We start from the raw sequence: 144,179 nt of genomic DNA, 5'->3' as shown, positions 1-144,179 counted from the left end.
CATTCTTAAGGAAATCAGCCCTGAGTGCTCACTGGAAGGACAGATCGTGAAGCTGAGGCTCCAATACTTTGGCCACCTCATGAGAAGAGAAGACTCCCTTGAAAAGACCCTGATGTTGGGAAAGATGGAGGGCACAAGGAGAAGGGGACGACAGAGGATGAGATGGTTTGACGGTGTCCTCGAAGCTACAAACATGAGTCTGACCAAACTGCGGGAGGCAGTGGAAGACAGAAGTGCCTGGCGTGCTCTGGTCCATGGGGTCACGAAGAGTCGGACACGACTAAACGACTAAACAACAACACCACCACCACTGTATAAGATTCCTCTCCCTATAGTGAAAGTTTCTCCTATCTGTAAGGCCATTCTGGGAACTCTTGACTTGCTTTGTCGGGTTCCTGATTTATAAATTTATTTATTAAAAATATGTATATACTATTCATAAAAAAATATCAGAGAGGTTTGCAATAATTCTGCATAAAACCACACAATGTAAACTATATAAAAGGTTTAAATTAGAAATCAGTTAGCTATTATGGAAATGTGTCTTCTTGATTGCCTGCATAAGCCAGATGGAATACAAGAATTTTCAGCAGACATTTAAAAGTTGAATCAGAAGGTGCTTGCTGGATCCAGTTGGTTGAGTGTTATACAATACTGGGCTGACGACACTAAAGGCTTAGTTTCTTCTTGTTGTTAAATGAGCCTTGCTAAATTGAGGAATGACCAATGGTGGTCTTGCAGATGATCTCAGGGACTGGACTCAGATATAAGGCTTCAAACAGTCCCTAAGGTACCCTTGACTTAAGTTGCTGTGTGTTTTATAAATTAATACAAGGGCCTTAAACCTGGCATGGTAGTAGATGGCAGCAAGTGCAGCGTTTTTATTAAAACTATGGTGTCATCCAGATGCCCTCATTGGCAGCCTGACTGCCAAATTCTGCACCAGCTGGAACTTCTGAACCAGGCCCAAGGGCAGCCCCACATATAGCCCATTGCAGTAATCCAACCTCAAGGCTGGACAACATTTAATTCTGCGGTGCTGTTTAAGGAACTCTTCTGTTATTGTGGGGAGGCGGTGCTGAACATTTACTGTGCTATAATTCTTTGAAAGTGCCTTGGAAATGGTCTGTAAACTAATCTTTGAGAGATGATTATGTAGGAGATGTCAAACAAATGGAATTTGCTGTCATTAACTGAAATTTACTGGACTCAAAATAAGGGGGGAAATGTAGCGTATGCAGCTAACCATAGCATTCTTCTTAGCAGATGATGGCATAAAAAGGACTGGGTGTGTGGGTGACTGTCGCAAGTGAAGCCTCACTGTCTTTTCCGGCTCCCAATTAGGACTTACCAAGCAAGTTCATATTTTTAGTTCTTCACTTTCTGGCTTCAGGCTAAAGCATGTATTTTCTGCTGAGATTTGTTGAACATTCTGTCCTGGTTAAGAAACCTCTGAGAAGACATTTTCTTAAAGGTGCCCCTGTGTGTTTTGCTAATTCTTGCACATGAGGGTCAGGCCTGGATATGAGGGCGCCTGTTAATTCCAAATGGCAAGCACAACAGCACAAAGCAATGTGAGAAGTTTTTGTCTATGGGCATAAACAGCTACACCAACAGACAAAGCGTTGACCTTTAAGGCAATGCTACTTGACACCACATGTGAGCATTAGCTTCAGGTTGTTTGCTGCAAACCCTGTAGGGACACTCTGTGCCACAAAAAGGGGGAAGGCATAATAGGCCCCATGATACACTCACCTAGCTGTGTGGGCATTCCTTTTCCATGGTTCTACCTTACCACAGTTGCATGTTTGTGTATAGTTTAACCCTCAACAGACTAACAGACTATTTTATCCACCCTTCACCAGCAAGCCCCAGGGCAGGTTACACCAATTTAAAATTCAAAATGAAATTAAAATGACATTAAAATTGAAAACAGTGAAAACAGATCACAAGGGGTGAACTCTGAAAACAAACACACATCTCAGGCGTCAAAGCCCAGGGTAAAGAGGTGCCCAGAACTACAATGTGCCCAGAATTCTTTGAGGGGAAATGTGCTTCGAATGTGCTTTAAAGATATAGTGTGTACACTTCGGCAATTACATGGGAAAGACTCACATCTATGGATTTATTGTATTTGCTGAGGGCAATAATGCTTTCCCACTCACGTTCCCCAGTTAGTGGTGGAATACTACTTCTGATACTGCCGTTCATATATCGCTTATCCTTCACAAATTTGTCTTATCCATATTTAAATCTATCCAGGTTAGCAGTCATTGCTTCATCTTGTGGTAAAGTGAGGCATGTTTTTATTGAAAAACTATCTTCTTTTTTTCTTTTTTTCTTTTTTTTTTAAAGAGAGATTTAGCTGTTGTGGCTTCCTGAAAAGAATCCTGGCAATAGTTGGCTGACTTTTCAGGAAGGTAAATGAGACCATATTTTGGTGTCCAGCTCACATGTAAGCCTTATATGCAAGCAGGAATGGGCACCCTAAGCTATGCCCCCAGTTGAAGGATGATGTGGATGGTGACATAGCATGGAGAAAAGAAAAGAAAAAGATAAATACAATCCTGATCCCTTGACTATGGACACTCTAGGGACACGGGTGGCACTGTGGTGTAAACCACTGAGCCTTGGGCTTGCCGATTGGAAGGTCAGTGGTTCGAATCCCTGCAATGGGGTGAGCTCCAGTTGTTCTGTCCCAGCTCCTGCCAACCTAGCAGTTTGAAAGCACGTCAAAGTGCAAGTAGATAAATAGGTACCACCCCGGTGCAAAGGTAAACGGCGTTTCCATGCGCTGTTCTGGTTTTGCCAGAAGCAGCTTAGTCATGCTGGCCACATGACCTGGAAAAACTGTCTGTGGACAAACGTTGGCTCCCTCGGCCAGTAAAGCGAGATGAGCGCTGCAACCCCAGAGTCATTCGCGAATGGACTTAACTGTCAAGGGTCCTTTACCTTTTTTTAATGGACACTCTAAAACTCACCAGAAGACCCTCCAAGTGTCCCTATTTTCCAGGGATGTCCCTGATTTAGAGAAGCCATCCCAGTTTTTGATTTGATCCCAGAATGTCCCGATTTTCCTTAGGATGTCCCGATTTTCACTGGAGAAATGTTGGAGGGTATGGAGATATCCAGCCCCCAAGCCATCTGAAGGCAAACCTGTATAGGGAAGGTTTTTTTAATGTTTAATATTTTATTATGTTTTTATATCTGTTGGAAGCTGCCCAGAGTGACTTGGGGCAACCCAAGAAGATGTGTGGGGTATAAATAGTAAAATTATCATTATGGAATGGGACGTCTCTATTTTCTTTTCTTTTTTTAAATAATTTTTATTAAGTTTTCCATTTAACAATCCAATCATATCACATTAATTATTCCAAATTGTACCAACACATATCATAAAGTCCAAATATTTTGCCAAATTATAAATTTTTGTTGGGGGTTCCCATGCTTCGAGTTCAGTAAGGGTCCAGTCATCTCATATTTCTGCTGCTTTTAGTATTCACCAATCCCATCTTTCGATCTTCTTGTTGTTATCTTTTTTCCTCTTAATGGCCTCTGAGTTGTTTCCACAGGGGAGTTAAAGTAAACATTATTATGCTTCTGTATGAACTTTGTAAGGCTCTCCCTTTTTTAAAGCTGGTAAGTCTTTCATTTGCAATAAATCTTGACATGCTGATTCAAAAGTCCTGCACGGGCGGCAGGCGCCATCTTTCTCAGTTCCGATGAAATAAAATCTAAGCATCTGCTCATTAATTTTCCCAGACAAGTTGCACCATAAATCAGTCTTTCCAGGGAAGATTTGCCATCAAACTTAGAATACAAACATGATAACAGAGCAACGGCTCGCCTCCCCCTTTGACTATTAATCTCGCAACATAGTCTGTCTCGTAATGGCGGATCCTGATTAAAAACTGCGTCACAAGAGAGCCTTTTATTTTCTTTCCAAATCTTTCACAAAACAAAGACTTTAGTTGATATTTTTATTTCCACACAGTTTATTTTCCAATCTCACTTGCTGTAAGTCATATGACGGTTCCTTTAGGGAAGGGGTTGTTAGGTAATATCATAGTAAAAAAAAGAAAAAGTCCCCCCCTCCTTTCTGTTCCGTTTCAACATACCGGCATAGATGTATTTTAATACAGTGGTGCCTTGCAAGACGAAATTAATTCGTTCCGCGAGTCTTTTCGTCTTGCGATGTTTTTCGTCTTGCGAAGCACGGTCCGTCGCAACTGCGCCTCTTCAAGCGGCTTTAGGAAAAAAGCAAACAAACTCGCAAGACGTTTTCATCTTGCGAAGCAAGCCCATAGGGAAATTCATCTTGCGAAGCGACGCAAAAACCGAAAACCCTTTCGTCTTGCGCGTTTTTCGTTTTGCGAGGCATTCGTCTTGCGGGGCACCACTGTATTCTTTTGGAAGCCGCCCAGAGTGGCTGGGGAAGCCCAGCCAGATGGGCAGGGTATAAATAATAAATTATTATTATTATTATTATGTTATTCTTTAATGTTATCTTCTGTCCAGTCCATTCCATCACTCTTAACTTCTCAGTGGCAGGCTTAATTAGCAGCTAACATACCCTTTTCTTCACTAGAAGCATGTGCAATAATTCTTTATTTCCAATTTTTCATCTTAAGAAATGCAACTAGAGTCGCGCTCAGAGACAGCGTCAGGGAGATCCGAGCTCGCTCAAGGGCTTTCCGTCACCCCCAGTGCCCTCACCCCCTCCTTCTTTCGAACTCGGGGGTGATTTATGGGCAACCGCAGACGAGGCTGCATCTTCCCTTCCACCGGGAAGAATTTTGGGAGGCTGATTTACTCCCGTATCAGCCCCTTAATTACCTCATGTGAGCTGGAGAGATGGTATTGTCGGCCATCTTCCAAGGCGCCCCTAGCGGGGCCCCCCAGGACGGCTCTATTTTCATTGGAGAAATGTTGGAGAGTATGTGCCAGTCTCTCAGTAGATTCCCTTCTCATTGTTCCTCCAAGCCTCTCTCCTGGCCTTCGAAAAGTCTGTTATCACTGATATCTGTCCTTTATCTCCAGAACCTCCTGGCTCTGCCTGTTTATAAAAACTCCCCTCGTCAGATCCCTCCCTCAGGTTACAGATTTAAGGAAACCTGGTGATTTAAATCTTCCCCACTTAGACCAAGGGATATGCATATCTGTGCATACACAATGGCAGGTGCCTCTGTTTTCAGAGCTATAGTTCAGTTCCTTCAGAGGCATTGAATGATGTACACAATAAAAACAGACTAAAACACAGAAATACAAGCTCTAAAAACAAAAACATTGATTCATCAAACTCTAAAAATCACAAGAGAGTTTCATTAGATATACAGTTCACCTTCCATAAATGCCTGGGTCACACCTGAGAGAAAGCCTTCCTAAACAAGAACGTCTTCAGAATTCACAATAGATAAATGGTGTTATGTCTTAGATCAATACTAATGGTTAGGAAAGGCCCAAGTGAACAATGAAGTTTTTAAGATATGCAGAAAAACAACATGGTGAGCACATGTGTGATTTATTTTTTAAAACAACAACTTTATTTTTCAGAAATATAAATAAATACATAGTTAACAAATACATACATTGATAACTTATATGAAAAGAAAAGAAGAAGAAAAACAAAAAACTTACATCACATGTGTGATTTTTGAGGGGAGATTGGCCCTCTTCCTGAGAGCCAGTTGAATCACTGACCACACTACATGTGCTGTGTTCATGTGGAATAAATGGATTGCATGTGGATGCACTGACACGCCACATGTGCCAGCAACATGACATGAATGAGAAGCCAGTCATGTGAAATGTAGCTGGTAAGTACTTTGAGGTCAATTGCTTCAGGTTTCAATCGGTCCTGAGGTTTGGAGGTGTGGCACTGCATTATATTCTGCCAGAGAGAGCAGCTGTCCTGCAAAGGTTATCATTATCATTAACATCATGATATATCGCAAAAGACTGATAGCAAATATCCCCCTGCACTTTATTTATTCCAAAATAAATGTAGCCAGCTTACAAGTTCAAGGGTTTGTTCCATTTTCTTTCTTCAAAAAGCATCTTTCATTTACGGCACTTTTTATGTAGACGTATTTAAAAAAAAGTTTAGTAGGCACAGCTTGTGATTATAGTCCATATTTGAATGCAGCTGTGATGGTTGTTTTTCTTCTGTGTTCAAAGAAGCGTATTCTGTAGTCACTATTATAAGCAATTCATCCAGGGCCTGTTCCCCCTCCCACTTTAGTAAGGATTGTCTAAGGCACATTTCCAATTTTTAATGGATCTCCATCGCAAAAGGAAACGTGTAAAGCCTGGGGAATCTTAAACGGAAAAATATGTGTATCTTCTCATAAGTGCTTATCGACAGGACATTACAGGTGACTGAGTGACCAGGTGGTTATGTGCACAAATGAGTTTGGTAAGTTACCACTTGCTAGATGGTAATCTCTGATTACTCTGTGTGAACTGTTGCTAACCCAATGCTAAATGAGGCAGCAGCTTAGTAGCCGAGCACATGATCCCTTGCTCATTCATAAGGTTATCTTTAATAGTAGAGCTAAGTGTGCATTAGCAAGGTACACGGTGTGTATGGGTTACTAAATAATTATTATTATTATTATTATTATTATTATTTATTTATTTATTTATTTATTTGGATCCCTTCCAGTCGCGATTCAGGCCTCATCATGGGACGGAAACTGCCTTGGTCGCACTGGTTGATGATCTCCGGCGGGCTAGGGGCAAAGGTGAGAGCTGTTTCCTAGTTCTGCTGGACCTCTCAGCCGCGTTTGATACCATTGACCATAACATCCTTCTGGACCCTCTTGAGGGCCTGGGAGCTGGGGGCACTGTCATGCAGTGGTTCCGCTCCTTCCTCCTGGGCCGTGTTCAGAAAGTTGTGATGGGGGATGAGTGTTCAGACCCCTGGGCTCTCACTTGTGGGGTGCCTCAGGGTTCTGTCCTCTCCACCATGCTTTTCAACATCTACATGAAGCCGCTGGGAGAGATCATCAGGGGATTTGGGCTGGGTGTTCATCAGTATGTGGATGATAGCCAGCTCTACCTCTCTTTCAAATCAGAACCAGCGAAGGCTGTGAAGGTCCTGTGTGAGTGCCTGGAGGCGGTTGGAGGTTGGATGGCGGCTAACAGATTGAGGTTGAATACTGACAAGACAGAAGTACTGTTTTGGGGGGACAGGAGGCAGGCAGGTGTGGAGGATTCCCTGGTCCTGAATGGGGTAACTGTGACCCTGAAGGACCAGGTGCGCAGCCTGGGAGTCATTTTGGACTCACAGCTGTCCATGGGGGCACAGGTCATATCTGTGTCCAGGGCAGCTGTTTACCAGCTCCATCTGGTACGCAGGCTGAGACCCTATCTCCCTGCGGACTGCCTCGCCAGAGTGGTGCATGCTCTGGTTATCTCCCGCTTGGACTACTGCAATGCGCTCTACGTGGGGCTACCTTTGAAGGTGACCTGGAAACTACAACTAATCCAGAATATGGCAGCTAGACTGGTGACTGGGAGCAGCCGCAGAGACCACATAACACCGGTCTTGAAAGACCTACATTGGCTCCCAGTACGTTTCCAAGCACAATTCAAAGTGTTGGTGCTGACCTTTAAAGCCCTAAACGGCCTTGGTCCAGTATATCTGAAGGAGCATCTCCACCCCCATCGTTCTACCCGGACACTGAGGTCCAGCACCAAGGGCCTTCTGGTGGTTCCCTCACTGCGAGAAGCCAAGTTACAGGGAACCAGCCAGAGGCGCCTTCCCTGTGGAACGCCCTCCCACCAGATGTCAAAGAGAACAACAACTACCAGACTTTTAGAAGACATCTGAAGGCAGCCCTGTTTAGGGAAGCTTTTGGGTGGCTTCCAGCCAAATATTAAAAACAATACAGTGTCAGACATTAAAAACTTCCCTAAACAGGGCCGCCTTCAGTTGTCTTTTAAAAGTAAAATAGTTGTTTATTGCCTTGGCATCTGCTGAGAGGGCTTCCACAGGGCAGGTGCCACTTCCGAGGAGGCCCTCTGCCTGGTTCCCTGTAACCTCACTTCTCGCAGTGAGGGAACCGCCAGAAGGTCCTCGGCACTGGACCTCAGTGTCCGGGCTGGATGAGGGGGGTGGAGAGGAGCTCAAAAGCATGGTTTCATATTCTGTAGTTTCAGCATTAGGACAAGTACCGCACATTACCACCAACATGGGTAAGCCTCTGAAAGCAGCAGGCCTGTGCTGAGATTTCCCCTGCAGTGTGTATGCACTGGGGTTGTGGTGCCATCGCAGTGTGTCTTTCCTTATTCCTTCTCCACGCCATTACCCCCACATCATTAAAGCTAGCAGGGAAATGCACAACATGATAATGCCACACTAATGGAAACTGGTGGTGCACATTGCAGGGGAGAGGAGGAGTCCTCAACACAGGGGGCTTCATTGTCAGCAGGACTCCATGTCAACGATAATGTCACTCCCACGGTGTGCTTCTGCCCTAAGGATCACCCCCTGCACCCTCCGCTTTGAAAAGCAATGCAGATACATAATAAGTATAAATGGAGCATCACATAAACAAGAGAACACATCATATCCTGGCTGATACAATAAGGAGGCAGTGCACTGGATTTGACTGAAGCATAGCTCTTGAACTGAATTGGGATAATTTGGGGGAGGGATCCGTTTTCACCCAAGCTGGGTGGAAACAGCCCCAGATCACCCTGGCTCAGGTTGGGCCAGTTGGAGCAACTAAAAACCCAGGTGAAATTTTTATCCGCTCCAGTGTCAGCAAGATTATGATCAAGCTTCCGTTTCATTTATTTTTGTTGCTAGGAGGTCTGGGGAGCAATTATCTTTACATTCAACCCTGAATATGGCAGTTGCTGTAAGGGGGTGCACTTAATTAATTCTCTTAGAAATACCATTACCGCACAGCATGGCTTTGTATTAAATGCTTTGACCTCCAGGGCTTCTGAACTTCTTGACTTAATTTTAGATAATTAATGTAATCACATAGCTGCAGTTTGAGCCCAAACATGTGGAAGGATTACATGCTTTGAAAAGTTCTGTCTGAGACCCAATAATCTGGGGAAAGGGTAAATGGCTTTGAGTGGGGAACCTGGCTTTTAATATCCATTCTATTCCACTTATAAACTTTCATAACAAAATCCAAATATGAAAAGGTGAGGGGGAGCAGAAGTAATATATCACAAAAATGTGCCATGTATATATTTAATTAAACTGGTACAAAAGAGAGAGACTGAAGGCTCCTACAGAGGAAAAGATTGCATATGTTTGATTAATCATCAAATAATACATGAGACATGCTGAAGGTTTATAATAGATAAAAGGCATTGGTTGCTGGACTTGACTAAATGTCCTAGAAACCAAAATTCAACCTACTTCCTATTACATTTCAGTGAGGTCAGTGAACTTAAATACAATTACTCTGAATCACAGCGATAGTCCATTTAGCTAAGTATCCTGTCTTCAGATGTGGTTCCTTCAGGATGTTTTAAAGTACAATATATTATTACATGAACAAAGGGTACACTTACTTAAAAGTACTCTTCCCCTCACCTGCTGGGATCGAGGAAGATGCTGAATATCATTTTTTCAAAAGTGATGCTTTACATAACCCAAGTTAACTGCATACATAGCTGCTTAGGCAGAAAATCACACTTGAAAAATGAAATTCTGTGTCTTCCTGGATCTTGACAAATGGGGAAAGAGTATCAGATCCTGGCTTATTATCCTGGTTTCTTAGCTGACATGAAGCCAGAGTTCAGACATAACAGAGAATTCTGGCTTTTTTTTTTTTAAAGAAAATTGTTTTTATTGAAGATTTCCTTGTGTAACAAAAAAGGACATGTAGTGTCTCCACTTTCAATTCACAGAGGCTTTTTCACAGTTTGTTTACGGGTGGTATGAGACACTTTGTCAAAGACATTATTGGGGCAGTTGGGGAGGGAGAGATTGGAGGAAGAGTGGGGCAAGGTCTCTGCTTCAAATCCATCATCCAGTTAGAAGAGAGGAAGGGCAAGGAAGCAATGCTTGGCCATGACACTCATCTACATTTTCCTAAACAAGGCATAGGCAAACTCTGGCCCTCCAGATGTTTTGAGACTACAATTCCCATCATCCCTGACCACAGGTCCTGTTAGCTAGGGTTGATGGGAATTGTAGTTCCAAAACATCTGGAGGGCCGGAGTTTGCCTATGCCTGTCCTAAACCATCATTTCTGGAGCCATCTCAATACAGCACATATAGACAAGGTGGTACTATTATTCCAACAATACAACATTTGTTGTAAAACTGCTCTTTACTTTGCCAGTGATGGAAATGGGATTACATCCAACGCAGTGTGAGCAGAAGGCAATTTGCACAACTAAACTTTCCTTCTTCCTACTGTCCTCTGTACTTCCCCAAAAAGGATTCCTCAGAAGGTTGGAGGGACTTAGAACACATTGTTGGCCAAGTCGTATGGGACTGCATTTAAATCGCTCAACATCAGTTGGAGAAATCTTGCACATAATGTTCCTGATTTCAGTAAATTCCCTGCTCTCATTGCAGCCCCCATAAGACACAGCTCACAATATTCAATAGGTCTCATAATGTTTATGGGACAGCCATTCCTTAATCTAGACCAGGATTCCATAACCCTGCTCTGAGCTAAGCATAGGTATGCCCAGCCCAGTAGGCAGAGAGAGGTAAGTGGAATTCTGGAAGGAAGAACACTGGTCTGCAGCTTCTAACTATAAGCAAGGAAGTAACTCTAAAATAAATAAATGTACTCCCTGATAAGCAGAAACTGACTCTAGGTTCTTCTTTCCCAGGCTTCTGAATACAGCAGGTCCCCTGATCCTCTGGAAAGGTTTTTTGGAAGAGCAAAAGGGAAATACTGGTTGCATAAGCTACCTTCTACTGATGTAGTATTAGACAATGCCCAGGGCTCCTCCAAGCAGCTGATTTATTCTGTATTCAACCTGATTTCCTTTGCCAAAGCTTACATAGTGTTTAGGCTGTGACTGCAGACAGGTTTATTATGTTGGTTTTACAGGTTATAATGCTAACGCTTCTGTCCTGATTTCTGATGTTCCTTTTACACAGAAACACCTTGTTATGTTGTTTGTCATCAATATACCTTTACCTAGCACTGAATTTGAAATTCCCACGTTAACAGGGTTCCATTTTTTCTGGAAACAAGACAGAAATGAGCACTAAACCTCTCCTGGATTCCACTAGATTTCCAGAAGCGGCTTTTATGTCATGTGAAAGATCACGGAAAATGCAAACACAAACAAGTAAGGAAATGTTGTGAATAAAGTGTGGTCTGAATTCAGCCTATGCCTAGGTTTTACTGAGCATTTGTTCTGATTTGTTCACAAGGGTGGTTATATTTCAATGATTTATATGTCAGAAAGACAGAGGTGTGTATTCCTTTGAACTCTTGAACATCTCTCCTTTATTTCCAAGAATCTCTTGTGGCACCTCAAAGAGTAAAAAATTGTGTGCAGAGGAGGGTGACCAAGATGATCAAGGGTCTGGAAACCAGGCCTTATGAGGAATGGCAGAAGGAGTTGGGTATGTTTATCCTGGAAAAGAGGAGACAGAGATAAATATGATCACCATCTTCATATATCTAGGACTGTCACATGGAGGACAGAGCAAGCATGTTTTCTCCTGCTCTGGAGGGTAGGACCCAAACTAATGGCTTCAAGTTCCAAGAGGGGAGATTCCAACTAAACACCAGGAAGAGCTTTCTGACAGTAAGAGCAGTTTGACAGTGGAACAGATTTGGGGGGCCACCAGGGGCGCATTGGAAGATGGCCGACAATACCATCTCTCCGGCTCACACGGGGTAATTAAGAGGCTGATATGGGAGTATGCAGCCTCCCTTGTTTACCCCAGGGAATGGGGAAACACTGCCTTGCCTGCAGTTGCCATAAATCACCCCCGAGTTCGAAAGAAGGGGGTGAAGGCACTAGGCACACAGCCCCCGTGGGAGCCTGCTCTCCCTGACGCTGTCCCTGGCAGAACCTCCTCAGAAGACTGAGAAAGGGAGTGACAGACCTGTGAAGATTAACGAGTAGACGGCAAGGGTGTGTGTATTTATGGAAGTGATGAAAAGCGGCAGCCGTCTGAATATGACCCTTGGATGAATGGAAAAACCCACACAGGACTACAATTGGTTTCAACTCGCTTGTGGAGACTATCAGAGGTCACAAAGAAAAAGGAAAAATATATGAAAACAACAAGAAGAGATGTGGAAAACAACAAGGAAGGATTGGATAGAATTGTGAACATCATTTGGACAGATTTGTGGACATTAAAGCAGCAGCAACAAGATGATTGGATCCTTTTGGAACTTGAAATATGGGTACCCCCAACAAAAATTTAAAATTTGGCTTTGTAATTTGGAATTAATGTGATTTGATTTGATTGGTCTGTTAATAAAAATTATTTTTTTAAAAAAGACAGTGGAACAGATTCCCTCAGAAGGCTGTGGACTCTCCTTCCTTGGAGAATTTTAAGCAGAGGCTGAATAACCATCTGTCGTGGATGCTTTAGTTGAGATTCCTACATTGCAGGGGGTTGGACTAGATGACCCTCAGGATCCCTTCCAACTCTACAGTTCTATGAGATTCTTTGATTCTAAGTGTAATAGCTTTCTTTCTGGTTGACTGTGTTCATCTTGAAATCTATCATGCAACTGTCAGCATCATTTAAAAGTTAAATAAAACTGGAGTTTTTATTAAAAGATTTAAACCAGTTGCCGTTAAAACATTCTTTTATTACTTTATTTTATACTTTTAATGCAAGAATAATTCCATCAGCACACACATGATAATCCCCTCTTTGCAGAGGAAAGATCTCGAGCTGTCTTTTAAGACTTAATCATTAATCATCCAAGGAGGAAAACAGTTGACTGCAATATGTTGATAAGGGTCACAGCTACATATTTACAATGAAAAGCAAGTGAAGTAATATACGGTGGGTATCTTGATGGATTTTTTCCCCTTATAGAAACTTGTTCAATGAGATAAAAAGAATTTTTCCAAGCTGATGGTTTTTGCCAAGGAGCTAAAAGATGTTGTAATTAAAAGAGGATGGAATTTATTGCAACCTTTACAGAACTATCAAGGCATTTTTCTTCTCCTTTGTTTTCCAGCTTCTCCTTATACCATGGCACTTGCATTTTTCTGTTTTATACTCTGTGACCTTTAGGGGAACTAGCTATGGAGCTGACCTGTTGAATTTAAATTATCAATCCGGTTGAAGATTTGTAGGAAGTGGGAAAGGGAAAGGCGGTTTGGGCCAGATGCTGGTATGCTGTCAACAGCCCCAACCTGGCCTAGCCACAAAACTCCTTTTCATGTGACAGTCACTACAGAAATGGCTGCACTAGCTGGTAGATGGAATCTATTTTCTGGTGTCCAATATGATGTACTTACAGCGTTTGGAAATGCTATGGTCTCACAATAGAGTTGCTGAAGGGGGAACAGTTGGATCCACTGCTACATATGATTAACAGCTGCACATTTATCTAGCCAAAAGGTAGTTGTGTGGAAAGGCAATTGGTTTGATTATCTGTGTCAAATTACCTTTGATTATGTCAATCTTGCTAGTGTTCTATTTGCTCCTAAACCAAGCAACTGCTTGATACCGATTTTCTTTTCACTGACAGGTTTTTGGCCACTGGAGAAATTGGAAAGCAAATTTGAATGTGCACCCCAATCTCCAAGGTCAGGAATACAAGAGGGCTTAGAGAATACCTTGGGTTTCATTTCCTTGGAAGGAAGGTCACTGGAAGCTTGTGATGTCTTTATGATACATGGTTTTATTTGCACATACATCCAGGTGGAGCAGAAGATAGAAGGGATATTAACACTCCAACAGACTTAGGTTTCTAAGGTAAAGGTAAAGGGACCCCTTACCATTAGGTCCAGTTGTGGCCGACTCTGGGGTTGCGGCGCTCATCTTGCTTTATTGGCCAAGGGAGCCGGCGTACAGCTTCTGGGTCATGTAACCAGCATGACTAAGCCACTTCTGGCGAACCAGAGCAGCACATGGAAACACCGTTTACCTTCCCGCCGGAGCAGTACCTATTTATCTACTTGCACTTTGACGTGCTTTTGAACTGCTAGGTTGGCAGGAGCTGGGACCGAGCAACGGAAGCTCACCCCGTTGCGGGGATTCGAACCGGCGATTCTGATCGGCAAGTCCTAGGCTCTGTGGTTTAACCCACAGCGCCACCCGCATCGGTTTCTAAGGGAGCCCCCAAAAGCACAGCTGTAATGGCATATGCTGCTGTGTCTGCCTAAATGTTAACTCTAATAATGCAAAATTGCAAATTGATGGTTGCGGTTCACAAGTCAAAAGAGCCCTTCACCATGAGCAGGAAGGCATCATGAGGAAGTGGCCACAATAGTGTGCATCCACTCACAGCCATATTTGTTTTGTGAACCTTGTGGATTAGCTAGCAGCTATCTGAGAGCATTAGGCATGACTCTTCCAGAATCTCATAAGAACCATAAGAGCCTGTTGAATCAGACCAATGGCACATCTAGTTCAGTATCCTGCCCTTACAGTGGCCAATCAGATGCCTGTAGAAACCCAGAAGGAGGAGCGGGGCACAAGTGCGCTCTTGCCTCCTCAGGTTTCCAGGAACCACAGGCACCAACTCATAGGGGCTGAGCCAGTTTCACACATCCCCATGTATTTTTGAGAGAGCTGTGGCCCCTCAGTTTCCAGAGAGTGTTTCCCTACGCCTCCTGACACCTCAGGATGTCGTGCAGTGTCACATCTGGGCTCCTCAATCCTCTGGAGAAGCTGGCACCTCTGCCAGCAACTGGTACTCCAAAGAAAATCCCATGTTGCAAAACAGAACACTCTAAACAACAATGAGCAACATGTCGGCTAATAATATACTAACAATATTTTTAAACACTATACGTAAGTGTAGTAGTAATAAGTGTAGTAAGCTTACAAGTGATTGCTGATCCATGGCCATTTGTTGTACCTTTGGGGACAATTGATTTGCTGATGAAGACTTATCATTGAAACAGTTCATTATCCTGGAACTGTTTGCTGCTGTGCTTGGAGCACCCTCTTGCTACATTTGGAGCACCCATCATCTCACATTTATAGGATATTGACTTTGGAAAGGCATTCTGCCTCCATTCCAGTGATCTCTAATAGTGACTTATCACTCTTTCCATTCCTGTTCATGGAACACTTATTTGATGTTTATTAGTTTGTGACTCCATACACATATTGTATATCTTCTGTTTATGCATTTTGACACGGTATAGTGTTATAAAAATATTGTTAGTATATTGTTAGCCTACGTGTTGCTGGTTGTTGTTTAGAGCAACTGGTACTCAGCAGCACCGTGCTTTGATGAAGTAATCTCTTTAGCCTCTAAAAGCTTGTGCCACTGTAAATTGGTTAGTCTTCAAAGAGCCACAGGAATCTTTCCTAGAAATTGCTGGCCTGATTACATCTGGGAGATGCCGTTTATTTGCAGTAATTATTTCTAATTATATCCTGAAAAACTTGCGAGGCTTGTTCGCTCGGTTCTCTTTGAAACAAAGCCACTTGCATATTCCCTTGGAGGTATTCAGTAGAGACATCTTTGGTCTTTAAATATCCTGCCTCGCAGATGCTCTGTAAACCAATGAATTAAATGGAAGGGAATAAATGGAGAGAATTTCACGAAAGGCTGTAACGCAGCAAGATAGGTTTATCCAAATGCAAGCAGAACTTTTGCTGTTTCTGAAAGCCATGAAAGTTAGCAGAGCAACTAGTTAACTTCCTGTTAATACCCCAGCCTTTCAATATATTCTATTCCATGGAATCATATTGCTTTGGGATTTGGGGACAGTAATTGCACATAGCCATGGCTGGACTGAAATATTTACTAGCATAGTAGCTCCTTGAGGTGGGATTCCTCATGAAGTCATGCCGTCTGGTACTAATGCTGTGGTTCTAAATCAATGTCCTCTGTTGCATGCTGTAGTGAAGTTTAAACTGAGTACTAATAACAAGTAATTAGCCATGTGGAGCAGGATTAATTAGTGCACAATGAGCCTGCAGTACCTTGTCTTGTGGCAGCAGACATCAAAGGAGAAGCTGATAAGCAACTGAAGTCTGCTAATAAAGAATATTGATATGGCTTCAAACAGCATAATACCATTCATATCCAAGACTGCAAGTTCACTAAGTGCCCTTCAGCAACACTGCAGCCTAATTTACCCCTGAGAAGTATTGTATATAGGAAAAGGGCATATTGAGTGGTTGCAGTGGTCTTTATTTATTGTGCTGCTTTCATGATTTATTTCTCCTTGTTAGCAGCTTGGTGTATCTCAGTGTCCATCGGAGTGTGGCTGTTATTATTCCTTGTTTCATTTGTGAACTGCTTCCCATGAGACAGCCTGAAGTGATTTACAATACGATAAGAACATATACCAAACAATTGCATGTATTCAAATGGCTGAGAGATTTGCATTATATGTGTGTGTATGTGTGTATATACACGTACAGGGATGTGGGTGGCACTGTGTTCTAAACCACTGAGCTTCTTGGGCTTGCTGTCAGAAGGTCGGCAGTTCGAATTAGCATGACGGGGTGAGCTCCCATTTCTCTGTCCCAGCTTCTGCCAACCTAGCAGCTTGAAAGCACACCAGTGCAAGTAAATAATTAGGTACTGCTGAGGTGGGAAGATAAATGGCATTTCTGTGCACTTTGGCTTCCATCACGGTGTTCCGTTGAGCCAGAAGCGGTTTAGTAATGCTGGCCACATGACCCAGAAAGCTGTCTGTGGACAAACGCCGGCTCCCTCAGCCTAAAAGCGAGATGAGCGCTGCACCCCATAGTCACCTTTGACTGGACTTAACCATCGAGAGGTCCTTTACCTTTTACCTTTACCTATATACACACACAGCAGAGAGAACAAGAGTTGATATGAATGATTATTAAGACTGAAATCAAAGTAGGGTAAAGAGGCTTAAGTCAAATTTCTTTTTCATTCACTGCAATTATTTATCCCTTTATTAATTTATTATTTATTTCTAAGTTTGAGGGATATTATTATGTTGCAAAAACACTGGCATTCCCCATGGTAGCATTTCATAAATATGGGCTGAGTGATACGGTCTTTTCATTTCCCCCAGTTGCTTGTAGCCTTGTTAGCGTTTGCCCGTTTCTGTATGTGTGAGTTGGTTGACTTTATCTCCACTAGGGGCTGCTGTTCTATAGAATCATCTGAATACTGGGGATGGTGAAAGGTTAAAGATATTCTATCACCCAGGAGAGATCTGCATCCCCATCAGAGCACCATGTTATTCCCACTCCAGTATAATCTTTGGGTAGGCAGAAATATTTGCTTGAGGTCATCTTCTTGTGAGTTAGATCAATGTGGAAATAAAGCCTTTCTGTGTTTTTATTGTCATACCAGACAAATCGTAGTGATTTGGATTAATTTGTAACTGATTATTGTATATTTGATGCTGTGTCTGTTTAGAATATTTATAGCACATTTATATGTCCCCAAAAAGGATAGTAATTATATATATTAGTACTTTCATATTTTAAAAATAAAAGAAACGGGGGAGAAGAGGAACCTGTATTTCTTCTGGGAAAAATTCTAGCGAAGCAGTTTGAGATGGCACTATAATCTTTTCTACATCATAGTTTAAGATGTAACCCTGTGTCCACTTACCTGGGACTAAGCCTCATTGAACTTGATGGGACTAACAGCTGAGTAGACAGGCATGTGATGGCGATTGTAGAGTTATTGGAGAACATTATGCTGTAATCACGTTGTAAGGCTTTTATGTGCACAGTGTTTCTGGTTGAATGCAGATAGAAGTTGAACAAATCACAACACAAGTCAAGTATTTACTGATACTAATACATTTGGTTTATGGTGATATAAGCTTTCTTCAGGTGTTATTAAATTCCATGTTGCTGTACACAGGAAGAAGGAGTAGGGCTGCCTTGCAGTCACATGTTTCATGCAGACCATCCCTAGGTGTCCACATACAGTACAAATGAGGGCATATAGTTCATACTATGGGCTGCCACCCCTGCTCACTCAATTTGTCAACCCTTCTTACCTGCCAATCCTTTTGCTAGCCTCCTTCCCCTACACCTGTCCAACCTCTTCTGCCTGACCAAAAACTCCTCTCTTCAAACCTCACCCACTCCCCCAGCTATTCCCTCATGGTTCACCCCAAACCCCTTTTAAATAGGGGTGTCTGAGAGTGGTTTTCTGAATCACCTCCCCCTACCAGCAGCCCCACGAACTGCAGCGTGATGACAGCATTACATTTTAATGTATATAGGAAGAGAGGCAAAGGTTTCCACAGAATCTGAAATTCAATCATTCCGAGTTCCAGATTCTGTGGAAGCCTTTGTGTGTACAATTATATATGTGAAAGCCACCTCTCTACAGATGCTGTATGTGTGAAAACTGGATGGAGTGTGCAATGCCGGGGGTGGTTTAACTCAGCAGGGCCCCATTCCTTATTCCAATGTACAGCAGCATGGGAGTGACCGTCACTCACTGATGACAGAATAAAGCAAAAAGATTTAAGGACTTTTAAAAAAAGTTAAGCTACAAACCATCCATATTTTTCAGTCCTCCTTCCTCTACATAAATCAAACAGGTCCAATTTCTTATGTCACATATGACCTTTCGTAAAATCATTTGTTGTATTATTCCTATAAGTGGTCGAATGTCAGCAGATTCTTAAAGGTCTTAGGAAGAAAAATAATATACTTTTATAGACAGAGAATGTTTATCAACCAATGGCAGATCTATGATATACACACAAATCAATATTGGCTACATTTATTACTCCACTCTAACTTTCAAAGACACTATATCATTATCATTGTTGTTGTTTAGTCGTGTCCAACTCTTCGTGACCCCATGGACCAGAGCACGCCAGGCACTCCTGTCTTCCACTGCCTCCTGCAGTTTGGTCAAACTCATGTTCGTAGCTTCGAAAACACTGTCCAACCATCTCGTCCTCTCTCGTCCCCTTCTCTTGTGCCCTCCATCTTTCCCAACATCAGGGTCTTTTCCAGGGAGTCTTCTCTTCTCATGAGGTGGCCAAAGTATTGGAGTCTCAGCTTCCAGATCTGTCCTTCCAGTGAGCACTCAGGGCTGATTTCCTTAAGAATGGATAGGTTTGATCTTCTTGCAGTCCATGGGACTCTCGAGTCTCCTCTAGCACCATAATTCAAAAGCATCAATTCTTCGGCGATCAGCCTTCTTTATGGTCCAGCTCTCACCATACATCACTACTGGGAAAACCATAGCTTTATTATTTATTTTTAAAAGCAGCTGATGAATCCCGAGCTCTGATGAGCCCTTCAGTCTATGTGGTGTCATGTGTCAGGGGCCAAGGAGAGGCAAGAGTGGTTGTTTCCCCCTACAACCGCCTAATGTTGAGCAATTCCTCACCTTCTACTGACTTGGTTGCCTTATGTGATACAGTAAGCCAAACTATGGTTAAGGGAACCTCAAGACTGTAGCTATTTTCAGGTGGGATTCACAATGCAGGGGGAGCATGGCTTAACAACCCCAGTCATATGTTATTTCTATTTATGGCTAGAGGGCTGGTCTGAATCTACATGCATGATGCCTGCAAACTACCCATGTTGCAAGCTTTTCTCACACCTGCATGGCAAACTACACCAAAATGCCATTCTGTACAATGGTTAAAGGTGTAAGCGTCATTTCTTCCTTTGCTCTGGCTACTCTAATTGCTACTCAGCAACAAGCTGGCACATACATCGCTGCTGCATCTTTATGGATGGGCTTGAAGGGGCTGAGAACAGAGACATCCCAACCATAGAGGCAAAACTAGGCAACTGCCTTGGACTCAAAATTGGAGAGCCAACAGTGTCACCTAAGAGGGAGAGAGCGAGAGAGCAAGAGAGAGAGATAGAGAGCACTTGCATTTTTGAAGCAGGTGCACAGGATGAATTTGAACGCTTTCTTCTAATACTATCTACCTGCTGCCAGTGACATAGGGCTTCCCCGTATGATTAGTTTATTGAGCATTTATTGTGATTTGATTGCATAAAACTTACACAGAATTGCCTATGTCTAGCCTTTATTGAACATTGCAAAGTGGTTACAGAACAATGAACGTTCAAGCTGCATGCATCCAGATTTGCTTGCAGGGTGTTTATACATCTTCCCATTAATCATTCATTTATCCCACATTCTTCAAGGCATTTCGTTTCCCAACTGTAAAAGCCTGTTCCTTTCTTTAAAAAAAAAAAAAAGCAGACCCGTTGCACTAGAGTGACAGAGATCTCTAATCCGCTTTGATTGCACAAACCTAAATTTACGTTACGCGCTTGAATCCATCCTGCAAAATATTGACAGTCTGGAGGCATCTGTACAAAGAGTGGCGGAGGAGAGGAAGTAAAGAAGCAGCATAACATTAAAAATAGCATCATAGTCATCTCTTTATCATGCAGCTTGCTCTTATTATGCTGCTCAGCCTAAGATAAGACATGGGTGTCTTATCGTATGGGAGCAGCAACACTTTAGTTCATTCTAGGGCAGGGGAATATCGCGAGATGAACCTGGCCAGCAAGTTCATCTGTATACATTAATATGGCTGATTTCCATGGGGAACCGAACTTATCTCTCCAGAAGACAATTTTCATGCCTCCCAAGGAGACCCCGAGAGGGATATTTCCAAGAAAGCTAAAGCGCTTGCTGAAACCTGGTTACAGAAGCAGGCTTTCCACATCTGCTTTCAATATAAACCCAGCAGCTGCATAAGCAGGACTTGGCTGGTATTTTGGCAGTCACTCAAGCCTCTGGCCTGTTCTTCCGAGCGTGTCGCTCGGGAGGGTAATCTTGTTTTATTTTACTGCTAATTAACCCCTTTCCTCCCCTCAGCAGATTCCCTAATGCATAGCAATTGAGTTCAGTGGTCAGTGGCATCTTTGTCCTTCTCAGACATGGCATTTAGACACAAGAAGGCAGGTATATTTCTCCTGCTCAGGAAAGAGATTGTTAAAGCAATCTTGGATGGTTATTGAATAGGCACATTCATTTCTTCTTGGCAGATAAAGAAATGCCTGCTGATACAGAAAACACAAGGAGGAGGGGAAGCTGGCTGAGAAAATGAAATCTGTAAAACCATCTCCAGGACTCCTAGTCAGAAAAGTAAATCAGTGGAAGTGACAGTCTTTGAATGAATGCATCTGACTTTTGTCAGGCTCCCTTACTTAAAGACCCAAGCTGAGATTGTGGGGCTGGGTGCGTCCCCCAAATGTTGTGGCATAATGGCTTTGCTTTCCTGCATACAGTCCACTGAATTGTCAGCTAGATTCTTTAGAAAGAGGCGTTATCAACCGGGGATGTGAGCGTGGAAGAATTCTCAAGTTTGATTTCCAAATTGCAGCAGCAATGCACGGTGATCAGTGCAGGGAGCAGCAGAACAGGGCTGCATGGGGATGAACTATGGACAAGGACTTCCAAGTCCATAGGCAAAAACTTTCATCTTACAACCACTCCGGGTGAAAGAAACCCTCAGTCATTTTCCTTATCACTCTGGCAATCCAAGCCTTCCTTGTGGTCCGACAGGTGTTTGGGTCAGCTCTGACATGGCAGAAAGACATGCTATGAGGTTCTTGGGTTGCACTGAGTCTTTAATCCTGGCATCTTGGCAGGCATTGCATATAGGCTATGGGTGATGCCCAACTTAAAAAGGTAAAGGGACCCCTGACCATTAGGTCCAGTTGCAGACGACTCTGGGGTTGCGGTGCTCATCTTGCTTTATTGGCCGAGGGAGCCGGTGTACAGCATCTGGGTCATGTGGCCAGCATGACTAAGCCACTTCTGGCGAACCAGAGCAGCGTATGGAAACGCCGTTTACCTTCCCGCCGGAGCGGTACCTATTTATCTACTTGCACTTTGACGTGCTTTCGAACTGCTAGGTTGGCAGGAGCAGGGACCGAGCAATGGGAGCTCACCCCGTCGCGGGGATTTGAACCGCCGACCTTATGATCGGCAAGCCTTAGGTTCAGTGGTTTAACCCACAGTTAACCCACCCACGTCCCTTGATGCCCAACTTACCGAGTGGTTAATGTGACGAACTATTCAGATCTCTGGCAGAAATTTTTAAAAAATCACTAATAAAGATGACCAAGCAAATCTGAATTGGTCTCAGTGGTTATTCTAGTTATACAGCCCAGCCAAACCTTGTTATTTCATTCTGCTGTTGCTTCTTATTCTTCTTGTGCTGCTTCTGTGCTCTGTGGATTGCCTTCCTGCATACTGCTCAGAACGTGATACCTGCTTGCTCCTAGAAATCCCAGTGATGGAATTGATTCCACAGCCCTTGTATTGATTCTTGCCTCAGACGTCTCCAAAATGCAATCCTGCTTGCAGGGCAGCCTTGATTCTGGCTCTCAAGTCTTCATGAATCCCTGATTGGTTATATATTTTTGAACTAATCCAGGAAGTACACATACAAGCAGATTTTTGCAAGTGGATCTGCTGCACTGGGTGCAGAAGAGGCTGGTAGAGCGAGCTGAATTTTTCAACTTTCAAATTCCAAAAATGAGGGGTGCTAAAAAGCTGTAACATGACTTGGGAATTCCAAAGATATTTTGGTTAAATTGATATCATTTAGTTTGGGTAAGTAAAATGTCTGCAAAATTGCATAAAGGGAAATGTAAAGGGACCCCTGACCATTAAGTCCAGTCGTGACCGACTCTTGGGGTTGTGGTGCTCATCTCGCTTTATTGGCCAAGGGAGCCGGCGTACAGCTTCCGGATCATGTGGCCAGCATGACTAAGCCACTTCTGGTGAACCAGAGCAGCACACAGAAACGGCGTTTACCATCCTGCCGGAGCGGTACCTATTTATCTACTTGCACTTTGACGTGCCTTTGAACTGCTAGGTTGGCAGGAGCAGGAACTGAGCAATGGGAGCTCACCCCGTTGTGGGGATTCTATGCAAAATTGCATAGAAATCATTAAAAATTATTGCCAAGTACTTGAAGTTATATTATATATTATAGTTTTTATTTAGCTAGCTGTTATTTAGCATTACCTGACATTTCCAGATGGTAAATTTTTTTTATTTATTTTGGTTTCCCGAAAGCAGTTTATGTGCTTCTTCATCAAACCTAGACTTAGCAAGCTAAACATTGTCCAATCATAAAAATAACAGCAGATTTGAATTCCTCGCACCCTAAAGCATATTTTTAAAGATCCCCTCTCTGAAAAAAAATAGAAAAACTTAAGGTTCACCCTCTACTGGTACATAAGGCTTTTTATATGTGGGATGGAGCATCTAGCAAACTGATACTGCTCTCTTAAAGTGGTGCGTTCACATTTCCATCCTGAAAAGTATCAGCGATCAAGAGAAACCTGGTTGCGGAGAAAAGGGACTGGAAGGGAATTTGCAAGAGAGAGTCAGTGTCATGGGAGGGGTTTAGCACGCATACACGCGTGCACACACGCACAAGCACACACACACAGCTTCCCAATTTCCTTTTGCAAATTACCAGGCATGCATTTGGGAAATTTGTTTGCTGGTATTCTATAGTTGTCTTTTGAATAGCAGCATGCACTTGCACAAGAAAACATTTGTGGGAACGTGTGGACATGTATTCAGCCCAAACAGCATTATGACTCCCCTCCACCATGCTGCCTCTTGATCATCTCCAGATACATGTGGAAAAGAAGGCCCAGGGCTGTGTATTCCTAGAGGAAAGTATACGGATGGCCTTCAGTACTGCGTGATCCTAAAAGAGTAAGACACAAAGGAAAAGCTAGAGTCCTGAAATCCATTAAAGCAAATATAGTGCACAGGTAAATAAATTACCTTTTCTCTTCCATTTAACCATCTGCCAAACTGAACTGGACAGCAGCAGTACAGTCCTTGGAATATCAAAGAAAGAGCTAAAGAGAAATTGAATTGCGAGAACAACCTATTCATTTCTTTAGGAGTCAGGTTCAAATAAAGTGAATAGGTTGACCAGCAAGAAGTGCATCAATATGGGAGCTGCTATCGTTAAAAGGTAACAATTAGATTAGATGGTTGGCATTTCCCAAAACAACAACCCAATCCACATATCTGCCAAACATAGTGTTATGAGTATTTGGGGGGCAGGGTAGGGGCAGGCTGTATGCCAAGACCCTTCTAATTCCTGGATCCAGAAAGTGTTAAAATCTAAGCAAGGATTCAAATTCCTGGAACAGCCGGGCCAGCTTTCTGGTGAGATAATAGCCTAAGAATGGGTCATTAAGGTAACAAAGGAAGTGGATCTGTGCCAGACAGAAAATAGATGTCCCCCCTCAACTTGCTGGTAGTTAGTAAGACAAAGGCCAGAAGCTACAAGATGGAAGCAGCAAGCTGGGCAGCTAGAGAGACAGAGTGATGCTTGATTTCTGTTTAAATCCAAGGATGCTGCTATGCAGGAAGCAAGGTCCTCTTGGAGTGTTAATGCTGTGAACTCCATTGCAGACTCGGGTTGTATGTATATGTAAATAAACCATATACCATAAAAGCTCCACAGTCTCCGCTGTGCCTCATTCCGAAGGGAACACAAACCCTGGGTAAGTGCCTGGAACCCCTGAAATCTCACACCGCTCAGAGGTTAGGGTGGTGGTCAAAACTGCAACAATTCAAAAGAATGGACTGCATCTAGTGGGTCTGTACTAGTGGAAAGCACTACGGATTGCCCTACCCACTGCAATTCCTAAAAGAAAACCCTGTTTCCGAGGTTGCAGGGACCCTCTGTGCAGTATGGGATATGGTGCATTGGACTGTAGTAAGGGAGTGGGGGAAATAAAAAATGAGATGTCCTGCCTTACATAAGGTGCTTACCGCTAGCACAAAGTCATCCTTGCATGTAACCCACCACCTTTAACAGTAACACTTAAAAATTTCAGGATTTTCTCTTAGCTGTTGCCTTTGTGTAGCAAAATTTCCCAGCCGACACAATTCTGAAGAACTCTTTTTTAATTGTCCTATTTTTCAACATTGTTGAAACTTTGAAAACAGTTTTGAAGTACAAAGTCTTCTAATAATTCCACATGGGTGTGATTATTTGATTTCAGCATAACACCTTCCAGTTGGTGGATTGCAGGCCATATGGCATGGAGGGGGGGATTATTAGATTTTAGCACCTTTGCAGATGATCAGAAAGATTGCTTAAATAAATGGCATACCCTTTTCAATTTTAGGAGCTAGTTTGGCTGTAAATTCCCCCCCCCCAAGTATTAAATTTTGCATCAGAAAGGACACTGTGTGTTAACAAGGAAGGCGCATCCTTCATTACCGTGGACAGAGCATGAGTCCTGTGGGCATCAGAACTTCACCTGAGCAATACATTCTGGGCATTACTTCTAGGATATCTGACAGTGCATTCCAACGCATGTATCCTTAGAAGTATGTACGTCTCACTGTGTTCAGTGGGGCTTACTCTTTGGTAAGCGCACATAAGGCTGAAACCAAATACACACCCAAAGACAATATTGCACCATAGAGCCACAGACCTGTCTTCCAAGTCTTCCTAGTTCCACAATACCACATCATTTTCAGATTACGCAAATATTTATCTGATAAAACACACACTTCTTTATTGCCAACCATTAAAACCATTTTTAAAGGCTGCCTTACTAAAGTCGCTTTTAAGAAATCAATTTTCTGTTCCGATACATGAACCAAATGTTAGAGCAGCGTTGCTAAAGCTGAATGAGTGAACAAAAATAAGGTACCAAGGCTGCAAGCATAAGGCCACCATTGCCCATAGTAGTTGCATTAGGCTTAGAAGGACAACAACAGATTAAGTAGCTTTTGGCTTGCACTTATACTTTATGTTTCTTAAAATTAATAAGGTATTTGAGAATAATGGACTGGATGACTTATAAGCAGAGCATCCTTTGGCTTCACAATTTCCATTTAAGTAGCTCATTTAAGCTAAAAATCTGAATGACCTCAGCTGATGATCACAGGGTCCAGATTGATTCATATAGGGTGGGTCGGTCCATGAGGTATTGCAATCCTGAGCTTTTTAGTAGTTCAAAACCAGCACTTTGACTTTGGGCTCAGAAACTAATTGGCTGCCAGTGCAATCAGGCCAGGATTGGAGCTATATTCTCTAACCACCTTCCCCTGGTGAGGGACCTGGCTGCTGAATTCTGGTTTCCAAACCATCTTCAGAGGCAGCACCACGTATAATGCATTGCAGTAATCAAACCTAGAGGTTACCGGAGCACAGATGACAGAATTTAGGCTACCTCTGTCCACATAGGAACACACAGCCACCAGGCAAATCTGATGGAAAGCACTCTGCGCCACTGAGGCCAAAAACCGGGCACTGCTCTCTGGATCTGTGCCAATATTTAGATCAGAAGACAATCTGAACTGCAGCCTCTACCAAGTGGCTGGAGGTGGGGAACATATTCCAGTGTAAGGCAACAGAAAGCTTTTTTTTAAAAAAAAAAAATATCCACATACATTGGCTATCTATCGGCATCAGTTTAAATAGTTTAAATAGTTTAAGAAATGAGGCTTTAACCTGTGGTATCTTTAATTTGTTTTTAAATGCTATTGTATCTCCATGTTTGTTTGCATAGTGCTATTTTCCAAGAGCATTTGGGATAAGACAGACCAAAAAAAAAATCTAACTAAACCTATAAGAAATGCACATCTGATCTAAATAATAGGAAATACTTGTCCTAAATATCCTCTCTGGTTAACTTAGTGATGCTGAGTCACACTGGGGGAGGGTGGCTGCGTTATGCACAGTGTCCAAATAATCCCTTTTAAAACAAAGACCAATACATTAATTGGAAACTGCTTTGGGTACATTGTGCAATGGACCATGTAGGCATTGACATGCTATTTTACCTTAATATACGACTTAGTCTTAGAGCATATTGTAGCTAAGCCCATGCAATTCGTTACTGCGTGGATGTCCTCTGTGCTGACTATGATTATGCCTTGTTAGAGATTTAGAGATTATATTTTTTTATCTCTTCTAGTAGCCCGTTAACCCCTTTTCCCTTTGAAGCTAAAATTTGCGACTATTATCTGACATATACAGCTAGTTAACGGTAAAGGTCTTGTGAATGGAAATAGCCAAGTACTGTAATGTCCTGCGCACACCCAGCCAAGGAAGGCAAACAGTGGATGGTTAATTCTTTATTGACAAAATCAAGCACTTAAAGTATCTCTTATAGGTTCACAGCTGTTTCTAGGCAGGGGTGCCAACTTGAATAAAATATTGGGGAGGCCAAGGTATAAGTGATCCCCCTGCATAAGTGATCATAAGTGCACACTGTTTGAATGGCAATGCCATAAACTTGGGGTGGGGGGCTGGCCTCTACAAATATTTTATTTAGGGGGCCAAAGGGACCTCAGCCCCTAAGAATTGGCTCCTGTGTTTCTGGATTCGTGCCCTGCAGAGCAGTTAAAGCATTTGTGTGACCGTGCCCCGCTGGGGTTATGTACCCTCGTCTGACTGAGTGTGCGCACACAATTTGAGACTTCTGCAAGGAAGTCATCGCTGTGCTTCCCTCTTCACACCACTCCTGGTTCTAGGAGAAAGTGGGGCAGGCGGTGGCAGGGATTTAACTGGCCCGCCCCTGGCCTGAACTACATCTTTCTCTGCTTCTGACCCATCCTGCACCCCCTCCTCCATCTCTGACTGCTCACCTTCCCCTCTACCCCCCGCCCTGGCTTCTGCCTTGTGGGTGGAACCAAACCCCATAAATCGCTGGCCCCTTTCCTGGGTCTGCCTCCGGGGGGCCCTGCCTCCGTCACTCACTCCTCAGAGCCCTGCAAGTCTCTGAAAAGTAAGGTGTACACACTGTATCTTCAAAGCACGTGAGCACATTCTTTCCCTCAAAGAATTCCAGGCAGTGTAGTTCACCCCTCACAGTTACTATTCCCAGCAGTCCTGGACAACCTACAGCAGTGATGGCCAAACTTGGCCCTCCAGCTGTTTTGGGACTACAATTCCCATCATCCCTGACCACTGGTCCTGTTAGCGAGGGATGACTTGTATAAAACTAGGCATTGAGAATAAGTTAATAGGGATGGGAGACTGGGGGCAAATGGCAAATTCCCAATCCAACCATGGTTTACTGGACCAGGTATGTGATGTTTGAGCTGGGCTAGGATGCAGTAGGGGCATGTGTGGCAAGACAGAACTGCCCTCCTAAACACCAGCACTGCTGCTGCTTACCTGGAGACAGCTGGGACCATGGAAAGGGCAGGATAACATAGAAGCACTAGCCAGGAGCATCATTGCAAATCTGGCATTCCCAGTGATGTGCCAGCATGACCCCAACCTCACCACTGCCAGCCTTTAGAAGTTTTAGTTAACAGGCTTAAATTAACCTAGATCTTCAGTGTGGACTTTAAATTTCATAGGAAAATATTCTCTTAAAGGTCACTGAGAAAGAAAGGCAAATATAAAATGTGAGTGGCCTATCTGGAAGTATCCTGATTAAAACAAAAAGAGAGAAAAAGTGTAATTTAGGGAAATAGCTGTGTTGCGTTCTCTCTGGGAGAGATTTTTCATAACTGCCTCCTTCTATCATGTCAAAAATAGTTGCGCAGAGGAAAGGTAAACATCATCATTAAAATAATGACATTGGATCCCACAGAGCAATGCCTGGCAGGATTGTGAAAATCCTCCTGGCTCTCCACACGTTCGCAGCTTTTCATTTCTGATGAAGTCTGAGCGTCTCTGTGGAACTGGGTAGAACATTTATTTCATTTTATTATCTTTTTTTCCTTTTGAGAAATTAGGGGCGGCACAGCACACGGGACTTGCAAGCATCAGCTGGAAAAAGGTAGCGGCTACATACAATTGAATATTTAGCCTACCAGCTCTCCCCTCCCCATAGCTGCTGTCTTCTGTGGGGCAGATATGAACTTCTGCTTCCAGCCTGCTGCCTGCTGCCTCACAGCATGCAGGGGTGGAGCTTTTCACAACAGCTGAGGAATCTACTCAGACAGTAGCTCCCAAGTGCAATTATTTTAAGGCAACCCATATACAATAAATCCGCCACTTCTTCAGTAATTTGTGCTTTTCACAGGAAGAGGCCTCACCTATGAGGACAGAATCCTAGAGGGAGAATTAATGAGCACTGCTATAGCATCGACTGAACGTGAAAGGCAGTATCTTTCTACTACTCTTTATTATGAAAGACAGCAGGAAATGAAACTTTAAAAATGGACCTAATGTAATTTAAGAGCTAGCAGTCTTTGCAAAATCTAACTCTTAAGACAGCTACATCCAGGACTCCAGCCAGTATCAACACAAGTAAAGCCTTTAATTATGATAGGTACATGACCTTGGTGTTCCCAGCTTCAGATATTAGTAGATATGGCCTTTCTAACTGTAATGAGTTTTAAATTATTTCTCCAACCAAAAGCTGATACTAAGTTCTAGGATTTTAACTGTGCAACACGATTTCCTCTTATTTCCACTGAGCAGTGTGATTTGTTTTGTTCCCCTCTCCTCAAAATGTGATCAGAGCAGTGCTCTTTTTCTAGAAAAAATGTGCTGGAGCTCACCACGAACTTCTCCCTTGTTCTCTTAGAATAGCAAGGGTGCTCACCTGAGAGGTGAGTTCCAGCCAGAGGCACCGACTTTGACCCCAGACTGTGGGTTCATGCTATAACAGCATGAAGCATGCCCATGGCCACAGTGGGACCCTGAGGAGGAAACTGAGCTGGGGCCTGCGTGCTCTGCTGAAGCGTGAGAAGGCGACGGTTGGTGGGTGACACATGGCGGTGAGGGGGGTGCAGAGGCCGGGCACCCAAAGCAAAAATTTTGTGTGTGCCTGGGCCTCCTGGAGTTGGCTCCATTGGCTCCAGCTGAAAAAAAGCCCTGGATGTGATCAATTCTGAAAAAGAAAATATATATTTATTACAATAAATATTTCCAATGTTACACCATCACTCATCCAGATAGAGGTGCAAACCTCTATAACTCGTACTGTCAGGCATCTGACAGTCTCTGCAGGCAGGGTAAAGATACAATCTTCAAAGAATGTCTGTAAGCCCCATGCCTTGCAATTCTGGGAGGGCTTCAGGTGAAGTTGGACGATGTGAGATGTATTATGGTGTTATTCTTTTCATGGTGATATCAATAGTCAGTTAGCCAAGAGTCCGCTGCATCAGATTATTTATTTATTGGCTTTCCACCACTTCCGTTCAACAGACTTCCAGGGCACCTTTCAAAGAAGCAAAAACTGCAGTAAAAGCAATTTAAAACAAAACATTAGAAGCAACAAAGGTTTAGAACAGAAGCATAAAAGCAATAAGCAAAGATAAAAACAAATTCAAGAGCCAGTGTGGTGTAGTGGTTAAGAGCAGTAGTCTCGTAATCTGGGGAACCGGGTTCGCATCTCCGCTCCTCCACATGCAGCTGCTGGGTGACCTTGGGCCAGTCACACTTCTTTGAAGTCTCTCAGCCCCACTCATCTTACAGAGTGTTTGTTGTGGGGGAGGAAGGGAAAGGAGAATGTTAGCCGCTTTGAGACTCCTGAAGGGGAGTGAAAGGCGGGATATCAAATCCAAACTCTTCTTCAAATCCAATCCAAAATTCAAAGTGGCATGAAAGAAATTAACAAAACAACAACAACAAAAAAAAAACAGCAAACAACAACAAATCAAGCCAGAGAAAAAAAGAATATTTTCGCCTGGCCCAAAATACTGTATAATAGTAGGTCCCAAAAAATATAATAGTAGGCATAAGGTAAGCCTTCTTGGCAGCGGTCACTAAGAAGGGCCTGTATTGCACATCATGGTTGAATAGACATCCGTCATGCATGCTTTAACTGAGATTCTTGCATTGTAGGGGGTTGAACTAGATCACCATTGTGATCTACAATTCTATGATTCTATGTACAGGAAAGCATATGTGGAAACAGGCAGTTCTTCAAGTTCCCTAATCAGAGGCATTTCTAGGCACTAAAGGGACTTGGGGCACAGATCCAAATTCGCATTTGAGAATTTCTATATAGAATTGCCTCTGGGCAAATTAAGTTGGAAGACAGCTCACAAATAAGCAACAACCAAGTTTTTAAATTAAAGGGAAATGAGCAGGAGATCCAGGGTCCAGCCTAGAGTTTGGCCCTCCTGGGCACCCCCTAAAAATGCTCCTGATATCATTGTGCAGATCAGCTCCACAGCACCACCAATGGGCAGGGATGGAGGAAGGGGTGTGTGGTGAGGGCAGGCCGCCCCGGGTGTCACCGCCCCGGGGACGACAAAATGCTGGTTTGCACTCACCGCAGGGCCTGCAGCACACCCAAGCCACGTGTCTCTCCTGGAAGTGACGCGGTGGCTTGGGCAACTGCAGGCTCTGTGCTGCCCCAAACGGCCCGCCCACCGCCTCCCCCTCAGCTGTAGGGTGGCTGAGTGGGAGGAGCCACGCAGACTCCTTGGAGGCCCCATGGAGCATCCTGCCCCGGCTGGACCCGCCCATGGGCACAGGGCACACATGCCACCCCAGGAGCCCGATTGGTTTGCTCCGCCACTGCCAATGGAGGTGCTATTGGTAAATAATAGGTACACATATCCATCCCCTTTAAATTTTGTCACATAACTATTATTGCCTGGCCTGATTTGAAGCACCTCAGAGCTTAACACTATATGCAGGGCAGAGCAACAGTCAGGGAAAGGGCAGTTAGACGCTTGGAGCATGGGCTTAAGCGACAACTATGACATGACCATTCCTCTTATCTACGGTAGCTTTGTTAAAATGATTGCTGAGAGTTTTAAAGCACTGCACATTCTTTCTTTGTTTGGAATTGTGGTCGTCTCTCCCCCTTTCTTGCTTATTTATTCATTTATTTTCTTTTATTTAAGGCATTTATATACCACTCAATCATTAGCATTTGGACCAAACTGTATTACAGGAAACAGTAGGCCTAAAGTGTCCCTATCTATTGCTGTCCGACCTGATTTAAGTTTTTCCTTTAGCTTGCAATGATTACATTCTAAGTAGCCTTGTAAAAACCTTACGTAACTCAGTAAAGTCAAAATGCCAGACTTAGAAGGTGTACTTTTAAATACATAATAATGAATAATAAATCACAGGTTTTTGAAAGGTGGCAGCATTTCTGATATACATCAAGGCTCTTGCTGTTCTTATTTCCATTTGGAATTATCATTTTTCTATTTCCTTGGGAGTGAATGCTTTTATAATCTTGAAACGATCTGAAAGAGAGAGAAACTTTATTCTAGATATTAGACAATCAATTAATGTTTTTCTTTGCCCAAAGCTCTGTAGTACACTGAAGTTTTTACCTTACTGTTTACAAGCAGGGATGTTGTCAGTAACTTAAATGGTTGTAGTCCATTGTATGTAGTACATACACAACAGATATGAGTAAATCACACCACAAACTATACAGGCTGGTGGGAGTGATCAGTCTACAGTGAATGTGGGTTCTTTGGCTCTCCAAGTGATCTTCAAGCACAAGCCTAACTTAGGTCGAAAGGGCCAGCAGGGTGGAATTTACATTTATCAGGGTCAGGTACTTCCATTCAGCCAGTCATTTGCAATTAGCCTCTCCATGTGGCTAATATAATAATTACTGGATTGTAATTAACAGCAAGGCAGGCCAGACAAATGACACATAATTTTATGTTGTGGTTCTCTTGCTTTATTAAAGCACCACACTAGAATTCACGTGGTCTGCTCAGGTCTGCGTTTATTACCCAGCACACCAAATGCAGCCTACTAGCCATGGATTGTGGCCTTTCAAGCACTTGGTAACCCCTCATCTTCCTGCAGTATTAGGCAGGCAGCAAAATCAACTTTAAATCCAAGATGGGCCTCCACTCAAAACATGACTGGTGCACTGCCTTCCATTTGTTGGGTTAGAAGCGGTGGTTTTTTCTGGGGGGACGCAGGGGTATGGATACCTCTAAACATTTTGTGAATCTAGGTTTGGCCTCATTGAGGGGCAGTATTTCAATATGAGCAGGAAAATGAGAGTACCCCTAAACATTTTTTTTAAGGAAACAAAGCACTGGTTAGAAGTCATGGTTCAGGCTAAAAACAGGATTGTACTGGCAACTGAAGATGTGCATGAAATCACAACTATGATTTCTGAATTTGTTACACAATCTGAAGTACGATCTAGCTGCTAGCTAAACCAGGTTTTCCAACAGCTAATAAAATTACTTTGAAATATCCTATTTTTGGCAATCTGCCACAGTTTACCAGATTTCATATACCTCTCCAAATCTTATTTTTCCTCCTCCTCCAGATTTTTAAGTAAGAATCATAGAATCGGAGAGTTGAAAGGGACCCTGAGGGTAATCTAATTCAACCCCCTGCAATGAAGGAATATGCAGGTGGCCAGTATGGGAATCAAACCCACGACCTTGGCGTTATCGGCACCGTGCTCTAACCAGCTGAGCTAACTGAGTCAAATGACTCTGGTTTCCCACAATCCAGAAGTCTATTGTATTACTATATGCCAGCTGTTTTACAGGGTTACACCAATGTTAAAACTACAGTGAGTGATACACTGGACACATTTTGAGACTGGCCACCAACTTGAATGGAAGGGGAATTAGACAAATTCATGGAAGACTAAGATCATTGGTGGGTACTAGTCATGACGACCATATTACCTCCACTATCAAAGGAACAGCAGCAAGAGAATGCTATTGCCCTGCTTGTGATTATCCGTTGTGGAAAACAGGATGCTGGACTAATAGTGCAATGTTGTTCTTGTGCTCTTCAATTTGCATCCAATATTCAGATTGCTGCTGGGGCATTTCCAGTTAATTCCATTTAAATTTGACTTAGTTCTTTGACATTTTGGCGCTAGAAAAGTACTTGCTCTGATTATAAGGGAAGTCCCTGCTGCTGACTACACCCCATCTTTATCTTATTGTGACATGAAGGATGGGAGGAATGTAGTCCTCTCCAAAATGAGGGAACTGGGCAGTGGGACGGTGAGAGAGAGGCTGTCTATTTCACGCACCCTTCATTCTGGAGGCGGTTGGAGGACGGATGGTGGCTAACAGATTGGGATTGAATCCTGACAAGACAGAAGTACTGTTTTTGGGGGGACAGGGGGCGGGTGGGTATGGAGGACTCCTTGTTCCTGAATGGGGTAACTGTGCTCCTGAAGGACCAGGTGTGCGGCCTGGGAGTCATTTTGGACTAACAGCTGTCCATGGAGGCACAGGTAAATTCTGTGTCCAGGGCAGCTGTCTACCAGCTCCATCTGGTACACAGGCTGAGACCCTACCTGCTTGGAGACTGTCTCACCGGAGTGGTGCATGCTCTGGTTATCTCCCGCATGGATTACTGCAAAGCGCTTTACGTGGGGCTACCTTTGAAGGTGACCTAGAAACTACAACTAATCCAGAATGCGGCAGCCAGACTGGTGACTGGGAGCGGCTGCCGAGACCACATAACACCGGTCTTGAAAGACCTACACTGGCTCCCTGTACATTTCCAGGCACAATTCAAAGTGTTGGTGCCGACCTTTAAAGCCCTAAACGGCCTCAGCCCAGTATATCTAAAGGAGCATCTCCTCACCCATCGTTCAGTCCAGACACTGAGGTCCAGCTCCAAGGGCCTTCTAGCAGTTCCCTCACTGTGAGACGCGAGGTTACTGGGAACCAGGCAGAGGGCCTTCTCGGTAGTGGCGCCCGCCCTGTGGAACACCCTCCTATCAGATGTCAAGGAAATAAACAACTATCTGACTTTTAGAAGACATCTGAAGGCAGCCCTGTTTAGGGAAGTATTTAATGTTTGGTGTTTTATTGCTTTTTCATCATCATCATCATTATTAATAATATTCTGTTGGGAGCTGCCCAAAGTGGCTGGGGAAACCCAGCCAGATGGTTGGGGGAGTGTGATAAATAAATAAATAAATAAATAAATAAAATATTTTTTCGGTCTTGTTCCTGATCTCTGGCATGCTGTAGTTGCATGCTGCATTTGTACTGATCCCATTCTGATCAGGCAGTTGGACTTGATGACCTCCAATGGTATCCCATTTTAGTCTTTATTATCTACACATGATGGAAGGGTAAGAACGGGTGCATGTGCTTGCTGGCCTCGTCCCTCCATTGCTTCCCTGTTTTGTTCCACAGGGTGAAGGCCTCTGACAGGCAGCATACTGTACTTGTCAGGAGTCTAAACCATGCAGGAAGCCTGCATGACTGAAGCAGGCTGCACACTTTTCACCCTTCACAGTGGAGGCCAGCAGAAATGTGACAGAGGGTGAGACTCATGATTCTGTATAGAGCTCCCATCAATCTACTCTCCTTCCTTTTGAACATACCTTTAAACATTCACTCTCTGAACCCGGAAAGAGCACACTTGTCCTGTTCACCCAAATAGTACCACACTGGAGGATCAAGGCTGCAGCCTTGTGTGAGGGCACTGATGCACACGCCAGTTAAAAAAAGCACCCCAAACCCAAGCTTGTCCTGAAGTGTATCTTTGGTAATAGTTGTGCATTATTACACTAAAAGGGGGGAAAGGCATGGTTCCCCCCGCTACACACACTTCAGATCTAACATAAAGGTTTTGGAAGGCACTGCCATCTTGGCTTGGGCATTTAAGATTACTGGTACCTGTGCATGGGTGTTACCCCCTCTTACAAATAGACTCCTGGCTGTCATGGTTCTCTAGCCATATTTTGTCTGCTGCATGTAGAAATACCAAGAATGAAGCTTTCCCCAGCATTAAGCCTTCATCTAGGAAGACACTGGACATACTGGATTAGGTACCCCACCACAGCTGCCAAAGGCCCAAGAGACATGACAGGGGAAAACCAAGACACAATAAATAGGTGGAGAATTTTCTTGAATAGTGCTTTCTTTTATACTCTGTGCGTAGTTCCAAGGAATGCAATCAAGTATAAAAATGGTGTCCTTGGTATATTAAGATTCTTGCTGATACTGGAATCTACTGAAGTGTCTGTCTTCTATTTTATGATGCTGTCAGACCAGATTCCCTTGACTGAATAGCAGTCTTGTTTTACATGGCTGCTTATTTGCTACTGACTCTGATATAAAATTGCACAACAAAGAACATGCTATGCTCTCTGCAGCACTACCATTTGTTTGTGGATATGCCTTTTCTGAAAAGTCACAAGCCCACTGTGAAAAAAGAAAAAGAAACTCCTGTGAACCTGAAAGAATGATGTAATAGCTGAAGTAAATTTGCACAGCAAACATCATTTTCATCATGGGCGTTGCCCTTTATCCAATAAATTTATTACCATTTGTGGGGATATGTGAAACAGCCCAAGTTAAGCATGTTTACAATACAGTTTGGTGACCCACATCTATTTGAAAGTATATGCTACTGAGTTCAGTGGCACTTAATCCTAGGTTAATGAGTATAGGATTGCAGCTTTAGATATGTGCATGCCTAAATTTGGGTGGATCATGCCTAAAAATATATATTATTGTGAAAAGTAGAAAATCCTAAGAATTTTTAAAGTATTACACAGTAATAGAGGGAAGTTTAAATTAAGTGTTTGAATCAGATTGTGTTGTGACATTTTTAGTGTGATCTTTTTATTGTGGTGTCCAGTATGTATTTCAGGTTTTTTTAAATCTGGTGAGTTCAAGACCTGCCCTGAACTCCTGGAATAAAAATCCAAAGCAAGAAACATTCATTGCTTAAGCTTGCTTTGTCAGGTGATCTACCAATGAAGAAACTTTGGTGGACAAAGAGCAAACTACAAAGCGATATAGCCCTTCACAACTTGGTAGTTCTTCTGCCATCTTAAGGGTGCAATGGGGAAAAAATTAGTACAGGCATTAATTTTTCATTTTAACAAAATTTATATAGTGCTTGTCTGTAAGAAAACCTCAAAGCAGTTTACAAAAATATAATCACTTTGAATGTTTTTTAATGCTGCCATTTGCAACTCTAACACTGTTAGGTACTACTTATCACTGCAGCAATTTTTCTATACTAAGTTCTGAATGGTTGCTTTTTGAATGCAATTTCAGTATTTTAATAAGACTATGATAAAAAAAAATCTGCCTCCTCTTCCCTTTATTGCACCATCAAAACCAATTATGTACATATTGAGGTTAACTGTCCTGAAAAAAACACAGTCCAAAATATCAAATACTAACCTCAGTTAGTATTAGTCAGTTTAATGTGTGTGTTTGTAACCCTGAGAGTGAATAACCTGCCTTACCTTGTACTTATGTCCTTATCTGTAAATTACTGCTTCCTTAGCATACAGGAGTGTTAAAAGATAAACACTTTCCCCTTTTATTCTAAAAGCAGCTTTAGAACAGTCCTTTTAGAAGAGAGCAGTGTACACAGAATATAGCACTTTGGATAAGAGTGGATAGCTCTATGGAGCTTCCAAAAATTTATGTATAGGGCTGGTTTGTAAAGACCTGTAAACTACAACTGAATTCCATTAACTTCAGCAGAGTCTAGATTTCACCATGAAAGAGCAAAGATATTCATACAACTAAATATGCAAGAGCAGGCCATGGGCATGGGCTAAACTGTAGCAGGGAAACTACAGAATAGATTGCATATGTTCATCTGCAGTGTTTTCACTGGTCAACTTTTTATCAAAAGGACAGGCTAATTCCCTACATATACATGAGCCACGTTGAAAACAACTGGGATGCGGAAAGTGAAGTGTCATCAGCCTCTGAAAGATCAACTATTTAGCTACCATCATATTGTGTAATAGCCATCTTTTAAACCTTATTGTATAGGAAGCACATTAAACCACTATGTGGTGTGAAATATCAGACAACCTTCCAAAATCAAAACATTAACCTGAAATTTTTGCTTTTTTAAATCTGATCTTTTAACATGAAACAAGGTGCCTGATCCCAAGCAGCAGAGTTTGGCACACTTAAGAATTTGGACTGCAAACCCATGTAAGAACAGTAAGCATCACAGAATTCAATGAGGCATACTGTACTTCTGAGTAAGCGTAGGCACAGGATGCACTGATGCCAGTTGAAGTTCAGCAGGAAACGACCTACTCTGTGGTGGTGCCCTGACTGCAGAATGCTCTGGTCAGATGTTCCTTCTATGTCCAACGCTACCCTCCACTACCCAAAGTGTGAGTGATGAGGCAGTGAGAGGGCTAAGGCAGCTGCCTGCAACTCTGCCTTCTCTGGGAGCCTGTCCAGAAAGTGTGACAAAGATATGGAAATAGGAGCAGCATTGCCATCTCTTACTTGCATGGCTCCCATTCCCACCTAGCAGAGCCCAGGGGAGGTGGTACAGTCTTTTTTATATATATAGGTGGCTTCCCATCGGTCTCTTCCTAGCAACTTCCCAGCCTCAGTTCAAGGTCTTAAGAAGTAATGATGCCACTCTGTTTTGTTTTAGTTAAGGACGGGGGTGGCAGTGGCGGCAGGTTGTGCCGAACGCACATCAAGGGGGAGCTCAGTGCCGCGCATGGTATGTTACACCATGCATGGCGGTGGACGGGGCGCAGAGGCTGCTTGATGGGGATCTTGGGGGGGTCACCTGGGGCAACAGCCCCCCGGTACCCTCCACACTAAGCCACTGGGGCGATGTGGAGGGCTGGCTAGCCCACAAGGCACCTGTTGGAGAGCTCTTGTGAGATCTCGCTGTCACTGCTTCACCTTGCTTCTCCAGTGATGTGGGAGGGGGCACCCACAGTTTTCTGGCACCACTGTGGGTGCCTCCTGCCACCAGAGAAGCGAGAAGAAGCTGCCTTTGACAGGACCGGTGGTCTGGAAACTAAGCCTTATGAGGAGCACTTGAAGGAGCTGGGTATGTTTAGCCTGGAAAAGAGAAGAAGGTATGTAAGCCGTCTTCAAATATCTTAAGGACTGTCACATGGAAGAGAGAAGAAGCTTTTTTTCTCCTGCTCTGGAGGGTAGGACTCGAACCAATGGCTTCGAATTGCAAGAAAGGAGATTCCGACTAAACATTCAGAAAAACTTTCTGACAGTAAGAGCTGTTCAGTAGTGGAACACCCACCAGAGTTGGTGGACTCTCCTTTCTTGGAGGTTTTTAAGCAGAAGTTGGATGGCCACCTGTCATAGATGCTTCAGCTGAGATTCCTGCATTGCAGGGGGTTGGACTAGATGACCCTTGGAGTCCCTTCCAACTCTAAGATACTATGATTCCTGTTTTGCCTCAGGTGGCAGAATGTGTTGGGCTGTCCCTGACCAGAACCAAAAACCAGAAGTATTGTTTTGGGTGTCATTCCTCTGTGCTCCTATTTCCTTCCTCCTCTTCCTGTACCTATTTCTCTTAACCCTTTCCCTTCTTCTATTCCTTGTTATTGTTTTTGCCCCCGCCATCCCCTTGTTCAATCCTTTCCCCTCTCCAAATTTTTTGCTCCCAGAGCTGAACTCCCAAGTGTTCCTTCCTGGGCAGGAAGCCCGCCTACCTACCTACCTGCCGACTACTTCTGCAGGGCGCTTCCCTCACCTGAACTCCAGCCGGCGACGTGGTCACATGGGCCCGGTCGAGAAGGCGGGCGGGTGCGTTGCATTTAGGAGCGGCAAAGCTCCGAGCCGCCCTCTCGCCATTGGCCCCTGCCCGGGCACGTGGCGCTCCCCTCCCGCCTCTGGCTCACAGCTGGGTGGCCTCGCCGCCGCCGCGCTGCTCCTGGCGGCGAAGCAAAGCAGCCGGAGAGCCGCTCCAGTGAAGAGCCTGACGGGGCAGCCGGAGAGTTTGTGTTGCCCGCGCGCCGTCGTTTCCCGCGAGGAGCCTGAGTGCGCGGCAGCGGGGCGCCTCGCCTGTAGCTTCGCCCGGCAGCTCCCAGTCAGCGCGGGAGCCCTTTCGCGTTCCCACCCCGCGCTTAGAAAAAGCCAAGCCGCGGAAGAAGGCGGCTTGAAGGACCGGGCAGCGGCGGGAAGGTAGGTCCCAGTCAGTGCAGGGAGCTGCAACTTCCAGCTGCCGCCTCCTTCTCCTTCTTCTCCTCAGGCGCAGCAGGGGCCGCCCTGCCTTGGCCGCCTGCCGCAGTAGTTCTTCGGAGCGTCCCTCGCGCTTTTCCCGCGCCGAAGTTGTGGGTCGCTTTGGAAGAACGGCGGCGGAGAGGAGCTGGCAGCCGGGGAGAGGCGCCGCGCCCCTTCCCGCCGCTTCTCCCTTCGCCTTTTGGAGCCCAGTTAACCATAAGCCCGAAGTGGAGGAGGAGGAGAAAGAGGAGGTGGACTCTCCATTTGGCGCTGCCGGGAAGGAGCGCCTTGCGTCCGGCTCTGGTGGTGCTGGAGGAGGCTCGCCCCGTCCAGCCTCCTCTCTTTGCGCCATGAGGAGAGAGAGAGAGAGAGGCTTGCTTGGGATGGTTCGGCTTTATACAGCTGGAAGTGTGCTTTGCGGGTGGGGTGCGCGCGCCTAAAATGGTCCCGCTGGCGCGATTTCGTGGGCGAGGTTTGGATCAGGATCGAGACACGCATTCCATAGCTTTTCAGGCTGTAGTAGTAGTTGTTGTTGGGTGTGTGTATCTGCTGTCAGAAAAAGAAAGGAAAAGTTCGGCGGGCTGGCCGAGTTTCCCAGCGACTTCTAGGGATGTTGGAAAGGGTTTCGCTTCCTGGTGCGTAAAACGTGTGTGTGTGTGGGGGGGGAGGGTTGTAGGAAACTCGAACCCGGGGAGATCGGGGCTGGCCTGGCTCCATTTTCCTGGGGCCAAATCGGCGAGGCTTTCGTCTGGAATCCGGCCACTCTGTTCATTCCTGGCCGGAGGGGGTGTGCCGCTGGAGCCAAAGGTGCACAAAGCAGGCTTCTTAACCCTTTCCTAATCCTTGCTCAGTTAAGCAGAAAGTTGCTGGGGTTGGGGAGCTTGCCCGTGGGAGCGTTACTCAACTCTTGGAAGAAGTTGCATTTCGTTTTGGTAGACTTCCCCCGCATGCGTTTTGTCTCTCCACAGTCGAATGCATTAGTCAGATGCTGGACTTGCAGCTTAGAAGACAGTTGGGAATTGGTCCAAGAAATTCTTATGCAGTCTAGAAATGGATGCTCTCCCCCAGTGCTTAGATTATTCGATGTTTTGCTCCTTGCTGTCAAGCCAAATATACTGAGGACGTTTGTAAGCAATTAAGTAGATATGTTGGGGTCTAAATATACAGATAGCCTGGTGCTGGTCATCTTAAATCCCACAGAGTTCATTTAATTTTGTGTTTAGGATTGTAGCTCTGTAGGATATATTGACTGAAGCTGATAATGTTACCACACTTAATATTTTTTCATTGCATGTGCTTTGAATAACACAGCTACAAATCCAGCATGGATATTTTTTAAGAGCTAAAGAGTATGCTTAAAGTGGAGCAAAAGTCTATGCCTTAGCTAAACATACATTTAATTAAAACATACAAACCTTCATTTATCTCTCGCCCTGTTCCATTAAAAACAAAATTTTCTTCATGTGTATCTCTCTGACTTCTTATACCATCCATTTATTTTTGAGACCCAAGCAAGTTGCTGTCATATTTTTTTAGCTCAAATAGCAGCAAAACCAATGTACCTTTGCCATTCAAGCAAATACTTAAGACTCTCATCGGAGTTCTAGTTGGTGACAAGAATGATTCCGGCATGTATTCTGAAATATTGTTCTGCTTCATTGTGAAGTATGGGCCTCTAGTGCACCATCCTGATTTTCTTCAATAAGGCATAGAAGCATTTCTTACAGTAGTCACCTTTTAGGTACTTATAAGTAGGAAGAGTAGCATTAAGAATAGAAGTATAAGAACTATGTTGGACCTTCAGAACACCCAGCAGCTTTCATTTGCATGGTCTCTTCCATTTCCCTATATTGTCTTCTGTTTTGTGCTGCTTTAGAGGTTTAAAACTGTCTTGCAACTCTAACCTCCTTTTATATTCCCTTTTTGTGATATAATTGCCCCCCTGACAGAAACACAGCTATGAAACTATTTTCTAAAAGGAAGGTGACCTTTCCCCTTCTCTTTGGTTCATTGGCTGTTTGGAGTGAAAGGGAAGTGTTTTGAAGAGCTGGGAAGTTGTATCTTGGAGTTCAAAGGAGATCCACTAAAAGCTCAGGAAAAAGCCCCTTTTCAATTAACTGAATTGTTGACATAATTGGAGCTTAGCCTAAACTGAGCAAAACTTTTGGCAGGGAAGCATTATTTATGTTAGCTGGCTGCACCTCTCACAACATGTGGACTTAAATACAAAAAGGAAATTATTGGATTGGGAATTCCTTTTAGTTTCCCTTTGTACTGTGGCAAGGCACATTAATTTCAGTAAGATAAGTTATTAAGGAACAAGATCTCATGATGCAAACTTGATATTTTCTATATAAGGTATTTTTCTGTTAATGCAGAAGATTGGTAGAACGTGATTTTTGGCTTCCCAGATTTTCAGAAACTCTTGGTTTGTGTGATGAGGGCAATACACATTGGTGTGACTGAGGTGCATATTTTTAGTTTGTGCATTTTCTTCTCCACTTAACCATCTCAGTGTTCTTTGATTAACCAATATACTCTGAACATTGGGGTGTGTTGTTTGTTTGAAATATCATTGTGGATAATGGCAATTAAAATGCAAGGAAACTTGCATCATAACCCCCTGTTGGTTTTGTGGCTTCTGTCGCCTTTCACCTCTGCACCTCTCAGCCCAGGGTTCATTGAAGTGCATCTTTTGTTGCTGTTTTAAAAAAATACACACACAGACTCACCCAATTTTTAATGGCTTTATTTGTTAGTTGTCCTAGCTTTCTAAAGCATAGCTAACTAGTCTCCTGTGTGCTTTCAGCCATATTGCCTAGATATTGCTGTATTCACCCTGTTTACTGAACCAAAGGAGTTGGATTATGACACATTGCTAGAAGTGCTTGAGGTTTTTGCTAAATGTAGCTGAGAAGCAGCCTATCTATAGGGCAGGCATAGGCAAACTCGGCCCTCCAGATGTTTGGGACTACAATTCCCATCATCCCTGACCACTGGTCCTGTTAGCTAGGGATCATGGGAGTTGTAGTCCCAAAACATCTGGAGGGCTGAGTTTGCCTATGCCTGCTATAGGGTCATATCTTACTGTAGGTTCTTGTTAAGATGCTAATGGGCCATTAAAATTTTATTTTAACTTACAAATGATGCTTCTGTGTCACTAAGGCATCCAGGTATGCAGAAACCACTTCTTTGTTTCTGGGTGGGCCTGTTTCACTTCCAAACTGCTAGACTTGAGCCCACCCACTATGATACTTGGCATTTGCTTTTGGGTGTTTAAAGTGTTTCACGTATGTCATCTTCGTGCAATCCTTATGGCAACCCTGTAACATAGGCCAGTGTTATCCCCATATTGCAGGTGGAGAGCACTGAATCAGAGAGAGTCCTAAGGCCACTTACTCACTGAGTTTTAGCTTCGCAGCCACTACCCAGAAATCATAACCTTATTTATAAGTCACACATTTCAAGTACCTAGCTTTCTTTGTGCTCTTGATTAGAGAAATGACTGCAGTTCATGTACGCTGTAGCCTTTGGGATCAGTTAGTATCTTAGCACTATTCACAAATGTCACCTACTGCCTCCTGAATAAGAGAAGTAAAAAAGTAGATTAAGTTAGCTCAAATACAGTTGACAGTAAACTGTCATGTTCCAAGTAAATCTCTAGGCCCATGGAAAGTAAACAGAAAAAGGCACAAATGTTTGCACATTAAGCAAACCTACTATACCAGTTACAATATGAAACAGGATCAGGCATATATATCTTCCTGTGATGCCATAGTCTCTAGCATGATTTATACTCCAGTAGGGTGGATGCCCTTGTGATTTCCTGTCCTCTGAAGTTTGCGAGGAATGTTAATTAGCTTTAATTTCTTTGGGAATGTCTCATGCAGTGCAGTCTCTGAATCCTCACCAGTCTAACTATTGATATAACAAAAGCACATTGACAGTAAATGTTCAACTTGAGGGGCTTGCTTCCTTACTATAATGTACTGAGCAAACATCCTTGTTTGAGCAGTGTGATTTTAGTGTGACATTCTCCAGTGTTCACGTATATTTCTGGCCAGCAATAGGCTTGTATTTTTGAATTGTGCAAGAGTTGAAGGTCCAAGAGCATTGATTATCCCTTTCTCTGAGCTGAGACACAGGCAAGGCATTCTCTGTAATCTGTTCTAGCATGACAGCAACAGAAGGAAAGCTTGGCATGCTCCCTTTAACAGTCACCTTGCCTCTCATTCTGAAACACAGACAAAAGGCTGGTAGAAAGTGTCTGATGCCTAAAGTAAGGTCAACGTCCTTGAGAGCAGCAGCTGTGTTAGGAGCTGGATAGATAACTGGTCTCCCTATATTTAAACCAAATGATTGGTTGCTAGAACTTTTTGTTATGTAACTGGATTGTATGGTTCTTACATGATGACACCAAGAGCTAATGATGAAGCCTTTTGGTTTGCAAGAGGGACTTTAAGGTGAACAGTTAAGAAGGTCAAAAGTATAATGAATATGTTTTTAATTAAAATTTTGCATAGATTTTCACCAGGCTTCCACCTGGTATTCCAAATAGCTTTCTCCCCCATTTCCTCATCACTTTGTTTTCCATTGCACCACTTGATTTCTGCAGTCATTCGCACACCCCTGCCGAAACTGCCCCCCTTCTTCCAATCTTGCCATTACTGAAATGTTTTTGGAGCCACTGATAAGGGCCTTCCCTTCATACATTTATAGTCCTACATAATACTAGCTGAAGGCAAATGTTTTCCATTTTTCTTACTGATTCTGTGTATGCTAACTGACCAATTTTCTGTTACATGGGATGTGATGATGACCTTAACTCACCATCCGCAATACCTTTAGCTCCTTCAGGTTAAAATGAAGAGCACAAATCACAGTACACGAAGGTACAATTTCTACAGTGTAACTTACGCAGTCAGTCAACAGTCACATTTGTTTTCAAAAGGAGAAACATCCCCCAAATGAGGAGATTGGTAAAAAGGAAGTTGAAAGGCAAAATCAAGAGGGTCAGATAATTCCAAAATGTCTTGAAAGTTGTTTGAAAACACAAATAGCTGGGATAGCTCAGTTGGTAAGCATGAGGCTCTTAATCTCAGGGTCGTTGGTTCAAGTCCACATTGGACAAAAGATTTCTGCATTGCAGGGGGTTGGACTGTTTGACTCTCATGGTCCCTTCCAACTCTAAATTCTGCAATATTAGTTAAACTGGAGTGTATGTGGCAGATAAGGAGAGGTACCACAAAGGCCAAGAGGGTGAGAGTGTGGTTCACAAGCAGAGTTAAAGAAGCTATTGGAGGCAATAAGGCTTCTTTAAAAAGCAAGGCAGGTGGAATCTTGTCCAAATGAAGAGAACAAAAATAAAGTGCAAGGTATACTAAAAGAATAAGAGAAGCACATTTCTAAAAACATGAAGACCAACAACAACAAGATATTTAAATATAATAGTAGCAAAGGACTCTTTAGGGAGGCTTTTGACTCTTGAATGACAAGGGAGTCATTAGTGTGCTTAAGGAGGTTGCAGAGAAGCTGAATGCAATCTTTGCATCTGTCCTCACAATGGAAGATACAGATCACATCCCTGAACTTTTGAAAGAGGGTAATCTGAGGGACTGAGGCAGATAGTGGTAGCAACAGATAATCTGATCATCTCAGCCAAATAAGACAAAATACAGTATTTCAGATCACCAGGTCTGGATAGCATCCACCTGAGAGTTCTGAAAGAACTCAAATATGAAATTGATTATCTTCTACCAAAAATATGTAACTTGTCCCTCAGGTGATCCTCCATACCTGAGGACTGGAAGATAGTCAATGTATTACCATTTTTAAAAAATGGATCTGGGGTGGAAGACCCTGGAAATCACAGACTAGTTAGCTTATCATCTGCCCTGGGTAAACTGATGGAAAGCATTGTTATGGATAAAATAACCAAGCATATAACAAGCCTTGTTGAAGCAGAGCTAGCATGGCTTTTGTAAGGGCAAGTCCTGTGTCATGAATCTTTGAGAATGTCAAGAAGCTTATAGATAGAGGTGATCCAGTTGACATAGTTGACAACGTATCTCACAAAAGGCTCCTGAGTAAGCTTATCAATCATGGAAAAAGAGGAGATGTGCTCTTGTGGATCAGGACTTGGATAAATAGTAAGCAGTGAGTGGGAATAAATGGACTGTTCTCTGAATGGAGAGGTATAGAAAGTGGATTCCACCAAGGACTCTAGAACTGGTAGACATCCAATGGAGCTAATTGTGGAAATGTTCAGAATAGATAAAGGGAAGTTCTCCTTCATTTAATGCATAGTTAAACCATGGAACTTGTTCCCATAATCACCTCTATCACCCCTATTATATGCCCATAAATATCATTCTAGAGATGTTTTCCTCAACTTTAGATGATACGGGAGTATGGGAAAGGCTGGTTGGCTCAGGCCAGGAAATTTTTCTGTTCGCCTTCCAGATACTTCATAAGGATTATTTTCCCACTGTCTCTGTATTCAGCCATGTTTGGTAGCAGCAGAAAGTAAAAGAAAGGGCACCTGGTACAGAAAATGGAATGTGCCCCCCCCGATGTTCGGTGTAATTTGAGATGAACAGTATGACGTAGGAGCAGTGTTTATAAAGGACACAGAATCTTGCTTTGGGGGGCAGTAAGAACTTATTTTCATAGAAGGACAAAACCCAGCACTAATTTGAAAAAGCTCCAATAAATCCAGGAAATATTTGCTGCCAAAATGCTCTCAGGAAATATTGGATCGGTCTTTCCATTATCCCCTTAGCACATGTAAACAAAAAAGCTTGGCTTTACAACATCATCAAATAAACTAAGTCTCTTTTATTGTTCCACTGCAGTGAGAAAGAAGGAGAGATAAAAATCTGGGGGAGGTTGATGCCTGTTTTCTCAGATGGTGTACTTTAGTTTTGTACTTGTTGCGCCACATAATACGTGAATTTCTTTTTCATATAATTGTTCGCAAAGTTCTGTTTGATTTAAGAGTTAAGCAGTGAATAGACGCTTTAGTCTTCCTTGCCTGGGCTGATTGAATGTTTTGAGCATTTAAAATTGATATTGCTTGTAGCTGGAAGATGTGGAAATTGATTATGGAAACATATGCACACACCTACCTTTGAAGATCAAAATTATTATTGAGATTAAGGCTTTTAAAAATATTTGAATTGGAATACTATAAAGTGAATTTTACATTCATCTTTTGTTGATCCAAAAGTGCATATGGTCAAATCTGTTAGAAGTTGTTGGGATTTAAAACTTTGGACTCCATTACATATTTGTTTGCTACTAGGTTTTGGAGTGTTGTCCTTTTGTCTCACCCTTCAAGCCCCCTTTTCTTTAGTCTGAGGAAGGGTAGGAGAAAAAGCTACAGGAAATATTTTCACATTGTTTTGCCATTGACCTCTTCTTCACAATGCTGTTGGGTCTGCCTAAAAGCACGGCATGATTGTGAAGACCAGCAGTAACCTGTCGAGAGTGGTGGGGCTAGATTGAATGGAGTTTACCACATGTACACTGCACACTTGCCTATTCGTCTCCAGGGTCAAGCTGTGTTAAATTAATTGTTACAAGTAAATTAAAGTAAAGTAAAAACCCATCTGTCTAAAAATTTCCCTCCACGCCCTCCCTCATGCTTCCTGGAGTTAAACTAAAGCTGCAATCTTACTTAACATTGCTAGGCAGCAAGTCCTCTGAACACTGTGAGGTTTATTTCCAATAAAACATGCATAGGATTGTGCTGTCGGTTGTGATGCACTACAGCCACTCAGACATAACCAAACCTTTCCTACAAAACTGATAAAGGCTCTACAGTGGTACCTCAGGTTACATACGCTTCAGGTTACAGACTCCGCTAACCCAGAAATAGTGCGTCAGGTTAAGAACTTTGCTTCAGGATGAGAACAGAAATCGTGCTCCGGTGGCACGGCAGCAGCAGGAGGCCCCATTAGCTAAAGTGGTGCTTCAGGTTAAGAACAGTTTCAGGTTAAGTACGGACCTCCAGAACGAATTAAGTACTTAACCTGAGGTACCACTGTAGTTGGTTTTTAGTGCTGCTTAGGCCCATGTATTTCTCATGATTCTCCCCTCGCCCCCCCAGAAATAAATACAGGGCAGTCACAGATGGCGTAGAGGTGGAGAAGGACCTGCTTAACCCTTTTCCTACTAGCCATTTATTTGTTCACTCAAAATCCCCCTGTGGATTCCCAAGTATTGTGGGAAAATATACAAAGTTTTGGACCCCATATGCTTTCCCCTGCACAGGTGGGAAAACCAGAGACGGGGAATAGTTGAAAGGCTTAAGCATCCCCTCTCCCACTTGTCCTCATCCTTTTACTCATTCATAGCTGCATTCCAGTGGTGTGGCTTTTTAAGAAAGCTTTCCTGTACTAGGAGCATAGGAAACTGCCTTATACAAGTCAGGCATTTGGTACATCTAGCTCAGTGTTGTCCATGGTGACTGGTGGAGACTCTCCAGAGTTTCAGATGTGATTCTCTCCCAGCCCTACCTGAAGATGCCAGGGGTTGACTCTGGGACCTTGTGTGCATGCAAAGTGGATTTTCCTGATGCCCTAGAGAGCAATGGAGTTTAGCACAGCACAGCTTGTGTAGTTGGCATCAATTTTTTGTTGCTAATGAACTTACAAAATGGAAAGTTTTCTGTGGGATTTTAAAAAAAAAACTATGAAAAATTTTCTGTTTGGGCAAATTTTCTGACCCTATTACTGCTTCACTCTATTATTAAAAAATGAAAATAAAAAAATCCTGATACACCTGCAGCAAGTTCTTGAGAGAGGGAGGAAGAAGAGGGAAGTTGAATGACACTGCCTTGGCTGTCTGGGGAGTTCTTTTTCTGCAGAAGTTATTTTCCTTTTCCCCCCCTAACATTTTTATGTACATGAATATCGTGTAGCCAGAGCTGTTCCTAGCACTTACGTATTTGCATTTGAAATGCGACAGGTGGGATAAAGGATATAAGCTGCCTACATCCTTGGCTTATATGTTGATTCTGGAATAAATAAACGTTGTGGTGTAGTGGTATGTGTCTGTTTTTGTACGGACTTGTTTTTGAATAATAACTGATTGGATTAAGCTCAGATTTCCCTTTGCTGATTATTTAAGACACAGTTCTTTGCTAAAAACCTCTGGGTCATTCCATGCCAAATCACCTGATTTTAATACTTGGCCGTGCTCTCACGACTCAGATTTTCTTCCAGTTTTTTTAAATGTGTAGATACCTATGAGATAACCTCAAATTAATTTTTTAAAGATTTTTTTGGGTTCAAAATTGGGCGCAGGGTCCAAAAAAGCTGACAAAAAAGTAATAATTTTTTGTCAAAAAATTACTTCAAAATCAAATTATTTTATAACCACAAAAAACACTCTTCTTATTTTTAAAACATAACAAGTACATGGTTAGCCCATTCTACAACAAAAGTATGATACACATGTTAATCGTGGTTTGTGTGCTATGGCTTATGGAACCTACTGGGGGGGGGGAGAGAAATGACAAAATTCACTTTGAATGGTCGGTGACCCTTTTCTCTGGCACTTCATACCATTTTTATACCTTATTTTGAAAGAGACCACAATTAACTTTATTTTGATACCAAAATAACCCTAATCGGTTGAAAAATAAGCGAAACGAGGGTTTTTCCCCCCCTAAACTGACGCAGAAGTTGCATTAGCCTAAATCGCGTGAAAATCGAAATTTTCAAAAAATTCTCCTGGGCCCAATTTTGGACCAAAAAATCTTTAAAAATTAATTTGAGGTTATCTCATATCTCATATCTCACTTGCTTGAAGCCTCAATCCTATTGCAGATACTAATAATTAATAAATAAACAGAGGGTCAGGTTGTTCAAATCCACCTTTTGTGACATGACTTATCTGTGTATGCATTGTAGTTCTGTTAGAAAAGAAAGAAACACTGATGAGAGAGAAGCACTAGTGACCTGGTTATCCACTCTTCCTTAAGTATTTGTTCAGGAAAGAAATCACCCATGCCAGTGGTTTTCAACCAGTGTGCCATGGCACCCTGGGGTGTCTTGAATGATGTTCAGGGGTGCTGTGGGTAACACTGGCCTCTGTCCCTCTTTTCTTCCCTCCTTCTTTGGATGCCCTCTTGCATCTCTGCCTCCCAAAGCCCTAGCTACAAGCTCCCCAGGCAAATGGTGCCTCTAGGTCTGGTCAGGGGTTGCTTCCCAGGCCCCTGTAGGGCAGTGTGAGGAGGTACCTCTCTGGGGCAAGGGAGGCAGCTCAGAGACCAGGGGCGGCAGCTGCAGCTGCCCAGAGGACTCCCAAGGAGAGGAGAGAGGAGAGGAGGCTGAGTGAATCCTCCACAAGGGAGGGTGTTTGATAAAGGGTGAGAGGCTGCCAGCTCTGCAGGCAAGGGGTGACATAACTGGGCCTCTGAGCCTCACAGGGCTGCTGCAGAAAGAATATAGTCGGTCAAGGGAGCCGTGGACTCAAAAAGGTTGAAAATCTCTGACCTACGCTCATTCCTGTCTTTGTATGGTTTTGGTACTAACAGAAATTTAGAAACTTGGGAGCTTTTCTTTCCGTCTTGCGGACAGTCTATCTCAAGGACAATTCAGAAGACTGTTACAATGATTAATTAGCTGCTTTGAGCATAGTGAGAAGGTAGGATAAAATGATTTTAAAATTTTGTGCTAAGGATGGAAAATATTTCAGTTTTATAAGTACTAGCACCATATTCTCTTACAGCCTGCACTCATTTTTTAGGATCGCCAAGAACTTGGTCTTTGAGATGCTTTACCTTGGAACTGGTTCATGCATGCGAAGGAGCTAAAAAATAAGCAGTAGGAGCCATTAGCGGTTTAAGCTCCAGAAATCTTAACAATAATCTCATTGATTTCCCAACAGGGGAGAGATGCAAATCCTGCATAATGCAGGAAGTTGCTTGTGCTACTTTTACCATGCAGAAACAGCTTTCCAAGTATGTTTGGGTGTGCAAGCATGCACTGTCTCACACATCATGCCAAACCTTGGATTCTGATAGCTGTGGTGTAAGTACCCCCTCCGTAGTTTGAGCTTATAGACATATAGCAGGCAAATCTGGTTTAGAGATACTTTTGTCTGCTTTTCTTTTCCGTCCCTTTAGAATGAAGCTTGCAACAGCCTCTTGAGGCAGAACAGTAGCTCTAACTCTGATTTGTCATTTGCTGTAAATACAGCCATAACCTCAGGTCACATGTGGCACAAACTGTGTTTTGCCGAGCAGCTTCAAACAGTGCCTCACAAAACAGTGCAAGTTCGGATATAATGCCGAACTATAACTTTGCTTGATGTCTCTGAACAAGAGTCAGAGGAAGTAAGGTAGGAAGAGGTGGTGAGAGACTTGAGGAAGCTTTTTTTGTGCGTTTGGTGGGAGAAATTGGTATGGTGGGTGATGGGAGAAATAGAAAATGAGTCAGCAGGAAGGACAAATGCCCCCAAGTTCTATTTCTTGTGAATGTACCATAGAACTATAGACTTTGTGGAATTGTTTACTGCCTTCACTTTTTAAGTAATTGAGCTACAAAGTGGAAAGGTAATAAAAGCTCACTTGGATCCAGTGGGTGTTAATGTCGATTCTCGCCTCAGGGATACTTTAATTTCATCTTTTTGTCTTGACGGCAGCTATTTCGTACAGAGTTCCACACAAAAAACCGGCAGAACTAGAAACTAGTTGGGAGCCTTCCCATGTTTGGCATGGCTTTTAATGCATGCGAAGGTTTGTGAAAAGGATCCATCGTCCTAAAAGGTTTACCTATTTTTAGATAGTCACAAACTGGGGCTTATTGGAAAAAGGAATTATTCTCAACTGAGATTCATGAATCTTTTTCTTATAAACGCTGTGTATGAGAAAGTGACTGAGACAGAAGCTGGACAAAAAAATTAAACCATTACTGAACCATGTTAATTTATTACTGCAGCTTTTCTGAGTGTTTTGAGCAACAGCTTCGAAGGAGAAAATTATGTTGCTTGGTACAATTTATACTTGTGTTACAGATCAATTGCTAATGGCAACATTAAAAAGTTATTGCCATCTTAGCTTAATGTTAATCAGCTTTTGTGCATCATCATGAATGGTTTTTTTTATACCCGTTGCCATTGCTAAGTGTTACTTTTCACTGTTTTCAGAAGATGAAAAGGTATTTGAATGGACTACTCAGCTCTTTTTATTTTTAAAAAATGTTGCAAGCTTTCAGCATCAAGTAGTGCATAACTGCCACTTTGTAGTTTTACTTTGTTGAAATGCTGTGATCAACTATATTGATGTTGTCATATTTTGTTTTTAGCTTTTGGTTAAATTTTGTTTTAATGTATATGTAGGCTCTGCCCTGGGACCTTTGAGTGAAGGACAGATCGTAAACATTCTTAATAACCAAATGTTAGGGGGGGGGGGAAGAGTGGTATTCAGCAATAGTCCTATTCAAAGTAGACCCATTGAAGTTATTGGACACGACTGACTTGGGTTCATTAATTTCAGTGGGTCTGCTCTGAGTAGGATTTAGTTGAATGCAACTCATATTCTGTAACTTAACTAAATTGATGGTCTCATGCTTGAAGTATGTTAGGTAACAGGCACATGTGAATCCATGCTGATTGTGAATCCATGCTGATTCTGTCATTGTAACCTGTTAGTCTCCCTGATTTGCCATCATTCAAATGACAGCATTACATACTTCCTGCTGAGCCGTTCGCCTGCATTGTCATGTGACTTGTGAAATAGCTGGATACATTCTGTTTTCATGAGGTCACCTCGCTTTCCTCATCACAGCAAACGTGTTTGTGCCATGATTGATGCAACACCATGACTAAGACTGCAGTAAACATGACACTAGATCTGATGGCTGACAGTTTATCCCAGTGACCCACATCTGTGCACAGCACAACATTCTCTGTTCATAGCATAGAGAATTGGCATTGGTGCTTTCCACTCACCTAGACAGAACCATCTACAGTGGTACCTCAGGTTAAGTACTTAATTCGTTCCGGAGGTCCGTTCTTAGCCTGAAACTGTTCTTAACCTGAAGCACCACTTTAGCTAATGGGGCCTCCTGCTGCCGCCACACTGCCAGAACACGATTTCTGTTCTCATCCTGAAGCAAAGTTCTTAACCTGAGGTACTATTTCTGGGTTAGCGGAGTCTGTAACCTAAAGCATATGTAACCTGAAACATATGTAACCCAAGGTACCATTGTACTAGCAGGGTTGTAGAGGAAAGACACTTCCATCCCTTTATTTAAAAATACTGACTTTTCTCCCATCTCCATAGCAAAAGGAATGGAAGGACTGTTTATTACCTTTACTTTGGAACAAAGGGGCTACTGTAGCCCTGTAGGGAGTTCTCTCCTGTCCAGTGGGTTACCCTCAGTGGAAACTCCTTTGACAGTCAAGAGAAGCACTCATAACTCCATACTATAATTTTGTCTCCTCTGAATTTGGCTTCCTGCCACTCCTGGAAAATAGGGATTAGCTTTCTACAGTATCTCTGTGTTGTGCTCAGGAGACTGGTGGGAAGCAAAGTAACATTCCAGAGTTCTGAAACTTCAGAAGAAGTGTGCGTAGCAATGCCACAAAAGTACTCCTCTCTTGTAGACTCAGTAATGGAAACTCCTTCATTCCTGTAATATTTATTTTCAATGGGTAAAATAGCCGGATATGATCAACAATTACTTCTCTGTCCACAACACCTTTTAGTATTTGAATGTTCATAATATATTATTTTAAGTCATTCTTTCAGCGGGTTTAGAGATGTATTTCCAAAGTCTCATGACTTGCCTCCTAAAATGTCCATTTAGTTTCCCCTGAATCATTCTTTCTAATACAGTGGTACCTTGGTTCTCAAACGCCTTGGTTCTCAAACACTGAAAACCCAGAAGTAAGTGTTGCGGTTTTCAAACGTTTTTCAAAAGCCAAACATCCAATGCAGTTGTCACCTATTGTTTCTGGAGCACTTGCCCCAATCAGAAGCTGCGCTTTGGTTTTCGAACATTTCTGAAGTCAAACCGATTTCTGGAAGGGATTAAGTTTGGCACTTTTGTTTTTGCTATTTACTTTGCGTTTTTGTTTTTGAGGCTTTTTCGGTAAATTTGTTTTTGTGGCTGTGTGTAACCCAGTTCAGCTACTGATTGATTGATTGATTGATTGATTGACTGGTTGATTGTGTGACTGCAGAAATGGATAAAATGACTATCATCAGTGCAGGTAAGAAAAAAAGTTAATTTTATTTTTTATCATTTACAATACTGTTTTATTTATTTTGTAGTACAGTACATTGATTATTGCTTTCATTTTATGGATCAATGGTCTTGTTAGATAGTAAAAATTCATGTTAAATTGCTGTTTTTAAAAGTCTGGAATGGATTAATCCGTTTTGCATTACTTTCTATGGGAAAGTGCACTTTGGTTTTGGAACGGACTTCCGGAATGGATTAAGTTTGAGAACCAAGGTACCAGTGTACTGGCCTTTCTGGTCCCATGACTACTGGTTTGCCTGCAAGCAGAGCCACCTACAGACAAGGTGGTGGTTTCTATATTCTCAAGAGGGCCCCCAGATACACAGTAGTAGAAATACAGAATTTAATTCAATCAGCATTTTAAAAATTGAACTGATGTGATTTGCACATCCTGGATTAGTATATGTATCAGAACGTAATTATTCTTTGGATTTTTTGTGTGATACAGTTCTCCAAAAAGTGGTTTAGAAACCATTACTAGTGTAGCCTTCCTTGTGTCAAAATGTGCATAAATATATATAATTTAAAATCACAGATGAATACAGAAATGGGACAGCACAGGCTTATGAATGAATATGTGTGAGAAGTTCAGATGTATATTCATTTGTAAATTAAAAGAGAAGAAAAACTACCATCACCAAAAAGCATGATAACCAAGTATGCTCTGTTAGATTACTAAAGCTATGAAATGTTGAGAGGGGTGAAGAGATAAATAAGGAGGAATTGACCTGCTAAGCTCCTAACAGTAAATAGGAAATGGAGATTTGGAATGTGTGCCATGCACATGAGTTTTTAAAAGTCCCTTCCCACAGTATGTATGAAGATGGTTTCAGAGGATAAAAAATGGGAGAGCCCTCTGTTTATTCCCAGAAAATGCAAAGCATTTCCTGTTTTATGTTACCTAGACCCCTGGACACAAGTACTCCTGTTAGGGACTGGGGATAATAGCAGCATTTTGCTGAGAATCCCTACGTAAATAAAACCAGCCATCTGGTCCAGCATCCTTTTCTCACAGTGGCCAACCAGATGCCTTTGGGTAACCTGCAAGCGGGATACTAGTTTGCCACTGCTCTTCCCACTTGTGGAGGTGTATGAGTTCTAGTGCTATGAATGGCAGCTTCTCTCTATCTGATATCTCCACAATGTGCATAGTTTAACACATTTCTTACACATCTTTTCTCTAAATTAGAAAGCCTCTAATGCTGTAACCTTGTCTCCTAAGGGAGCTTCTCCAGTCCCTTGATTATTTGGTTGGCCTTTCCTGAATCATTTCCAGCTCTACAACACTCTTTTTGAGGCAAGGATATCACAGCTGTACAAACTATTATTCCAAGCATCTTTGCACCATAGCTTTGCATTAACAGTATTATAATTTTCAATTCCCTGCCTAAGGATCACTAGCATGGAACTTGCCATTTATTCCTACCCCTGTCTCCTTTTCTTTATCCAGTTACTGTTCCATAAGAGAACCTGTCCTATTATCTTTTGACCGTTAAGTTTACTCTGCAGTAATTGCTGAGGGTCTTTGTAACTGGTCAAAAAACGTTTTAAAAGTCTTTAAGTATACGCAGTGGCGACTGGATCACATCTTATGCTTACTGTCACACTCAAAGAATTCTTAAAATGTTAGGTAGGCAAGACTTACCCTTGTGGAAGCTATGCTGGTTCTGCTTCAGCAATAATTGTTCTATATGTGGTATATAGGGTGGGGTATAAATAATAAAATGTGGTATATAGGGCCAGATGAGCAGGGTATAAATAATAAAATTATTATTATTAATTCTGTCTTTTATAATTATTTCTGCCAGTTTTCCAGACTTGATCATTATAAAAATAAAAATACACATTTCTCTCTAATAGAATAGAAAAATGCATTAACATACTTTGGCCAATGAATTGAATGATTAGGGCAGAGGGATCCTGTTCCTTCTTAAACAATCCTTAAGGAATGCAATTTGAAATGTGGTATTACATACTGAATACAAGGCATAACCTAATGGAAACTGAGGAGTCCATGTTACTGCAACAGATGACTCATAGCAGTGCTGGCTATTAGATCCATACCATTTTATCCTGTAACCACCACTATCCCATATACTACTTGTTTTTTGTAACTTTCGTACGCTGGCAGGGATGTATTTAGAAATGCCTCTTTCCCAACCTTGGTTGGTTAGTGGTTTGGATTTGCAAGGAAGTACTCTTTTAAAAAAGGGAAACAATGCCTCAGCTTCACAACGATGCATTGAGAAACTCAGACAAGTAGGGTTGCCACTTTATTGTGGTATTTTCTTGTGTAAAATGAGGAAGGAAGTCAGGTCGGATAGAAGAAACAAGCAGCTTCAGGTGTCCTGGGGGGCCCACACAAAATGAGGTTGTGTGTGTGTGTGTGTATGTATATATATATATATATATATATATATATGGCTGTGCTATAGTTGGGATGGACAGACATATTCCAATGGCTAGAAAAGCCAACTAAAATGGATAGTTTGGAGCACCTATTTGAGACCTGTCTGCAGTTGAATGCCTAAGAATTTTGTTTTTCTTGTGTGATTTTAACATGTCCTTTTTCTGTGTTGAATTTTCATAGGATGCCTTTTGTGTACCAAGGTTTTAACTGCATTAAAAAGAAGGGGGGGGGGGAAACGTCTTTTTAAAAAACCCTAAGAAATTGCATTCCCTCAATAGTCTTGTATTTCTATTCTGTATTTCTATTCTGTATTTGTTACTTGATTGTTTGTATCGACCCTTTTCAGAAGTGGTAGCAACACAACAACAAACCCCTAACATTTGCTACTTGCAAGGTATGAATAAAAAATTATGAGCTATAAGGAAATAGCACTTCATTCAGAGAGCCGTAATATAGAGATTACTGGAGCTTGAAAGCTGGATTCCTTTTGTTGACCATTCTCTGCTGTGATTGTGGAAGAGAGACAGGCATTGCTGTTTGAAATGGGGAAGAATACACCAAATTCTCCACTGTCAATTCTCCACTCCCTATCCCACATTTGATGCTATGAATTGCACTCCATTTGGTTTGAGTGTTAAAGGGCAGGTGTTACATCCTACAGCCAAGGACCAAGTTCGTGAGTGGCTTCTGATACTTAAACTAAAATTGGCATGGTGAGTGCCATGGAAGTGATTTTATGGGCTGTAATATAGTCCAGTCGCCTGTAAAAGTAGGATTTCTTTTTGGTTTTTTAAAGTGTGTCTTATTGTGCTAAAGCTGATTTTATTGTAGTGGTGTATTTTGTTCTTTCTTTTTAGGTCTGTTTTTGTTACTCTGTGTTTACAAAAGAAATAAGGAAGCAGATGTTCAGTACATTTTAATATACAGCAAATCTGCATCCTAACATGCATTTCACTTGAAATGGGATAGCTCAGTTGGTTAGAATGTGGTGCTGATAACACCAAGGTTGCAGCTTCGATTCCCATTAAGGGACAGCTGCATATTCCTGTATTACAGGGGGTCACTAGAAGATCCTCAGGATTCCTTCCAACTCTGTGATTCTGTGATTTCAACCATATGCGGTTGAAGGCGGTCTGGGGAGGGAAAGGATCAGAGGTCCTGGGCAAGGCCTGCTTGGCATACCCTTTGAGCAGGGCACCTTTGGCCAGCAGCTCCGTGGCTCTGGGATTGGTGGGGATTTCCCTTGGGATCTCTTGAGAGCTAAAGGCACCCTGCTCTCAGGGTGCGCCAAAGTGGCTTTGCCTGGGGAAAACAGCTAAGACCCAGCACAAAATGAGTGCTCTTGTGAGAGCATTCACACAACTCTCAGAGCCACTGCACTGCTGGCCAAAGGTGCAGGCGTGCTGCGTGGGACTTTTCTCCTCACTTACTGCCTTATAGAAGGCAAGCAGGCTGGCTAACTGCATGGGCATCCCCAAGGGTTATTTGGGCTATATGCAGTTTTCGTGTATACATGTAACCCTGGGAATCTAGCCCTCACATAAGATGCAGTTCCCCTGTATCGCACATGTTCACTCAACAACATTGAAAACTATAGCTTCTACCCCCAAAAAAGTTTTACTCAAGAGTAGATGCATTGAAAGGAATGGACCTAAGTTAGTCGTGTCCATTAATTTTAGTGAGTTTCTTCAGAGTAAAATTTAGTTGGATGCAACCCCATGTGTGCAAACTGTTGATGTGGCTGCTTATGAAACGCTTCACAAGCTTGTAGTGGTTAACCTCACACAATGGACAACATAACGTTTCTTGCATTTCATGTTTCAGTTTGAGAGCTTTAAGTGGTTTTGTCCAGACTTTAACTGCATTTCTTGAATAATGCTGCAAGGATGATAACAGCCTTCCACACTGTTTTTTTTTTTTGTAAGACAGGGCATTATGTATCTAATCAAAAATTGCTTTCAACTTCCTGCAATTCTTTATTATAAATAATGATAATGCCAAATGTATTACAGTGCAGTCCTATTCATATTTAGCCAGAAACAAGTCCCATTGGGTTCAATAGAACTTACTCCCAGTTAAGTGTGTATATGAGACTGAAACATTAGACTTTTTTTCAGAGTAACTTTCTCATGTATTTGACTGGCAATGAGCATGTGATCTCATTGTATAAAATGTACTGAAAGGATAACTGACATCATAGTTCTGCAGTATGCCAGTCATATTAATGGTTTTTTTTTTGTCTATCTGTAATATGTAAATTCCACAACTATTTTTTTAAAAAAGATTTCAGTCATTGATTCCCTTAGACTCCTAAATTCTAACAACATTATTAAAGTTCTCAGGACACATTCAGGTCAGCCTGTTCAAGACAGTATTCTTGTAAGATCATTTTTGTTCTAACTCAGTGAATGTTTAAATCTCCAAATGCCATAATATTGGCACTCCATGACTCCTCTATTTCAGAAAAAGATAATGCAGTAATTAGATTGGGTATCCCAGGTTGGAATTCATCAAAGTATACCATTCCTTTATAGCTATAATACATTGAAATGCTGGAGAATAATGTTCAAAACCTTCACATTCAGGTGACATCAAAGTTTATCTATTATGGATAGACCAGATCAATAAATTATTACAATCCTTTCTGATCTAGTATTTTCTGATCTCCTACATGGAAGGCATTTTTTTTGTTAACCTATGAGCTTAAAACGTGCCTTGATTATTCAAGCAGGGTGGGGAAAGTGTATCTGATAGTTTGCTTCCCAAGATGTTGCCTAGAAACATTCACTACTTAACCCACTTGAAAACAAACTGTTCCTTGAGCCTCAAGGCCAAAGGAAATGTGTTGCAAAACGGTTAAATGTTTTCATTGTTTGCAACAATGAAATCTTGCATATATGACTTTTTTTAAAAGAATACTTTTTAACGTTTTAGACTTTTGAATGTAAATATTAAGCAAACAGTATGGGACATTTAATTTGGGGGTAATCTTATATATACAGCCTCTTGACTTTTTAAAATAGTTGGAGAGTCCACCACCTCTCGTGGGAGTCTGTTCCACTGCTGAACGACTCTTACTGTGAAAGAGTTCTTCCTGATGTTTAGGTGGAATCTCCTTTCTTGTAACTTGAAGACATTGGTTTGAGTCCTGCCCTCCAGAGCAAGAGAAAACAAGCTTGTTTCCTCTTCCACGTGATAACCCTTGAGATATTTGAAGATGGCTATCATATCTCCACTCAGTCTTCTCATATCCAGGCTAAACATACCCAACTCCCTCAACCATTCCTCATAAGGCTTGGTTTCCAAACCCGTGATCATCGTGGTTGCTCTCCTTTCCACACGTTCCAGCTTGTCAATATCCTTCTTAAATTGTGGCACCCAAACTGGTGTGGTCTGATCAAATCAGAATAGAGTGGCATTCTTACTCAGTGCTATTTTTCTAGAAAAAGAGGTGCCACAACTCACCTTTAATGCCTCCCTTGTTCTCTTAAAATGGCAATGGCATCACCCTGAGTGGTGCCAGAACTGAATTCTGGCGAGTTCCAGATGAAAGAAAGTCCTGCTCTTACTTCCCATGATCTAGACACTATACTTCTCTTGATGCAGCCTCGGATAGTTAATGCTCATCTGTAAGGTGAGATTTGCATTTTCATCCTGCTTCTTTTCAAAATGAAAGGTACTAGCATTTCATGAAGAAGATCAAGACTGGTATATTTACTTCTCTCCTCCTCCTCCTCCATCTTTATCTGGACACAATGAAACCCTTTCAGAGAAAACAAACAAACATACATACTATATAATTGGGAGTGAAATTGTCTAACTGCCAAGACTTTGAAGGTAATCCATTAAATTGTTTGGAAAGGGGTGTTAATACAGAAACAAAGGAACAACACCCGATGCCAAATAAACCTTCACAGCCTGAGGCAGGTCTGAAGTCGACCAAGCAGCAACTGAACAGAAGCAAAGGAGTTACTGAAGACCCAAAAAACAATAACATTATTAAAAAGGAAAATTAGTTTTCTCTCTTGCATATATATAATTTGATACTTGATCAACAATTATTTTAAGGGTGCATATTAGTTAGTGGAACACAAGTCACTTTCAAAGCACTGCTTCAGATAATAAAAAAGTACAAATAACTACAGAAAAGTAAAATGCCCATCAGCCCCAGCCAGCATGGCCAGTGGTCATGGATGGTGGGAACTGTAGTCCAGCAACAGCTGGAGGGACCATATTGGGGAAAACTGGTCTAGAGTGTGATCTTGTACATGTCATATAGGAAGACTATGTGATATACTGTTGTGTCAGAAAAGATTCTCAGAATCCTAGGCGGCAGCATGAACATTGTAGGCGTTTGAAGCTACATGTGCATAACTCATGTGATGTAGATGTTGGTGGATCCATGGGATTTCCATGTAATGCCTGAGAAAGCCATCAGCTCTCTAACCAGGAAATTGAAGCAGATTTTGTTTCATAAACCACTTGGAGGTTTTACTGCAATCAAGTGGAATATGTAAATGTTGTTAACTATCATTCAAAGAAATTAGAGATGGAAAGTAGGTGCAGAAGTACAAGTTTTTGAAGCAGTAACATGCAATTCTGGAGGCTTTGACTGAAGGAGTGCTGTTTTCCTTACCTATATTTTTACGGCTGCATTCGTCTGTGGCCTAGTTTGGATAGTCCTACTGAGGGCAGATTTCTGCTGAGGGTGGTCATAGATTAGAACTCTTGTTTCAGTTAGAGATCTGAGAATTTGAGTGAGGCAAGAGAAATGTTTGCATGGTGCTCAGAATGCCAGTTTGGATATTTAAGATGCTTGAAACCTCATAGCCAGACAATTGATAACATGTGTAAGATTTTTGAAAACAAATTTCCTGTACTAATTTTGCAGTAGTTTCATTTTGATGTAGAGTTTTGTATTCCTATAAAACTAATTTTAAAAACAATAATTTCCAAGTAAAGCTTTTGACTCTGGTTTCAAACGTAAAATTTTAACGACATTAAGTGTATGCTGTAACTTGCACACATGCATCCTAAGTCAAGTATTTTGCTACAAAAGTATTTGAACCTTTTGAGTACAGTAGTTGAAACCTTTGAGTCATTTACAGGGTGTAATCCTGTGCATGTATATCCAGAAGCAAGATTTATTGAGTTCAATGGGACTCACTCCCAGGTATATCAGTTTGCTGTCTTTTACAGCATGTAAAATTAACATGGTGTTCGTTTGTTTTTAGTTTTGCTTACTAAATATATCAGACATGCTAAATCAGATGCTTGAGATCATGTCTTAAACTTAAATGGCTATACAATACTTCAAAGAGCTTAGGATAGTTGGATGTTCACATACTAAAGTTGTCTTGTATTCAGAGCATTTGGCATCACATGAAGAAAGGCACGTCTGCCTGGAAATACACCAAAAGATGACAAATCATTCAAAGATCAGTATAGCTGAAAGCAGTACAATACCAATCTTTTAGAAGGCTGCTGGAAGTGCAGCTTTCCATCTTGCACAGAAGAACGTTTGTCAGTGAACAATAACCAGTGTCCATGCAGATGTAGCTTGCTACTGTAAATGGGAAGGGCTATGTCTGTTGATGTTACCAGTGTATGATGTAATCACATAATACTGCAGGACAAGAGGAGTTACAGCAAAGCCATTGTAGGCAAGCAGTGAAGTTTGGGGGGGGGGATTTGCAGTGGGAAGTAACCAGGAAGCAATGATTTATATATATTTTTATTGCTTCCAATCAACACTGTTGTATGTTGAAGTAACTAATTTGTCTGTTATTTAAGAAAGAATAGTTTGTTGGTTGCTGCAAAAACAAAGAGTCTTGAGGCAATTAAAAAAAACCACACACGAACAAATTAGTTAATATTTTAAAGGTGCAGCCTGACTCTTTGCTCTGACTGCAAACAGGAGTCTTTATAGGAGTCTTTAAATGGAAAGATCTGAGTTAAGCTGGTTTACATAAAAGTGAAGTGCCAATAATTGATCCTTATGTTTGGAGTGAGATCCATAGGACATGCATTTGCCACATTGCTGGTGAGCCTGAATAACAGAATCACTCAAATGTTTTAGGAAGACCTGAGATACAGATGAAGGAACCTTGAGCCTTATATGCATAAATAAGCTTGGGGCTTATATGTTGTGCTCCCCCCTCCCCGCAAACCTTCTTCCTACAAGCTGCAGTTTTTTTCTGCTCTGAGAGGGTATGGTGGTTTGGTGAAAAAAATAATACTTAGTCCATGGAAAGAGTTTCTGTTGTCTCATCCTCTCAGCATGACAGATAATGGATTCTGAGAGGGCATAAACTTGATGGCAGTTGCCATGATGACAGTAGCAAGGATCTTGTTATACTGTTCGGGTTTAATCCTTGACCATATAACTACTTTTGTATTTTTTATCTTGCATATGTTTTTGCATGTACTTTCTACTGAAGAGTAATGGAAATCAGTATACTATATAAGTGAAGGGTAATGGGAATCAGTATGCTGTATAAGTGAAATTAAAATGTACCATATGAATTTTATTCTAGGAACGCAATCCGTCTCCTCCATCTCTGATCTACAATGAGTGCCAAATCCGCTATCAGCAAAGAGATTTTCGCTCCGCATGATGAAAGAATGTTGGGAGCAGTCCAAGTAAAAAGGAGAACGAAGAAAAAGATTCCTTTTTTGGCAACGGGGGGTCAGGGCGAATATTTAACTTACATCTGTTTGTCAGGTAAGAAAAATGATTTTGACATCTAACTGTCCTTTCAGTTTCTCTTTGTAGTTTGATTAACTGATTAGATGTTGTGATTGCTAAAAATAATGTAGTACCATGAATTTTAATCAAACAAGTAGATCAACAGTATGCTTTGTCATTTGATATTCATAGGTTTGACTACATAAGGCAAAGGTATGGATGTCTACGGCAATTATATGCTGTAAGTGGCAATGTTGAACTGTCCTTGTAATTTCAGTGATCTTTCTAGTGTTTGACAGGAAATTATAGAAAGATGAATTCACTTTGCCATTCATGTGCTTGGAGGGAATGTATGTGGGTTTCTGGTGTTGGCATTCAGGGATTTATTTATTTGGCACATGTTTTATGCAGATTTAATTTGCTTCCAAATATCCACTGAGCTTCCCTGGGCCTAGGGATTCACTTGCTGTATGAGATCAAAGTTCCATTCTGCCACCATTAGTGGTCCATTGGTTGTCTCTGGAAAGCTCACAAGCAGGGTGTGATGGAGGCTATCCTTAACTTTGTCCTGCTATGCTGTTCTCCCATGAAATTTGTCTAATTATTTTCAAAGCCATACCTGATTTTCCAAATTTTAGAGGAAATAAACTCCACTGGTAGATTTTGATTTATGTGAAGCAGTGCTTTGTTCCAGTTGTAACTCTATTTCACAACATGTACCAAAAGGTTTCTATATGTACCAAGAGTGACTGGCCTCATTCATTCCACATTGTCCAGTAGGGTAGGAAGGCAGCCTGTTTGTTGACATAATCTAGACATCTCACAATGTCATTAGCGTTTTTACTAAGTAAGCAGTGCATTCTGCCGTTCATCCATCTGTCAAATCAGGTTTGCTATTATGAGAATCATTCAATCGTTTGTTTGTTTTTTGCATACCGCCTTTCCAAAGTTAAAACCATGTTCAAGGCAGCTTACAACATGTAGAAAATTACATAATGACAGACATAACAAAAGTAGTAAAATAATAAAACATCAAGAAGTACATATTGAACAATTTCTACATAAATTATAAGTTCTAAAATAAATAAATAATAATAACAGCAACAACCCCCAACAAAAACACACCCCTAACAATACCTCAGCCCAATAGTCTGTTCAAGAGCTTCAACTTTTGTAGTTGGAGTCAGGGCCAAGTAGAAAAGGGGTTTCAGAGCAAGGAACTGGTATTCCTGGACTCACAGCAAAGGTGGTCCCCGCTAATCCACCCAGTCATCCCTGGAGGTAGATCATTGGCATGAGATCATCTGAAAAACAGCTCCTTGTCCTCTCTTCTGCTATTGGGTCACCTTGTTCTGTCTTTTGAGGACCTTTTACTCCAGACTTGAAGTTCTCTGGAGAGGAGCTCTCACAGAGGTCTTCTAAATTCACATCTTTGAATAGCTATGTCCTGCTTCCTTTAGTAGCCAAATAGAAGTCTAAGGGTAATTAAAATGGCTGTATGTCTAAAAATGAGGTAGATTTGTTAACGAGCCACAAATTAGCTTTAATTTGCAACTTTAAATTTTAAGCTTTGCTCAAAACTTGGCTTACCTACCGTTTAAGACATTTTCTTTGCAAAGGTAGGGTCACAGCACATATGCTGTCTCGTAGTAGGCCAATACTAATAATTCAAATTTAGCTATGATATAATTGGGTAACACAGATGCAATAATAACTTTTAAAAGAGAAGATAGAAAAAGAAGGCTGTTTTTCCACGTCAAAGCCAATTTTAACAGTCCTTAGAGATAACTATATATTGAGCTATGAAGGAGCTTTGGAAGTTTGTTCAGTTGATTATTGCACTCCTTTAGCTTGTGGGATCTATTTTTCTCCCATCCTTATTCTGCTGTTGAAAAGCATACTGCAGAGAGCAGGCAACGCTTGTTAGACTGCAAAGAACTCAAGAATATAGTCCTGTAATTGCAGGCTAGCAGTATTGATAATTTAGAGTGTAAAGCTGAGCTGACATTTAGGTCCAAATGTCATGTTGTGTATTTGCAGTCCACAAGTGCAAAGGACAGGAATTATTGGCGAGTGCACACCTCAACCTGCTGTGTCAGACTGGGTCTTAACTTGCTAGTTGATCCACTGGTTTAAATCCATTGCTCTTATTTAATAAATTTTATATTTCACCTTTCAAAAGCTCAGGGCTTCTGGAAAACCTTCTTTACAATCTGTTGTCTTCTGGTTCGAACAATTAAAAACAAAAAGATTCCCCTCTTCACTCCCAGTGGAATTGACTACATGTAAAAGATACTGGGAGTGGATGAGTTCCCCTAGGAAAATGCAGAGTACAATGCTTCCCTTGTCCTTCCTTCTAGAAGAGAGGGGTCCCAGCCAGCTATTTGGATAGTGCGCACCCCGGAAATGATCTCTTTCAGCTTCTGCCTTCTGGAAGAAGGTACAGGGTTATAAAGACTAGGACTAGCCGCCTGAGAAATGCAGCGTAAGGTAGTCTCTATGTGAGTATTTAATTATGGGGTATTAGAGTTTTTAGGGGCTAACCAGGCTGGGATAGTTGGGATAGCAGGCTTGGTTTTTGAATGTCTGATGTAGATTTTTCAATTTCATTGTTCTGTATGGGACAGTGACAATAAAGATTATCGTATCGTATTTGAAAGAATGGCAGGCTGGGGCTCCTACCTGTGAATTCATGTAGCTTGTAAATTCTATGCTTCTGTTTCAAATGTCAGAACCTCCTTTTGGAGAAAGCAAAGAAGTTCATCAGTAAAGAGGTGTTGGCTTGTGGGATGTGATGCAGATTGCACCAACACTTGTTGATATGTCAAAATGCAACTCCACCCTTGCACCTGATTTTATTGGGTTTTTGTTGTTGTTGTTGTTGTTAATATAGTATTTTTGTACTTCTCTTTGGTTTTTTTAGATGGAAGTCTCCTGACCTTACAAACCAATTTTGGGAGGTACTGGTGGGGGGAGTGGGGGGTTGAAAAGCCCTGCTGCACTATCAGAAGCCCCTTTGTGCTGGGATTTGAATCTTGCCCAGACATCCATATCAGGGTTCACCATGATCTCTATGTGATAAAAATTAAAGACACAGGAAATTTGATCATGGATCTCCATCAGTCTCTTATCATTTGACCCTGAATAACCTGGAATGTCAGAGAGAACTAACAGTTTCTTCTTTACTTAGCCATTTATTTCTTAGTTGTTCTGAGATTCTTATAGATCTATTTCCAGAGTTCTCCTCAACTTTTCACCTTGGGGACTTACAGGGAGGAGTCGAGCACAGTGTGGGCAGTCTTTTTAATTTCTTTAAATCTGCCTTCCTACCCTGAGTGGGGGGCATTACTCATAAATATCATCAGAGAACTTTTAAAAAAGTTAAGCCACTGTGGGATAACCTACAGGTAAGAAACCCAGTGGGCTGTGTTCTAGCCTGTTAATTGATTCCAGTCTTGTCATGGGTAGCGTAGCAATAGCTGTGAGTAGTCTTTCGTCCAGCACTTGCAGATTCAGGAACAGCTGGAAGAGACTGACTGCTGCTTGGAGGCATGTCAGTCAAACTTGATATCGGGTGCCAAAATAGCTTCTGTCATCGCTGTCTCCATTCTAGCAGCTGATTAGCAGCAGGGTGTTTGCTCACTGCTCTGGTATGCCTATTTTTTATTTTCTCAGAAAACAGTTTTGGAAATTAAAAGAATCCTTAATTTTTTTCTTCTTACTGTGAAATGTAGTCTCCTACTCCCCAATTGCCATGGGTTTCTAAATAATAGAAAGTGGTTCACACACACACACACACACACACACACACACACTTTATTTATTTCCAGTTTTTCTCAGTGAATGCACTCAAACAGAGAAGGCATCTGTGTCGACACTAGCAAACTTTCAGAATTCTTGATGACTTTTAGACTTCATTTATTGCCATACTATAAAGCTTTATGTGGAATGGATAACCATAATAGTAATTTCCTTGTGGTTTGGCTGATGACCTGTGTGGCACTTGATGGTGTGATTTTCTTTCAAAGCATTAAAATACGACATTTTGTTCTAATTAAAGAAAAGGTGTTGCATACTCTTAGCCTATTACTGCTTTTGTTTCAGGAGGACCTCACCCATGAGTTCACAATTTGTGGTAAATGTTTGATCATGATGAAAGCCATTTTAGATGTGCAACTAGATTATACATTGTGTATTGCCAATTAGCCCTTAAGTGAAATCATAAAAGGCAGCATCGGTAAAGATAAAATTGCATTGTATATAAGCTCTTGTGTCCATTTGAAATGAGGAGATGGTGGTGGTGTTTTTGTAGCTAATGAACCCTCTAATGTGTATATCAGCTAAAGTTAACTTCAGCTATTTTTAAATTATTGCTTCTAAAAGCATGACGTCATCATGGTGGACTGCATGGGGAAAAGTCATTTATTTTACACGAATGTGATTTGCACAAGTAAAATGGTTGAAATGGAGGGCTCTGATCCAGATAAGCCCATATGTGAGCTTAAGTGCTTTTTTGTACATACACGTATATGTATCCATTTTCCTTTCCATTACAGCAACTCTCACTGTCTTCCACTGTGGAGGGTTTCTTCTGGGTCAGCATGCCAGTCAGTTGACCAGTCAACTATTGTCGATTGACCATCTGCTTGAACACTTTCAAATATTCCATGATCCCAAGATTATTACTTGTAGCTGGCAACTTACTTTCGCAACTACTTTTAAAATTTCGATTTGTACTATTAATTGCCTTCTTTCTTTCTTTCTTTCTTTCTTTCTTTCTTTTTAGAAAAATCATTTAAAATGCATACAAAAAACTGCAGGCCAGCTGGTGCTGCAGTGTAAGAGCCAGCAGAAACCGTTCAGTAAATTGTTCACACTAACCTATCATCATTAAAAGTAATTATAATTTCCATCAAGAAATTAATTTAATTATAGTGGAATCACGTCTTATGCAAGGGTTAGGTTCTGGAGTCAGCATGTCAGGCTAAAAAATTGCTTATAATCAAAATTACAATCAAAATCTTTTGACAAACTTTCCCTCCCCTGTCAGGCTGTGAGGCACAGCTTGTTTCTGAGCTGGAGTTGTATGTATTGGTAGTCCAGTCAGAGGGGCTTTCCTGCCCACTCCTCCATGTGTGAGCCTGGAGGGCAGGGATGAAAAGCAGAGGAGGAGGCAGAGAGGGAGAGAAAGAGAAAAGAGAGGCAGGAGAAAAAGGCTGGAACAGTTCCTTAAACTGGTGGATGGGATCCTAAGAGAGGGAAGGAGGAACACAAAACAACAACAGGTTTTCTTGCTGCTTTTTCCAGGGGGTGGCAGCTGCACATGACCTGCTGTGGAGCACTTTTTTTTTCTTTTTGCCAAGCATGCATGGTTGAATTTGTATGAGTTAAATGCAAGTATGATGTAGCTCCACTGTATTTCAGCTCTTTTGTAGTTAGCGTATGTACAGTTGGTGATTTAAGTGTGTGTATGTGTACCGGTATACACACACACACACACACACAGAGAGAGAGAGAGAGAGAGAGAGACTGCTCTTTTTGGTAAAAAGTGGGGTGCCAGCACTCACAGTGTGGTGTAGTGGTTAAGAGCTGTGAACTCGTAATCTGGTGAACCGGGTTCGCTTCCCCGCTCCTCCGCATGCAGCTGCTGGGTGACCTTGGGCTAGTCACACTTCTCTCTGAAGTCTCTCAGCCTCACTCACCTCACAGAGTGTTTGTTGTGAGGGAGGAAGGGAAAGGAGATTGTTAGCCGCTTTGAGACTTTTTAGGGTAGTGGTAAAGGGGGATATCAAATCCAAACTCCTCCTACTCCTCCTCTCCTTCTTCTTCTTCATCATCATCATATTTGAAAAAAAAGTGCTGTGGGTGCCAGCACAAAATGGCTGCCATGAACAGCAACGCCTTGATGATACTCTGTACTAGTGAATACCGTGTGTGTGTGTAATTGTTCTAATACAGGTAATGGCCTCTGAAATAGCTTTTTTGGTAGGCCACAGTGGGCAGGGGGGAGACACACACTCTCCAAGGTCCTGTTATATGAGAACAGAACTCCACATGGTGCCCTTTATCTTCTGACTAAAATTCCTTATATGTAGGATGCGGCTGACTGCTTTCTCTGTAGTTTGCCTGACTAATACTTTATGGGTGGTGTTGTAATATCTGAGAGGACCCAAAGTGTGAAAATAACTGTCTCCTGATGATTTTTGAGGATAGTGTAATGTACATGACAACTTTTCAAAGCCAAGCAGCTGTCGACCAGATGGCTTCACTGTCCTTGAAAATGAAGAAAAGCTACAAAACCCAAGTCTTACAGAATTCATTTCCAGTAAGATTAGATCTATAGGGTAATAGTTGTGTATTAACGTGGTCAATTATAGATAGATAGATAGATAGATAGATAGATAGATAGATAGAGTGAACTTACAAACTGTGTAATGGCCTTGTTCAGATGTAAACAAGCCTCAGGCTCCTGTGTCATCCTCTCAGCATGCCCTCTTCTTTCTTCCCCACTTTGTAATAATTTCAGAATATGACAAATACTTGTACAGTACAAGTTTCATACAGAATTGCCTGCCTAACTTTCATTCATTTTTGTAGCTAATCCTTCAGAGGGCTATAGAATTGAACCCATTTATTGTAAAGATGCAATATTGTGGAAGAACATAATAATTCTCCATATTACACAAGAACTTTGTAAGTTGTAAGAATGCTTTGAATAAAGCAGATGGTATATTCTGATTCATACAAAATTCGTCTTCTTTTAAGATACTACCCCTATTCCACAAATAAGATTTACACTGCAGTCCTGTGCACACTTACTTGGGAATGGGACTTACTTCTGAGTAGACATGCACTGCACAGCATGCTATGCTAATTAAGTGATTAGTCTTTCCAGTGTTTTCATTGTCAGCTCTGTGTGTTAACACCTCAGGGGTTTTCCAGGAGATTGAGAATAGGTATTTCAGTACCTGCCATGTACTTCTAAAACCCCCCAGATAATCTTATTCACAAAAAGTATGTGAAAGACTGACAATAAATAGTGACAAGGGATTGGTAGCAAAAGTATTGCACAATTTTACTGAATGTGCCCTTCAGATTTATCTTCTTGTATCCTTTAAACAAAAAGATTTAATAAAATTATTATTTGAGACCAAACCAAAACATAGCAGCATGGCATGCATTGGCAAAACCATAGAGATATAGACGATAGAGGTTAGGGGCTGGATATTCAAGCTCAACAGAGCAGATTTCAATTTATTTTTATTTTTGAGTATGTTAAGTATGGAATGGAGTTACTGTCACATTGACTACTGTGATGGTAGAACTAAAAAGGCTCTGATCCTCAATCATTGAGAAACATTAACTATTACATTAACCAAAAAAAGTTCTAAATCTTGCAGAAATGCATATTTTCAGTTAACATTATACCATTATGAAATATACAAATTTCAGGCTGATCTTGAGTTGTTCATACAGCGCTTGTGTACCAAAGCACGGGCCACTTGAGAAGAAGGGAAAAGGCCTGCATTTTGCTAAAGAGAACTAACTGCCTATGTCAGGTGTGGATTATCCTCTCCCCCCCGCCCCGCCCCCCCCCCCGTAGCCTCAGAGGCAAGAAGAAAAAGAGTTCGTATTTTATGGCTTTTTATTCAGTCATCTGGTTGCAAAACAAAAGATCCTTGTCTCCACGCATAGGAGACGTTGGCTACTCTGAGTCCCCCCTCTTCCGTCTCCCGCAGCATCCTGGAAACCTACAGGAAGTCACAGGAGTCTGTATTCTCTGTTCTTGAAAGGGATGCGTCTTTGGACTAGGAGGGTCTCCCATACTCTCCAGGGAGGTCTCTGCTGTCTGCTCTCTAACTTCCCCCTCCTCCTCCACCGTCACTATCTTGTAACTCGGGATTTCCTCATTCAGCTGTACATCATTCCTGTCTCCCTCTCTGCTGAAGCTGCTGGAGACTGGGGGTGGAGGGGGGAGCGAAACTTCCCATTCCTCCTCCTCTTCTGAGAGGAGCTGATCATTTCCCATTCCTCCTGTTCAGTCCAGTCCCTGACAGCCTATGAAGCCATTCTTTCTGACATTTGCTATGCAAAGCAAAGTAGTCATGTGCATCTTCATCTCTACATAGTTCCATCCTCATATCAATATATCACAATGTTTAGCCGGTGATATATTGCAATATATCACCCATCCCTACTCATCACATCATGACCATCTGCTAAGGCTTAAATACAAACATTTTGAACTATTTTGGAATCTCTCAAATCTCTTGAAGACCACTTGCTAATAAAGACCATCCTTCTGCATCATACACCTATGTTTGCAGACTCCCTTTATGGTTGCCTCTGTCTCTTTCCATGAGCACTGAACACAGAACAGGTTTTTGAGCCATTTTCTGAGGGAAGGCTAAGCTCCAGTTCCCATAATTTGACATCTTGATTTGACACCACCTCACCCCTGCCTGTAATATACTTTTAAAATGCCTAATTTCCTTTGTGCTCTGTCTAAAACAGTTGCATTTTTCTTTTAACCAAACCATGTAATTATTGCTCAGAATGAGAAATGTCTAGCAGATAATGAACAGAAGTTCTCTATTATTACCTGTTCCTAATGAGTTGGTTGAAATATATTATTTTATTTTTAGAAAGAAAGGTCTAGGTATATAGGACATAGTCTTATGTAATGACACAGCGATAGGCATGACAGTTTGGAATATTATTATTAACTCTCCTTGTCCTGCTGTCACCATTCTCCTTTTAAGCATGCTCATAGTTTTGTTCCTTCATGAAAAATAGTTGAACTTGAGAAACACAGGGAAGAAAAATCTCTTATTCGGACTCCATGGTAGGTTTATCATAGATAGCCAATTTTGTTAGGACCATCTGTGGAAGACAGGACTACACATTTAGGGCTTTAAATTATCATAATAACAAAGGTTTACATTTTATATAGAGCTTTTGAATTGTTCAGAGTGCTTTATGTATATTATCTCACCAATCCTTAACAATATCTTTGTAGGGATAGGCAAATCTCATTCCTATATTATAGGGAAGGTGAAAGTGGTTTGCCTAAGGCAAGAGAGTTTGTGGCTTATGTGAAATTAGAAGCAGGTGGTAATCCTAGGTTTCTAACCTTTCTCTACTAAATGGAAATTTTTATTTGGAGGGTGGGGTGCTAATTCAATCACTGAGGTAGTACAGTAGTGGAATTGTTAAATCATTCTCCCCACCCCCACCCCACAATGCTCATTTTCTGATCTAAATCGTTCACTCCAAAAATACAGTTTCCTCGGTTGAGCAGCTAGGATCAGGAGGCATGCTTGGGGGAAAGGTTTAAACATTTGCGCTTTGGCGCTGCTTTTTCAAGAACAGAACTCCCCTTAGACCAGCCATGGAAGGAATAGGGAAGAGAGTCTGATGCCGTTCCCTATACATGCCTCTTGAGAGAGTGTCTTGAGAGAGTGTTTCTCTCCAGAAATCCAGAATCTCCAGGCATCCAGTAGAAGTAAGGGGAGGGGGAGAGACTACTCTGTGGTTTCATGCCCCCATAACACAAATAAGTGGTTTCCCAGTTGCATGTATTTCCAGTAGGCGAAAGCAAGAATTGTAGGTTCTGCAGAAAGAATGTTAGAGAATTAGAAGCCTTGCAAATGAATCACATCAGTATGAAGATCCTATTGACGTGGCAGTTGTGTGTGATTTTGTTCTGATGCAACCAAAGAATTTGCACATACGTGTGTGTGTGTGTGCGCGCGCGCACACACACGCACACACTGTTAAAAGCACACCCAGCCCCAGTCACCAGTAGGATGTGTAAGGTTCAGACCCTTCTCTCTGAACTAAGTTAGAATATGCAAAAATGTGGAATTCATGTTCCTCTTCTCCCAGTTCTGTGTGGCCTGAGTGTATGCTGTTCTGCTTTTAGAAAGGTGTTGAAGTTGGCAGAAATCTCAAGATAAGCTGTAGTGAGTGTTTCAAGACCTGTGCAGTTTAGGAGTACTACAATTTGTATGAAATTAGTTATTTGCAGAATGCTTAACTAGATACTACCCTTAAGAAAGTCTCTTGACACACTGGGCAAATGGCAGATTAAGGCCCCAACTGCACCATACATTTAAAGTAGTATCATACCTCTTTAAACAGTCATAGCTTCCCTCAAAGAATCTAATACATCTTTACTCCTTCAACAAGCCCTTCCCACTGATAATTGGATTTAGTCTAAAAATGTTCACGTCCTGGGAAGCCTCGACATCTTTTCCCACAAGAGACAACTCAGTCACCTGGCTGTGAATTCTGAATTGCCAGAGAGCTCTTGTGATCCCCTTGTGGGAAGTTTGTATTGATATGTCTGATAGTAATTCAGTGCTTATGTTAATTGCAATTCAATATACCTTCAGTCCAGAACTAATTAATCACGCTTTGTGTCTTAGAGCTAAAGCCTTGCCAGGATGCTTCATTCCTATAACCGGGTATCTCCTCCAGCAGCTTTTGCCCCATGGATTAGTCCACATGTGAAATACTTTTATTCCTCCAGGAGGATGCTCCATGCTCCTCTGTTTTACAAAACGGCCCTGATCCTGTGAATGGCTGTAGAAACAACTTTACTTCCTTCGTTATATTCCTCATCTCCTCTCTCTGCCTCTTAAGCAGTGTTTTGTAATTTCTTCAGATTAGTCAGGATCCTTGTAGGAAATGCATGTCAGTGTTATCCAAAAAGGAAACCTTTTTCTATTTTTGAACTTCATTTGAAGGCACTTCCTGTTCCCACTTGACACCATTGGGTGCCCTTTCAGAAAGTGGAGGTGATTTATAAGCTGTCAATGTAGTTTGCTGAGGACAGAGTACCAAAATCAATTGAATCAATGCTAGGAACCCCAGACTCAGCCATGGCAACCTACAGTGAAAGTCAGGAAACCACTCTGTCCTTCCTTTCTCTGGACAAATCTTGTTTCTCCCTCCTATCTCTACCTTTCCTTATTTCCCTTATTCCTTATTTCCTGGGTGTCAAAGGCTTTCAACCTTGCAATATCCAAACTTCAGTCATTTGCATCTGAGCACTCTGTCCTCCTCCACACATTGCATATGGACTTCGGTTGCAACTCTGCTGGTTCCCTAGGCAGTTTCTCAGTCTCCATCTATCTTTGTGGAGGGACTGTCGTGCTTAAGTATTATAGTAGTAGCAGTAGTAATAATACCCCGCCCATCTGGCCCATTTAAGCAATGTGGATTTGAGTAGCCTGTGTAACTTGTAACAACTAGCCATCTTGCCGTTTTATATTTGTGCATTAGGACTTCAAGCCACAAAACCACTTTCTTCACTGTCTGCCATTTTGTGTAAATATAAGTATTATAAATATAGTGGCATTTGCTGTTCTTGCTCATTCCCCCAAACCTTTCTAAGTTGGCAGGAGCATGACCATCGTGCAGTAACCTCTGCCAAAAGTTGTACTTCTTTGAGCATGCATGACAGGTTCGCATGTAGGTGTGAATGGAAGAACAATCTGATCCATTAATACTCTTGCCACACGTTGCACCCTATTGTGAAGACAGGAACAATCCCCAGTTTCCATTGCCAGCTCCAATTTTGCGGCTAGAGAATGTGATGGGAGCTTATTGTTTTTCCCTTTCTTTAAAAGAATGGGTATCTGACCAGTAAAGTACTTATAGGGTGCAGTCCTGTAGCTTCTTACCTGAGAGTATGTCAAGCTGAATTCAGTGGGACTTGCTTCTGATGTAGCCATGTTTAGAATTGTGCTGGTCCTCACCCTGACCTCTTTAGTAGAAGGTTGCGTGTGTGGTGGGGGCGGGGTGTATTCAAACTGATTTCGCACCATCCCCAGGTATTGCATTCTGCTAGTCATAATTTTTAAAAAATTGTTAGTCAAGTCAGTTCAGGAGAGAGGCACCACTTAAGACTTCAGAGAGCAAGCCCATTCCAGAATCACAGACGAGCTGCATTACAGGAATGCAAAGAATCTTTAAGATTAGGTATTGGTATGGTCTATTCAGAGTGACTAAATATGCTGGTGATAAGCAAATGTAAACACTGTTGAGATAAGTAAACCATACTTTAAAATAGAACACCATTTCCTTGATCATAAATAAGGGCTGTGGATCTACAAAATATTGCAAACTAAACTTAAATGTAGAGTTTTGATTTTACAAAAATATTTATTCCTCAATATGAGAAAGTGAAAAATTGGTTTGAAAATATGACTTCTGGTAACTTTGTCTATAAAATATGTCTAATTTAAGGTTTACTTCCATATAGCCTATGTGTATGTACTTGAGTTGTTATGCTAATATTTCTATTTTGATTTTTTTTTAAAAAAAGAACACAATTATAAAACCACATAAAAGACTTCAATTAAAAATAGCTGAAAATGTAGATATATTTTATTTTTTGGTTATTTGAATACCCATGGAGTTAAAGATGTCGGGGTCCTCCACTAAAAATGCAGCCAGCACTCATATGTTTCACCTAAAATGGTACTATTGAGCCAATTACCATATTTTTCGCTCTATAAGATGCACTTTTCCCCTCCTAAAAAGTAAGGGGAAATGTGTGTGCGTCTTATGGAGCGAATGCAGGCTGGGCAGCTATCTCTGAAGCCAGAAGAGTAAGAGGGATCAGTGCGCACCGATCCCTCTTGCTCTCCTGGCTTCAGAGATAGCCACGCAAAGCCTCTTGAGTGCAGCCGGAGTGCTCCTCCCTCTTCGCTCAGGAGGCTTTGCGTTGCTTTCTTGTTTTCCTCCTCTCAAAACTAGGTGCGTCTTATAGAGCGAAAAATACGGTATGCAGTTTGCCTTTGGTTCTGCTGTTTGTCCCCAGTTTGTAGGTTTACAGGCCAGCCTGCAAGAGAAACTTTTCAGCCCTCCTTCCCCATGTTACAATGGAAGCTAAAAGAGGTGCAAGTGATGTGCACATCTTCTTCCACATTAGCAGGAGTTGGACTCCAGGCTTAACAGTAAATTAATAAATTATTATTATTATTATTATTATTATTATTATTATTATTATTATTATTAATACCCTGCCCATCTGGCTAGGCTTCCCCAGCCACTCTGGGTGGCTTCCATCAAAATATTAAAATACAGTAGTCCATCAAACATTAAAAGCTTCCCTAAATAGGGCTGCCTTCAGATGTCTTCTAAAAGTCAGATAGTTGCTTATTTCCATGACATCTGGTGAGAGGGCATTCCACAGGGTGGGTGCCACTACCGAGAAGGCCCTCTGCCTGGTTCCTTGTAACTTGGCTTCTTGCGGTGAGGGAACTGCCAGGAGGCCCTCGGCGCTGGCCCTAGTGTCCGGGTAGAATGATGTGGGTGGAGACGCTCCTATAGGAAAGGTGGAATATTGCCTATAAATCCTCATAAAGGCTAACATTGTGGAAACGTTAAACCTATTGATGAGTGAATTTTCAAAGGCTGAATATTCCAAAAGAGCAGAGTGTAAATTCCAAGCCTTTTCCTATATGAACTCTTTATTGTCCGGTAAATAAGCAGTTTTACTTCTCAAGGGACTCAGGCATCTTTCTCACAAATGTAGCAGAAGATATGGGAAACTTGCATTTTTCCCCCTCCAAGGACCCAAACAATGTCAGAGGGCTGTCAGTGTTATGTCTCATCCTCTTCCCCATCATTTCCTTGTAAGAAGAAAAGGTTTAGTAGCTGAATGTTCCTGCTGTATCAATTCAGTGTAAAAGCACTCACATAGTATTCCAGCATAAATACATTCCCTCTGCTTCTGCAATGTTCTCTTGTTTTGCAATTGCCTTTCCGTTCCTTTGTTTTGTTCAGCTTAATTCTACACAGAGCATTTCCCGCATTCCAGCACCAGGGTGTACATAATCTTTTTTAAACAATGCTGAGCAGGCTAGGCTGTTGAAAGATTGTTAACCCACACTTCAGCACAGTTCTGCTGTGCAGAGAGCAGGATAGCCTGCTGATGGATTGGGACTAGGTAACTTAAGAGTAGCTGCAAAGGGTGGTATTCAACGTAAGTTTTATTTTGAGTAGACCGATTGAAATGAATGGCCCTAACTTAGTCATGTTCATGAATTTAAATGGGCCTACTCTGAGTAAAACTTAGTTGAATCCCACCTTTATGGCTATTATTATTATGGCTACTATTGGGACTTTCATGTTGTGTTACATTGAACCAACTTGCTTTGTTCTGAAAGGTTGAAATTCTTGTTATGTAAACAGAATCTAGGTTCTATATGCATCTTGTATTAACATCCGTAATAGCTTTTGTTTATGTGTTTGACCTTCTCCTGTAAAAATAACAATACTGAGTGCTTTGAGTGTTTAAAATATATATTCTTTATTTTCTCATGATCAGTGAACTGTTTTTTACACATTAACTTAGACTTACTATATGGTGTGTGTGTGTGTGTGTGTGTGTGTGTGTGTGTGTGTTCCATCCCATATGGAAACTGCATAAAGTTAAAAAGGAAGGAATCGGTTAGATGTTTGCATATAGAACTATGCAATGGTTGTGTGCGTCTGTGGCAAAATCAAAGAAAATAGTTATTTGCAAATGAAGATAAAAATGCCAAAATGTGACCTATTATCTGGCTAATTTCAGCCTCAACATGGTCTATTCTCCAGGTGTCTGATAAATATTTATCCGCTACTAGGAATAAAGAAAGACATTTTAGTGTCATGTAGGAGAGGGAGCATTAGAACCCAGCTAAGAGAGAGAAAGAGAGAGAGAGAAACTGAATTTGTAACAAGCAGTATAAGAGTGAACCAGGATATCATTTAATATATATTTCAACATCCATGCTGTTAAGAGGGAGAGGAGTATCATCCAAGCAACTGAAAATCAAATGGGTCTGTTTTGCTGTGATTCCATGTATTGGGACCAACAGTTGGCTGATTTGTACTGAAAAAGGGCACTGAATTCTTGTGGCTATTTTATATTTTTTTTAACTCTTCAACTTTTTCAAGTGTTTCTTAACCCAGCTCTCACAGCCTCTCAAATCTAGTCACTGAAAAATTTTATGTTGTATCATAGAACTGCTGTATGGCCTCATTGCTCCCTATTCAATAGGGATAGTAGAAAACATGACAAGTACCCTTTTACCTTCCCCAAACTGGTACTTTACAGATTTTTCTCGCTCTCCTTTGCAACTCCCAAATGGACCCCACAAAATTGGGAGCCCTCAAAAAGAAAGGTGGTGTTGCATGGGGGCCACAGGAAGAAGGTGAATTAACAAAAACCCTAATACCCTCCTTTTATCAGAACTGGTGTCCATTGGATCAAAAGTCCCCTTGTGAACACAAGGGCACCAGTTGGATTCCACCCAGTGTATTTGCTCATTCATTTTCCTGTTACTTTACCTTTTTCAGTCCCTGTCATCATCAGGGACTCAGGTGATGAGAAATACTTCTATCTGAGACTTTGAAGAGCTGCTGCCAGTCTGAATAGATATGGGGCTTGTTTTACCTAACCAAAGTTAAGATTAATCACACTTCTGCATTAGGTTGACTTGCTAAACTAGGAATGGAGAACCTGTAGCCATCCAGATATTGTTGGACTTCACGTCCTTAATTAACCCCAGCCACCATGGCCGATGGTCAGGGATGATGGGAGTTGTAGTCCATCAACATCTGGAGGGCCACAAACTCACCAGTCCTGTTCTGGACCACCTTTAGCTATAATATAAAATAGAAACAGAAATTTCTGATATCCCTTGTTCTGACTTCACCAGAAGAGAGGTAAATGGGAGCACACAAGCCTAAGGTTCATTGTTGTAATGCTAAAACCATGGTTTACCATTGCATCCAAATTCTGTCATCCAAAACACTTAGGATGGTGAGTGTCATAGATTATAAATCTGGTATGGTATAAAAGGTTAAATATTCTGTTACATAAAAGTACGTTATCCCATTCTAGCCGAGAACACGTTCTTTTTGTTTGAAATGTGGATTCTGAGCTAAAATTATTCTGCTGTTTTATTTCCCTCAGCTTGCCAGCCCTCGTGTCAGATAATAATAGACCCAGTTCATTCTGGAGGGATTTGCAGTTTCACAACACTGTTCTTACAGCCGGTGTTACAACTTCAGTGTTACTCAGAATTCTTGTTAACAGACTGTGACATGAACTTCCACATAGAAGGCCTGTCATTTTAAGAATAGCTATAACATGGTGGGACTAGAGAAGATCTGCCCAAGGAGTGAGGACCTGACCATATGTGTGGTTTTGTTCATTCCCTGGGCTGCTGATCCTAGAATAATGGAATTCTAAAGCTGGAAGTAACCCAGAGTGTCATGTAGTCCAACCTCCTGCTGTGCAGGAATCACAGTTACCTGAGATATCTAAGGTTCCCTGTAAATGCTGGAAGAACTGAAACACTTTCCTTCTTCTCTGCCTGAGATAACTTTATCAGTTGCTGGAAGCCACAGGAAGGAAGACAGCTCCTGCTCATGGGTCTTGCTTGTGGACACAAGCATCTGGTTTGCTACTGTGAGAACAGTCTTGATTAGATGGGCCATTGGCCTGATCCAGCAGGCTCTTCTTATATGCTGCCCTTGGCAGAGTCTCTTGCAGCAGGGGGCATAAAAAGCCGGCACCCTTGGGCAGCAGGCTTGCCTTGGCACGGGTGACACCAAAGGGAGTCTGTGGGAAGGGGAAAGCAGGCTTGTGAATCCCCTTTCAGTTTCAACCATGATGGTTGGGTAGGTTTAAAGCATGTGTTTCTCCTACACAGGGTGGGAGACTTTGCAGTGAATTGTCTGACAGAAGAAAGTTGCCAGATGTCCTCAGAGTGGGAGTCTAATTGGCAGAAGGTTGGCCTTTCCTGGGTGTGAGCCAAGGTTGGAGCACATGTGCTTTTGTGTGGTCGGGACTGTGTGGATCGTGTGCTTTTAGTAAAACTGTTCTAACCTGTCAGGTATCTTCTAGGACAATTGGCTGATTGCAGTAGATATTTTTTGTCGAGGGGGGGAAGGTCTGTTGTTTACATTATGTGCATGGGAGCAGCTGTTTTGCAAGGGTGGGACATTGGTGATGCCACCTCAGTTTCAGTGAACATGTGCAGGGGATACACACGGATGTGATAAGTCACCATGGAAGGAGAGAGCAAGGCTTATTTACACATTATTCCTTGTTCCCATCCCTTCTGTGGTTGGGTTCCTAGTTGCTTGTGACCACCAGCCTATGTGTCTTGGTGTTTAATGCCAAATTGGCATATCATAGATTCATAGAATCATAGTTGGAAGGAAAGATCTGGGGTGTATTACTGAGACATATTTGACCCCGCTGTGCCCATCCAGATACTCATAGGCTGTGGGGTGGGGCGTGACTGTGGTCGACAGGACTTCCATCTCCATTAACAGGAAACCTCTCTGTCTTGGAGCTGACTTTGAGGACCTGCACCTGGTATCAGGCCCAGGAGACAGGAAACTAGAGTTCCTGTGATGTACTCTCAATGCTGCTGTCAGCAGCTTCTCTTACCAAACTGGTGGAGAAAGTTTTGGAGGGTAGTGTTGGAGCAATTCAACTTGCATGATGAGTCTGCCTCTAGTATTCTGGCTCAGGACTCCATGATGAGCTGGTGGACGGGATATCACCCCATTGTCATCGTCAGTCAAGTTCCTGGTGAACTTTGGACTTATAGCTCCAATCCCCACCCCCACCCCCTTGCAGGGGTGGTGGACTGATTCAGGGAATGGAGATTTAGAATTTTAGGAAGCCCACTGTGACTTGTTTGCCAGCCACTTTGACGGTAGGATTGCCTGCCTCCATATCAATTTTGACCCCACATCCATATAGTGTTTAGGGTAGCTAACCTTATCCTACAGCTCCCATCATCCTTGACTATTGGCCATGTTGACTGGGGCTATTGGGAGCTAGGAGTTGAGTAAAAATTGAAGGATCACATGCTATCCACCCCTGGTTTAAGTAATGGTTGGTAAGGTGGGGGAGATGGTTTGACTGGGGAGCTGAACTGGAAGGTGTCCTATTCCTGGATAGGTAAGACATAATCATTTGGAAGTTCACTGTCTACCCAGTTTAGACTAACTAGGAATGAGTGGTAACAAGGTGAAGGACAGTTTGCAAGTGACCTTCCCTCATGGCCATCTCTGAAATGGTTGCCCTCCAGCTCCACACACAGCCATTAAAGGAACACTACAGAGAAATGGAGAGTAAAAGAAAGCATAGTTTAAATATAGAAACTGTGCTGCTGCTTTCTGGTACTTTATTATTCTGAGAATATCCAGTTCCAGGACACCATTGCATCTCATTTTAAGAAACTGTGCGTCTTTATGTATCCTTTCTAGACTGTATGAGAAACACACTTCAATCCCTCAAATGATTTATTCCAGAAGAGTTAATGGTGAAGTCAGTGGAATTCTTATTTGGCTTCTGTCAATATATTAACTGAGAATTATAGACTTGGAAGTAAAACACACTTCATCCGCTACAGACTCCTTTCTCAGACCTGTCTCCCTGCATCTGACGTACCCTAGATCTTGTGAAGCCTTCTGCTTAAGCCCCAAACCTGCTAAGACTCTAAACTAGATCCTGCAAGAACACTGAATACTTATCTCATCTCTGACTAGTGCTGTGCATAGTCAGTGTGATTTCTTTCACTGCTTTCCTAAGGACTCTAATGAGCAGACCATTGAAAATAAATGGAGAGTGCGGGAAGATGTAGATAGAGCTTGTATGCATTGCTGTTTTTCATCCCCCTAAATGGAAGGAGGCAAGGAGAGCATTTCCCATGTATTCATTGCAAATGCTTTCAGGACTGTATTATTGATGCCTCATATCTACCCTTTCTGATAATTACACCACATTAAGCCATCAAAAAGATGACAGGACTTAACAGAAATGAATATCATCATAGTAAACAGGACAACACATGGGTGAATACCCTGACTGGAGGAACAAATGCCTAAAGTAAACCTGATTATAGCATAATGATCATTAGATTTTCGTTACTTCAGAAGGTGATCCTCTTTTCTAGCTTGAACACACTACTGTGACATAACCAGACCACTGATTATATTGCACCCCTCTCGATATTTCTGTATCCACTGGTAATAAATCACATTTATTAGCTGTGTTTTAGGTTTTCTTGATTTTTAAGAAAGAACTGTTTGTAACACCTTTCTCTGTTCATAGACAATACATGTTTATGAACAGCAGAAGTAATTATTATGATAATTCCAATATGGAAGTAAAAATAATAATACTCTTGTCAAATAAATGTCTATCATTTTTACGACTGTGCACATTTGTAAAAATGTCAAGTTACTTGCTTCCATTGCTGCCTAGCTTTCTTTATTATTTTTCTCCTACATATTTATTTTGTTTGGGTTTGGGACTTCTCTCCCAGTGGTGAGGTTCCTATCCAGGTTGGATGTTGCATGGCACCTTATATTTAAACAAACCAACTGAAGACATTAATGAATGACAATATGTTCTCTTTACTTCTTAATTCAGAGTAATGCAATTTTGAGATCCTACAGCAGGGTTGGGTAACCTGTGGCCATCCAAATGTTGATGGACCCTAACTCCTATCAGTTTCAGCCAGCAGGGTCAATGGTCTGGGTTAATGGGAGTTGTAGTTCATCAGCATCTGGAGAACCATAAATTAACCAACCCATCCTATTGATTACCAGCAGCACCTCTGATAGCCAGGGGTGCATGTTTCCCTGCAGCTGATATTCAGAGGCATCTAGTCTTTGATCTTGGTGGTAGTGTATAGCCCTTGTGACTGGTAGCACTTGATAGTCGTATCCACCATAAGCTTGTCCAATTCCTTTTTAAAGCTATCATTGTATCTTAGTGTTGTCATTACATCTTGGGGTAGCAAATGCATGCAGGTCCTGCTATCCAAATGCTCATACAAAAATTTGCTTATTGAAACATGAGGAACTAGTACTCAAACCTCACTACACACACCACAGATTCAGATATCCAAACAGCTGTACCAGCATGTAGGACTGTAAACAATTAAGCAGCCTTAAACAACCCTTAATTTTTTGTGCTTCACAGATCGATGGCATGTATTTCACAAGAAATCATGCCTTTTGCAAGGTTTCAGAGGGTTTCCCAGGGTTTTCTGTAATTTTGGGGTCAAAATTCTATGGTGAGGAGCACATTAGAAATTTCACCATAGGAATCAGTGGAAATCATAAACTCATTATGTGAACACTCACCTAACAAACAATTTCCTGAGAAGCATTGTGTTTGGATAGCAAGACCTGTGTATACAATAAATTATATGCTGTGAAAAGTAGTACTTCCTTCTGTCTGTTTGTATCTTCTCACCATTAGCTTAATTGCATGATAGAACAGAGTGCAAGATAAAGTGCTAAGTGGTGGTACTAGTGAGTTGAACCATGCATGTGAAATGGAAAGCATTGACTACAATGGGAAAATGAGAAGTTGCATAATTTACTCAAATGTGGAATAACCAGGCACCAGGAAAATCCAGGCAAACATGTTTGAATCATAGCACTGACAGGCTTGTTTAATGGCTGATGTTATGGCTGGGGAAAGGATTTTGAACACCTGAGGACCTGCAGCTTTTCTGCCCATTTTCTAAATGGAATGAATTATAAATATAAAAACTTCTGTTTATAATTCATGCAGTAGGAATTTAAAGTGCCCATTAGTTAAACCATAACAATTATTGCCATTATTTCTGTTTGAAATCCTGTGAAAACCAGTGCCGTATAATTATTCATTATTTAAACTTTAAAAAATAGCTCTGCCTGATAATTTGCTTGGAAAAAGGAAAGGAAAGAAAGCATATCCACACCTCTTGCTGGAAAAAAGCCTTTAAATTATGTTTTAGAATTGGACAGCAGGAGAGAACAGAATTGTTTGGAAATTGCTGCTGCTGGGTTTTTTTATGGCATTCTTGTAAAATCCCCAACAGTATTTAAGAGAGATTTATTGCATCTCTGGGTGAAAGTGTCAACTCAAATGACTTCCCTTTCTTCCTAATGTGTGTCCTGCTATGTGAATGTTAATAATAGCACCAAAGCTTGAAGGTGATCATTATCTCTCAGAGGATGCTAAAACCACCACTGGGGGTTGGGGGTTGGTGGAAGTCTGTTTCTTAAAAACAAAAAACAAAAATTAAAATGTCTTAAATCTAGACAAAACTTGACAAATTATAAGGACCAAAAAGGCTACTTTTGACAATGTAGTTTTAAAACCATAGTTCTCTTAATAACCCGTGGTAGTGGGATGAGAGAAATAAGGAGAGCTTGACTGATCAGATTCTATTTAATGAAAAATGTGTTTGTGTTGCCTATCTTGTCATTGCTCAGGGAGTGTGTGATTGAGCCCTGTCTGAAATAGCCAACCAGTACCCTCCAGATGTTGCAGAACTACAATTCCCACAATCCCTGGCCATCTGGTCATGTTAGCTGGGGCTGATAGGATTGTAGTTCAGCAATATCTGGAGGGCCACAGGTTAGTCACTTCAGCAATAATACAGGGAAAGCTCAGCTACAGGGAAAACTCAGTGATGCCAAATGATTCAAACCACTGTGTCTTAGCCTAACCTACCTCACAGTTGTTGTGAAGATAAAAGAGGAAGCCCCATACATGCCACCTTGAGCTCCTTGGAGGAAAAGCAGAATATAAATAAAATTTAAAAAATGGTGAAGAAATGCCCTGGTTTTTTTACTCTTCCCGGTTCAGGGCAGCTGTGACTGTCTTCTCAGTTCAGGAGCAAAAGCAGTTTCCATTTCTGAGCACAAAGGGAATGACATGGCACTGTTTTTTTCCTTTGGCTTGGGTGGCTGCAAATATGTGGAGTCCTGGCTTTCATGTCAGCCATCCTAATTTTGGAACTGATTTTGTGGACTTTTATATCTCATCTGTGCAGGGCAGTTAAAGATGCAGCTGATCACCAGTGCCTGATTGTAGGTACAGTACTGTACTAGCAAAACTGTGATTGACAGGGGTGTGGCCTGTCAAAATGGCTTGCAGGGCATCTGGCCTGCCATTCTCCCCCCCCCCCCCCCCCGTGTGATCACCCAGCTTCAACCCACATCCTTTTCGGTGTGTTGAAGTGCTGCCAGTGATTCCTTCCCCTTCCCCCAGTCGTTCAGTTATTCAGACAAGATGGGTCCCTCGCTTCATGGCCACTTTTGCTGGGAGCCTAAGCATGCCATGCATTGTCCCAACACAGAGACCCTTCTGCTTAGGGTCTTTTGTATACTGTCAGTGGATTGAGTTCTTAAAAGGTTTCGAAGCCCCTGGAAACTTATTTGCTGCACCAGCATTTAAGGGCTTAGAATGGGATGCAGCACTCCCTATTATTCCCTTAAACCTGGCATTACATCAGTACCGCAGTGTCTTAACACCTGGGGGCAAATGTTTTTAGGACAGGAGTTTAATAGCATCTCTTGAAATTGTACTTATCCTTTTAAACAGTGCGTTCTGAAAACTGTAACATTCGGGTATCAACTAGTTATTGATGTTGCATGGCTGTTGAAATAGTGCAGTGGCGGGGAGGCTATTTAGAGGGGAGAAGGAATTGTGCCAAAGCTCCTTGTCTTGTATTCTTCTTATCTTGACTTGAAGATTGTCATGCCATTGCTGCAGGGTTCAGATAGGAAAGGAAAGAGTTCCGAGTCTGACCCCTGCAGACAGTCGTGGCATGTAATACAAATGTGCAGTTCAGCCAAACTCTGACAAACAGTGATAAATTGCTCTAATCCTGCGCTTCCCTTCCCCACCTGCTCAGATTGGCCTCTCCTGGCCCCAGTTAGGTGATAAATAAGGAAGGCTACTAATAGAGAAAGCTGAGGCAGAGGAGACGGATGCTTCACTCAGTGGGCAATGTCCTCTAGAAGAATTGGAGCTACTCCCACCCTCCTGCTTCAAAGGAAATAAAAATGCTGTTTGACACCATATTAGAAAATGCGCTGAAATGCATGTTAGAAAATATGCAGCACACAAGGTACGAAAGTGATAAATCCCACCCCTTTTAAACTATGACTGTTGCTTTGCTAAAATCAGCAGAACAAACAAACAAACAAGCTTGAATTAAAGAATTATGTTCCACAAGTCAAGAGGTTACATAGCTTAAGCGGCAAAGAATATTGAGCTGTGACCGAGGAAGTTCTTGGTTCAAATCTTTATAGATGGTCCTGCTGGTTCCTTAGCCCCCCCCCCCCCCGCTCCACCTGCTGTATGAAAGGTTAATTTTTCCACACTTTTCTCTCACTTTCTGCTTTTTTGCAGGCAGGCAAAAGCTGCTCTTTTCCAGAGGGCATATACCTTGACTGAATTTTAAGCCTTGTTGTTGTTTAGTCGTTTAGTCGTGTCCGACTCTTCGTGACCCCATGGACCAGAGCACGCCAGGCACTCCTGTCTTCCACTGCCTCCCACAGTTTGGTCAGACTCATGTTTGTAGCTTCGAGAACAGTGTCCAACCATCTCATCCTCTGTCGTCCCCTTCTCCTTGTGCCCTCCATCTTTCCCAACATCAGGGTCTTTTCCAGGCAGTCTTCTCTTCTCATGAGGTGGCCAAAGTATTGGAGCCTCAGCTTCACGATCTGTCCTTCCAGTGAGCACTCAGGGCTGATTTATTGCTGTGTTTTTAGTCCACTGCATTTTACTGGATTGCTGTTGGATTTTCCTGGCCTGTGGTGTTTGGGACCGTTTGTTTCTTTTGAGCTCAATTAATGCTTCATAGTACTGTAGTACTCCTCAGGCGTTCCTCCCCTCACGTGATTAATGGCAGTGAAGGGACTGCAAAGCCCTGCTCACTCTGTCACAAAATTGTTTACTGTGTGAGGGAGTAGGGGACTAGTTTTCATTGTTTTCTTACATCAGTCTCCTGCCTTTCTTCTGTGAGGAAGGCAACATACATGTGTTTCCCAGACTTGATTCGCTTCAGCAAAATGGTGGCTTCAGGTGCCTTTGAACCATACATTGGGTTTACTTTAACGACTGCTTTCAGCAGTTTTTCTGCAGAGTAGTATATCAGTTTTAGTAGCAGCAGTAGTGATAATGTATTGTAGAGTAGTTGCAATGCTATCCAGGTGTTCCTCAGTCTAAAGGAGCAACAGCTGTACTAAATGTCTGTGGGGCCACTAATGTTTAGCTGTGCCCTTGAGTACCCCACATCTTCTCTCCACCTCAAAAGTTGAGGGATAAATTATGAAGGGCCAGTGATATGGGCTTTCTATATGATTTAAAATACTGCTCTAGGAATATACTACATGGGGTGGGGTGGGGTGGGGTGGGGTGGGGTGGGGGGAGAAACACAGGACAGAAAAGGTTCCCCACTTCAGACATTTTCCCTGAATATCCTTGATGTGAAAGGAGGTACAGTGTACATTGGGGGCAGAGCTAAACGCACAGCCCTGCATTCCCTTTGTATCATTTGTGCCTCATCGGCACAAAAGTAAAGTTCTTTGAACACTTGAAATATGCAAGAAATTCTTAAGCTGCTTTTTGTTATGGTTTAGTATTACTTGGTTCCTGCTAACAAGAGAATTCATTCCCATTGATGTGATGTTCTGAAATACTCATTCATTACTTACAGCAGTGGTAGGGAAATTTTATCCATCTAGATCAGCGTTTCTCAACCTTGACTCCGCAGATGTTGTTGGACTACAACTTGCATCATCCCCTACCACTGGTCCTGCTAGTTAAGGATAATGGGAGTTTGTAGTCCAACAACATTTGGTGACCCAAGGTTGAGAAAGACTGCTCTAGATGCCGCTGAACTACAACTCATTCTACCCCAGGAAGCATGGACAATGGCCAAGGATGATGGGCATTGTAGTTCAGCAACATCTGGAGAGCCAAAGGTTCCCCACTCCTGACTGACATCCTAATATGTCTGTATTCCATATTCCAGGAGTCCTTGCCTATAAAAGCTGAAGCATTTTCTCAATTAGGTAAACTCTTTCAAATTTTCATAAGGTTGGGAAATGATTTTCCTTACCTGATAATTAAATCACCGTGCATGGTTTGCTAGGCGGGAATTTGGGAATTTATTCAATTAAAATGTGCACAACTGCTTACCTTAATCAAGGATCCACACTACAAAAGAATCCCTTGTTAATCAAAGTAATTAAGCAAATTGGTGTTTTTCTTGCATGAGCAAAATGGAAACCCCTGGTAGTTGGAAGGGAAAATAAACATGACTACATTTGTCTTGTGGTGTCTTTTTTATTACAGATTCTAAAAAGAACATATGTCTTGGGGTTTGCTCTCTTGATTGAATATGATCATGCCTGGCGTATCATCAAGCCAGAAGGGTAATAAATAAATGCAACAGGTTGGGCTGCAGTTTTCTGCTGCTTCGTCTTTCCAGTCCACTGTGCCCCCTGAAAAGTTGCACAGGAAGATTGGGGGACCCTCCAGAATAGTGTGTGAAGCTGCAGGAGGAAGTGAAAATTGGCCCTCTGCCCTCTGCTGGGTCCAAGTTCTCTCTAAGCACAAGGAGCCCTTCTGTTCACAGAAGGGTAAGTCTGATGGCCAACCTGTTATGTTTTGAGAAAATTTAGTTACACAAAGCAGACGTTCATATTCAGTTGCACAGCTAGTGCCTGGTGTAGATTAGCCACAAAGGAAGAGAATCCAGCAAAGTTTTACTCAGTGTAGACCCATTTAAATTAATGGATCTAAGCTCATTAATTTCAATGGCACTTTTATGAGTAAAACTTTGTTGAAAACCACCTATGCTTCCTCATTCCCAAATGAAGTTCTCAAGCATTGACTATGGGTGCTTTGAGCCAATGCACACACCAGTTCAGCTAAGCTTATGTGGATTAGTCTCCTGTAATTAAAATTGTGTCATTGGGGCTATTGGACTCAAACCAACAAACACCAAGTGCATAATGGATATGGACTGTGCTGTTCTTCACACTGAAGTCAGTTTTCAGAGGGGTTGCCATGCCAGGAATTGGGCTCCAGTCCATGAAAGCTTATGCCGTGTTAGCCTTAAGTTGACACACGACATGTTTTTGAAATCGGTATCACTAATCATGGGCGCTTTTCTCTTCCTGTGCTGCTGCTGCTGTTGCACTGCTAGAAAACAAGCCATGGTCCAACATAGTATTAACAGAGTTACATGGTTTGTTTCTCTCCAAATGGACCAAAAGTTTGGTTATGGGAAACAAATGTTTAGCAAAAAATAATAAGTTTAAAGGATTTAGGTAACTGGATGTTTGATGCAAGCAAACGTTTTTAGAGCTTTTGTTGCAAATCAATGACAATAAAGCCATAGCTAAAACAGTAACTATCTAAGACATTTAATCATCATTTATTTCACTTTCTTTTTCATTTATACTGCCTCCCCACTGCTCCCAAATGAGCTTTGTATGTGTATGGGTTTTTTATGGTAACGTTATGGTGTCTTCCATTTTACAGAAACAGCTAAAGTGCAGAGGCGATAGAGGAAAAGATAGCCCTTTCAGAGAATTAAAGGTGACAGAGAGAACCATTCTTGCCTAACAGGCACCATTCATCACATGGTTGCATCTGGTCATAATACTTCCATAGTGCATCAAAAACCTGCAAAATCTATTTGGTCAGAGATTATAAAATGAAAGCATGTGCTGCCAACAGTCATCATTATCTTCTTATTTGCATGCCACTTTTCCATAGAATTATCAAATGAACAATAAACATGACTAATCAAAGCCACATTAAGAACACTTAAAAATAATCATGACGTCAGTAAATAGAGAAAATGGATCCATGCAGCAATAGATATAGACTAACATTGCATGTAGAGTAAACTAACCTATTTCAATGGCTTAAAACTAAAAGAGAATAATGCCTAACACTGAAATGAAATGGCAATGTACAAAAATTATGTCCGTATTATACAGACATTTTTAACCCCTCTTTAAAACTTGTCTCTACCCAAGCAACACAACTTCAGTTGCATAAGACAATGTTCATTGGAGATAGTACCTAACTGGTATTACTCAATTCTTGACTATTCATAGTTGTTAATTATTAGTTTGTCCAAATCATTCTCCCGCCCCCCCCTTTTGCTTTTTTCTGGCTGCAGTAACTGCTTCCACCTGGAGCACGTGCTTACTAATATTTTTCTTTCTATTAAATTCTTCTTACTGCCACAATACACAGAATCCTCTACTGAATAAATGTGGAGGTGGTGTTGGGAGCCACTGGCTATGGTTACTCTTGCATAGAGTTTTTAACTGCTGTGGTGTCTTAGTACAGTGGTACCTCAGGTTACATATGCTTCAGGTTACATACGCTTCAGGTTACAGACTCCGCTAATCGAGATATAATACCTCGGGTTAAGAACTTTGCTTCAGGATGAGAACAGAATTCGTGCAGCGGCGGTGCAGCAGCAGCAGGAGACCCCATTAGCTAAAGTGGTGCTTCAGGTTAAGAACAGTTTCAGGTTAAGAGCAGACCTCCAGAACGAATTAAGTACTTAACCCCGAGGTACCACTGTATATTATTCTATTATTGTGCCCTACATTTCATTGAATCTAACCGAAGGTTTAAACAGTGAATGTGGCACAAATAAGGCATTTTATCAGAAAATGAGAATGTTTTTCACAAAGGACAAGAATAAACTGATAAGCCGTTACTCAGTAGTTGTTCTGTACTGTTAGTTGTATTTGTTCAAAGCAGAATGCAAAGATGCACAAATAGAATTAGCAAGTTTCTTTCCTAATATCCAGTTCAGTTACTAAAAGGAGGATGAGCTGTCAAATGAACTAAAATTGATTTGGCATGTACACTTCGTTATGATGAAATTTTAAGTTTTGGAACCTCTTCATGATAAATCTTTCCAGATGTATGTGTGTTGAAATTCCAACACATTTGGAAGTTGTCAAGGAGAAGTGGCTCATATGAGATTTCTTATGTTGCTCAAGGAATGCAGAGTTGTTTACCTGTCTCATTTACATCCTTGGAGATTTCATATCTAAATAAATTCTCTCTCTAAAAAAGATGTGTGTCAAAATATGTGTTGCAATCTGAATTTATAATATAACGCCATTACACTGTGCTAGACAGGCAAGTGGCCCAACTTTCTATAGAGATGCTGCTGCTGCTGTTTCCCAGCCCGCCCGCCCCCCCCCCCGTGTGTGTACGCACACAAAAGGAAGTTACATAAGTTTCTTCTGAGACCTTTCCCTGCAATTTCCCTTACCCTGCTTGTAACAGGCTACATGCGATATAGTGCTCCTAGACATTCCCAGTAATGCAATGCACTCTGCCATAAAGTTATCCCATAGCTTGCATACTGGCATGAATATATTCAACACTCTTTGCCTTGCCTACATTCTTTTCAATCCTGTTATACCACTGAACTCTTCATACCTTTTCACTGAATTGGTGTCTTCTGCAATCAGTGTTGCGTAATGTCAAAACATTTCGTTTTAAACAAGCACCTTGTTATTATTCCGGCATGTATCGTGGAAAAAAGAATAATAATACAGCCTGTGAAATGAATTATTGGTGTCCATCTGTCTTCACTATCTCATTTTTCGTTTTGTAAATTTTTAGTGCCTGTTAAGAACCTCTAGTGATAGCTGCGTATGGGAGACTTGATTTTATTTGTCATTTAACATACAGGCCTGATACCCAGATGCCTTGTTTTTCCTTCTCTCTCTCTGCTACCTCCCTCACTGTCATAGGCACTTAGGAAGCTGCCTTATACAGAATTCAACTGACAGTCCATCTAATTCAGTATTGTCTACACAGTGGCTGGCAGTAGCTCACCAGGATTTTAGGCAGTGTATTGAGCAGATTAATATTAAGCAGGCAGCAAGTAGGGCTGAAGGCCTTCTTTTGTACTAACCCACAATACCTAACTTGGTGCATACATGTAGCTGTTTTCTTGCCTTCTCTTTGCAAACTATGCCTGTGATGCATGCATTGCCATAAAAGGTGATATTATCAAGTTCTGTGGTGCCTTGGGCAGATTAGTTAACATTATCAGCCTCACTGTCTCTGAAGTGCGTGTCAGTGTGGGAACATCTTGAATGACTCCCCACCCCTCAGCTAGTGACGTTTTCCTGGCAACTTCCCTTTAACAAAAGATAGATATGTGTCCATAAGATTTTGCTGACAACAAAACTACAGTATCTTGGGCTCCTGGCAGCTTTCTAACAAATCTATAGTATGCAAGTTAGCAAAAACCCTCAGCTATAAATCCTAACTAGCATTTCTACAGCATAGCATTCAGTCTCACCTTTAAAATACCGGTATTTCCTACTTCTTGAACCATTAATGTAATGCTAAACCAAACAATGGCTTAGCACAAATGTGCATGATTTTAGTGTTAACCATGACCCACAGGGTTTTGATTTGTCAGAAACCTTTTTCTCTTAATTTAGATTTTAGCCGTATCGTTAATACTTCCCCCCTCCCCCGGTCATTAAAAAAGAAGCAAATTTAAAACCATTTCCTTAAGGAAATGTTTCCGCATCAGCAATTTTTTATCATTATCCATTTTCATGTAAACAGCCTAAAGCAAAGGTATAATAACTGTGTGTTGCAGAACAGGGGACAAAAAAGCTTAATATCTTGAAAATCTAACATTTCAAGCAACTGCATGCTAAAACAACAGTGAATAGTAGGGTATGGTTCAGTTTTGGTTAAAAATGAATCTTTTCTCCCTTTTTGAAAGGAAGCTCTTAAATTATTACTATACATTAGGTCTCAAGTGTTGTTTGACTTTATTCTGCAGTTGTAGGCTATGTTTTTTGTGCTCAATCTGGTCGAGGTGTCTCCTTATGGTCAAGGTGCTGATAGCACACTTTAGTAGTATATTTGGGGTTTTTATTGCTATATTTTGTTTTTATTGTTGTGTAAAATGTATACCATGCAGCTCTAAAGCATTTGATTTTTAAAAAACAACAACAGAATTTTAAATGTTGATAAAGCTTCATATTGCCCATCTCTTGCTTCTGCGTTAATATAACTAAGCTTCACCTATCCTATTTGTGACATTAAAAAAACAAGTTTCACCCTAATAAGTGCTTTTTTTCAGGGGGTACTTATGGGTACAAAGTACTGGCGCCTCTTTTTATTGTTGTTAAAAAGTGTGGCACTTACTGTAACAACTTCATGGTGAGTACTGGCACCTATTTTTCTAGAAAAAAAGCACTGACCCGAAGTAACACTTCTTGAGCGTACACACCATGTCCAGTAAAAGAAAAAGCACAAAGCTCCACATTTTTCTTCATTAACTCAAGCATTAGAAAGAGGGACCAGGCATCAGCACAATTTTTCAGCAGGTGATTGGTCCACTGTCCCTCATACCTTGTCGAGGGCCGGACTTGGGGGGGGGGGGATGAACGAATTCCTATGCACCACAAATAACCCAGAGATGCATTTTAAATAAAAGGACACATTCTACTCATGTAAAAACACTGCGGACTGTCCGCAGGCCAGATTTAGAAGGCGATTGGGCCGGATCTGGCCCCCGGGCCTTAGTTTGCCTACCCATGGACTAGCTGATACCTAAGTTTGAGACTATTATGGAATTGGATTCTGTGATGCAGGGCAAATGTAGAGTATACCTGGGCGATATATCAGTATATCACCCAGGACCAGTATGAGGAGCAGACCGCGATGTCCATTTCACTCAGCAGTATATCACTGGTGAAACTGCCACCGCTTCTGAGTCCCTCTGCTAGCAGCGTTCTTCTTCACACAAATAACATGTAATGGAGGGGGCTACACTCCTAATATATTTTCATATGTTATTGAGTAGAAGACGACTTTCTAGTTGCTCTAATTATGAGCTTCTTTTCCTAAAAGGTAAAACAAGGTCATTGTCTTGGAACTGTGGTAAATTAGTAGCGGAAAAGATTGAACAGCACATAATGCCAAACATTTTGACAAGCAATTAAATAATATTACTTTGTACAATTGGAGCAGCAGGGGAAGAATAGTAAGGAAGCAAATTTGTGCTGTTGATGGAGACATCAGGCACTAAGAATTAAAGTAGCATGTCTGTAACCTTACAAGTAGGGAAGAACTATTCTTGAGGAAATGACCAAAAGACAGTGACTTTATGGTGCATATTGTATGACACCACAATTGCCAACATTATTGGTGTTCAACCTTTGGCACAGGACTTTGTGGCACCCCTGGATCCCAATAGTTCTGTCCTCTAACTCACTAGGGCACCATATTGAGGCATGAAGGTCTGCATGTGTACAACTTTAGAATAATGCTATCTCATATTTGGACTTTATTTGTAGTACACTTGATTTGTAGTACACCACAATAATTTGTAGTACAAAACATGCAATTATTAATTATAGCAAATGTGGCTAATCTGTGGTTGTCCAGATGTTTTTGGACTATAGCTCCCACTTACCCTGATCTTCGGCTATACTTACTGGGATTGGTGAAACTTGGAGACATACAGTAACAATCGTGACTAGAGATTGTAAAAGCTGGAATTTAAATTAGGAGCTGCCACTGTTGTATAGCAGCTAAGAGCTAACCTTGTTGGAGAATTGCATCTCTGTGCCAAAAGTAACTACCATTTTATAATTTGCTGCGATAAATACCTACTCTGACATTTTGTGTGCTTCAGGAAGAGAACACTGGTTTGCCAAGAAAGAAGAAGCCCTCCAGGCTCCAGCTGTTTCGTCTGTTTTTTGCTCTTTTAAATTTAATGACACTTTTGAATCTGGTTTAATTGCTGGTTTGGAAGCAAAGCTCCCTTATACCTCCCAGCTCCCCTAGTGTTTCTAACCTCAGGCTAGCCTTATATCTCAAACCTGAACATGCTTATCTCAGGATTGAACAACAACAACAACAAAAACTCTAAAATTGAGCTGAATATATTGCCCAGGAGTTGTTGCATTTAAATATAATTATGATATGGCATCACCTCATGTTGTCTAATGAATGTAAGCACAGCTGAGGGTTCTTTGTGTAAAATAAAAATGATCCCACAATCTGAAAACACACAGATGCGGAAACCTATTTCAGTAGCTTGGATTGAAGTAAAATAGGAAGGTGAAGAAGAGAACTGTGGCATGGATGAAGGGAAGGAGACAGAATGCTCACTTCCTGACTATGTGAAGGTTACTTTCTGATTTCTGATCTTCACTTTGTTATACATGCATTTTCGTCCTTTCTCCAAACGGATGGTGGCAAAGTACAGGGGGGAAAGGAGAGGGTTGACCTTTGCAAGCAAGAAGTCTCAGATTAAATCATTGATGTCTCCAAGTAGGGCTGGGAAAGACCTCCCCAAAACCCCCAGAGAACTGCTGCCAATCATTATTGACAAAATTGAGCTAGATGGACCAATGATCCGTATTGGTACAAGACAACTACCTGTGTTCTGTGGGTTATTTTACTCTCTCCATCCACCCTGAAAGAGAGTGATTAGGCCAAGTCACAGGAGTGAGCTTTATTATTGAAGGGTGTGTGGGAGGACGTGTGAACAATTGTTTCCCTCGTCCAGCTCAAGAGACACTGTCTGCTACACCAGGGGCGGGCATATCCCAGGCTTGTGAAAGAGACTCCTGCCCCATGATCCTGAGGGAACCAGAGCCTCATGGAAAAACCATTCAATTAGAAGGAAGAATTATGACTTCATGGGTTTGTTTTGAGTACCAACTGAGCTCACAGTCCTTCCACACAAAAGCCCATTCCTGGGCACATGTGTTTGTCAGCTTGTTCCAGATTGCCCAGAGATCTACTGGTAGATCCAGATATAATAAATTAATTTCCAGCTCTTAGGTCTTCCCACACCTGTGCTATAGTACAGCCCACCATTGCTCAAACTTTTCCACAGCTGTGAGAGGAAATGTTTTGTCTTCTTTTAAAAAAATAAATAAAAAGCTGACATTTCTCAGAATGGCAAATTCTGTAGACTTTGGATAAGAAAGAAAGAGAGAGAGAGAGAGAGAGAGAGAGAGAGAGAGAGAGAGTACTACCTCGCTCAGTACATAATTAACTTATGGAAGTCACTAATCTGAATGATGATAGCTTTAAAAGGCTTTAAAGGGGGAGGGGAATCATGGAGGGATGGGTATCTAATTGGCTGTTGATCATGATGGTTATGTGAAATCTCCATATAAGGAAGCCACATACCACAAAATACCAGTTTACCACAAAACATGTTTCAAGCCCTCCTCCTTGGCTTCCCTGAGGCATCTGATTGGCTTCTGTGGGAAGTAGGTTTCTGGGTTAGGTAGTCTGATCCAGCAGGGCTCTTAAATTGTTTTAATCTGTGTGCAGTGACATCTCCCAATTCATTACTCCTGCTCTTGTAATGAGAAGTCCTGATTATAATTTGGAGAATGTGACTGAAGTGTTTGGCCAATGCTGACATGTCTTGCATTGGTGGCTGCATTGCATTACTTGAACATTCTCTCTTGTGCCTGGCATGTGTTTCCATAGGCAGATGATCATAAAAGCACTGTAATTTTTTGAGAGTATTATGAATCGAATCTATATCTATATTCCTTTTAGGGAATGTGGTTATTTTTAAATTCACAAACATAGCACAACAGGGGTGAGGAACCTGTGGTCCTCCAAATGTTATTGGATTCCAAGTACTATCCATCGCAGTCCAGTACGGCCAGTGGTCAGAGACTTCTTAAGGACCATTGGTTCCCCACTATGGTTCTAGAGAGAATGTTGGTTTTACCCTTTACATTTGAAAACACCCAAATGCCATGTGTTTAGTTGATGGAAACAAGCCAATGTTCAAAACTCCCATTGTTTTAGGCACATTTTGTGACAGGGAATTTCATTAGTGCGAGCAGTTTCTGGGCACAGTAGTGCACCTAAGTTTTCCGATTAAAGCTGCAGAGTGGAAGGAAAGGACAACCTTTTTCTGCCTCCCCACTTCCAGCTACTCTCTGAAGACTGGAAAAGAGACCCTCTTAAGAATATTAGGGGGGTGGGCAGGGGAAGGACTAGACCATGTGAAAAATGGACATAATATTTTAGCTGCAGTTCATTCATTTTCAGCTTTGTATTCTTGTTATACTTGTTATATTCTTGTTTGTATTCTTCTTGTTGCGCCCACAACTTAGGTGTATGGTGCCATTTAGCTCCTAGCTTCAGTTTCTCAGTTTCTAACACTGAAACAAGCAAAGAGCTCTGGCACAGACACCAAAACAGAGCAACAGCTGCAGAGAATGCAACATGGAAACATGTGTTGGAGATTATAGATTTGTTCTAATGTAATTTATCTGGAAGGCTGTGAATGTGGGAATTAAAATGTGACACATAGATACCAGAAAAGCTACATGTGGAGTGCCAGGGCAGAGAAAGATTATCTGGGATGTTTGCTTTCAGCTGTAACGTTGAGAAGGGATGTGGAAAGAAGAATGCTAAGGTCTTTTGGCAGGTGCTCTCTATATATGTTTTCACATCTGTGACTGGAATTTCCTCTATTCTCCAACCTACTCCATGGAACTGCATTGCATTCTTTCTTCTTTACCTCTTCTCCCTCTGCTCCTAAATAAATATCAGCCACTGCTCTGTGTGTGGGTTAGCTGGTGTTTGTGGATGCTAAATTCAGTCATTTTGCAGTATGTGCTAGAGTTTGGGTAGGTTTTATCATTCGCTGTGGGACTGAGGATGTGTTGGATTTTAAATCCATTGCTTCTTCTGCATGGCTGAAATATTTTGCCTGAGTTGAACTTTAGGAATGTGTGGAATTTTGGGGTGGGACTCGGAAGTCACTGGTTACAAGGTGGCTTCATTATTTATTTCTTCCTTATGCAAGCACTTGGCTGTCATTTTCACCCTCATTAAAAAGGTAAAGGGACCCCTGACCATTAGGTCCAGTCATGACCGACTCTGGGGTTGCGGCGCTCATCTCACTTTATTGGCCGAGGGAGCCGGCGTACAGCTTCCGGGTCATGTGGTCAGCATGACTAAGTAGCTTCTGGCGAACCAGAGCAGTGCATGGAAATGCCGTTTACCTTCCTGCCGGAGCGGTACCTATTTATCTACTTGCACTTTGACGTGCTTTCGAACTGCTAGGTTGGCAGGAGCAGGGACTGAGCAACGGGAGCTCACCGTGGTGCAGGGATTCGAACCACCAACCTTCTGAATGGCAAGTCCTAGGCTCTGTGGTTTAACCCACAGCACCACCCGCGTCCCTTCACCCTCATTAGCACAGCGTAAAACAGCATTTTCTTCTCATGAAGCATGATGAGTAAAAATATTTGCCACATCTTCTGTTTGACATTTTTCATGATGTCTAGTCCTACCTCTGCAACAGAATAGCATCCTGATCTTAAACCACACCTAACAAGATGCTAGGTAATAACCTTTAAAGTAGGGAGTCTGAAAGAGATAGAGCCCTCCTCCCTATGATATTTCAATTCCTTCCCCTGACTTTCCATCTCTTATTTGAAAATATTACACAAGTGAAGCACTGCCTCCTCATTTTTAAAAAGTTTTTTTTTTGCCTACTCCAATCAGCTAAGGCAAGAAAATGTTCAGCAGTGCTCACAAACATTTCTCTTCTACCTCAAGTCCGTGCACAATTATGGTTTTTTCCCCATTATTAAAACCTCAGAAAACCATGGTGGGAGAAAAGATAGCCACCCCCCAACCCTTCACAATTTTACTGGCTGTTCAAAATCTGTAAAAGAAAGATACTGAGGTTATAGGTTTGACAGTTTCTAATAAATATCATCACACAGAAAATTAATACAGATTTAGGAACTGATATTCAAACCTTAAACTTCAGTTGGCCCGGGGGGTGGGGAATGGAATTGGGGCAGTTAGGCTATTAATTATGTGGCTGATATTATTAGCACAACTTGTTTTCTTAGATGTTAGGCCATTTCAAAGCACACATAAACGAAATATGGATACATTATAGGATTCTTGCTGGAGGTGAACCCAGGCTGTGGTATTGCTCACTCTGTAGTCTTTTGATTGTGCAGCCTGAGTCCAGCCTCTCAATTTTACACTGCAAATAGGGCTACCCCGATTTTCCAATCGTATATCTGTCAGGGATTGAACAATTCAAAATATTTGGAAAGTTATGTCTCTCCTCCACTGGAGCAGAAAAACCCCACTCATCTGCTTTTCAGCAACTGTCTAGCAAAAATATATTCCTAATCTCTGCGGGTAAATCTGAATGGTCAATTGCGTTTGTCTCTTCCTCATTCATTCACATGATTTATCATCCCTTGATACTGCTGTCAGCAACAATATAACAGAAGGGCTTCTTTGAGGTTGGTAGATTATCTGAATTCAGCAGATATAGTCAATACTGGCATCAAACAGCTAATATAATTTTGAGATTTCAAAATGTCGCCCCATTTTGTTGCAGGGAGTTTCACCCATACATAAGGCATGCTAGTTCTCATATTTTTGTTTTAAAGATTTCTGTTGCATATAGGCTCAATTTTTTGCATTGTGTTTAAACCACGGGTTAGCAAAACATGCACAAACAGCAAGGACTGGCAGTGCGCCCTGGACTTGTGTGCTCTTCCCCTCTCTGGGTGGAGAACTTCAACAACTTCTCATTTTGCTTTCTCAGAAACATCGTCTTCTCTGGGCCAGGGATCATGTTATGACGTGATTTGAAGTTGGCTTGTTTTGAAACTGACTGCAGTTGGTTAAAAACAAGTAAACCTATTTTCTCAGCCCAACAAACAAAGAGGAATTATGTTGCTTTTAAGTACTGGTGCAAAATGGAGTGGGATTCAAAATTGTGAGATTATTTCAAGTATTGTAACTATCATTTAGAAAATTGAAATTTTAAAATTACCAACACAGAGAGAGAGAGAGAGAGAGAGAGAGAGAGAGAGAGAGAGAGAGAGACGTCTCTGGGTGGTACAGTGGTACCTCGGGTTACAGACACTTCAGGTTACAGACACTTCATCTTCCAGACTCTGCTAACCCAGAAATAGTACCTCGGGTTAAGAATTTGCTTCAGGATGAGAACAGAACAAATTAAGTTCTTAACCCGAGGTACCACTTTATTCACCTGAGTTGGGCTCAAATCAGACTTATTTAAATTAATGTTTCTAACTTTGTCATGTTCATTAATTTCAGTTGATCTACTCTTGAGTAAAACTTAGCTGAATACCCTCCTCTGTCATCCCTGCATGACAGATTTGTCATATGGTTTCTGAAATTTGCTAACAGGCACAGACATTGATTAACAAATTTGGGCTAGTTTGTTAAACTAACAGGTGGTTGCAGTTGCCACTGATCCTCCTCGTGAGTCTTTGGCAAAAACAAAGTGTGCAAGGGAAAAGCAAAGAGTCATATTTATGCTGCACATAATAGTATGCAAGTAATGTGGTCAGATGACAAAAGCAGGTTGGGTTGTTCATAAGTACCACAGGGAGGTGTCTTCAGAGGCAAAGCAACATTCATGTACAGATATGATACCTATTCCATGAACTTATGGTAATACATTTAAAGGGCCAAGTTAGTAATGTCAAAAAAAACACCAATGAAGGATGCTAATTTGGACTGATGAGAAGGGACTTAATCCTTTCACCCTGTGCAATTCAGTTCCCTAGGCTGTCATCTGACTAAATTGCTTTGGGGACTTGGCATATGGATAAAGTTCAGTTTCTTCCCACCCCCACCCTCACCCCAAATAAGATGGCCTCATCATAATCTGTGCCCCACTACATTTAGGGACATGAATCATTAAATTCTAATATCAAGATTAATTTGGCTCTGAGTTTTGTCAGTGCAAGTAGATAAATAGGTACCACTCCGGTGGGAAGGTAAACGGTGTTTCCGTGCGCTGCTCTAGTTCGCCAGAGGCAGCTTAGTCATGCTGGCCACATGACCCGGAAGCTGTACACCGGCTCCCTCGGCCAATAAAGCAAGATGAGCGCCGCAACCCCAGAGTCTGTCACGACTGGACCTAATGGTCAGGGGTCCCTTTACCTTTGTCAGACAGAGCAAGTGGAATCTGCAGCAATATGTTGCTGCATGCAATACTCTGGTCCCAGGCTCCATTCTATTCCCCCTGCCCAATGGTTTCATACTCTCCCGCACACTCCAGTGATGGCCATGGCCACTGAGCATGCGCAGTCCTCATTTGACTGTTTCTGGAGTTAGATTCCCCCCCACCCATTAGTTTTTGTATGTTTGTTGCTTCTGCAAATGCTGGGGTACCTGCCTTGTCTGTGGATGTTGCTGTTTGGCCACATCAAGATCAAAGGCTCAGAGAAAGGATTCCTTATTACAGTGGTACCTCGGTTTAAGAACAGCCCTGTTTACGAACGATTCAGTTTACAAACTCCGCAAAATCAGAAGTAGTGTCCTGGTTTGTGAACTTTACCTCAGTCTAAGAATGGAAGCTGAACGGTGGAAAGGCACCAGCGGTGGGAGGCCTCATTAGGGAAAGCGTGCCTCAGTGTAAGAACGGTTTCAGTTTAAGAACAGACTTCCAGAACGGATTAAGTTTGTAAACCGAGGTACCACTGTATAGCATGGTATTTTTCTGAAACCGATGCAGAACTTCAGAAAGTGCCCCCTCTAGTGATCAATGAATATTGCATTAGCAAGCAGTGCCTTTTACATAAACTATGGAAAAGAAGGTTTTGTGTGTGTTTTTTTATCTAACAGGTATTTGGGGATATTCTGTTTGAACTTGCTGATCAATGAAATCATTAATCAGGTGGCTTTACTTCACCACATGACTCCATCCTTATGATTGCATTGTCTAGAAACTGAATCTGAAACTGACAACAGGGTGTTGCTGTGTCTATTTCTTACTACAGCTACTGACATTCCAAGACACAGGTAGCCTAGTCACAGTAATGCATTATAATCTAACTTAGAAGTTGCACAGTCTAGTTTAAATCTTTGTGTGTATGACTTCTTTCTTTTATCTTTTATCTTTTAAGCAACCAAGTAGTGGGCTGATTTCTTTGTACACATGGAAAATGGAATACAGACATAACTGTAGTCTTGATGTTTCACCCCCAGTGGGGAAGTTTCCCTCATTTCACAGTTCAGCCGAAAAGTCTTTTGGCAGCTAAAATGTAAACAATTGTGTAGTAATTATTTCCTTCTTATAACAGCTCTGAGACATCAAACACTTAATTCTATGCATCAGTTCACATTTTGATGCCTTCAGCAGTTTATAAATATATAGATGGCTTTTCCAGAGAAGCAATCAAGCTGTTTGTCAAAAGATTTCTGATTACCAAAAGAATTTTACAGTTCGACATTGCTGGCTGTTTAATTTTCAACCATCTTTGTATTTGAACTTCTTGGCATTGGCTTGGGTCCAAAGAACACGTGGGCTAGTTTGCCACTCACAAGGAAGCCTTTCGACTTGTGTGCCTCAGAGAGCAGGCCCCAAGCTGCTAAAGCTTTAGAAATATATTAAGAAACTTATAGATAAAAATAAGAATATGAAGCACTTCTAGGTGTGTTTGTTTATTTTAATTGGCTTCACTGTGGGAATAAAGTCTGTGTTGTGCTTTTCCGATTGTTCTGTCAGTGCAAGCTTTTTGATTTGCCAGGTCAAATGATCTCCCCTCTTACTCCTCCCCACCCCCCAATCTTGCTATTCTGGAAGGCTTCTCCTGAACCTCTCCCCGTCACCTGAGCCTATTTGTGGGAGGTGCAGGGCAGAGAAGAGGGAGGGAAATCTCTGTTGCACAAGCAGAAGTCCTTTCACAGGGCTTTTGCTGATGGGTATTATTAGTTGAATCCCATCTGTGTAGTTTCTGCCCATCTCACGACAGATTCATAAGTTGAGCAAGGCTTGCTACGCACCTGAAATACGTGGGGCAGCAACTAAGCATCAGAGAAGATAATCCAAGTCATTCCTAAAGAACACTTTCTTTCATCCTGATTTTAAGGATATGGTTTCTGAACATGACAATATATTGAACTTCTTAAGAACGGTGAAAAGCTCCTCCAGTGCCTTTGGGAAAGCCTCTTTTCTCATTTCTTGCCCAAATCAGGCAGTGTTAAATCAGCCTAAAATATATTTCTTCTGCTCAATATGAAGATCCAATTACTTGTGTGTTAGTAAAACCTAACCTTGTGTTTAAACCGCTGATGACGTCTAGCTGTTACAAGTGTTCTGGGAAGAAACTTTCAGAATTGTACACTTAAAGCAATTTATATTCTCTCTTAATACATGCAAACATCTAGGACCCTGATTTCTTGCAGGCATGTCCTACCCACTGAATAATGAATATGATCACCCCTACTGATTGATTTCAATCTTGAGCATGTTTTCATTTTTCTTTATTAATTCATTTAGAAGATAATCCCAAATATGGAGTTACGCTTGGCTGTTCACTGCTGGCTATCTACCACCAGAAATAGATATCCAGCAATATAGTTTTGTATAAATTATTCTTGATAAACAGAAAGCAATACAACTGACGAAGATAGCTATCTGTTAAATGGAACAAAGTAATCTGATAACCATATCAGAAGGACAAAATGTCTAGTGAGATTGCAATCTTCAGTTCCTACTCAGCTGCACCAGCAAAGACATTTTTTTTAATAACCTGATACCAATCTGAAGCCCGCTTCTAATATGCATAAACTTTTTTGTTCTACCAAATAATTAATATAGAACTAATCCCTCTTATCTGATTGATGTTGGAGCAGTAAAATGGTGATTACTCAGTGCCTTATTACTGACCTGCATTTAAATTGCTTTGATAAGCATACTTTGATCAAAGAATAGAGACTTGGGATTTTGAGTGTATTTAAAAACTAGCATACTTTAAAGTATGACTATTATTTTAGTATGCTACTGGTATTCTTATAGGGTTGTTGTAAAAATAATAATTAAAATGAAAACAAAAAGCACAGTAAGTCAATTGAAGTATTTCTGTTGCTATTACATGCACGGGGAAAATATTTGTAGATCGAGAAAACGAGTCCGTAACAGGATTATAGTGAAAGTCCAGCAACGTTAAATAATCAAGCTGTTTCGTATCAGTACTAAAAGCATAGCCATTCAAACAGTCCAGCAATTTAATGGCATTTAGTAGGATAGATAATAAAGGATTTAATCAAGTACTAATCCAGCCTACAGACAAATTAAATTGGTGCATAATATTTTAGATTCAGTGAGGAAAGTGTATGTAAATCAAATTACACCCAAGCACTCTTCTGGAGCATAATATGTCGATAGACCAGGTCACTATCATATTGTTTTGTTTTATGTTTATTAAGCAAATGGCTTGTAAAGGGTTCTTCAAAATATACATGATTTTCCTGAAGAAAACAGATCATGATCATTGAGTCATAATGAAGTAGACTCAGTTTTCTGCACTGCCTTTCCTCATTTATACAAGGCAGCTTAAAAAAACAACAGCTTCATGCAGACAAGGTCAAGCTATGGGCAGTATCCATCAAAGTAGTTCCATTAGCAAAAGGATTTCTAACTGTGCAACAGAACAATCCCCTCTTTCCTCTCCCTGCATGCCCCCTAAATGCACTCTGGGGTTCCCGCCAACCCTCTGGACCAGATTTAGAGAAGGCCTGGGAGACCCATGGGGAGAGGAGAGAGAATGCAAACTCCTTTACACAAATGGAAATCCTTGCAATAACAGAATTACTCATTGGAAACCAACCAATAAAAGCCAGCCACAAATGTTTTATTTTTTTCTTTTAAAAAAATCTGCACCATAAATCAGAATTAAAAATCAGACTACATAGCCAGGGAGACATGCAATAAATCCAACCTCTAAAGGAGGGGTGTGGGAACCTCAGGCCCATGTATATCTCAAGGTCAAAGATGAATTGAATTAGCCAGCAATTGCAAAATAAAACATCACATGGGACAAGAACATTCAAAATTATTTTGAAGAAACTGCAGCAGTATATTCATTATATTGTCATTAAAATTGTGAGCCTTTAATCTTATCTGTAAGTGCTGTATATACTACTTGTCTTAAGACATTAAAAGGTTTATACTCCTTTTTGACAATGCCATTCCCTGTGAGAAATGAAACAACAAAAAATAAAAATAATCCATGCACCACACACACACCTTTTGCATGAATATACATTTCAGTATAAGTGTCGAAAGCAACATTTCCTTATTTGAAAAGCTGTTTGTTGCTGAAGAAACAAAAGTACGCATTTGAAATATCCTCTTCCATGTGCAAAAATACTCGTGAACAGTTCAAACCTCTTTGGATCCAGTCATGGTAAATGCATCAGGTTCTTGGGGCCTTCTCTGATGCATCAGAGCAGTATGAGCAAACTGGATTTTGTACTTGCAATACACCCACAAACTCAAGTCTAGTGCAGGTAGTGTGGTACCCTGGCTGTGGGTGATGGGAGTTATAGTCCAAACATCAGGAGGGCACCAGGTTGAAGAAGTCTCTGCTGGAAGTAGGATTAGGCTTTTTGTAGGAGAATAACCACACTGCTTGCTGTTCAGCGGCCAGGACTCTGGTTACTTTATTTTGAAGTTGCCTAAAATAGGTTGAGGTCATTCTTGCAACAGGGGTGTGAGGAACAGGAATCTAGGTTTAAATATGTTGAGGCACGCTTGTCATGATTTATTGGAAACTGTCAGGTCTGTAAACAAGCCTGCTTGCAGTGATAGAAACCCTTCTGTATGCTTAAACATGGATTTCTTTGTGTTATGTGTACAGTGACGAACAAGAAACCTGCACAGGCATCTATTACAAAAGTCAAACAGTTTGGAGGTTCCGCATCTTTTGTCCGAAGGTCGCAGTGGACGCTTGAACAACTTCGCCAGGTTAACGGAATAGACCCTCATAAGGTGAGTAGTGACTTGTTCCCATTTAGTGATATTCTGTTTGTGTGATGCTTCATATCTTTTATTCTTCCTGTTTTCCAAAAGAAAAATTCACCCATTTGATATTTTTTTAAAAAAGAAAACCATGTCTTGTCTTGGATGCTTTTTAAGTGCAGCCGTTTAGGACCTTAGGTATCGATTCCAAATGCTTTGATTTCCTTCGTAAACCTTTCTAGATTTCATCACTTTTCTGTTTGTTCACCTCTGCTATTTTAGGAAAAAGAAGTGTTTGGAATCCCAGTGTGTGTGAATGAACTTATCCTTACCTTGTAGGCTTTCATGTTCTCTGCTGCTGCTAACCTCCTCTTGTAATAATCTGAACCACTATTTTGCCCCAGTGTTGCATTGGGAATTTAATTCATATATCCAGGCAAGAAAACTAGTCCTCTTAACTAAACATATATCTTTATCGTAAATAATGCTAGAACCAGTCCAAAATAATTAAAAACTATAGATTTCAGTAAGGTGTACCATTTTTAACCCTCATTCTTCCTGCTGTCTCTTTTCTTTGTACAGTGGTGCCTTGGTTTACAACCATAATCCGTTCCGGGGGTCCGTTCGTAAACCAAAAAAGGTTGTAACCCAAGGTGCACTTTCGCCAATGGGGCCTCCAAAAATTTTTTGTTTGTAATCCAAAAAAAGGTTGCAAACCAGGACACACACTTCCGGTTTTGACGTGTTTGTAATCCAAAACGTATGCAAACCAAGACATATGCAAACCAAGGTACCACCGTACATGGGAGACAAAATGATGTCTGACCCCATGCGTACTAGAGAGTGATTATCCTGCTGATAGCATGCTAGAGGCACAGATAGGACCATCTACACTGGCCCAATGTGGCACCTGATGATGGATCACACTACTGTAGCTTGACAAATGGCCATCTCAGAACCAGATTGATTCAGTGACCTAGATTGCATGCAGCATTCAACCACAGTTCAAAACAGGGATAGTCAATGTTGTACCCTCCAGGTGTTGTCAGATTTCAGTCCCCATCATCCCTTGCCATTGGCCATGCTCGCTGGGGCTGATAGGAATTATACTCCAATAACATCTAGAAGGCACCACATTGGGTACCTCTGATTTAGAATTAATTGTTGTTTTTTTCTCCATGGCTGACCGTGCCATGTGAAGGAAGGAGGGAAGAAACAACAATTGTATTTGCCTTGATGTGTGATCCTGAAATCCTGGTTTGCTTCTGGCTAAGATTCGTTCTTGGCTTTAGCATTCATGACTTGTTTGGAGAAAACAAACGACAAGTCAGGTTTACACTCTTAAGTCAGACTCTAACTCATTTCATCGGCTGTACGGTGGTACCTCGGGTTACAGGCACTTCAGGTTACGTGTTTTCGGGTAGCGCACCGCGCCAAACCCGGAAGTACCGGAATGGGTTACTTCCGGGTTTTGGTGTATGTGTGGGAGCGCTGAATCAGACCCGCATGCGCGCAGACGTGACACCGCAAGTTGAGAACGTGCCTCCCGCACGGATCACATTCGCAACCCAAGGTTCCACTGTACATCACAATCAAGAGCAGGGAAAGAGCAAAGCACTTGTGAGCATTATTTTTATTCCATACGATTTATATACCATTTGATTGCTAAACTGTGATTTAATCAGGGGGTTGTTTGTTTTTTCAAAATATGGCTTAACTGTAGGTGTGAGCTGGTGTTTGACTCTTCGTATTAAATGGGAGTGGATTCAGCCAGGTTAAACAACCTCATGACATCTGCTGCTGAATTTCCTTTAGCAATTTTGCTGACTCTTGCAGTAGTTCTAGTCATGATATTCTACATTATAATATGGAATTGCATACATGACATACATTTTCAAAAGTTGCAAGAAACTGGGCTATATATAATCACTGTACATCATTTTCTTTAACATTTGCTTTGGTTTTTTTTTTAAATATATCATTTCTCCTGTAATTCTAATATTATTCCTTCTAGGATTCCCCAGAATTTGATTTACTATTTGAAAATGCTTTTGACCAATGGGTAGCAAGCACAGCCTCTGAAAAATGTACATTCTTTCAAATTCTCCATCATACCTGTCAGCGGTACCTTACAGACAAAAAGCCAGAATTTATTAATTGCCAGTCTAAAATTATTGGAGGTAAGTCTTTGTGTTTTGATTTGAATGGGTGGCTCAGCTCATTTCAGATCATTATACTAATGAATTCTTCTAATGTTTTATGCCTAAAAATCTGCAGTGGCTGAGGCAATCCGTCTGGGTTTCAGTGATAGTTGTAAATATAGCCGTTTACATGAAATTATCAAAATCTGAACCAAATAAAAGCTTTTATAAGTTGATCTGATGGGTCTTAAGCCTAGATTTCCCAGATTTCTAGCTACTTGTGTGTAGTACCTCTTGTTTCAAAACTGCAATTTACCTTGGAAGAAATATTTCCTATATAATTATTTCTTTCCTGGCTTTAATCTGTGGTGCTTTAGTGCATGAGGATACTGCCTCCAGTTCGTGTCTTACTTCTTCCAGATATTGATTTAAAAGGCTGAAAATTTAATTCCTTTCTCTGCTGATTTTGTTCTTTCCCATTTAGCAAACATTGATTTTGCCAGTGTTTCTTAAAGAGCTAAATTAGAATAGGTGTTGTCGAACAATAGCCACTTTCATTTATGCACTGCTTTATTATGCCAAAACATCTTCGTTTATGTACCAGCCTTATTGATGACAGCAGAGCATGCAAGTGCAGCCGTGCATGTTGTTGCTTCAGATAACAGAAATATGTGTGTTACTCTCCCAGGGTTTGTGATAGATGTGTTCCAATATCTTCTGGTTGTTTCCAATGAAATCCCTTGTAGTCAGATTTGCTAGCTGTTAACTGATTGAATTGGCCATTGAAGTCTTTAAAGCAGCTGGAGAAAAACATGCCACCCATAAACTTCTGCACCAAGTTTACTTTTTATTTGCTATCTCCTAGTCACCAAAGAGAATCTGGAAGCACAATTGAAAACTGCTCCAGAGCTGCTTGTCATTTAAGATCAACTGAACTTCAGAGATCCAAAATGACATACAGTCATACCTCGGGTTGAAGTAGCTTCAGGTTGAGCGTTTTCAGGTTGCGTTCCGGCAACCTGGAAGTAACAGAACGGGTTACTTCGGGGTTTCGCCACATGCGCAGACGCTCAAAATGACGTCACGTGCATGCGCAGAAGCGGCGACATGCGCAGACGCACAGACGCGGGTTGCTTTCTGCTCAAGATGCAAATGGGGCTCCGGAACGGATCCCATTCGCATCCAGAGGTACCACTGTACTTGGTAATGCATTATATAGTTTAATTTTTCTTGTTAAAGGTATGGTGGTAAAGAAAGATGTAAATTGACTAAGTAAATTTTATGTGAAAATAGTTTTGGAAAACTGCTATAATGGAGTATATGGAAACTCAGCTAGGGGGATTTGAGGAAGTCATTTAACAATGTTAAGAAAAGTGGAATCATTATAGCAAGGATAAATGTTTGTTTGCTTGCTTTTGATGTTTTTTGTTTGTTATAAATTGGAAAACTAATTAAAAAAATTTGGGGAAAAAAAGGTACAGTGGTACCTCGGTTTTCAGATGCCTCCATAGTCGGAACTTGAACAATGAAAACCCGGAAGTAAATGTCTCGGCTTTTGAACGTGCCTCCAAAGTCGAACAGGAAACGTGGCTTCCGTTTTGAGGCTTCCACTTTCAGTGTTCAGTTTTCGAACGTTGCAGTACTTGAACGGATTACATTCAAGAACCGAGGTACCACTGTATTATCAATAGGAAATGCTTCTTTAAATCCATGTGACCAGAAAAATTAGGAATATTTGGTGGTGATGGTACTGCTATGGTTAGCCTATTATTCATGGTCATTTTTGTACACAAGGTCTCTGTTAAAGAACTTCTTAATGCTTATCTCTAGAATTGTGGGAAGCAAAGGGAAAGGATGGTTGGATTGAATTATACTAAATAATTGGCTTCCTGGGTTTCACTTGATGCCAACTATCCAGGGCAAGTACTAGATCCACCAAAGGTCCAGTGCCCTTCATGCCTTCTTCCTTGCTCAAGTGAAAGGCCATGGGCACAAATACACACTGGAGCTTCAAACACAAGGAAGTAGCATTGGCATCTACGTTGAGAAATTAGCCTTTAGTGACATCATTCTGGAGCAGGATCTTTTGTGCCTCCTCATTTCCTCTTAACAATGCTTTTGGCATGTAACATAATATGGGCAATATCAGTTCCAGAACTGCAATGCATACTTCTTAAACATGGTCTTTTGTTCTTTTCTGTGTTTTTGGTTTCTATGGAAGCCGCCCAGAGTGGCTGGGGAGGCCCAGCCAGATGGGCGGGGTATAAATAATAAATTATTGTTATTATTATTATTATTATTATTATTATTATTATTATTATTATTATTATTTTCCATAATATTACATTAGATTAAGTGGAAAGTTGATAAAGAAATGGGAGGGAATGGTAATAAATGGGTGATAAAAGGGGTGGTAGAATGTGTAGGAAGGTTTTGGCTTGATTTTTGTATTTTGATGTCAGAAATTATGTTGAAAGCTGAGGCACAGGGATTTGCCCTTTAACTTGTACTGAGAAGACAGAATTCATTCAGTTTTTCTGCTCTCTATAGTATCCTCCTCTAGCACATAGTTGAGTCCCTTATCATCCAGAGTTCCAGCTGCTTCCCTAGCCAATAGGTCTGATGGACAGACCTGGGGGTCATCCTCCTGGAGACCCTGTAGCCAATCATGGCAGAGTGGTAAAACAACAAATCAGGAATGGGTAGAGAGTAAAAAGGTAGAATTTGACAGTTTAAAGGGCCAGTGATTCCTGGCTAGAGAAGCAGCTGGGAGGTTAGAGGTTTGTTAGGCAGGACACATTGGTTTAACTCGGGAAAGGAAGAGATCCTTGAACGGGGCTAGAGGTGGTTTTTTTTAGAAAGAATTTGATTTATTGGAAATAAGTAAAGTTCTTAATTGCATCTGTATAATTAAGTACTGTACCTTTACTAGCAAAACCACTAAGCTTTATCCCTCATAGAGTGAGTACTTTACAGTTTTGTTCCCATCATGCCCTCATCTTTATTTTTCCCCCAGTTCAGGAAATAAATGGTCATAGGACACCCACAACACTAAGAGTCCTTGTTGCTGAATTGTAGTAAACAGTTCCTCGGGCACAGAATCTATTAATTCAGATTTGTTTCTGATAGGGATTGTCTTAAGTTTAATTCACTGAGGCCCAGTAACATGACCTCGCTCCCTCCTTTACTAAGGGAGCTTGCCACAGTTAGCCTTCTTGGTTTTAGCAATGTGCTCCTCAAATGCATTTTTAGTGTCCCTTATTATATGATTGCACATATTTTGCCTAGAAATGGTATGCATGTGCAGTTAGATTGTTTTTAAATTAGGAAATGAGAAGGCAGTCTTCTTATTTAATGAGCCATTACCTGGTGTGTAGACCTTTGGAAACCATCCCGGTGTACACATTGATTTACTGAGTGGCCCTGGCAAAGCCACAGTTTGTCAGCCTCTACTCACTATCTGCAATAGGGATGTTATGACTTATGATATAAAGCACTTGACAAATTGAAGTGCTATATAAATCCCTAAATAGATAGACCATTAAGTTGTGAGCATTGCAGGCTCAGGAGGCCCTGCCAAGACATCTCTCGTGGCACCAACAAGATAAGATTTCACAGACTTTGCTTACAATTGTTTGGTGCTCAAAAGCAACATTTTCTGGTTTAGGAAATTTCTGCAGTAAAGCAGCTATTTTCTTCCTCCTCTTGACTTGAGGCTTGGTGTTGAAGAAGGTGCATATCTGCTTGAAATGCAGTAGCCTTTAAAAATGTAACTTTTCCTCTGCAACGGAGCATTGATTATTAAATAAAAGAGCAAAATTGTTATCTGCCCATATTGTTGTAGATGGTTGCTTAGCTGTCAAGAAAAAAAATCATCCTAGTTTTGAACTTTGCCTAAAATGTTGGAAATTGTACTAAGGGAGTTGCTGCAAAATAGAAATTAAAACTTATTTGAAGTATGTCAAATAATGGTGTTATCCAGTAGATCCACTTAAGTATTGATTTCAGTGGGTCTAGCCTGAGTACGATGTAGTTGGATATCTCTCATCATGGATTTCTGACACCAACATTGTGGCTTCCCTCTTGCTGCTTACATTTTAGGGCTCTGTGAAACTGGATAACATTGGTGATTATTCCCAAGGTGGATATGGATTGCTGTTAAAGCAATACCTTTGCTGGTTGCTGTTCAAGATATTTTTCTCTTGGCACATCTACCATATAAGTAGTTGGTGAGAATACAGCAAGACAGGAAAGTTAGCAGCAAGGCCCACATATATCACACCAGACTCTAAACTGAAATACTGCTTTTTCATTATTTGCAGTATTTCATCCCATAGTAGTTTCAGGTTACTTACTCCTATCTGAGTACATTCCTGCATTCATTTTTAACTCAGAAATGAGCAAATCATTAAGCTTTTGCACATCTCTGAAGAAGAAAAAATGCAGTTATGGACTATTATAGTGATGGTTATTTAAGTTAAAAGCATGATACTAGTGTTGATTACTTGATTGTTATTTTTGTACCGTTCTGGATAACTTTAGGTCAAATTGGTGTAATCAATCATTTTACATTACTTCTGTTCTAAGAAAGCTGATATCTGTGCTATATTCTTAGAAGCTGATTTATTGTGGAAGGATGTTATAGCTCATTTGAGGAGACTGCCATTAAATCGTAGATGGTAAGAAAGGTTCTCATTCAACAATATTTTCGCCAGTAACTTAGTTTTATGCACTGCTATTTCAGCATTATTTTGCATAGCTTTCCCTAAGGTCCAAGAACTGTAGCTGATATTAAAACTGGCACAGCATCACTAGTAATTTTCCTCTCTCGTAGAAGAGGGTTTTATATCCAAAATACTCTATCAGCATATTCTGGGATGAATCCCTCAAATTTGGAAATGCCACTGTTACAGTCTGTAATGAAAGTCAAGAGCCTTTAATTCTTTCTGAACTTATGTCCTTGTTCTGCAGTAAAATATCTACTTTTAATTATTATTTTGGGCCCCTCAGTTTCTGAACATAACAAATCCCCCGATGTTTTCAAAGTGTACATTTCCCTAGAAAGCACCCAAAGCAACAATCCTACGTGTTTATAGGCAGATGTAAATCCCATTTGGTTCAATGAAGCTTATTCCCAAGCTGTTGTATCCCACAAAGCTCTACTCAAAGTAGACCCATTGAAATCAATGCACCTTATCCATGTCTATTAATTTCAGTAGGTCTATTCTGAGAATAGCTAACGTTTGATATAAGTGAAGGGCCCTTTCCAGAATAACTTACAGCTGTTGCCAGATCAACGTAAATCACATTGGGCAGTTCTGGAGTGCAAATTTATTTCCCTGAACTGGTTCTTTTTTTCTCTCCTTCAGCGTATGTTGCAACAAATTGCTTGTTGAATACAGGTGGTTTTGGGGGGTGGAAAACAGAATGTGGATTAACACCCACCTTCCAGCTTCATGACCTTGATTCAGATCAGGGACCCTGTGACTACTGTTCATTAAAAAGAGAGAGACAGAAATCCCAATCAGAAGTTGCATGGAGTTTGACCCAATTTCCTATTTACACTTGGATTGTTTCAGTAAAGGTAGCTAGCATGTGAGCTCCTGAAGAACACAGTTGCTGACATCTGCAGGCAAAGACTAGGACTGCAAAGTTTTTTAATGGAAGGCGGGTAGAAAAGTGAGAGAGCAAAGAACTGGGAGATGGTAATTGGGATTCAGCAGTGGGCTGCTCACTCTGCTTCCTGCTCCCAGGAGAACATCAGTTTTCCTACTAAATTGCAAGAACTCACTGGCTCAGACACTGAGAATTGAAAAAGCACACCTACCTTTGCTTCCTGTAACCTTTTTATCCTGGACAGCTGGCTGGAGTTACTAATGGATTATCCAATTCTATTTCCTTGGAGGATATTTTGCCACTGTGATAGTTAATGAGTCATTTGCTTTTCACCAGCCAAGTATTGGCTTAGATTAGCAAAGCATCCTATAAATAGCCCACATGGTGATGCTGATAGTTTCACAAAACACATTTTTTTAAAAATCCATTTGGATTTTAGATTCACCAGAACTTTCAAAAGTGCATACACACACGTTTGTTTTTTAATTTTTAAAGAAGAGCAGAAAATTTATTCTGCTAATCTTACATGAGTCTTGCTGTGTTCTGATCCAGGCAGACCAACATGCAAAGAAACTGAAAGCAAATCTTGAAGTTCCAATCCCATTAATGTGATAGAAGCAGAGTCTCACAGTGGATACCCTCTTTAGAGGAAACATCTCCTGCTTTGCACATTTGCTTGAGTTGCCACATCACCCCAGCAGGTGCCATTGTAGAAGAGGCATTCCCCAAACTGAAGAATTCAAGATCTGCTGACCTTTACAAAGTATTGCCTGAAACAGCCTATTTTGCACTGCTTCACTGCAAGGCTAGCAAGTTCTAGTTCCTTTCGCAGATAAATCACATTAAGAGGAGCTTCAGTGACCAGGGAGTGGAAACACATTTCTGCCACTTCTCACAGCACAAGGTACACCTCTAGCCCTGTCTGTAGTAGTAGTAGTAGTAGTAGTAGTAGTAGTAGTAGTAATTATTTTAATATATTTTATTTATTTATTTATTTATTTCTTACTTACTTACTTACTTACTTACTTACTTACTTACTTACTTATACCCCACCAATCTGGCTGGGTCTCCCCAGCCACTCTGGGTGGCTTCCAACAAGAGATTAAAAATACATTAAAATATATAGATATAGATATTCATGTCCGTGTTAACATCCCTTATTTTTGTAAGTTCTGAGTCGTCCCCCACTGTTGGCCAAAAGGGGCAAAATATCTCACAGGAGAGCTGTCTATACAGAAACAGTTTCTCAGCAAAATTTGCTTTCATGTTCATTGTAAAACTACCCTATCCTCTGATATTCAAGGAGGTTAAAGTGTTCATATAGCACTGCTACTTTAATTCAGACATTTGAGAAGCTTAGCTGATGAGGGTCAAGGCGATTTCCCCAAAGGAATGGGTATTTTATTTTCAACTTAGTTTGCTCTGGCAGATGCTAAGCAATGCATCCCACTGAAGCTTCCTTGTCAGAAGCTGAAATTTTTGCATCTCAGAGTTCATAAGTTTCATTGCTCTTCTCAGTAGCACAGAAAAGCACCTTGTTAGAAAGTGGTTAGGCAGTTTACCATGTTTTTTGTTTTCTTCCACGTACTAACTTAATGAACCAAAATGAATAATCTAAATATAGCTGTTGCCTTGTTGTTAGAGCTAAGAAGTGCTATCAGTTGCCATATTGTGGACATGTTTGTGTGGAGTCGTTGGAAACCAAAACAGGTGGAGACAGGAGCAGGGCCACACCCCCAAATCTCAGAAACAATATGGGGCCCAGGACTGCACATACATGCTAACCTGGTAACCTGTGCCTTCATTATCTCAATTCAGGCATTGCCTTTCCTGGTTAAGCAAATACCTGTGGGCAGGAGAGCAGAAAGAAGCATGCTGGCTTAGCCCTGGCTCTGTTGCCCTCCATGTTTTCAAAGGCGTCTGTCTGCAATGGGGGAAGCCTCTTGTACTCATGGAGATTTCTCATGTGATTTTCCATGAACTCTTATTTTCCAGAATTCTGAGCAGGACCTTTATTTAAGCCGGAACTAAACAGAACTTAGTTCCCTGCACCTCCCAGGTGGGCTCCATTGCCATTATAAAAGAACAAGGGAGGGGTTCATGGTGAGTTCCGGCACCTCTTTTTCTAGAAAAATAGCACTGGTTTTGAGCCGCTCAGAAGTCTCCATGTTCACAGGAGGCTTCCCCTGTTAGTCCTCCTTGAACTCGTGGGTGGAGATGGGATAGAGGGTAGTGTATTCTTTCTACTTCCCTCCAAAATGTATTTGTTTAACCAAGACATCAGTAGATGTCTGAATATAGATATTGGAATGAATGTTTCTACTGTGTAAATGCTACGGGCAAGAAGTGAGAGGTTAGAAAATAGTGTTTACTGAACTAGCCATTGTTTTCTCTCCCAACTTCTTTGCCACAGCTGTTTCAACCTCTCATTAATTTTTGACCAGGAATGCTCTGTGAAGTTTATCATCGGGGCAAATAATAAAGCACTGGCATGAAATGAGAATGCAGGCCTTGGTTGGATGATGGCATTATTTGGGTTCATGATATGGTGGTGGTTCCTTTATGCCCCACCCATCTGTTCACTCTCTCATTTCAACCTGCTGGCCTCCTTTGTTTATTTTGCCTAATTGGTTTTGGATATGGGGAATTTGTGTGTTTTTATTCATAAGAAAAGTTACATGTTCTTTCTCCAGGAAGGTGAGGAGACAAACTTAGAAAATATTGAAATGTTGAAGTAATGTCTTCATTTATCTAATGGCCACAGGTCTATGCAGAGTGCAGTCCTTTGTTTGCCTTCATAAGTGGGTATAAACACCCATTTCTCTGATTAAAGAGCTATATGTTAGGATTTATTCATATGGACTTTATTCAATTTTTATTCAACTTAGTCTTGTAAAACTTTCATCTGTGAGGAATACATTCAACCTTGTGTTTTATCATATTTTGTTCCTTCAATGCTATTGCTGCATCTTTCTTTAACCTTATTCAGATTTCTTCAGTAAAGGTTTTAAAGCTCTTCTTATTCTTGTCTCTGTCCTTCATTGATTCAGTCCTCTTTAGTATCTTTTTCACTGTAGTTTAGATAGCTATTGGCAATAGCCTGAACTCAGAACCATTCTTACTGTGTCCTTTTGAAGATCATAGGACTGTTTACAATATAAAAACACAAAAATGCATAGCATACGAAAGAGAAAGGGGGGAAAGACACATACACTGCAAATTTTTCAGAGCTATTACTGATAAAGCTGTCCTGAATAATTGGTTTCTATTAGTTTATTCCGATTATTTGTTGACCAGGTCTTTATTTTGACAATAAATAATCTAGGAGTCAGAATTCTAATATTTGAATTGTTAACCACATCATGAAAATGCCCAGGCAATACCTTTGGTGCTTAGAATATTAGTAATTACTTTCTGGAAATGGAGACCACTAAGATGTCCACTTATAAACGTAAGAAACCTTTAGTTATTATTATTACTATGAAAACATGGTTTGTAAACCTGTTTCATTATTTCAGTCCCTGTTGATGAGAGAAACATGGCATAGCTAGTGAAATGCCGTCTTGGGCATATGTGTTGGGTGTGTTGCTCTCATCCTCTCCAGCCCAGTCTCCAAGGCTTAGGCTCATTGTGAGAGGCAGGTGTGCACTTTTTGCAGGTCCTCTCTAAACTGCCTGATCAGCTGAGTGAGCCTTTGTTGTCTAGTTGACTCATGTAGGACTCAGACCTAAGTTTAAATGCCTGCTCAAGTACAGATCTGTTAGGTGGCCACTATCACTTGTCATTCAGCTTCTACCTCCAATCTAAAAAATGGGAATTAACCTGCCTTCCATGATCTACCTTCCTTACAAGTTTGCTGCAAAGGTAAACAAGCTTATAAATGAAAGTCCTATGTTCTCTTTGCATTATTGAGGGGTAATGTTAATTAAATTAATGGTTTAATACTCTAAATGTCATGACGCAGCATTGTAGCAGCTCTTTCCAAGAGTTACTGCCTGTGACATAGTCCCTCCTGAGTTCCACTGCAAGGAAGACAGAAAGGTGAGACAGCTACAGTGTGGTTTCAGTTGTGCGTAATTTTGTGGGAATTGCTGCTGTGCTACATGACTGTTCAGTGCAGGCAGTACTGAAGCACCTCTGCTCTTAAATTGTCTCTGAAATGTGTGCAGTGGAGAAAAAGAGAAACCTCCCTGTAGCCTTTATTGTTTGTACTACTTGGCTTGGGCTATTTGATACCTAGTGCAGAATTAATGAGAGAATGGCGGCACTGTGGAAGACTTGTCAGTTGATTCCACATTATGGAGGAAGAATGAATTAGGAATACAGCCAGTGTGTGTTTAAATGGCTCTACTTGAGCATCACTAATCAAATAATAGGGCTGCATATTAGGCCATATTATATGTCCCTATAAATGCATAATTTAATTGCTTACTTATTTAACAAAATTTATGTAACCTTTATTTAACAAAATTAGTACACGCAGTGACCATTTTGCGTGGGAGTTGCATAGTGTGGGTACATGGCTTGGCATTTTTCTGCATATACCCTGGCTGTTAGTTAGACCTTAGCCCTTCCTATCTTGCCAGATAATGCATTTCAGTATACATAGATTAAGTCTGTCTGGTTTTATCACCACTAGTTGGTCAACAGTTCTAATTCTACACCTGCCATATTAACATATGTGATTTTGTGGAATGGTGTCCTGTGTAGGAGCCTCGGGATAACCAAACTACTTCAGGATAGCTTAGTCTTATATGATCCACACACAAGGTACAGGCATGTGGTAAAATCAGCATCGGGTAAATAACAAAAAACTTTTCTTTAAAAACCATAAACACACTTGGTGCATTGATTAAATAAGCTAAGATTTAATGACACGCTTTCATGTTTCTCCTTGATGTCTTTCAGTCTGCACCCACAATTCTGTCTGTTAAGGACATTATCCGACTGTTAGCAACTGTTAGGTGTATGTTACCAGATATATAAATGAATAGCTAGGATGAAAATAGGATCTATATCGATCATTCAAGTTCAGTTAATTGTAATAGCTAAAAAGCAGTGTATGGTTTGTTTCTGTCAAGCTAATTTCACATTTCATGTAATATGCCATACAATTCCCCCGTTCCACATAGCTCAGTTAGCATTTATCTCTCAATTCATGTATGTCTCATTGGCTGCTCTCCTGTACACAGCTATACTGCTTAAATCCCTCTTAAGTCAATGGGAATCAATCAGCCTAACTGTACACTAGGTTGCTGCTTTCACCTTTATAATATTAAGCTGTTGAAGAAGAAGAAGAAGAAGAAGAAGAAGAAGAAGAAGAAGAAGAAGAAGAAGAGGAGTTTGGATTTGATATCCCGCCTTTCACTCCCTTTAAGGAGTCTCAAAGCGGCTAACATTCTCCTTTCCCTTCCTCCCCCATAACAAACACTCTGTGAGGTGAGTGGGGCTGAGAGACTTCAAAGAAGTGTGACTGGCCCAAGGTCACCCAGCAGCTGCATGTGGAGGAGCGGAGACGCGAACCCGGTTCCCCAGATTACGAGTCTACCGCTCTTAACCACTACACCACACTGGCACACATAAGGCTTACCATATGTGCAAAAGAGCCCATAGCATATAGTAAGCACTTTATTTTCCTTAAAAAACACATTTCAGAAGAGTGTACACTTGTTTCACCAAGTCTTATATCTCTTTCTGAGCTTAACTATTCTCTTGATGGATTGTGTGCCTTATTGTTCTCATTTGCATGTAACATTAAGCAATAGTTAATGCTAAGTTATAGTTAATAAACCATCATTAAAACCAAGGTATCTCACACAGTCACTCAAACCATGGTTTGTACATCACAGAACAGTTTCTTTCTCCTCCACTGTTGAATTTTAACCTGTTCTACACTAGTAGCTTTGGAGCAGTGACAGATCCTTAACCACAGTTAAGGAGAGAGGTCCAAGTTCACACATAATACTAAGCTATGGTTAATGTTAAGAAAAGTTTATAAACCGTGGCTTAATGTTAGATGATCAACTTTAACTTTAGTTAAATAAACCATGGCTTATAAGCTGTAGCTTATTGTAATGTGTGAACAAGGTCAGCGTAGCTGTTTATTAAACAAAACAGAAGTCTTCATAATATCCTAGTACTAGTAGAATGTGAGAGTTTTAAAGTTCATGTATAAGAACTTAAAAATATGTACACAAGGAAATGATTAATCCAATTTGCATTACAAAGCAAATAACCTACTGTGATAGACTGTTACATCTGATGATGCATAAACATTAAAGTGACTTTGCCAAATACAAGAAGTTTTAATTATGCTTGTGTAGATTCATGCAGATCAGCTTTTCTTATCTATACTGCTTATCTTTGTTTTGAAAACTACTTATCTGTTTCTTAGTTAAGAACTATGGTTTGAAGTTACAGTTTGGCCCATCATTAAGTATAACCATAGCACAGAAGACTGATTTGTACAACTCTGTAGGTTTCTTTCCATCCCTTCTGCTTTACCAAATGCATAGCAATATAATGTACATTCTTAATCTAACACCATGTTTTTCAGGACTAAATTTGAATTAGATTATATGTAAATATCTCTATCTGTCCTGATCATCTGTGCTGGATCGAAACTTCATTACATCAAAGTAAGCTATGTCATATCAGTACATGCTACACTGCCTATGAATTTGACACCATTTTTCCTAAAATGTGATTGCTCATCTGCCTTAAGCCATTAGCAGAGTAACTGCAATGTCTTAATATTGTGATTTGAGCTATGCAAGACTATTGAAAATAATTTAAGCCCCTGTAGTTAGAACAAACCCTTATTCGACCTACTTGTACTATTTATATGGTGGAGCATATGGCATCTTTACTTCCATTCATAATAATAGTACAACAAGAGCTGCAGCATTTAATCCTATTTTTTGTAGCTCAAGTTATGATTGCTTTCCTGAATAGTTGCATTTTCAGTCCAGAAATATTAAAAATTTCTCTAACTCTTATCTCCCCAGCAACACAAGTCACAGGAGAGCCCTGTGTATCTCCTCATAACTGTAATACTTTCCTTCCCTTTTAATTAGGTGGTGGTGGTGTTGTGCTATGTTTAGTTGCCAGTGTGTTGTGTTTAGGAAGTATAAAACCAGAAACTATCAGGCTTATACTCTCGCTTATACTTCCTTAAGTGAAGCTTATTCTATCATTCATGTTATGCAATCAGTTGATAAAAGATGGGCAGAATTTTGAGACCAGCTGAATATGTGAGCCCTTTTACAGTTAATTAGGTATTTACTAGAGCTGTAAGCTAAGATTTCAAATATTGATTAAACTGCTTAATCAGGAGAGACACCATCAGCCATCATCACTTTGCTGTTTGGTAGAAAGCTCTATCTCTGGAATTTTTCCTTGCTGTGCAGCTGTTAAAAACACAGAAATCAAAGAGACAAGTCAATTCTGTCTTTACACAGGTAAACTCTGTTCCTGCTTTGTGCACTGAAAAACTTGGAGTTCTTGGTTGCTGAAATCATTGCCGAGACCATATTTTTTGCAACTCCAAAAATGCTTATAAAATTCAAAGTCCCTAAGAAACATCCCTTTCCACACTTCATTTTGAAATACCATTTCTGCTACATAAATTTAATGATTGATAGCCCACTTTATTACAATACAACCATAAGAATTCCAATCTGGGACACTGTAGGAGCAAAGAAATGGACACTTCCTCCCTACTCTTTGGAAGTGAATTGGTAGGGTGTGAGCTGAAATGTTCAAGAATCAGTTGTAAGGCAATAAACAGATTTGCTAATGAGTGGACTTTTGGTTTAATAGCATAGAATCATAGAATCATAGAGTTGGAAGAGACCACAAGGGCCATCGAGTCCAACCCCCTGCCAAGCAGGAAACACCATCAGAGCACTCCTGACATATGGTTGTCAAGCCTCTGCTTAAAGACCTCCAAAGAAGGAGACTCCACCACACTCCTTGGCAGCAAATTCCACTGTCGAACAGCTCTTACTGTCAGGAAGTTCTTCCTAATGTTTAGGTGGAATCTTCTTTCTTGTAGTTTGGATCCATTGCTCCGTGTCCGCTTCTCTGGAGCAGCAGAAAACAACCTTTCTCCCTCTATGTGACATCCTTTTATATATTTGAACATGGCTATCATATCACCCCTTAACCTCCTCTTCTCCAGGCTAAACATGCCCAGCTCCCTTAGCCGTTCCTCATAAGGCATCGTTTCCAGGCCTTTGACCATTTTGGTTGCCCTCCTCTGGACACGTTCCAGTTTGTCAGTGTCCTTCTTGAACTGTGGTGCCCAGAACTGGACACAGTACTCCAGGTGAGGTCTGACCAGAGCAGAATACAGTGGCACTATTACTTCCCTTGATCTAGATACTATACTCCTATTGATCTAGATGCTATACTCCTATTGATGCAGCCCAGAATTCCATTGGCTTTTTTAGCTGCCGCGTCACACTGTTGGCTCATTTTGAAATGATTGTACTCATTTTGAAATGAGACACCAGTTCTCAAACTTGTTTTTATAGTAGTACCAAACTCCTGATCATACGCGTTTGATTTACAAATGAAACAGTCATCCAGAACCAACTTGCTGAGACAGTCATACACAAGCAGTGGGGTGGGGGCAAATAATAATAATGATTGTTTCCTGCTGACAAAATCAGTTGATTCTTCTTTTAAAACTACAAAGAGAGAGAGAGAGATTTGCTGATCAATTCCATTGCAAGACCATGGCCTTTCTCAGAAAAGTGTGGACAATTTCTAAATTCATTGCATTGTTAGACCACAAGCAATGCAAACACTTAATAATATATTTTCAATACCAAATACTTTATAACACTACAGGTATGGAATGTATGAACATCAAGCCATTGATCCTTATGTATGAATTCTATATTTTATGCCACTGGTGCATTCAAAATTACATCAGAAATTCAATTGTTTACCAAAGTATATATAGAGTTCTCACATTTTGAAAATTGACTTAGTTATCCAGTTGTCAGCTGAAGCAAAGCAGTCAATATTCACATCAAATGAATATCAGACCTGAGAGCAGAAAGTCAAGTACAGTGGTACCTCGGGTTAAGAACTTAATTCATTCTGGAGGTCTGTTCTTAACCTGAAACTGTTCTTAACCTGAAGCACCACTTTAGATAATGGGGCCTCCTGCTGCCGCTGTGCCGCCGCTGCACGATTTCTGTTCTCATCCTGAAGCAAAGTTCTTAACCCGAGGTAATATTTCTGGGTTAGCGGAGTCTGTAACCTGAGGCGTACGTAACCTGAAGCGTATGTAACCCGAGGTACCACTGTATCTAATCTACAGCTCAAACACTGGCAGAAAACCACACGTGCAACAATCACACCTCCAGACATTTTAGGCCACAACCCCCAATCATTCTCCACCGTGGGATATAACGGGCAGAGGCTGTGGAAGTTGAAGTCCAAACAAACTTGGAGGGCATCAGGTTTGGGGAAGATGTAAGCTGAGAAGAAAAAGAACATGTACCGTTCTCAGCTTCATAAAGTGATATTTTTCATCAGGTTTGTTTCAGCTTTAAAAAAAAAATCAAAAAGGTATTTGGGAACATGAGCATTTGTTTTATTTTTTTCTTTTGAGACTTAGGCTAGAATCCTATACCAAGTACCTGGGAGTAAGTCCCATCCAAGTCAGTTGGACTTCTCATCCAGACATGTATAGGATTTCTCTATTTATTCCAGGAAAAGATGGCAAAGCTCTGTTCTGTGAGTAGAACTCCACTCATGAGTCTCATAGGTTGAAGAACATTAACTCAGTGGTGGTTAATGCAGAAAGTCTCTGTTTCAATCCATGGCATTTCCAGGTAGAGCTAAAAAATGGTGCTGGATGAAGCACAGGAGAGTCATTGCTAGTCATTGTAGACCTGTAGTCCCTGACATCGGACAACCCTCCTAACATGTTGTGTGGGCAGGGAGAAAAGGAGAAAGAGTGTGTTTTGGTTTGGGACAATTTACCTGTGTTGGGGGGGGTGGCTTGCTTTCATTTGTGTACATGTGTGTCTTTTATTTTGTGTTGGTGTATGTGTAGGTGTTTTGCCCATTTTGGAGAGGATTTTGAGCATCATCAGCTGGGTATTCTGTGGTGCCTATGATTTCCAAATGTGTCCATGGGCCCAACAAGTGTGGGTCTCCTAGTGCAGGCAATATTGAGCCAATTGGAGCAATGGCCTAATAGAAGATAAATTCCTGTCTTCCTATGATCCAACCTTGTTTGTTTTATATCAGAGTTCTGATATTAGAAAATGTTGAGATACATTTGATCATGTCATTCGCAGTTCTCACGTAAGTTTTCCATTTTTGTTTCTAACAATTTATTATTTTTATTTTTATTTTAGGAAATAGCATATTACATTCAGCTGCAGACAGTGTAACCAGTGCAGTACAGAAGGCAAGTCAAGCTTTGAATGAGCGTGGTGAAAGGTTAGGTCGAGCAGAGGAAAAGACAGAGGATATGAAGAACAGTGCTCAGCAGTTTGCAGAAACTGCACACAAGGTATGAAATTAATAAAATACAGCTTAAGGAAAAGGACAAGAAATCCTTAATATGGTGATAACTTCTATGAGAAGCAGGTTGCTAGGAAACCCCTAATATTAAATATGCAACATTGTTTTCACATATTGTTGTCAACTGTTTAATCTCATCAAAAGGTACCAAACCCTTTTCAATAAATGCTGGCAAAGGGGGACATTCTGACCTGGTAAGTTAGCGCTGGCATTTGTTTGTTTGAAAAATATGCAGCCCACACTTCTAGTGCCTGCATATTGAGGTGGGGCAGGGATATTTTACAACAATTAAGTAAATCAAATAAAGCACAACATTCCATAAAATGATGTAATACAACAGAGATGGGTTCAACAGATACAAAAATATCAGTTAAAAAAATTATATACCCCAATAAAACACATGTTTGCTGGAATACAATAAGTTTTTACACTCTCTTGGAAGATTCTGAGGAAACCGAGAATATGGTGTGAAGGCTAATGTTCTACTATGTGCATTAACTAAACCTTCTCAGTAGTGGCACCCGCCCTATGGGTGATATCCAACTAAGGCTGCAATCCTAACTATGACTATTTAATTCAATATGGCTTACTCCCAGGTAAGTGGGGTTACCATGTCATACTCTGAATAGACCCAGAGAAGTCAATGCCAGTGAGATTTTTTATTATAAATAACAAACACAAACAATCCAAGTGTAAGTTAAAAAACACTAGTTTTCAGAGCTGCAAATTAACAAAACATACAATTATAAAGTTCCCCAGATATTTTAGATTTAAAAATCGCCATGACAGCCAACAGTTTTCATCAGACAAGCTTCTCACTGCTAGCATATACAAAGCAACCTCATAAATAACAAACTTATCTTTATCAGCCAGCAACCATCTAATTTTGAAATCACCTGTTTGACCTTCTAAAAAATTCTGGAATGAATAGAAGGATCTGCTCCTATGAAGGGCAATAAAGAACATAGTACACAGTATCTCCATATGACCTCATCCACTTCACAAAAATGGTCTTTTGTTGGCCTTTTAAAGAATGTACTGGTTAAATATTCTGTTGGCATGGTTTGAAAGCTGAGCAGAGTAACACATATCTAACAAGGGGGGGAAAGTCCCACAGATTGCAAGCAAAGTGTTGCATCAAACTATGCAGCAAGACCTGACAAAAAGGATATGAGGACTTGCATTTTCCATCTCCCATTTTGCTTTGTGATACAGTCAGGACCAGGAGTGGAATGTTGCCACCAGCAGTGCAAAATACATCCTTTGGATTGCATTGTAGCATTTTCCCTATTATACATTTACACTTAAGTCTTGTGCTGCCCTTGGTATTACTGTGGCTATTCCTTACATCTTCCATCATAAAAAGGAGCTTATATTTCTAACTGTGCCTACAAATACTCTTACTTTTTACCCGTAGAAGATGGGTGCTCACTTCACTGCATGTTTTTATGTTTAAGTTAATTTCGAACTGCTCCCATCACCCCCAGACACCACGTCGGTGAAGGCTGAAAGCCTTCTCTTAGAATATGATTAAAACAAAAGTGGCTATCTTGGTCTTTGAATCTTTATCAGTCTGGCTATCACTCGGCAACTTCCACTAACAAAGACTATCTGGACTATACATACATGCTTCTGTAAATGGAGTTGGAAGCAAATATAGACCATCCCTGACTACCCCAACAGCTTGTCTTCCCAGACTTTTGTTGCACTGCATCCATTCAGCCCAAGCACCTCCTGTCCTTGGGGCAAATCTCTTTTCAAACAAGCCTGATCTGTTAACCTTGCCTGTGATCTAGACTAGCAACCTCTGTCTTTCCTCACATAATTGGCTTCTTTGCTAAGCCTTCTGCTTTCCCTTAAACGCACTTCATAATGTTCTCAAGACTTGGTATCTCCTGTATTCACAGCCTTTCTCTCACACTCCTCTATTATTATATGCTACAAGGACTGACCATCACCTTTTCGTTTCATAATAAATATGGAATTGTAGGACATGTATGTGATGCAACATTCAAGAACTCTAGACAAGCTGGAACATGACTCTTCTTCCTTTTCTTTAAAAAGATATATATGAATATTTCAAGCATCGTATCACACCCCTAGAAACTACAGGAAAATCTTGAAACTTATTCCTTTAATCCTCATTTATTTATCCTGCATTTATGTTTTTCTGCAACATTCGGAACTGAATACTAATGAGCAATACTGAATTCCTGTGTTGCTTTCTCCCACTTTGAAAGTAGTGAAACAAACTAATTAATCTGGTTTGTGTTTACTTTTAAACTCTTTGAAGTGACTTCACAGAGTCATTGTTGCAAAGTCAATTATTTATACAAGTTGCTGGTTTATGTGCTTTGTTCCCAATACTAATCTGTGCCGTGCTTGAAATGTAAAATAATCCTGCACTGGCAAAAATCCTAACGATGACGTCTATTAATGTAAAAAAAGAAAGAAAGAAAGAAAGAAAGAAAGAAAGAAGATTTAAGTAAATATCTGTGTGCCTTTCAGCATCTTCATTTTTAAGGAACATTTCAGAATCAAGTCAAGGATCTCACTTAAAAGATGTAGCACAAATGCTGTGACATTTCGTCAGCTCCTGATATCACTATTAAAATGTTGTCATTAGATGGCTGAGGTGGTGTCCAGGAAGTGGCTATATGTCAAGTTAATTTCAGTATTAATAAGATGTGGGGAGATGCTTGCTAGCACATCACATGAAAAGGCTTTTCTGTGTGTATCCCAAAATAACCAGATATAAGTGCCAGTATGAGAGCTGATATTGAAAGATGCAGCTGTGTTCTTGTTACCTACTTTAAAATGTCTTGAGTATTGGGGGGGGGGAATCATTTATTGAAACCCAAGAGATTTGTTGCCAGTCACTGTTGCCAACAATAAACTAGATGGACTGGTGCTCTGTTAGCTTCCTATGACACAGGTTTGTTCAGTATTCATAAGGATAACTCAATAGGTCTGCGCTGGTTACCAATTTGCTACTGGGCCAAGTTCAAGGTATTACTATCAGCATATAAAGCCCTTAACAACTTGGGACCAGCCTTACCTGACATGCATCCACTCGACCGCTTCAGTCGGTGGAATTGGCACTATTACAGGTGCCATATAAGACCTGTACCTAATTTGTAAGAACTTGATTGTTTTGTGTGGCAGAGCCTACACTTTGGAACTCCCTGTCTACTGAGATCGAGCAGGTGAATTCACTGACCTCTTTTTTGGCATCTGCTAAAAACATTTTCTTTAGACAAGCCTACCCAGATGCTTTGAAAGTTAAGGTGATTTTAATCTGATTTAGTCCCAACCGACTCCAGCTACAAAAGGTGAGGCTGCTGAACAGATTCTTGGGCTGGGGTACTGGTTAGGGTTTTTCATTGGGGGAGGGTTTTGGCTGATTTTTATTTTTTTGTCAACTTAAGGTGTTCATATTTAAGAACACCCCCCCCCTAGCTTATAAAAACTATATGCTCTATATAGAGGATCATAATCAAGAGTCTCTGTGTGTTTCCACCTCCCTTGTAGATGGGTCTTAGTTCCTTACATTTTTGTATAAATCAAGCCGCACTTTGTTGTGACATCAGGTCCCCTGAACAGTGGTTTGAGCTATCCCTCCAAACTAAGATTGTAAACCGTGGTTTGATTCTGCTTTGGAGGGATCACTCAAGCTACCGTTAGTTCTGTATTTGCAATGATGAGGGGAAGGGTTTAATATGCTTATATTTCCTTTCAAAGCTTTCTTTAGAAGTTAGATAATCTCATTAACATTGCATGTGATATTTGTAATTTAGTCTAAATAAAGTAATTTTAAGGTATTTCTTTTTATCTTGGTTGGGTTTCAGCATCTTCACCTTGAAGTGAGTGAAAACAACTAAGTATCTTCCTTCTGTATTGATTATATGGTCTGTGAATGTAGCAAGCAATATAAACTCAACAGGAGAAAGTTTTATTGGGATTTGCAGCCAATATATACATGCTTCCTTTTTGTCTGCAGCACAGGAACTAAGCCTAGTTCATAAATGTCCAGCCATAATTGTAAATAAGTCTTAATGCATCTCTCACTCTCTCACACATTTTCCCTCCAGCTTGCCATGAAGCACAAGTGCTGAAAATGCCTACTGTAAAGATCTTTCCAAGAGGAACTGAAAAGCTAGATTCATCATTTTTTTACTGGAGATACAACCACATGTCTGCTTTTTTCTACAGTTCATTGAAGCCCAGTTATTCCAGTTACTGTGTAGGAAATAAGTTGTATTCCTATCTTTTTGTATTGCTAAGCCATTCTGCACTTTTACCATATATATTTTTTATTATTTAAAATAAGAGATGGTGTTAACATGGAAATTGGACCAAAGGACATACTGAACTGCATTGATCTTCAACATCACACTTTTCCCAGTATTAAGAAAGAAGAAATAAAACTGCCTACGGGGAAGATTACCAAATGAAAATAAAATCCAAGGAATTTGGTTTACAATTATCTCTTTGAACAATTTTTAGAGCTACATAGTTTATGCCTTCGATCACTGAGCAAAACGAAATGAATTATTTGCTATGAAAAAGCAGCCTTCTCATTTCTGCCAGTATTAATACTCATATTTTGCATGTGCCATCACCAGCACCACAGTGCAAATCTGGATTCGAGAGGTCAACTTGTGGTCAACACTACATTTTCAAAATAACTTCTTCTTTTTTACTCCTCTGATTTATTCTTTGGACTGTATAATACCACTGAGAATTCACACTTGAGATGTTAAGGCTAAGGAAACTGATGATTAAATTTCTAAATGTCTCTGCATTTAGTCTGGAATTTAGCAGTCAAATTATAAAATAGAATTTTCCCTTTGTAAATGAGATTTTTTAAAAAGAGAGAGAGAACATTCCGAATCCACATTATACAGGAATCATTCCAGCATTTTAATGTGTCCACGAACACTTACTACACTTGCTGAAGCTGCAGTTCTGCTTAATGTTAAGCATGCTTCAATTTTAGTGCTTTGAGTAACTTTGGTACATTTATTCCCAACACTGCAGCCTCGCCATCCTTGGCTAGGAGAAGCTAAGGTTGAACTGCCCGTGCATTGAGTGGTTCCCAAGGAGACTCATAATTTTAGAGTAACTAAAATTAACCTTGCATTTTGTGGAATACTCACTTGCACACACACAAATTTCGCTGGTTTTGAAGCTTTTGCCGTTTGACCTAACAACATGCACAAAAGCCTCTTGGTTGAGTTTGGGAACTGGAGCTGTGCATGGAGTTCTTGGCACTAGAGCTCAGCATCCAGTACTTAGGGTTCGCAGTTACTCAGTTAGCTTGCAACACTTGCTCTATAAGCACATCCATTGCACATGAAGTCAGTTCTGTCTGCTTTGTCAGCATCAGTACCAGACCATTCTTACCTAACTTCCCTTCAAGAGATGATTGAGTCGTGTGGATCCATCCACACCCTTTCCTTTGATAGCACTAAATATTTGCTAGACATAGGAAGATGTGTGCGCAGAAAATGTGAGGGTCTTTCCATGACTCTCCAGAACAACCCCGCCTCCTCCATAAGTTAAAGCAAATGTTTCAGGATTTCTGATATATTTTGCATTTTCTTCTCTGATTTTCCTCCCTGCTTTGAATTTTTAGATCCAAAGTGATACGTGAGCAGAATTTCATGTTATTTCACTGCTATCGCATTATTGATGCTGATTGGAACACACCTAATAGTTTTCAAGTAAGGCAGCCCAAGAGATGAGAAAAAAGGTTTGTAGATATAGGAGAGCGAAATTTCTGCATTTTTATTTTATTTTTGTTTGCACAGACACCAGCAAAACAAAACAAGCAGCTTTTAATGGAGATGAACCTTTAAATCAACACAGAGATAACATTCATTTAATTAGACTTAACTGCCCATTAGATTTGTTTGAAATTGCAAGAGAAAAGTGGCTTTGTGGACCCCGCACCCCTTAGGAGTTACAACAGCACAAGCCTGCCGGTTAGACATGTTCCAAATCAGAATAAGGTGGTTAAATGTAATGCCATCACTGTTCGTCCAAGGTGCATTTTGAACCATTGGCTGCACCTGACGCACCTACTGCTCAGGAATTAAATGGGCCAGCGAAATATCCAGTAGAACTTTGCCCTTTGGAATTAGACTAAAGTATACAGCATTTTCCAAAGCAATTTTGTTACCAGTTTTTCATTGTTTTTAATAGGCTTGGGCGAGGCAGGGGTGTCAGGATTAAAAAAATAATAATAAGTAATGAGAAATACAAGCTAAAATACAGCTGCAATGTCAGTTTTGCTGAAGTTAGTGGATGAAACTGGAGATCGTCACAAAGGCAGCCTGTGGTACCCTTCACACACAGCAATGTGGGTACCACCTTTCTGTAATGCTGCCCCATGCAATGGGCTATGCGTGAATAGTGCAGCTATGTAGGCAGGACTCATCGTAGGGATCTTTCCCACATACCACCGAGTGCCCTGGACAAGTGGTCACATCATTCATAGGCAGTTCCAGCTCTCTAAACTGCATAATGCAAAGCCAGCACCAATGTGTGGCCATAGCTGAAAAGGACTTCAGTTGCAGATTAGATGAATTTACAATGAGCATGAATGAAGTGTTAGGTAACACAGTGTGAATGAGGATACTATTTGCAGTTGGCCATATCTGATCGGAGGACTACTGCTAAATTCCAGATTTTCCATTGCTTGTACTGTGAACCATTATTCTGTATGTTATATTTATTTTGCACATTTTTTGCATTTCAGCTCAATGATACTTTTGGCTTCTTGTCAAATTTTCAAACTGCCAAGCAACCCCTGGTGATTTTATCACTTTGATGTATCAAAAATTAGATCTTAATTTGTATTTTTGCTATTGAGTAAATTTAAATTTCATGGTGGCGCTTTTTTTTTTGGATAACTAGAAGCAAATGTGCTGACATCTAGTACTGAAGGTAATAAACATTATAGTGTTAAAAATGTCCTCCTGAGAATAGTGGTAGTATACGATTCTAGTATTAGATATTTGAGTACACAAAGTATACCGTAATTCAGGTTAATGTTTCATATTCAAGAATGTATTTGTAAAAAGTAACAAGAACCATAGTTTCTTTATCAACTTTTTAAAAGGTCTGCGAAGAATAAAAACCATGTGTTACTGAACTTCAAACTGTTATATCAGTGAGATCAGTCTTAACAGCCTATTTTTGTGGCTAGCAAAATGTGCATTAATGTGAAAATGTTAACAGAACTTGCTCACTAAATAATAATCTTAAGTTTGTTGTGCTTTAACATGCCAAAATTGTAAATTCTTGCTGATATGATATTCTTTCTCAAAAGTCCTAGGGAATAGAGAAAAAGACACCACACCATTCTGCAATAAATGGGTTCTTTTCTAATCCTGGTTTTTGTCATTCAATAAAATATGCTGTTCTCCTAGATTATTTGGTGAGAGAAGGCATGGCTGTAAATTTAACCTTGTAGAAGGATTTTTGTTGTTATTCCATACCTCCTCTTTTGCTCTTAATCCTTTTAGGTGACACTTAAGGGCGCTTCCAGTAGACCTGCATTTTGAGCATTCATCCTGATTTATTTGCAGGCAGATTCGACTTGGTTAGCTGTTTTACTGAGCATTCGCTTTTGTTTATAAGGAGGCTAGATGATGTAGCATCCCACACTTTCTGCTACTTTTTCCTTTCACTTTCATTTTTGCTAAAAAAAAAAGAAAATTGTCTTTTGGGAAGCGGGTTTGATGTGCAATATCTCTAAATCAACTTTAATTGTGCAACTGGAATTTGCTGGTATGTGGACGACTATCACCCCCAAATAGTGACTGTCTCAAGGTGCCCCAAGTCTAAAGAGCTCTGTGGGAAGCACATTTTGAACTGGGAGCTCAGCGGCGCCTCCCTCCACCCCTCGGCCACACCAGCAAGGGCTTATTTACACAACTACTTTATGGTGGTTACTGGAACACTTAGCCATGTTCCCCCCACCCCTTATTTCCTCCTTTTGTTGCTGGCAGAAGTGCCTAATAAAATATTGCATACTAGAGATCCATAAGGAATCAGCCATTCAAAATAAAGATTTCATGGCTCATACTTGTTGTATATATGCCTTAACTAAATGATTTACACAAAGTTGGCCACTGATTTTCATATGTATTCCAGAAAGATAAGATTGCCTGCAAAGAATGTGACACTTGTTTTGTGGCCTGAAATGTGTGCAGAAGCTGATCGCTGAAGACCGTCATCTTTTGCATCACATCATTCAGAATTGTTTTGGCTTCTTGTCACACCTGTACTGTAAATATTCACATTACTAAAAGGTATATTTACCAATGTGCTACATGCACATTATGAAGTGCTACTGGACCAATCCATCCTCTTGAAGAATAAAAAGCACCATGGCTCTAAATGGTTACGGTGCTCATCTACATTGCTGAATGTTGTGAATGCAAGTTGCAGTTTGTCCCTTCAATAAATAGCGACTTCTCTCTTCGTCAGGGCATAGGAATGTCTAGGCCCTTGGAATGAGATGTTGGCCTTGTACAAAACTATAATCTGGCAAAATAGAATTCATTGTATGTATTGTTCTGTGTGTGATTCACATAACTGTAAAATGACAATTTTGTTTTCATAATAAAAGTTTTAATAAGTATATGAACGGTGACTTTCTGCTTTTATATTTTGGGACACCCCAGCTATTACAAAAGTATTGTGAAAATGCTGGCTTTTGCTGTATGCCTAGGAATAGAGGGTAGAATCCAGCTGATGTTTGTCTGCCGGAAAGCAGCCATCAGCTGAATGGAGAAATGGGAGCAGTTTTTGGCTATTCCTCTCCCACATCCTCCACCCTACCGCTTCTCAAAATCTCTAGAGAATTGGGAGACCCTCTTGAACAGATTTTGGGTGCATGGGGAGCTGGGGCCAGGGGAGGAATTGCTGGAAATGGCCACAGTGGTGGGAAACTTCTGGAGGTGGAGAAGGTTTGGGCGCTGCTTCCAGGCTTCCCACAGGCATCCAGTTGGCTAGTGTGAGAACAGCATGCTGGACTGGATGGGCCATTGGCCCAATCAATCAGGTTTTTATGTAGGTGCACAGGTAAGCAGACCTGAGCAGGCAGGTAGTGCTAGATTCATAGGAACGTAAGTTCTACAGCAGCAGCATCTACGTTGCAGCTCGTAACTCTCCCACTGGCTTCGTACAAACTTTTCCCAGGCTTTCTTGCCCTTGTGCCTTGCAGACCTGGAAAAGCAGCTTCAAGGCCACCTTTCACCATGGAGTGTGAGGGAGGATGGGCTTCACTGATTGCCCATTAGCATTCATTGTGACCGAGCCCACCCCAAAGCTCAAAGGAAGGCTTTTGGAGAATAGGCCAGCAGCGGGGCTCCTAAGGTATTTATTACGAAGCACTTTAAATGCTGCATTTCCATTCCATTCGCTTCTGTTTCTCCTTTTTGAATAACTGCCTGCAGCGAGCAGTTGTCAGCATTACCTCTTCTATTCACAGGTAATCACTTGGTTCAGAGTGGTTCTGGCCACCTGCTAGAATGGAGGCTGCATTTAAAAGAACCCCCTGTACCTGCTCATTTGCAAGGGTTGATTTTAATGGCTGTTATCGGAGTATCTCATTCTGAGGAAAAGGAGCAATGAAACGGCCGGCACTTTTTATTAGACTGAAATATATGTATCGAGGGGAACAGCTCCACGCACAGAAACGCTCTATTTTTAGCATTGCTGCAAACTTCCATGATAGAAACTCAATGGGCAGAGAGGCAGAGACTATTCAATATTGCTGTGCTTTTGTGGTCTCTAGAGATACACAGAGCAAGCTTGCTTTTTGCTGACTCCCAACCATATCGTTGGCTGCTTTGTGATCTTGCTTGCTAATTCAGACACCTATTGATCGTGGGCCATATGGCAAGATGGAAGGGGACCAATGAAACTGATCCTGAACTAATTGAATACTGTTGTGTCTTATAAATATCTATCAGGTGTGTGTGCTGTACGTGTTTCTTCACCGTCTAGATGTGAGCTGCTTTTAATTGGATTGCAGAAAGAGCCCCTCAAGCTGCTCTGAGGAACATACAGAGCTGAGTGTGCCAAGAAACTAACTCTCCTGTGCTTGGTCTTCTTTCTCCCTAAGGTGGTGATCTATGGTGCGCTATGTTGAGCATTTTTCTTGCTATTGTTGCCTTGTTCCGGAGAGATGATTTGGGTTCTAGTCAGTAATACAGTCTTAACTAGAAAAAAGAAGCATAAGTACAGTAACACTAGACCCAGGACGGTTGTGTCCATGTATAAAATAGGTGCTAAAGTTAGCTTGCTAAGGGTGCAATCCTAACAGCTGTTTCCCAGCATGGTTTTACAAAGCAGTGTGCCTCCCTGTGCATCTTCAGTCCTGCTTAGCATGTTGGTTGAAGTGAACTGGAGGGAGGAAGATTGCTGTTCCAGCCTAGAGCTGGTGCAAATATTTGACCCAAGTCAAATTTACATCAGCAGTCATAAATTTGACACACACAGGACATCAGTGTTAATCTCATGATTCCTGCCCTTGCCTCTCCCCCCCCCCCCAAAATGGGGCACCTTTGGGATTTTTTAGAAGACATTGTACTTCAAAAAATCCATTATGTTAAAAAATGTGTTTCCTAGTAGTACGGGATTAAAAATAGCGTTGCATGCAACCCACTAACCTTATTTTAAGCAATTTTAAGCAAGGCTGTTTCAGTCACTACCTTCTGTTGGTGAGGAGTATTGTGTACATTGAACACTGCACCTGTCAAATAATGGCAGTTACTGAAGGATCAATCCAGCCATTGTCTAGAAGTGTGTGTTTCTTTGTGGACATCCAACTGCTGTCAGCTGTAATGGTGAAAAAGAAAGCAGTAAATTTTTATGGTGGCAGCCAGTCCCCACCCACAAATCCAAGAAGTGTCTCGGAAGAGGGCTTTCTGAGGAACACAAAATGGAGGCCATTCCAGTTCTTGCCCCCAGAAACAATTTTACCTCACTTCCAGTATATCACAGAAACAAAGTTGCCAACTTTTTAGTAGGTGGATTTAGTTCATCCCTTGTTTCATAGAGTGGGCTAAGAATGCCCTTTAGACATGTGGCACATACTCAGTATGGCTTATACAGGGATTGGCTTGTGGTTCTCTTTGAAAACCAATGTTTTCTCCTTTAGTCCAGGTGTGGAGAAGCTTTGGCCTTCCAGATATTGCTTAACTACAGCTCCCATTAGCCCCAGCAAGTGTGGCCAATAACCAAAGATGACAGGGTTAAAAAATTGTCCAGTAGCACCTTAGAGACCAACTAAGTTTGTTCTGAGTATAAGCTTTCATGTGGACACGAAAGCTTATACCCAGAACAAACTTAGTTGGTCTCTAAGGTGCTACTGGACAATTTTTTTAATTTTTTTATTTATTTCGACTGCATCAGACCAACACAGCCTACCTACCTGAATCTACAAAGATGACAGGAATTGTAGTTCAGCAACACAAAGAGAGCCAAAGGTATTCCACACCTGCTGTTGCCCATCACATGTGAAATCTACAAAGCTGGGCCCTATGCAAAGCAAATGTATTTCCAGTTTCTGTCAACCAGAAGATATTTTGCACTATTCCTGCAGTTTTCATGGGTCTGTTCTTACGAACATAGCTGAGCTTTTAGGGCTCTTCTATCTTTAGCTCTTGCAAAATTCGTGACAATGAATTGTACAAGCTAATTGTGCATGAAAAATGCTTCCTCTTAACATTAGGTCCAGTAACTGTTCACTTTATCCAACATTTCCTTGTCCCTGTGTGTATTAAGAAAGTATGAATAGCAACTCCAGTTTCTTTTCTCCACATTATTTGGGCCAGATTCAACAAAACAGTTGAGCTAGTGGGAGCCAGTAAAATGCATCCCACCAGGGCAACTACCACCTCCCTCTGCACCCCCCAATTGGCTAGCAGGGTGCCTTTAATAACTCCCAAAATGGTATATATATGAAATAATTTTGTCTGGGGTGAGAGATTTATCAAAAAGCATGTGGCAAATTCCCCTCTCCATGTTTTGAATTTTTGTACCCCTTTTCTAAACATCGTGTTACTCCCAAGTATTTACATTTCATCTTTCCCAAATAGCTTGCGATTATTCTCACATTTCTATTGTACTGCTAAATTTGAGCATTAAAGACACAGGGAGGAATTCAATGTCACACTCCTATTATTGTTCCATCGGCAAAAGCATCATGTCCCAGAGGGTCCCCCAACTCTGAGATCTCCGGGTATAGGTATACAAATTTAATTAATTAAACAACAACAACTCTTGGGAGCAGCTTTTTGGGTAAGGGAGGTCTTTGTGGGCCGAGGGGATCAGCGAAAAAAAGGGTGCTCCCATTTGTGCAAGTGGAAACACACTTCATTAAGACAGAGTCACCGTTGAATTCCTCCTAAGAACATGATTGGTCCATTTGGTCTGTCTGTCTGGTGAAATGAACGCTCCCAACTACTGCCTGGATGAGCTGCCTCTGGCCATCACTGTTGGCATCCAATTCCCATCATTCCTGAACATTGGCCATGAGGCTGATGGGAATTGGAGTCCAACAACATCATGAGGGTCACAGGTTCCACATCCCCGTTTGACAGGATTTTAGTACCAAATATTTCCACTGAACATCAACCAATACAAGATTAATGGTTTGGGATCCCTGGGTTCTTTTTCCTAGCACGATCTGGGTCTGGGAACGGTGAGCATCTTAACCCTTGAGGGGGCAAATTACTTTCCCCCGCTGCATTCCATAACATTTTCATTCCAAAGGACGCAGCAACCTTTCCTGTGACACTGTTGCATAGCAAAGCAGAACATAATAAATACGCCGTCTGCAGCCTTGCGTGCAGGTCTGATTTGTTTCCCACATGCCATCCCTCAGCCTCTGAGACGAGCTGCAAACAGGTCTGTTAAAAGCCGCAGCACTCTCAACCCTCTTGACAGCTACTATTCTTCACCGAGGCTGTGAACAATTGTGGAGCTGTCGGTGTCTGACTGAAATAATAGCTGTACATACAGGATCATTTGTAAGACAGATGGCTCAGGCAGGTACAATTTATCTGCCAACGGCACCTTCATCACTCCAAGCCCTTCCCTACAGGAGGAAAGCGTTACAGAAATATTCAACCTCACTAATTACCACGTAGCATTAGCAAGGACTCATCAATGTTCCGTCTTCCTAGGTTAGGCATCTGCAGAGTCCATAAATGCTGGATGAGGAGGAGGGATGGACAGACAGCTACAGCTGGGAACATGTTTGGTTTTACTTTTGCATGTCAAATTAATTCCTCTCTTTGAGTTTTTTGTTGCCCCCTCTTAACAAGGCTGAGATGGTTTAAAGCTTCTCCCAGTGTCCAGACTCTTGTCCTTCCCAGATGCCCAACCCTCTGAGCCCTTCATGTTTCACAGTATGGGTGGGATCCTGATTACCAGGCATGCAACTTTTGCCGTTGACGGATGCTTCTAGGAATAAAATGTCATTCTCTAGAGGATGATCAAAGGGCATCTTTTTTTAGCCCACTCAGCTTTTGTAGTGATGTTCTTTTCAATGACCCATAGTTAAACCAATAGTTTCTTTTCTCAGACATATTGCGTGGTATTCCGTTTTACGCAAGAGTAGGCCCATTGAAATTAATGAATATGACTTAAGTTACAGCCAATCATTTTAATGCGTCAACTGTGAGAAAAATGTAGCTCAATACCACCCATTGTGTATAGGGGCAAAAGTTTGCATAAGAACAAAAGAAGTGAAATATATTCACATTTTCCAAAGTGGAGAAAAGGCTAAAGCCCCCCCTCAAACATCTATGATAGAGTTTCGCAAACTTTGGTCCCAATTGGGACTGCAATTCCCATCATCTCTAGCTAGCAGGACCATTGTTCAGGGATGATGGGAGTTGTTCAGGGATGATGCATGTCATCTAAGCAAATGCACCCCCTAACACCCACCACATATTGCCATGATAACATGAGGTCTGGCAGAACTAAAGGGTGCTTTCATCCCTCCTGCTCCTGCCACTTCGGCCTCCCTCCACCCCACCCAAACATACCTGAGGCAATTCCCTCCCACCTATCCAGGTTCACTTCTGGTTTTATAATCCAGCGGAGACAGGGGGCTTTCAAACTGACCTGGTATGCGTTCTCCCATACAGCCATGCCCAGCTACTCTCCTATGGGTGTTGTATGGAGGAGCATGGTTGGACCTGTGGCAACATTAGAGATGGAGAAGTGGCTGCAGGTATAGCCCCAAACGGGCCTTAAGCAAGTGAAGGGGTGGAGGTGGGAGTTCGCCCCTCTCTGAGAGGGAAGAGGTGGGAATGCCTCTTATCTTCAAGGTGTACAGTCTTTCTGAGTGTTGCTATTAACCTTTTAAAGAAAGCAGTTGTGCCCCATATGTCCAGTCCCTCAACACGCTCCTTACACTTCCTAGAAGGTCTTCAGAGCAGTGCAGTGCAATAATGATGTTACATTGCTAGGGTGCCTCTCCGTCAAGGGGGCAAGCCAGCTGTAATGCTCAGTTCAGCAAACTCATCCAAACTCTTGAGACAGTAGGAATGTAATAGTCTTACAAGATTTTTTTTAATCCAGTGAGCTCCACTTATCTGAGAATATACTTCCATATTGATCTGTTTTCCATGGAGCCTTCCCGTGTCTTTCCAATGCCCCCCTCCCACCCTGAAATAAGCTCCTTGTGTGCTGTTAAGCCTTTCATCAGGCACTAACCTGCTTAAGTAATGTAAAGTTCATGTTTTCCAAGAGACACAGAGTGAGGATTTTCCTGGATATAATTTTTAATGCCATCAAAACAGATCCTAAGCCTTCTTAATTAGCTTTAAGCTTTTAAACGTGTCATGAGTGCCTGCTCTCACCAGCTTTTCTCGTCCTGTGCCATAGAAACACAATTTGGTCTTACTCAGATAGACAGAGTACGCCAAACGTTTGTATCCTCTGGAGATGTCTGTCAGCAAGCATGGTCACAAGATGAGAATCAGTGCACCTCACTGAAACTGTATTATCTCAAATCCTTTACAGAAGGAAAACCTAACAAAGAAATCAAGTGGCAGAAAAGATGTTAATGTTTATCTCTAGAAACAAAATGTTCCCGCTTGGATAAATGGAAATTTCAACATCAACCAGATGACTTCCATTTTTTAAATCTAATATACCTACAGTTGATAAATGTCCACCTGCTAAGGCTTTATAAGTTTATCCACAATGTTTAAAAGAACAAAAGGTTACATTTACAATTGTGGAAGAAGAATAAATAAAGCTAATTGGAAAGTCAGAAAAATCTTCCACAGTTGTATTGGACTGTTGAGGAAATGAGTCCTCTTGAACTCCAGCAGAGGCCTCAAACTGGAATAAAACGTTAACTAAGTCAGGTTCTTCATCTGACTTAGTTAAAGATCCTGACATGGAGAAGATTGAGAAGGCAGTCCACTGTGCAAGACTATTTCCCTTCTAAAAAAAACCTTGAGAGAGAACTTAAGGCAAAGCAATTTCCCTTCCAATGGTTCTCTCTCTCTCTCCCCATTGCTTCCAGAATATATCTAAACAATTCCTCTCCTCACTTTTTAAGATGCTCTCCTGAGCAAATGCCTGCCCTTTAAGCTATTTTATTGACACCAAGAGACTAACTGGCTCTTGTTTCTGGTTATGGCTACTTTGATTTCAGCTCCCTCCTGCAGTTTAGGAGCCAAAAAAATTAATGATCTGCTGACTAATTGCCTGGCCTCCTGAGAGTCACTTGCTCTAAAATGGCTCTAACAAACCATCTGTTCCCCAGCAAAACACTCTATTAGGGACACAATAAGTTCATAAGCCAATAAATCTGAAAGGGATTTTTCCTCCTACCGACATTTTGTTGGGTAACATAACAAAACAAAACAAAAATAGTAGACATACTTTTGTTGTTTCTGCACTGCTGGCTTAAATTGGTTTGACCGCTGTTTGGCTCCCAGTACATTTCCAAGCACAATTCAAAGTGTTGGTGCTGACCTTTAAAGCCCTAAACAGCCTCGACCCAGTATACCTGAAGGAATGTCTCCATCCCCATCATTCAGCCCGGACACTGAGGTCTGGCTCTGAGGGCCTTCTGGCAGTTCTCTCACTGTGTGAAGTGAAGTTACAGGGAACCAGGCAGAGGGCCTTCTCGGTAGTGGCATCCGCCCTAGGGAAGTTTTTAATGTTTGATGTTTTATTGTGCATTTAATTCTGTTGGGAGCCGCCCAGAGTGGCTGGGGAAACCCAACCAGATGGGCAGGGTATGTATGTATGTATAAATAAATTATTACTATTATTTCCTTTCCACAGAAAACCCTGGGAACTGGAATTCTGTGAACAGGAGTAGAATATACATAGGTAAAGGTAAAGGGACCTCTGACCATTAGGTCCAGTCGTGGCCGACTCGGGGGTTGCGGCGCTCATCTCGCTTTATTGGCTGAGGGAGCCAGCGTACAGCTTCCGGGTCATGTGGCCAGCATGACTAAGCCACTTCTGGCGAACCAGAGCAGTGCACGGAAATGCCGTTTACCTTCCCACGGGAGTGGTACCTATTTATCTACTTGCACTTTGACGTGCTTTCGAACTGCTAGGTTGGCAGGAGCAGGGACTGAGCAATGGGAGCTCACCCCGTCGTGGGGATGTGAACCGCTGACCTTCTGATCGGCAAGTCCTAGGCTCCGTGGTTTAACCCACAGCACCACCCGCGTCCCAGAATATACATGTTTTTTAAAAAAAATGAAATACAAAATGTCAAAATACAAAGAAAGATTTAACTCTAATACATCTGTTATACACAACCTTATGAGACAGAGTGTTTACAAAAAGCTCTGTGGGACATGGGCTATTTCAACTGAAACAAATATGTAAATATGAAAGGAAACTGTGATCAGGAATGTTCCTTTGTTTAATTTATTTCCAGGCTGCTTAATGCATGTAAGGCTCATACTCTCCAACATTTCTCCAATGAAAATAAGGATGACCCATTCCATAATGATAATTTTACTATTTATACCCCAAACATCTTACTGGGTTGCCCCAGCCACTCTGGGCAGCTTCCAACATATATTAAAACATAATAAAACATTAAACATCTTTAAAAAACTTCCCTATGCAGAATTGCCTTCAGACGGCTTGGGGGTCAGATAACTGCATACCCTCCAACATTTCTCCAATGAAAATAGGGATATCCTAAGGAAAAGTAGGACATTCAGGGATCAAATCAGAAACTGGGACGACTTATCTAAATCAGGAACATCCCTGGAAAATAGGGACACTTGGAGGGTATGTATGCTGAAATGTCCTTGTGAACTGGAGTCCTGAGCAAGCATGTACACCACAATTTAAAGAGCAGACCCCGAAGAATCCTGGGAACTGCAGCTTACCACTCACAGAACTAGAATTCCCAGCATGCTTAACAAATTATAGTTCCAATTACAGTGGTACCTCGGTTTTCAAGCGTCTCGGAAGCAGAACGTTTCGGTTTTTGAACACCAAAAACCCAGAAGTACGGTAATTGATTTCATTTTCAAACACTTTTCAGAAGTCAAATGGCTTCCGCTGCATTTCTTTCAATTTTCTCAATTGACTTTGCTGACTGCCCTTTGCGCCTTGGTTGTCAAATGTTTCGGAAGTCGAAAGGTCTTCCAGAACGGATTACGTTCGACAACCAAGGTACCACTATATTATTATTTGGGGATGGGGAGGGAATGTGCATGAAACATATAGTGTGTACACAGTCTTGTTGTCCTTACAATTACAAGAGAGCTGGTGTAGTTCTATAGACTTTGTTAAGAAGTAACTCCGACCATCCCTTATTTCTCTGTTTCTGCCTACTTTCCTCTTCCTACATTCTCTCCAGACCCCATTTCCTCCTGATTCCTCTTCAAGACAACGTCTAGACAACTGAAATGATTAACTGGCCAGGTGATTCAGCCTGAGCACCACCGTTCAGGTCTGTTCAAAGGAACAAACTGCAGGGAGCTCAACCAGATCCAGGGACAGATCCAGAGCCTGACATGACTGGGCATTTGCCAAAGCCCTAAACCACTTCCCTAATGGTGCTACCATCCCCACTTGGCATGAAGATCAGATGCAGCCAGAGATAATTCTCAGCTGGCAGTTCCTGCACCTTCCAGTTTTGGTGGGCCCACCCAGCGTGCTATGCCTGAGGATTCTCAAACTCCTGGAGCCAGAGCTGGCCAAAGTGCAGCAAGCAGACTAGAGTGAGGCATGCAATATTCCTGGGTTTCTAGTAAGGCTTCCCAATCAGGCTTCTTCATTTTCCTGAGCAAACTCTAGGCCCTTTTAACATTATAGCTTCCTGATTTAACTACACCTCACCTTGCTTACTCCCATCTTGGCTGAGGCCATCAAAACTCTTAAGATCATCTCCCCCTGTCCCCCAATTCATTGAGAAGAACGTGTAAGCTCCAATCTGTCAGTGCCAGAGACATGACGCCTCATATCTGGTTAAAATCCACTTTCTTCATGGACCAATCTTATTGTGCAAACTAGGCTTCTCAGTTACAGACAGGCCTCGGGAATAAAATATGCTACAACGTTGGGTTTATCTTTGGTGTCGTGGTAATGCACACAGACAAGGATGCATGTTTAAATTAGCAGTAGTTAACGCAGGACTGCACATTATGAATGGAGCTTGTTTGTCTTACAAATGTACAGATGCACTTTCAAAAATGGGGTAACTCAACATCCCTGCTGCTCTGTGTCATTCAGCGGACCCCATATGTTTTCTCAAAAAAAAAAAATGTGGAAGCCTTTCCATTTATTTTAGCACACTCTTAATTACTTTTTAATTGCAGCAGCTGTTTTTGATGTGCACTAGGCAGAGTAGATCAATCTCCCCCTCATACACATTTCCCTTTTCCTTATGCTCTGAAGATTCCCACCACACATCATTATTTTGCTGCGCTAGAACTCAGAATCGTTGGCCAACACTTCCCTGTAATGTCCAAAAAGCCCAGATGAGCCACTGCTATGAAAACACAGGGAGAGGAAAACTAAAACAGATGAACCAGATTGAATAAACATCCCATGGCATTTACCGTCTCCATGGCATTTTTTTAAAAAATACAGGCAAAATATGATATGCAGGCAGGGCTTTTTTCCAGTCAGAACTCGGTGGACCTCAGTTCTGATATCGCTCAGGTGGGTGATTCTAAGAGAACAAGGGAGACGTTCGTGGTGAGTTCTGGCACCTATTTTTCTAAAAAAAATAGCACTGTCTGCAGGTATACCTGTAACAAGTATAACAGTGCTGTTCTAAGCACGTTCACTTAGAAGGAAGTCCAGTTGAATTAAATGGAGATATACTCTTGAGTAAGTATGCGCAGGATTGTAGCCAAGTTGAGCATTCATACAGGATTATGCTACCACTTCCTAAGCTGTGGCCAAGGCAGGAGGTGGGAATGAGTTATCCTATCACTCCCCCCCCCCTACCACTGATCACAGTGGGAGGGACTTAACTATGCCAGCTCCAGGGCTGTTGTAGTTTAAGAACCATTCTGGGTGTGTGGAGGACGGCTGGCTTGGAATCATGCAGTGCTTCAGCCTCCCCCCCACAGGACCTGTTTTGACACCCCCACCCCACCGGCAATGCACAACTGCCACTCTGCATCACCCAAAATATGTGAAGGGGTGAATCATCAAATGGGAGGATGCAGAGGAGACAACTTTGCATGGAATTTGAAAGTGCTAAGTTATATATATAGGTGCAAGTTTAGAAATAATTACCATAATGTGAATTGAAATACCATATATAGTGAGGAAGCCTCATCACCAAAGCTCAGTAGTGGAGGTTTGCATACACAGAAGGGTCTGGGTTCAATCCCCAGCATCTCCAGGTAGAGCAAAGAGCCACCCTAGCCTGAAATCCTGGAGAGCAGCAGCAAATCTGTGT

General features: G+C 41.3%; 1 protein-coding gene and 1 long non-coding RNA gene across 7 annotated transcripts; one reads left to right on the top strand and one right to left on the bottom strand.

Moving 5' to 3' along the window:
• Positions 1-29,897: 29,897 nt before the first annotated feature.
• Positions 29,898-39,579, bottom strand: LOC310766556. 2 transcript variants are annotated; one of them, XR_014550247.1, is made up of 2 exons: positions 39,445-39,579; positions 29,898-30,247 (listed from the first exon to the last, which is right to left on the bottom strand). It is a non-coding gene; the product is annotated as an uncharacterized lncRNA (long non-coding RNA). The 2 variants fall into 2 exon arrangements; XR_014550248.1 differs by having other exon boundaries at positions 39,412-39,526.
• Positions 39,477-132,893, top strand: STXBP6 (syntaxin binding protein 6). 5 transcript variants are annotated; one of them, XR_014549707.1, is made up of 7 exons: positions 39,477-39,875; positions 63,119-63,306; positions 105,826-105,956; positions 107,941-108,106; positions 124,066-124,223; positions 128,326-130,413; positions 130,572-132,893. XR_014549707.1 is itself a non-coding variant. In XM_083620910.1 (6 exons), the coding sequence occupies exons 2-6, from the start codon at positions 63,153-63,155 to the stop codon at positions 128,347-128,349; spliced, it is 633 nt and encodes a 210-aa protein (XP_083477036.1). In that variant the 5' UTR covers positions 39,571-39,875; positions 63,119-63,152; the 3' UTR covers positions 128,350-132,893. The 5 variants fall into 5 exon arrangements, 2 of the variants coding, with proteins under 2 accessions (XP_083477036.1, XP_083477037.1); XR_014549708.1 differs by lacking the exon at positions 39,477-39,875 and adding an exon at positions 39,922-40,549; XR_014549709.1 differs by lacking the exon at positions 39,477-39,875 and adding an exon at positions 39,922-40,721.
• The last annotated feature ends 11,286 nt before the right edge of the window (positions 132,894-144,179 follow it).

The sequence above is a fragment of the Podarcis filfolensis genome (genome assembly GCF_964270895.1).
Source record: "Podarcis filfolensis genome assembly, chromosome: 1".
NCBI lineage: Eukaryota > Metazoa > Chordata > Lepidosauria > Squamata > Lacertidae > Podarcis > Podarcis filfolensis.
The sequence above is the reverse complement of the archived record's forward strand: the minus strand, read 5'-3'. Positions and strand labels throughout refer to the sequence as shown.

Coding starts and splice junctions, on each gene's coding strand:
- STXBP6 (XM_083620910.1), top strand. CDS start 63,153: ATGAGTGCCAAATCCGCTATCAGCAAAGAGATTTTCGCTCCGCATGAT. Junction 63,307..105,825: donor AACTTACATCTGTTTGTCAG/GTAAGAAAAATG, acceptor TTATGTGTACAG/TGACGAACAAGAAACCTGCA. Junction 108,107..124,065: donor CCAGTCTAAAATTATTGGAG/GTAAGTCTTTGT, acceptor TTTTTATTTTAG/GAAATAGCATATTACATTCA.